The 139,322-nt window shown below is 37.6% G+C and overlaps 17 protein-coding genes, 1 long non-coding RNA gene and 2 pseudogenes across 26 annotated transcripts; 14 read left to right on the top strand and 6 right to left on the bottom strand.

Annotated features, from left to right (window-relative positions):
* Positions 1 to 7,974: 7,974 nt before the first annotated feature.
* Positions 7,975 to 9,011, top strand: LOC147566703 (LOB domain-containing protein 33-like). The gene is made up of 2 exons (XM_086668586.1): positions 7,975 to 8,315; positions 8,404 to 9,011. Exons 1-2 carry the CDS (start codon positions 8,037 to 8,039, stop codon positions 8,839 to 8,841), a joined length of 717 nt encoding a protein of 238 aa, XP_086524712.1. The 5' UTR covers positions 7,975 to 8,036; the 3' UTR covers positions 8,842 to 9,011.
* A 163-nt stretch (positions 9,012 to 9,174) lies between these two features.
* On the bottom strand, positions 9,175 to 11,087 carry LOC147566704 (protein PSK SIMULATOR 1-like). The gene has a single exon (XM_086668589.1). The coding sequence runs from the start codon at positions 10,911 to 10,913 to the stop codon at positions 9,360 to 9,362; it is 1,554 nt and encodes a 517-aa protein (XP_086524715.1). The 5' UTR covers positions 10,914 to 11,087; the 3' UTR covers positions 9,175 to 9,359.
* Positions 11,088 to 13,279: 2,192 nt separating this feature from the next.
* LOC147566705 (splicing factor PWI domain-containing protein) lies at positions 13,280 to 19,277 on the bottom strand. Its single transcript, XM_086653219.1, has 13 exons — positions 19,074 to 19,277; positions 18,817 to 18,906; positions 18,519 to 18,641; positions 18,233 to 18,400; positions 18,073 to 18,144; positions 17,801 to 17,931; positions 16,691 to 16,738; positions 15,419 to 16,261; positions 15,209 to 15,334; positions 14,866 to 15,105; positions 14,618 to 14,779; positions 14,296 to 14,496; positions 13,280 to 14,150 (listed from the first exon to the last, which is right to left on the bottom strand). Exons 1-13 carry the CDS (start codon positions 19,092 to 19,094, stop codon positions 13,490 to 13,492), a joined length of 2,886 nt encoding a protein of 961 aa, XP_086509345.1. The 5' UTR covers positions 19,095 to 19,277; the 3' UTR covers positions 13,280 to 13,489.
* Positions 19,278 to 28,453: 9,176 nt separating this feature from the next.
* LOC147566706 (protein FAR-RED IMPAIRED RESPONSE 1-like) lies at positions 28,454 to 32,706 on the bottom strand. 2 transcript variants are annotated; one of them, XM_086653223.1, is made up of 4 exons: positions 32,548 to 32,706; positions 32,269 to 32,363; positions 29,477 to 31,805; positions 28,454 to 28,782 (listed from the first exon to the last, which is right to left on the bottom strand). In XM_086653223.1, exons 2-3 carry the CDS (start codon positions 32,330 to 32,332, stop codon positions 29,857 to 29,859), a joined length of 2,013 nt encoding a protein of 670 aa, XP_086509349.1. In that variant the 5' UTR covers positions 32,333 to 32,363; positions 32,548 to 32,706; the 3' UTR covers positions 28,454 to 28,782; positions 29,477 to 29,856. The 2 variants fall into 2 exon arrangements, with proteins under 2 accessions (XP_086509349.1, XP_086509350.1); XM_086653224.1 differs by having other exon boundaries at positions 32,269 to 32,466.
* On the top strand, positions 32,682 to 37,508 carry LOC147566707 (protein FAR1-RELATED SEQUENCE 6-like). 7 transcript variants are annotated; one of them, XR_015230536.1, is made up of 5 exons: positions 32,682 to 33,577; positions 33,799 to 33,852; positions 34,020 to 36,005; positions 36,197 to 36,324; positions 37,439 to 37,508. XR_015230536.1 is itself a non-coding variant. In XM_086653221.1 (4 exons), the coding sequence occupies exons 1-3, from the start codon at positions 33,505 to 33,507 to the stop codon at positions 35,954 to 35,956; spliced, it is 2,064 nt and encodes a 687-aa protein (XP_086509347.1). In that variant the 5' UTR covers positions 32,682 to 33,504; the 3' UTR covers positions 35,957 to 36,005; positions 36,174 to 36,387. The 7 variants fall into 7 exon arrangements, 3 of the variants coding, with proteins under 3 accessions (XP_086509347.1, XP_086509348.1, XP_086509346.1); XR_015230535.1 differs by having other exon boundaries at positions 36,174 to 36,324; positions 37,439 to 37,504; XR_015230534.1 differs by lacking the exon at positions 37,439 to 37,508 and adding an exon at positions 36,511 to 37,208.
* Positions 37,509 to 38,142: 634 nt separating this feature from the next.
* LOC147566708 (Tetratricopeptide repeat (TPR)-like superfamily protein) lies at positions 38,143 to 41,992 on the top strand. 2 transcript variants are annotated; one of them, XM_086653227.1, is made up of 8 exons: positions 38,143 to 38,390; positions 38,479 to 38,595; positions 38,675 to 38,770; positions 38,854 to 38,926; positions 39,884 to 39,945; positions 40,911 to 40,992; positions 41,492 to 41,552; positions 41,652 to 41,992. In XM_086653227.1, the coding sequence occupies exons 1-8, from the start codon at positions 38,175 to 38,177 to the stop codon at positions 41,701 to 41,703; spliced, it is 759 nt and encodes a 252-aa protein (XP_086509353.1). In that variant the 5' UTR covers positions 38,143 to 38,174; the 3' UTR covers positions 41,704 to 41,992. The 2 variants fall into 2 exon arrangements, with proteins under 2 accessions (XP_086509353.1, XP_086509352.1); XM_086653226.1 differs by having other exon boundaries at positions 38,153 to 38,390; positions 38,476 to 38,595.
* A 380-nt stretch (positions 41,993 to 42,372) lies between these two features.
* Positions 42,373 to 44,241, top strand: LOC147566709 (fringe-like protein (DUF604)). The gene is made up of 3 exons (XM_086653225.1): positions 42,373 to 43,236; positions 43,339 to 43,881; positions 43,964 to 44,241. The coding sequence occupies exons 1-3, from the start codon at positions 42,433 to 42,435 to the stop codon at positions 44,066 to 44,068; spliced, it is 1,452 nt and encodes a 483-aa protein (XP_086509351.1). The 5' UTR covers positions 42,373 to 42,432; the 3' UTR covers positions 44,069 to 44,241.
* Positions 44,242 to 44,543: 302 nt separating this feature from the next.
* On the bottom strand, positions 44,544 to 46,392 carry LOC147566710 (glycosyltransferase (DUF604)). Its single transcript, XM_086655336.1, has 3 exons — positions 45,547 to 46,392; positions 44,834 to 45,382; positions 44,544 to 44,660 (listed from the first exon to the last, which is right to left on the bottom strand). The coding sequence occupies exons 1-3, from the start codon at positions 46,390 to 46,392 to the stop codon at positions 44,544 to 44,546; spliced, it is 1,512 nt and encodes a 503-aa protein (XP_086511462.1).
* A 1,871-nt stretch (positions 46,393 to 48,263) lies between these two features.
* LOC147566711 (uncharacterized) lies at positions 48,264 to 50,121 on the top strand. Its single transcript, XM_086668594.1, has 5 exons — positions 48,264 to 48,421; positions 48,560 to 48,680; positions 48,789 to 48,892; positions 49,559 to 49,690; positions 49,819 to 50,121. The coding sequence occupies exons 1-5, from the start codon at positions 48,419 to 48,421 to the stop codon at positions 49,843 to 49,845; spliced, it is 387 nt and encodes a 128-aa protein (XP_086524720.1). The 5' UTR covers positions 48,264 to 48,418; the 3' UTR covers positions 49,846 to 50,121.
* Positions 50,122 to 50,815: 694 nt separating this feature from the next.
* Positions 50,816 to 53,138, top strand: LOC147566712 (fructose-1,6-bisphosphatase, chloroplastic-like). Its single transcript, XM_086653230.1, has 4 exons — positions 50,816 to 51,628; positions 51,811 to 52,038; positions 52,363 to 52,863; positions 52,943 to 53,138. Exons 1-4 carry the CDS (start codon positions 51,182 to 51,184, stop codon positions 53,015 to 53,017), a joined length of 1,251 nt encoding a protein of 416 aa, XP_086509356.1. The 5' UTR covers positions 50,816 to 51,181; the 3' UTR covers positions 53,018 to 53,138.
* A 306-nt stretch (positions 53,139 to 53,444) lies between these two features.
* Positions 53,445 to 55,604, top strand: LOC147566713 (fructose-1,6-bisphosphatase, chloroplastic-like). Its single transcript, XM_086653229.1, has 3 exons — positions 53,445 to 54,423; positions 54,530 to 55,030; positions 55,258 to 55,604. The coding sequence occupies exons 1-3, from the start codon at positions 53,740 to 53,742 to the stop codon at positions 55,327 to 55,329; spliced, it is 1,257 nt and encodes a 418-aa protein (XP_086509355.1). The 5' UTR covers positions 53,445 to 53,739; the 3' UTR covers positions 55,330 to 55,604.
* Positions 55,605 to 55,662: 58 nt separating this feature from the next.
* PTAC16 (plastid transcriptionally active 16) lies at positions 55,663 to 58,687 on the top strand. Its single transcript, XM_086653228.1, has 5 exons — positions 55,663 to 56,833; positions 56,952 to 57,407; positions 57,518 to 57,586; positions 57,742 to 57,800; positions 57,889 to 58,687. Exons 1-5 carry the CDS (start codon positions 56,399 to 56,401, stop codon positions 58,418 to 58,420), a joined length of 1,551 nt encoding a protein of 516 aa, XP_086509354.1. The 5' UTR covers positions 55,663 to 56,398; the 3' UTR covers positions 58,421 to 58,687.
* Positions 58,688 to 59,773: 1,086 nt separating this feature from the next.
* Positions 59,774 to 61,228, top strand: LOC147566715 (fructose-1,6-bisphosphatase, chloroplastic pseudogene; annotated as a pseudogene).
* Positions 61,229 to 62,568: 1,340 nt separating this feature from the next.
* On the top strand, positions 62,569 to 63,443 carry LOC147566716 (fructose-1,6-bisphosphatase 1, chloroplastic pseudogene; annotated as a pseudogene).
* A 1,999-nt stretch (positions 63,444 to 65,442) lies between these two features.
* On the bottom strand, positions 65,443 to 68,976 carry PTAC13 (plastid transcriptionally active 13). The gene is made up of 4 exons (XM_086653231.1): positions 68,221 to 68,976; positions 67,204 to 67,382; positions 66,020 to 66,365; positions 65,443 to 65,686 (listed from the first exon to the last, which is right to left on the bottom strand). The coding sequence occupies exons 1-4, from the start codon at positions 68,716 to 68,718 to the stop codon at positions 65,591 to 65,593; spliced, it is 1,119 nt and encodes a 372-aa protein (XP_086509357.1). The 5' UTR covers positions 68,719 to 68,976; the 3' UTR covers positions 65,443 to 65,590.
* Positions 68,977 to 85,533: 16,557 nt separating this feature from the next.
* Positions 85,534 to 86,778, bottom strand: LOC147566718 (uncharacterized). Its single transcript, XR_015237468.1, has 3 exons — positions 86,703 to 86,778; positions 86,444 to 86,518; positions 85,534 to 85,740 (listed from the first exon to the last, which is right to left on the bottom strand). It is a non-coding gene; the product is annotated as an uncharacterized LOC147566718 (long non-coding RNA).
* A 3,452-nt stretch (positions 86,779 to 90,230) lies between these two features.
* On the top strand, positions 90,231 to 94,378 carry LOC147566719 (uncharacterized). The gene is made up of 5 exons (XM_086655364.1): positions 90,231 to 90,250; positions 90,985 to 91,969; positions 92,583 to 93,432; positions 93,524 to 93,614; positions 93,696 to 94,378. The coding sequence occupies exons 1-3, from the start codon at positions 90,231 to 90,233 to the stop codon at positions 92,595 to 92,597; spliced, it is 1,020 nt and encodes a 339-aa protein (XP_086511490.1). The 3' UTR covers positions 92,598 to 93,432; positions 93,524 to 93,614; positions 93,696 to 94,378.
* On the top strand, positions 92,607 to 94,103 carry LOC147566720 (uncharacterized). Its single transcript, XM_086655376.1, has 4 exons — positions 92,607 to 92,614; positions 92,683 to 93,432; positions 93,524 to 93,614; positions 93,696 to 94,103. Exons 1-4 carry the CDS (start codon positions 92,607 to 92,609, stop codon positions 94,101 to 94,103), a joined length of 1,257 nt encoding a protein of 418 aa, XP_086511502.1.
* A 13,782-nt stretch (positions 94,379 to 108,160) lies between the features above and the next one.
* LOC147566721 (mitochondrial uncoupling protein 1-like) lies at positions 108,161 to 111,852 on the top strand. The gene is made up of 10 exons (XM_086653201.1): positions 108,161 to 108,447; positions 108,603 to 108,732; positions 109,167 to 109,382; positions 109,470 to 109,548; positions 109,819 to 109,952; positions 110,035 to 110,133; positions 110,241 to 110,345; positions 110,728 to 110,805; positions 111,365 to 111,451; positions 111,585 to 111,852. The coding sequence occupies exons 2-10, from the start codon at positions 108,649 to 108,651 to the stop codon at positions 111,612 to 111,614; spliced, it is 912 nt and encodes a 303-aa protein (XP_086509327.1). The 5' UTR covers positions 108,161 to 108,447; positions 108,603 to 108,648; the 3' UTR covers positions 111,615 to 111,852.
* Positions 111,853 to 130,693: 18,841 nt separating this feature from the next.
* On the top strand, positions 130,694 to 136,705 carry DAR2 (DA1-related protein 2). Its single transcript, XM_086653232.1, has 12 exons — positions 130,694 to 131,297; positions 131,504 to 131,664; positions 133,181 to 133,259; positions 133,502 to 133,613; positions 134,074 to 134,194; positions 134,314 to 134,397; positions 134,493 to 134,612; positions 134,814 to 135,026; positions 135,109 to 135,171; positions 135,271 to 135,386; positions 135,869 to 135,927; positions 136,033 to 136,705. The coding sequence occupies exons 1-12, from the start codon at positions 131,243 to 131,245 to the stop codon at positions 136,347 to 136,349; spliced, it is 1,500 nt and encodes a 499-aa protein (XP_086509358.1). The 5' UTR covers positions 130,694 to 131,242; the 3' UTR covers positions 136,350 to 136,705.
* Positions 136,706 to 139,322: the final 2,617 nt, after the last annotated feature.

Below are 139,322 nucleotides of genomic sequence, written 5' to 3' on the forward strand. Positions count from 1 at the left end.
AGAACCATTTAGACGTGTAGGCCTCTTCTATAGACCTACCCGCATTGTCCCAAGGTAGAGGAGGTACTCTGCGAAGGCCGACACACCTTCCTCGAGCAAGGGCGCAACGAGTGTCTTAATCTGGATAAGCGATTACTCAAGATTACGTTTTGAGGACTTTTACGCTAGTTTGGCGCTTGTTATAGCGAACTATTTAGCCTAACTAACATCCACGACATAAAGCATAAATAAGTAAGTAAATGCGCGCGAGAAATTAAATCAAGCAGACATGGATCCTAGTATGGCCCCTAACCTAGAAGATCTAATCTCCTTTGGTTTGCTTCTTGTTTCGCCTTTTGGTTCGCCTAGATCTCCATCTTTGAACCTCCATTGATTTCTCCCACTCGCCTTTGGATTCCTTCCTTGAGTTTCTTCAATGGACTCATAGACCCTAAACTCTAATTACAAAACTTTAACGATTCGCAGATCGTATGAACTTGAAATTAAAATTAATTACAAATATGCACTCATCCGTGCTTAAAACAAGAATATAGAAACAAATCTATGGTCATACTAGTTTCCCGCATTCACATGATCACATGCATTCATATAATATATTAATGCTAAGAATTATAAATGCATGATTATCTTGGGAGACACTTTTGTCGACATCACATGTCACATTACGGACCTTAAGTCTAAATTCGAAGTTCGACTAATGGTGCGTTCCGGTTTTATCTTCTATGATTTCTAAAATCAACTTCAAGAAAAACTCTGTTTCGGGTTTTGAAAGCCCGGGTCAATTTCGGAAAAAAAATATTGGTTCGATTCTTAATGATTTCATAAATCAATTTAAAGAGAAATCCGTTTGGCCTTCTGGATGGCCCAGATTAATTTTGGAATTATTTGGTTGGAATCGGAAGAAAATTTGGCAAAAACTCTCACTCGAATGATGGTCCCTTTTCGTGGTCCGAAAAGCCTCGAAAAAGCCCGGGACAAGTCCTAGACAAGTCCCGTCCCAAGCCCACAAAAAGGGCTCGGACAAGGTCCGGACATAGCACGGCCCATAGGGCCGGCATGTCCTGGCCGAGGCCTATCAAGGCCTGGTCTCGTCCTGGCCGGAGCCAGGACGCTAGTCCATGTACCAGACGCGTCTGGTCCTGGACCGGACCAGCACTAGGTGTCTCGGACCTAGTCCGAGACGCCCAAAACTTCCCAGACGCGTCTCCAAGATGCGTCCAGATGCTTCCATCGCAGTTGGTGGTCGCGTCCTAGACTTCTAAAATTTTTTCCAAATTGTTTGTTTTGTTTTGCAAATCTCTATTAGCTATTTTCCAAATTTTAAACTCTTTCTAAATTTTGAAATCCCTTTTAGAACACTTCTAAAATTTCTCAAAACTTATAGAAACTTTTAAAATTTCCAAACTTTGTTTTTGGGAGTTTCTTAAAACTCAAAAACAATTCTTTTTAGAATACTTCTAAAATTCCAAATTTTTGTTTTTTGGGAGTTTCCTAAAACTCAAAAACAATTCTTTTAAATTTTTAATCAACCAATTTTGGATCAAAATTCTAGGTTTTTGAAACTTTTTCAAGAACAATTTTGAAAGCCAATCCAAAATCAATGAAATTCAATGTTTTGAAACACTTTCAATCATCAATTTTGATTTTTAATTTGAAAAACTAGTTGAATCATATTCATTGTAATCAAATTATGAGTTTGAAGTACTTTTAAAATACTTTTATAAACTCAATCTATCAAACTATCACGCATATGAAATATCAATTAGTTTGATGCTTAGCAAAAACTAGTTAATTGCAAGAGGCTCCGACGCCACTGTAGGGTATTATACCCTTATACTAGTGTTTATAGCGGATAACGATATTTAATGTCTAACACTAGTATCCCCAAGATCATCATGCAAAACTAGTAATTAACTAATAGGAAGATAGTAGATTACCTTAATCGCTATTTCCCTCGAGCTAGTTGAATAGATTAAAGAAGACCAAGAGCTTCAAACGTAGCTCCTCTACTTGGGACACCGAACGGTGTATTTAATCTCCCTCCTTGAAAGCTCGCTATCACTCCAATGGTGGTTTGCTAATAAGAAGACCTTCTTCTTGCTTAACTAGAAGATAGCTTGGGAATTAGGTCACTTTCCCCTCTCTACTTGATGTGGTAGAGTAAGAAAGCTTAGAGAGAAATACCACACCTTATTCTCTTCCCTAAGAGTGTTTATATAGAACCCTAATGAGAATACACCTCCTTTTAGGTTTCCTAAAACACCCTTTAGAATAAGATTTAGGGAAATTATCGAAAATAGCAATTAATGATATTTTCTCAATTCCCTAACGAGGAGGTGTCCAAACACCACTAAATTTTTCGTGAATACTACTGGGTATGTCAGCAACTCACCCTCCAAAATTCAGCCCAATCCGAGTCCCAGAAGTACCCGAACCGACCTAGGCCCAAAACCCTTATTTCGAGTCTTTTTGCGATCTTTTGCCCAAATTCTATTTAGGCCTGTGAGATATGTTTATGAGACATTCTCAATGTTATATCATACTCCCACTAGTCATATCATCCGATTAAATACCCATTCTTATATGTAATCCGATGTAGGATCCGATCGAAGTTAGCCGCGAATTACTTCGTAATTCGACGATCGTAGTTGGTTTCTAGCTAAACACTACGACCCCTAAATCAATCGGACTTGATGATCTTCTTCATCAATTGTCCTAGCCGACATATTGCTTGCATTGCCATCTTGGTCGAAGGACATCTCCTTCAACTCCTTCAGAAGATTCAAACAGGAATCTAACAAATTTTATGAAGAATAAGTAGAATAAATTTTAGGGTTTATGGAAGAAAAGTAGGACTTAAAATGAAACATCTAATTCTTAGAGAGTAAGAGTGAAACATAATAGAGTGATTCCCCCTTAAAATCAGTTGTCCGTATAAATTTTTAATATTTCTAGTTTTCCATATAAAACAGTTGTCCATATAAGAAAATTGGTTGTCCATGTATTGGCCACCTATATTAATATGCTAATCAAACAAAGCATGCAAGGATTCTGCATTCTAATGATTATGGCTACTCTTAATTTTATGCACGTAGTGATGTTGAATATGCTAAGGCATAACATTAAATGATAACTTTCCCAGTATCCACTCATAGTGCAGTATATGAATTCGACTACCATCTCCTACTTCCCAAAAGACAAGTCCTTCACCAAGGCGTCAATGAATGTAAACTCAACTGGATAATCAGAGCTAAACCTAAAGGCAAAGATGGACTTGGTCTCAGAAACATAGGAAAAGACTACTTAGCTCTCAGGAGTAAACTCAACTGGATAATCAGAGCTAAAGCTTCCGCTACTTGGGTTCAACACTTAAGGTCTAAGTATCCTTCTTCCCACAGATAAAATACTTCAAACTCTTCTTGGTTATGGAAATTTATACAGAAAAACCAGAATTCAGTTGACCTAAACACCATCTGGGATATAGGAGATGGCTCAAATATTGACATATGGGAAGACTTCTAGATTCCAGGCATTGGGAAATTGGGTCAACCTTCCTCCCATCTAGGATACTTTAAGGTCTCCCAACTTATAAAGTCTGATCACACTTGGAATTCTGATAATTTAGCCTTACTTTTCACTCCAGATATACAAAGTAAAATCAAATCTATACCTCTTGAGACTCTCCATGATCAACTTAAGTGGACTCTGTCCAATTCTGGAGATTTTTCAGTTTCCTCTCTTTACAAACATCTCATCCATGAAACTAACATCCCAACAACCTTTAGTAACTGGAAATAACTCTGGAATCTTTCACTACATCCCAGGATACTCTTATTCTGTTGGAAACTTGCTCATGATATACTACCTCTAAACTACAGAATGTCTAGAATAATACCTCAAATCTCTTCTACCTGCCCTTTTTGTTCATCAGCAGAAGAAACACAAAATCATTTTCTCCAGATTTGTCCAGTAATCCAAGAAGTTCATAAAGCTCTTACAAAGGTGAACATAAATGTCAGCCCAATAGTTTCATTCTCTGGTTGGTTTACTTTCCTTAGCTCTCTAACTCAAGAGGATGACACCACCAATGGATTAACTTCTTTAGAATTTGTGGCTACTATTATGTGGCATATCTGGAAGCACAGATGTGAATTGGTTTTCAAAAATGTCCAACTCAACATCACAGGTTTAATTCATAAAATACAGGGATACAACCAAATACAAGTTGTTGTGATCAGAAAGCTCCCTACAACAAACATTTCAGAATTACATCACTGGACTGCCCCTCCTGAAGGCACCATTAAAATCAATTATGATGTATCTTACATCACTAAGACTCTGACATCATCTTTGGCCTTTGTTGTATCGGATTATACAGGAAACTCAGAAACCAAAGAGTCCATCCTCAACACCTCCAGGTCAGTAGATGAAGGAGAAGGAAAGGCAGCCCTCCAAGGAGTTCTCTGGGCTGTTAAGCATGGAGTCAAAAAGCTTATTTTGGAAGGAGATTTAGCAAATGTTTCAAACTGTTTGAATGGATTGGCAAACACCATTCATTGGGCGGCAAAACATGTTATGAAGAGCATCAAACAGCTATCATCCACTTTTGATTTATTTACTTTTGCTTATGTAAATAGAAAAGTTAACAGTAATGCGAACTCAGTCGCAACCAGCACTAGAAAAAATGGTCTAAGTATTACCAGTTGTATTCCAAACTGCTCTTTATTTCATCATAACATCCATGTAACACATTACTGTAATTAACAGATGTTATGTTTGAATGTAAACTCTTCCAGAGCCAGGAAGAATTGGTTATTCTAGCTAAATTGTCGGTTTCCCCATTATTAAAGTTAAAACCTAAATTTTACTATCTATTTTATCCTTTATGTTGGATGCCATTGCCTTCCGTATCATTTCTCTCTTCCAAGTTGGAAAGGAGTTGCCAAAAGCGATTGTTGACCACCTATCGATGATTCTTTCACAAAATAAAAAAAAAAATTCTTACTCTCTTCTTTCACAAGCTACCACCAGTTTAAGTTAGCAATGTAATCGTATTCGTTTTATCGTAGTCAATTTTTTTTTAGTTATTTATTTTTAATCTTTCGTGTATCACACACCCGTAAAAAAGGTATTACTTAGATTTGAATTCTTTGTTGGAGTCGGAAACACAAAGGGCTCCCCAAAAGTTGAAGACAAAGTTGAATTCCCAAAATGAGAGGAAAACTCCCCGTTTGAGAGCATCCCTCTTGGCTAACGTCTGTAGATCACACTTTTTGAAACAAAGACTGAACGTAATTTGTTATTTTCTTTCAGGTAAAAGAGAATGATAAATTATATAGAAAAAGAGAAAAAAGTAACCAATTTCGAGAGATCGTGAGAGAAATAAGTAAAGGGAGAAATTATGTGGATAGTAGTTTAGATAGTGTGAACAAAGAGATATTTTAAGGAGATTGTAACTGATTTTGAGTTTTAAACTAATTATTGACACTAATACCCTTTTGTTTTTATTCGAGTTACAGGAAGAAGATTTACACCAGTTGTCGGATGTGATTTCTATCAAACTGCAAACGGAAATGAACGACCAGACTTATACCTCACATAACCGACTGACCTGTTTTAATATATAGGATAAAGTAAATGTACCTAATTTGTACATGTATGCACCCCAATTTAGACCAACGGACTTCATGAAATTATTGAAAGGTTCACTTTGTTTTGAAATTTCGATCTCTAATTAACAAAGTTATCTCTTTCAACAAAAGAAATAAAGAAAGTTAAGAAAGTCACCTAAATAATTGCTAAGTTTCCCATCAAAATCTAAATCTTTCATTCACATTGCCCCATTTAAATTAGTTAATTCCTATATGACCCCCTACTTTGTGACCAGCTTCCTTTATGACCCCATTTTTTTCGTAAATTCAAATATGACCCCCTATTTTCAGGTAAATGTCATTACTACCCTTCTTAATTCTAAATTTAAAACAATAAAAAAAATTATTTCCACCTCACCCCTCTCTCTCTCCACCTCATCTCTCCCTACACCTCACCCATCTCTCTCTCTCTCCAATTCACCTCTCTCTGTCCAACTCACCCCTTTCTTCTCCGGCAAGGTGGCCGGCCGGAAAATTTTTCCGACCGACCACCTTCAAACTTAAAAAAAATAAAAAAATTTCTCTCTCCTCTCTCTAATTTTTTTTTTAAAATCTCTCGCACTCTCTCTCTCTCTAAAACTCCAGCGAAGGGGGTTTCCCTTCGCTGGAGGATCTGTTCACGAACAGCAGGTCTGTTCTGTTCGTGAACAGATCCTCCGGCGAAGGGAAACCCCCTTCGCCGGAGTTTTAGAGAGAGAGAGATTGGAGAGATTTAAAAAAAAAATTAGAGAGAGAATTTTTTTTTTTTAAGTTTGAAGGTGGCCGGCCGGAAAATTTTTCGGCCGGCCACCTTGCCGGAGAAGAAAGGGGTGAGTTGGAGAGAGAGAGAGGTGAGTTGGAGAGAGAGAGGTGAATTGGAGAGAGAGAGAGAGAAGGGTGAGGTGTAGGGTGAGATGAGGTGGAGAGAGAGAGAGAGAGGGGTGAGGTGGAAATAATTTTTTTTTAATGTTTTAAATTTAGAATTAGGAAGGGTAGTAATGACATTTACCTGAAAATAAGGGGTCATATTTGAATTTACGAAAAAAAGAGGGCCATAAAAAAAGCTGGTCACAAAGTAGGGGGCCATATAGGAATTAACTCTTTAAATTACAAATGTTAACAGGAGGAAGAGAACCGTCCATACAAAAAGAAAAAGAAAGATAACAAAATAAATGAGAGCCACTCAAAAAGTTTTTAGGGCATCTTCATGTATAATGAATAATATTATTTTATACTTTAAAAAAAATAATATTATTTTATGGGGATTGATGAATCACATATTGTCCCCCTTCTTTTTACTAGTACTACTTTTCTTGTCCTTCTCTTTTAACACTTCTAGAGAGGATTTGTCTCTTGATAGCTTCAAGTGGAGTAGACTAGAATTAAGATAATATTGTACATGCATGGTTTTGGCTGCACCATTTACCCTTTTATATTACACGGGTGCTTTGTTTTGTAGCTAGCCCTTGTCTTGTTAGGAAGATAATTTCATTTACAAAGAAAATTTTGCTAGTTAGGTTCATGACTCATCCTTCTCAACTAGGAAACTAGCTAACACATTAGACATAGGAATTTAGATAATATCTCTAGGTAGAGAGAGATTTTGCTAAAAGGGCATATTGTTAGGCTCACAAACAATTTGATGACTCTTTATGTTTAAACTTCTTAATCTCTCTCTAGTTTTAATCAACTCCTAATTTTTAACCTATAATTTCATACGATTGATTGAATGGGCCCAATATATACAGTCTCGTCCACTTTGTCGTGGAAGAAAAATAAGCAATGAACAACTCCTTAACCAATTAACAATTAGTTTTTGTGCTATTCCATCTATATATGTGGAACAAAATTGAAGTCTTTAATTATAAGTTGGTTAAATGTTTAGAATTGTATAAAAATTTAACTAATATTCTTAACAATGAGACTAATAAGACTTTTTTTTGTTGAACAGACTAATAAGACTTGATTAGAGCAAATGAACTTGTTAATTTTGATGTTAATGATTTCAAAGTTCGACTTTAATTACTCTGTTGAACCTAAACCGCTTACTTCGAAAGAATAATGCATTGATCCTCACTATGAGATACCAAACCTAACATTTTGTTCCTTTATGTTTTATGGTTTGTTTTTTTACTTGTCTAAAATCAAAAGCTCTTTTTAAGAAAAGGTATTTATGAAAACAACCCATTTTTGGAAAGAAGTTGTAGCCCACCAAGGAGACCTATCATAACTTTTTCATTGAAGTAAGAAATAGGGAACTTTTATTGTATCATTGTGATGGGTTCCTATGGTTAAATTCTAAGGTTAATGTTATAAAAGGGTAAATCTTTGAGTTCTTTTTTCCAATCAATCAACAAGCATAAGCTGCAGAATAGTATATACAAAGAAGTATAAAGTTTAAAAATAATGACAGGGGTTAGTTCATCATGTGGAGCATGCAAATTCTTGAGGAGAAAATGTAAAGATGAATGTGTTTTTGCTCCTTACTTTTCTTATGATCATGCTTCTACCCATTTCGCTGCCGTTCATAAGGTTTTCGGAGCAAGTAATGTGTCCAAATTACTCTCAAATCTCCCTATGCAAAACCGAAGTGAAGCCGCTATCACTATATCTTATGAAGCACTTGCTCGGATGCAAGATCCTACTTATGGCTGTTTTGCTCAAATATTTGCACTTCAACAACAGGTTTTCTTAGATATAATCGACAAATTAACTTCTCTAAATCTCTACATATCATTATTCGATCACTTACATAGGAGTTCTTGCCTTGCAGGTAGCTATCCTACAAGAGGAGATACAACTTCTTGAAACTCGAATGGCTAAACCTGCTACTAACGACCATCAGAGCTCCCAAGCATTAAATAACAATACTACACACTTCTGGTTTTCTTCGTCCTTCCCAGATTATGAGAACTGCATACATTCCAACTACAGTGATCAACATATCCAGGAACCCTTAGTGAATACGATGAACTTTAATGGCAATGCCATGCATAATAGCCTGCAGCTCCCAGAGCAACATATTCTCTTAAGTGAAGTTACAACTAATCAGCTGATAAGTTCGGAAGCGAAGCAACTTATAATCGGGATAGAGCAACAAGGGACTTCGGCTTCTTCCAACCCCGGCTGGGTAGATGACATAGTGACCGGTATGCCTACCCAAGTGATTAGACCTAGCTTGGTTGATGATTATCTTGCTTGGAGTAACTAATTGATGAATGACTAATTATTAGCTATAACCTATATTTGTAAGCTACGTTAGGCATTAGCCTTCAAAATTTTGGGCCCCTATTCGACTTAGGGCAACAAGTTAATGACCAACTACATGTCTTATGAACCATATTTGGGTTTTATTATCTGATTTTATTTTTTACGTTAGTATCGGATGATTTCGTCGATTAGTGTTGGACCTATACATTCCGTATGTCTTGTTTTCTTATCCTAAACACAAAAGCAGACATGAAAACATATGCATTGAACTGAGATCTAACTTCGGAAGAGATGTAAAAACAAAACACAATCTTAAACTTAGGTAAAGAGGAAATGATCTAATAATGATATATTTGTTGTTAGAAACAAATATACTTAAGAGTCAATTTTGTACAATAATTCACATACTTATGAGCTACGACCAAGTTACCAACTGAGGTACAACCAAGAGTTAGCAACACACGACTCGCTTGGACGTGATAATGAGGAGGTTATCCAAACCAAATCCAACGGTTGTTCTCAGGTCATATGCGAACATTCATACCCGTACCTAAATATACAAGTTAAACCCACAAGAACTTCCCCTATGGCCGTCTCCGTCTTCACTCTATCAGCAAAAAACAGTGTTTGCAGCAACAACACTTTCGGCTTCGCATCAAAATTATGTTTCTCAAAACTCCTCTCCATCTGCCATTTCAACGTGTCCCTCGCCAAAGGAACTAACCACCCCAATATTTCCTTCACTATTACTTTCCATTCTTCAATCATTAAAGCTTTTTCCCGAATACCCATCCTCCTCCTCCCAAATTTCTTTAGCTTACACTTCACCATTCTCCTCAAACTGTCCGGTAACATTTCATACAACTCATCTCTTCCATTATCATCGATCGGACACCTTGTATACCGTTCCATAATAATTACCACATTCGCGTATCTTAACGCCAACCCTGAACCTCCAACCGTCGACGGTGGTGCCTGTTCTGTCAGTTTAGTACTATTTACCTTTTCCACCACATTACCTACACAAAACATCTGTTTCTTTTCTCTAAACTTGATATCCACAATACGAGAATCCACAGATTTCCTACGTACTGGTTTTAATTCTCGACTCCAGAACCGAACTTGATTAGCACTATTTTTCGAAACCCTTAAAATGGGTCCTGATTTTGTTGAAATGGGATTCGATTTCATCAAAATTGGACCTGATTTTGTCGAAATGACCACATTTTCTTCTTCTTCTACTTCTTCTTCTAGGACAGGACTAACACGAGGAGTATGAGACAACAAGCTTAAATGACGAGAATCGGAGTTGAATTGTTTACGACGAGCCGAAAGAGCGCGAGGAAGAACAAGACCCGATACATGAGGAGCCAACGTTTCACAAATTCGGGCATAAACGAAGCAAACGGTTTGAGCCATGAGACTAACAATTTTGTTAATAGTCTGACCCCAAAGAGATTCTTGTCTAAGCTGACGAACTTGTTGTCTCTGCCATGATAATTTCTGCTCAAACAGATAAGAATTACCCTTCTGTCCTGGATAATTTCGACTTATGTTTTTCCATTGTAATAATTTAACTTCAGATAATTCCATTTCTGCAAGAACTTGTAATCCAGAATGAAGACTAGAAGTTGCAGTTATAAACTTTTCCATTTGTTTAACAATTGTCTTAATATCTTTAGACCCAAATTTCAATCTATTAGAATCAATAATACCATCTTTTAAATCAGAGTAAACAAGATGAAATTGATTCAAATTTTTATCAGAGCATTTAGAACTTAATCGAGAAACAGTCGTAGCGATACGATCGATTTCTTCTATTTTTTCAGCACAAGCAAGTTTGAGAAGAAATGATTCATCTTTAGAGTTTAAATGAAGAATTCCTTCGGATTTTAAAATTTGGTTTCGGAGTTTGAGAATTTCATCGTCTGAGAGAGATTTGTATAGAGAAACAAGACGAGACATTGTTTTCGCTGTTTCGAAAGAGAGGATACCTAGTTTAGAATTCTTTTCACGAGTGAAGAGATTGTTGTTTTTCTTTTTCCCAAGGATTCCAATTTCAGAGAGCCACATATTTTTCTTAGAAGGTACAATTCATATGATTTTGAATTCCAATGAAGCATGGAATAGTAGATTTCAGAGAAAAAGGAAAGAGAGAGAGAGAGAGAGAGAGAGAGAGAGAGAGAGAGAGAGAGAGAGAGAGAGAGAGAGAGAGAGAGAGAGAGAGAGAGAGAGAGAGGGAGGGAAGTTATTTGGTTGGGTAGGTTGTTCTTTTTTGAAGACGCGTTTGGTTAAGGTTATTGGTTAAGGCTGGGGGACAGTGAGGATTTGAGGGGGGAACAGATCATCAGCCAATCAGGGTGAGTAATAACATAACGAATCTACAAGACTTATTCCACAAGGATTTTGCAGTTAATTCAGTTTTAATTTCAACAATTTCATTGTGTGTTTTTCACTAGACCACTGTAATTCCATTACGGGGCTTAATAATATGACAGAGTTTAGTTGGGCTATAGTCCCGTTCTTTGTAAGAATTTGAATTCGACAGTTTCATGTTTATCACGTCTTTGATGTATCAATGCCAATGTAATAACTATCGTAGATCGTAGTCAATTTCAAAAAAAAAAAATATAACAGAGTACATAACCGACGCCGGATCGACCGACGCCGGATCGGGTCATCAGGATGATGTTCACATGAGTTAGAAAGTTTGATTAAAAAATCCACATTACAAAATGAACTTCCTAAGATTGAACCCCTAAGAAGTTTCAAAATTAGGTAAACCACTTTAATTTCCAACAAGGAGTTTCTCTCTTTAGGTTTATCATGTAACCTGACTTTTTCCTCGTGCCCTCTCATCGGCATCTTAACCCTCAAACAAGGCCCAACTTCATTTTTCAGGTAAATCTGACTAAAGAAACTCCTATTTTTTTTAACCAAGATTTTAACAAAAGATGTTACTGAGCTGATGTGGCGGAATGAAATAGAGTAATAATAACTAGGTTAGTTGATTTGACCGGTACTTGATTTTAATTTGGTGAGAGGGGTAGATTGGGAATACAAACTATCTGGTCAGAACTTGATGATGTAATAGCTGACTAAAATGTATTTTTGGGACCAAAACAAACTCTCGGACACTTACGGGGGCCAAAACGGTGAGTTGGTCACAAATTGGGAGTCAAAAAGGAATTAACCCTATTAATCATCTACTGAGTTGTTGTTAACATGTATTAACCAATAAATCCACGACTCCACGCTCAATTATTAACGGTAGTCTTGAGAGTTGATATTAGAGAATTTCCAATCAATGACTAATGGTTTTCTTGAGAGTTTTTTTTTTGTTGAAAAGTTTTCTTGAGAGTTGATACAAGAGAATTTCCGGACCTCAACAGTACAACTAGAATGAACTAGGAGATTAATGGATTCGCCAGCGGCAATTGTCATTGACCGTTAGATCAACTGGCACAATACGATCAAAACACACGGGGCGAAGTGTAGAATATCAAGTCCTAAAATCCATCCGACCCTATGCCCTCCCGCGTAATACATATTCAGCCTTCCTGAACATCTCGGAAAACTCGTGACCTTCTAGTCATCTTGAACTTGCTAATAGTACGGCATCACACCTCAGTTCCCCAACATGCGAGCTCCGCTCGTGTTGTCCCGTATAACGCTTTCTTTAAGTCTTAGATTTTCACCCATCACAAAAGATACCGACAATAGTGCCAAGCACACCAATCCACATGTAGATCTTGCCATCTAGTCTCAAGCATCCCACTCATACACATCTAGACTTCCATCCAGACATTTCGCATAAGAACATCCATCGTGCCATAAGCTACCTTAGACCCCCCGTATGCCCAATATAGCACATCAAGGTCTGGCCTCATGAATAGCTCAATCCTCCCAATGGTAGAAGCTAACAAGAAACACGACCCAACACCAAAACTTGCAACTTCCACCCGAAAAGAACCCGCAATTACCTATCTGTTGGTACTATCCAAAATCATGTCCTATGACTAGGGATGCGATGACTCCTGACATATGCTAGCCTTGCTCTTTGAGTTGCAAGAAGCTTACTTTCGTGCACACTTGCTAAGATGGACAAGCGTCCCATCCACGAGGTCTTGACATATGCTATGATGCACATGAGGAGCGGTCACATTTCCAAAGGATGCCGACCTCTGCACTGGTGTCATCACTTGCAATAGAATAACCCTCTCTCTTCTGCAACTCAACAGCCAAACAATAATCTAAGGACACATGCTTAAACCCTATACCCTTATTCCACAGTCAAAATAAAAAGCACATTAACAATTCCTACAAAGTCACTAACGCAAGTTTCAGACTGCCAAAAAATGAAACCTCAGTCCGGACAATGTCACCCAACCTCCCACAACAAAAAATAAAATCTCTCCCACATGGGGATGAACCAAATATGACAAGAAAAGTTAACAGCACTTCTTCACAGAACAGCAGTTCACAATACCCCTCCAGTTCAGCTGTCAGAAGCAGCAAGTATAGACTACATTAAGCATTCAATGTAATAGAAGAGAGAGACAACGCCTTTAACCGTTTAACACCTAAAAGAAGACCTACAGGGAGGGAAAACATAGAAAATGCCCCCAACATGGATGAGAGCAGCAAGTTTAGGGATTGACAGCTTTCTTTGCTCTGAGCGATTCAAGAGCCTTCTTTCGCAGCTCAATCTCAAGTCTCTTTTGTTGCTCCGTTTCTGTTTCCTCAACGTCACTTGCATCAGACTCCATATTCTTCCTTCGGCCAACATCATTCTGATTTTTCTCCATATCAGGAGGAGGTGCCACGGTATCCACATACTTTGCTTTCACCTTACCAGCACGTCTTTCTTCCCTTCTACGATGGCGCTCCTCACGGCGCCTGCGTTTCTCCTCTTTCCTCAGCCTTTTCTCTTCCTTCCTCTTTCTCTTTGCTTCCTTCTTGTCATCTACCTGAGAATCATGACTATCATCATCAGAATGTTTCCCTCCCCTCCTATGTTTTCGCTTTTCCATTTCGCCTGATCTATACTTATCATTGTCGTCAGACTCGGAATCAGGAGTCACCCTATCATTACCCTCAACTCTTTTCACCGACTTCGGCAAGGCTGCTGCTGCATGTTTTTCATCAGGGGCACTGCCTTCAAAATTTCTTGAGCCAGATCGTTTCTTACCAAGTGATCGTTCATCAAGAACGTGGTCCAAAGATCTTTCACCTTCAATCCTTCCAGGCCCATGTGATACATTTTGAGTGGAGATTTGAGGATGTTCCACTCTCACAAAAGCTTTTTCACTGCCAGCAAAGTGGAGTAATATGAATAGACCAATATTACTTGTAAACAAACATGAACTATGACGGTAAAATTACACATACACACAATTTTGGACAATAGAAAACCAAATAATTGAGCAGAATTGAAGTTTAAAGTAGTGCGCACCTCTTATGTTCCCGATCTTTCTTTCGTAAGTCAAAATGATCCATATGATGAGCCCGCCTATCATCAGGAAGATCTCTAGCCAAAATTCTAGTAGAGTGCTCTTCATCATTGAAGCTCGGAGGAGGAACAACATTTTCCTGAATTGTCGGTGAATGCTTAGTTCTCTTTCGTGGAGAAAAGGCCCTGTGAGCTTTATCCCCTCTGGAAAAAAAATATTTGAGCATCAGGAATATATAGGTGTAATGGAAAAAATACAGACACTCATTGTTTCTCGTTTTCTTTTTTTAACGAACAGACAAAAAGCAGTCTAAACAAATCCGACCTGGCATTACTATCTTCTTCCTCTCCACTTGATCCTGAATTCTCCCTACGTCTAGAAGAATCTCTTCTCTGCCTCATCGTCGAAGGACTTATAACTGCAGTGCCAGAGCGAGCTATCTGCTCTCGCGTTACCCTCACAGGACTCTCAGATGAACCAGAGATCCTTCACGTATAGTAGTACAGAAACTGATGAGAAAAAACAACAAAAAGATTACATGTTACAATATGGTAACAGTTACGGATACGGACCTCTTGTCACCCCTGTGAATCACTTTCCTCGTGTCAGGTGAAGATCCCGACCGGCTTACAGATTTTTCTGGTGGAGATGGCGTAAGAACATTTTTACGGCCAACACTTCGATTTCTTGGTTCACGCTGTGGTGACCTCAAAGAAATTGGTGGTTGATGTGACATGGGATGATCCTCATTGGCCAATTCAACCTCCTCTCTCTCAGGAGTCATACGAACGGGGGATCTTTTACCGCGAACCCTGTTCAGAGATGTTTATGGAATACAAGTATATGTTGTTGAATGAGCATTCTGTAAGCCACCTTTACATTGAAGGAAACAATGGGCAGAGCAACAGGGATTACCTTTGAGATGCGTAATCATCATTGTTTCTTTTAGATGCCACACCATTAGTTTGAATACTATCATCCACACTCAAGCTCCTACGACTTCGGTATACTGGGCTCTGGCTTCGATATGGACTACGACTCCTTCACATTCACAAGTCAATCAGCAATAGTATAATGGAAAATCAGGTTGATTAAACATCAGATACTTGTACAAATAGGTAGTACCTGTTTCTTTGTCTAGGAGACCGCATGGGTGACCTTCTCCTTTGTCTGGGCGATCTAGGAGGAGGTAATCTTCTCCTCATAGGAGATGGAGACCTACGATGAGGTGGTGAAGGAGACCTACGACGAGTTGGTAAAGGAGACCTACGACGAGGTGGTGAAGGAGATATACGCCTTAAAGGAGAAGGGGACCTACGACGAGTTGGTGAAGGAGACCTACGACGAGGTGGTGAAGGAGATATACGCCTTAAAGGAGAAGGGGATCTACGACGAAGTGGTGAAGGAGATCTACGACGAGGTGGTGAAGGAGATAAACGCCTTAAAGGAGAAGGGGATCTACGACGAGGTGTTGGTGATCCCCTACGATACCTTCGCTGAATAGGTGAAAGAGACCTGCGATGACGAGGTGGAGGAGATATCTGGCGCATTGGAGAAGGAGATCGACGTCGTACAGGGGACTGAGACCCGCGCCTCAATGAAGATGGTGATCTACGTCGAATTGGAGGTGATGATCCACGTCGTAAAGGACTTGGAGATCTGTGTCTAGAAGGGGAGGGAGACCTGCGCCGAACAAGAGGAGATCTACGTCTAATAGGGGAGGGAGATCTATGTCTTACCAAAGAGGGAGAGCTACGCCTCCCAACAGATGATCTACGCCGCGACCTTGATGTTGATCTCCGCCTAGAACGAGGTGACCCTCGTCTTGAAGGAGTCCGGGCTCTTCGAGGTGAATGCCTTCTACGGGGGGACATAGAACGTTTTCTTGGGGAACGGTACTGCCTCTTAGGAGAAAAGGAGTTCCTACGCCGAGGAGATCCAGAAATGCTCCTTGATTCGTTCCTCCCACTGAAAAAGATAAGTTTTTCTTAACACAAAAGATAGAAATGAGCAAATCCAAGTACTACTTCATCTTTAAAGAGAAGGAGAGGCCCCCCGCCCCACCCAAATCCCACGAAAAACCACACCAGCAAATCCGAGTACTGCATTCAGGGTATGTTTTACTGACGAGAAAGATCCGTCCAGGACCATAGCAGATCAAATGATTTGACCCAAGGATTAAAACATACCCTGAATAGCTTCTAGAGTTTGAAAAGGACTTGCTGGTCGATCTTGGGCTACTTCTGTAAAGAAAAGAGATAATGGAAGTATGTCGCTTGTATTTCGTAACATTAATGAATACACATGTGGGCTTTGTCACACATAGTCATCTGACTCATCAAAATAACAAGTACTGATTCTGACTTCAGAAAAAAAATCTTGGGAGGAATAGATTACCGCTCAGATGAACGCGCACGATCAGCTGCCAGTGGGGACCTAGAAAGCCTACAGACATTAAAGAACAATCACTCAATTTTGAGATTGAATACAAAAGCCAATAGATATATTTTACCAATATCTTATCGTGTTTGGCACATCAACTTGCAACCAACCAATACCAACTCAACTTTTACCTCACAACAGCAGGGGCAAAAAGCAAATGATTAGAATCTCAATGATGAAAAACTCCTACATGCTGAAAAAAAACTATTAGATCTACTGACGAGCTAATGATCAAATTGTGAAACACAAAAAAAGGAAAACAAAGCAATGAATCTATATGATTTCTAACAAATCACCTCAAAACAGACACGCATTGAACTACATACATAATATATCCACCGAAAGTCTGAAACTTATACAGAAGGGACATCAAAGACCACATTACTAAACGGATGGGTCTTTGGACCAAAGATGTAGCTAAAAATTGCACTTCAAGCTTGCCGGCCTGTGGCATGCTGAGGTCATACAGGAAAATGCAACTCATATAATTAGAAATTATTATACTTCAGCTGTAATTGTGGGCAAAACAGGAGAGCAAAAGAGTGGACAAAGTTCCTAAAGTAAACCACAAGAACTTCACCTACAGCTTGAAGGACTTGGAATCAACTGTTTAAGTGTTCTGTTATCAGCTAGGAAGGGTTTAGTCTCTCAGTTTATTTTGGTTTCCTTTGTGTGAGTCTATTATTTCCTTCCACTTTTCTTTGATTCCTGCGTGTGGATAAGCATTAGAGTTAAGCGAACTTCTCTTTTTTATATCTCCTGATTCTATTTATATACCCCTTCACCATTCAGAGAAAAAAAACATGGAGAGCCAAATACAAGATAAAAGTATGAAAACATGCAAATTTTTAACCATGAGAATAACTTTACCTATAAAATTAAATGAGAAAGTTATGAAAGTGTACAACCCATTTAATGGTCTGTATCGTGGTGTGGCACACACTACATAGGTAATCCAAAGGAGTGTAAAGATAAAAGTTCATCTTTTTATAGGTTTCTACAGCTTGTAAACCTTCGAAACAAGGAATACAACTCTAACATGTAAAAGTGCTTCTAACTTGTTACCTATTCTTTCCTCTTGCATCATCTCCCTCCACTTGTTTATGAGCACCAGGCGCCTTTGGAGGCAAATGTTTTGAAATCGGATCAAATTTGCTGCTTGGGGATCTAGATCTACGGATATCAACCTCGCCGTCCTACAGTAGTTTGAGGTAAAGAAGGATATGAACCCAAATAATTGCAGAAGCAAGCTGAATGCCAGAACAAACACAAATGAAAGTCAAAACAAATAACTACAGTGCTAGAAAGTTAACTTTGACATAGCATGATTAAGTTACCATCTTCTTAGGCTTCTCTTGCTCAAGATCCCTTTTCTTTTGGATTTCTAATGTAATTCGATCGGACTCCTCCTATAACATCCACAGAGAAGATAAACAAACATTATAACCCGGATGCTGAAAAAATAGTTAATTCTTCCTTGAGGTATTAGAAATTAACCTTCTTCTTCCTAATTTCCTCTTCTTTGGCATCCAAAAATTGCTGTGGAACACCACTAGCGTTCTTCTGGGCGCTGAGAAGTAGACACCAAAGCTCCTTCATAAACTTTCCAGTATTTTTTTCCATAAACCCAGTTAATTGAATTTGAACCTCCTTTCCATTAATGTCCTGAATGATACCATAACACAAGAACCATCTAATCAAGTAATGACCAAACTTTAATATTGTGTTTGCATAAATCACAGTTGAATCAAAGCTTTGAGAAGAAATAATCACACGTTGTTACCTTTCCATCTAAAAGGCCATAGATAAAGTTAATAAGAACTTCGTCCTCGAATCCGAGGAGTTCAGTCACCCGGGTAGCGATCCAGGGTCGAAGAACATCCATCTTCACCTTCGTCATATCAACCTAAATACATAACTCAATGGGGCAGTCAAAAAATCGACTAATAATTGAATTACAGTTTTTGCGTCAATAACAATCAGGAAGACTGCAAACCTTGCAAATTATGCTAAACCCTAGAACTGATTACGAATATTTAAGAACTCTAAATAGGAAAATTGGTCAAGAATAACACACTAACCAGGTTATCCAATTCGGGAGGGAACTTTTGAGATTTCAATAATTTCGCCTGCTTGTTCGAGAATCGAGTATCTTGATCAGTCGAAGTCCCCTAAAATACCAATATATAGAATCATATCAACACTAAGTAGTATTTGATAAAATGCATAGAAATGGGGGAAAAATTACAAGAAAAATGTGAAACGATAGAAAATCAAATCGGAAGTAAATTGATACTGAAAAGGGAAAAACGCAAAGAGTAAGGGAGAAGAATCGCACCCTGAAGAAACCGCCTGACATCTTCTAGGGTTTTTGGTTACTGCAAACAATCCGTTTTCCCGTGAGCGATCGAGGGAGAAAGAGATTCAGAGCTGAGAAGCTTGGAAGTTAGGGCATGCTCTAGTTCGATTTGCGTAATGGGGAGTAAAAGGGGGTTCAGTCATTCAGGATTGATCTTTAACTGTTGGACAAATTTATATACCTGGACCTTGACGGATGGACCAAGGCCCAAAAAAATACTAGGCCTATCTTTTCTATGAGTCGGATAGTTCTACCTCGGGCAAAGGGTTCCTCTAAAGGCGCACATCTTATTTACCCAAGGCCCATTTTACTTTGGCACTTCTCGTGGGCTTCAGACAGGCATCAGTTCATGTTGTTCCAGTCCAGCACGGATTGAGCCCAACCCGAGCGGCATCAGGGTTGCCTAGTCCGTAAAACGCGAAATAGAAAACAAGCCTGAGTAAAAAAGAGGGGCGCCTACTTACGCCCTCTTGGGCAAAAGGTCAAACAGATGAGGTTAATGAGTCCAAGATAACAAAAATATATGCTACTTGTTCACGATGGAATGGAGTAGATTTACCTGAAATAACAGGGTCAAATGACTTTAAGCACTTTGTATATACTAAAAAAAAAAAGTACTTCTTATTTTTTTGAGAAATCGACTACGATCTACGTCAGTCGTTACAAGACATTGATACATCATTAAGATGTTGATAAGCACGATAACTGTCTAAGTTACACCCATAATTAAAGAGGTCTAAAGCCCGACAACAAAAATCCTAAAACACGACAACATCTACTTTATCTAGTGCCTAAATTACATAGGATAAATCTTGGTAATAAACTGCTTCCACCGAGACTCGATCCCAAGACTTCATGGGCTTAAGAGGGGCGTCGTACCACTACACCAAAGGCAAAAAGTGTTGAACAAAAAAAAAGTGTTAAAGAGTGAAAAATTTTAGAAAATGAAATGAGAAAATAGAGAACCAAACAAACAAGAAGAATTATCTCTTGAGGTAAAAAAAACCCGAGTTCATAGTCTCAATTCGAAGTAGATTGTTGTCTTCACAGAAGGGAATGCCTTTTTTTTTAATGGTATAATCTCATTTTTTTTCTACATAAATCAATGTTAAAATCATACAAACTACAAACTCAAAAGGTGCAAGTGTTGATGATATTTGGGAGGTCAATTAATGTGTAATATGCTAGCATATACAAATGTTTTTTTCAGGGTGTGCTCAACTTTTCTTTTTTTGCAGATAAACTTAAGATGACATGTTGATGATATTTGGGAGGTCAGATGTCAAGTACATTACCGGATTTACTGGAAACAAAATAGAATCCTGAACAAAAAAGAAGCTTACACTAAAAAATTTAAATTATCTTCCACATGATTTACACAAAAACAGAACAACAAAAAGTTAACAAAAAAAAAGACTCTCTTCATAATGTAAAAAACTCCAACACTGTAGAAGCTATTCAAAATTGTAGAGTTTCCGATCCACACTTATCTTCTGCTGATATGAAGAACAGTTACAATCATTAAATAGGTTGGTTGCACGAAGCACTGTTGTGATAAGATAGTTGTTTACATCTACCGCATACGTACCCTCTGCCTTTTACGAAAGTTCCCTGAACTTTCAATCCTAACAGTTCGCGGTCTTCCGGGACGCTTCTTAGATAAAGGAGGAAGTATCATGCTGGCTTTATCGAATGAATTTGGTTCATCAAAAGTAGGGACATGGTTGATGGAACGACTGTAGGTCTTACAATAGGCATCCGTTGTAACCGCAGGATCAAAAAAAGTGGAGGAATCACCTCCATGCACTTTAATACACATGATAACATGCTCACATGGAATACATTGCATTTGCCACTTCCGACATGAGCAAGTCAGATTACCGAGATCAACGGAGTGACCAGGGTTCGACATGACTTCGTATTTGAATTCACCAGCTTGAATACACTTCCAACTGCAAGCAACATTAAATCTGGACTTCATTGTTTCATTTACCTTAGGGCAGGGGAATGAGTTTCAAGACGAAGATTCAATTCTTCGATCGTTCATTGATGGGCCTAGAAGGTTACCCAAATAGGTCACCACCCGCAAGTATACGGGCGTCAAGTGATAGTTCCGGTAAGACCGGTTCGTTCCTCAGAGACAAAATGAAACCTATTCTAAGACTTGGAAGTAACTCGGTTTTTCTTTGAAAATTGTTTTGGTGATGATAAAATCAAATACTGAAACAAAAATAAATAAAAATGAACTCAAATGGGGGAGGAGTCTAGGTTTTAGGAATTCACCACATAAAATCACCTTTAGAAACAAATAGTTAAAATGGTTAATTATCTTTTTTTTTATAACTCAGAATTTCGGATAATGAACTATCCTAATTCCGGGAGATGTTTTCGTTAAAACCGAATAAAACATAACGATGTAATCATTTTATTTTAAATAAATAAATCTCTAAACTATTATCTATCAATCGGTAAGTATGCATCATCAAAGGATTCAACCTAAGTATGATGCATCAAACTAAAAGTATAGATAATGAATTGAAAATCTATTTATCAAACTAAAACGAATTAAACTATGAAGCATTAATCAAGAGTTAATCAAAGAAATATATCTCTAAAAGATCAAAAATGGGTTTCATCGTAAAATCCTAGATGGAGAGTATTAGCTAATCATGATCGAGATTTAAACAAATATGAAAAGCAAGAGAGAAAATTGAAGAAATATCATAACTTTTCCTGTTATTTTCAAACCCAACAGGGCCTTAGGGAAGTGATTTCCTTCTGTTTTTCCCAGAATTCTGCCAAACGCACCCTCAGGGAAAACTATTCTCGTCTTCTCGGAAATAATTTCTTTGTGGGGAAATTAATTTCCCAGCAGTTTTCTCATCTTCCCCAACTATTTTCTCTCTCTCTACTATTTTAAACTTCTTCTAACTCTTTCTGTTTTCTCTTCCTCACTAATGGCAATAGTAAAATAAGAACAAGGAAGATAATAAAATCAATCCGAATGGATAAAAATAAAGGAAGAAGTAGATTGAAACTCTTTTTGTTTTCTCTCTCTCTGTAATTTCTTCTTTCTCTCTCTACAATCTCTCTCTCTGTTTCTATCTCTCTCTCTCTCTGTTTCTATCTCTCTCTCTCTAAAAAGACAAAACAGAGAATACAGAAGATAATGGTGATTCAGACCTCTCTCTCTCTCTCTCTCTATACATAAAACCTGTCTTAATAAGCTCACAGTTCTCTGTCTTTCTTTCTCTCTCTTTCAATAATTTCGATGAAGCTCAGGAAAGAATGAGAAGAACAGAGAAGAAGATCAAAACCCAATAAAATTCAGTGGATTGCCCCCCCAACCGAGATGATCTACCAGCTCCCCTCTCTCCCTGTTTTATACAAAACTGAGCAGAAATACTCTAGCCACAATCCTCTCAAAATCTTCATTTCCTTTTAAGAGAGAAAATATTATGTTTCTCTCTCTAGAAATTATCTCAGCCGGATCATCTTCAAATATATCCATCTTCTTCCTTTCTTCATCTCTCTCTGAATATCCTCTATGAATCTCTCTTTCCATCTCTTTCTCACAGTTTCGGTCAATCGAATGAAGCACCAAAATCCCCTTTCCTTAATCACGAAAATATCTCCAGCAAACTTTCTCTAATCCTCTTAGGTTATGTTTGATAGACCTTTTTCCCGAAGAAAAGTAGAAAGAGTTTCTTTTAAGCAAACATTTTCAAGGTGTTTGATAGGTCCTATAGAGAAAGGGAAAATAGTGCTCACGTGACCTATTTTTTCAACTTTTCCCCAAAAAGAGGGAACTTTTTTACCCACCTATTGCTGGAGAATTTTTTTCTCTAAAAGGGTTGTCCGGGTATTACACGATGGATCATGTATATCTCGAGAGAGACCGATCCACTCTACTGCACAAAGTGTTTGTCAAGTCCTATCTCTTTCTCTCTCTCTATATAGACATAAATCCATTTGCATTGGAATTAATAGTGAGAGAAGATACTTGATTTTAATCACTCCCCTCAAAATGACTATCAATCTATCATCAAAGATTAATAATAGTGGGAAATAGTCAGCTTCTGTTGACAGAGTAGATGATGAAAGAAATGACAAAAGATTCAATCAGTTTCAAACTATTTGAGAATTCAGCTTTAAATGTTGAAGATGCATCACTTGTACTAGTGAAAATGGAGAAGAAGAAGAAGAAGAAAAAAAAGATTTTTGGTTTGTCTGTTACCCATGAATGTAACTGTTCTTAATGGAGTCTTGAAGTGTATGAAGCCATTAAGAACGCATGAGAACAAACCATACATAAAGAATTGGTCTCTCTCCCTTCAGTTCCATCCCTTCATTTCCTTAAACTAGTGAATGTACGTAGAGAGTTAGATGATTGCTGCATCAGAATTTTCATCAGTAATTGCAAAAATTTTCTTCCATCATTGTTTGATTTATTTATCAGTTCAAGTGAATCCGTTCAGAATTGTTCTAAATTCATCAACAAATTATAAGTTTAAGAGTAAACTCTAGTTTATTAACTACAAGAACAAGCCGACTAGGTGGAACCACTTCAATTTACCTTTGTTATGGATGAACTGAAATGAAGTTCTATAGTTGAAGCTTTCTCTCTCTAAATGACGACATTATAGAGATGAAATGAATTTTTAGTTTTATTTCATTTTTTTCTTTATAGATGAACTGCAATCAAAGGACAAAATGTATTCTCAAATTGTAAGAAGAAAAGGATTATCTTTTCTTTGTTATCTATTACAAGAAGAGAATTGAAGAAAATAGATTTTTTTCACTAAACGAACCAAACAATAAAAAATGCGGAAAGTATTACAGAGAAAGTGTTTCTTGGTGAAAAACTTCCTCGGAGTAAATTTTTCTCTATTTTTTTTCCTTTCCCTAAATTGCTATCAAACACAACCTTAAATATCTCTCTACAAAACTTTCATCTTCTAAGCTCTCTCTCTCTTAAATATCTCACGTTTTCTCTCCCTTTCTACTGCCATAAACGGGTTTCTAAAGGGTAGAGATGAGAGAACGAGAGAGGGGGAGAATCTTTCCCAAAAATATGGTGACCAGTAAAGTGTTGTGTGCTGGCTAGAGGGGACGATAGGGTACTTCACGGGTGAGCAAAGGAAATAGAAACGTGAATCCAGATGCTGACACACGTGCGCGTAAATTCATGTCCGTTCACTTATCTCAGATTTGCGCAAGGGCTATTGAAGCTTTAGCCCGCAATGTACCTGATCGCGCCTCATATCTAGTCCTGAATTATGTACGGCTTTGCACGAGGGAATACCGAAATCATACCTCTTACCGTTACACTCCGCCACGTGTCTCTAAAATCCCGAGTCGACCCACCAGTGTACCGAAAGTATCCTCGTACCGTCAGATTGCCCCACGTCCTCATGCTAGATCCGCGCCACGTGTTACAAAAACATCTAATTTTGAACAAAACTTTGATTTACTCGATCTTTCTCGTCCGGACTCCATTTTGACTTCCGTTTTCACCTATAAGTTCGTCTTGGACTCTACTTTCATCCGAACATCAAAATTTTCAAAATCAGCAAATGACCAAACTGCCCCTCATGTATGTCTTTCTCCCGATCTTAACTATTTTTCTCACCAACCTCCGTAAAAGACACTTGGGAAAGAAAATCAAACAAATTATCCGAGTAATCGCTCGAACTGGACTAACTAACCTGAATTAAGAGATTCATATGGGACATTTTCATGTCTCATCATTCATCATGTTCATTATTTTTACCCGCAACATATCGAGCATCATAGAAATGGGAAGAACTCTCTTGTCCTTTATCTAAGAATTGAACGACTCAGATAGAGAAGAACAAATTAAACCATACCTATTACCCGAAAAATACACATCGGCCCAGTGTTCAGGATTGACGGAGTGCAAAAATGAATCCACACCATTTCCGCCCATGACAACAAGTTCTGAAGTGTATTTCTGAAAGTCTGATACAGTAAGCGCCTGAGCCGCTTTAAACATTAGCGACTGGAAATAGTCAGACTTCTTTGCGCCATTCTTAACATATAAATTCAGATTGTTGCGTAGATGTCAAATGCAATATAAATGGTGGGCCTCTGGGAAAATGTTGGAAACTCCATTTATAATACCATTGTGCCGGTCGGACATAAACGTTAACGAGGGACTACTTTGAACAACTCGTGTCAAATTACAGAAAAACCAGGTCCAGTTATTATCGTTCTCTACATCGACAACGACGTAGGCAACAACAAACAATCTTGCAATCAATCAGTAATTGGAATTCAAATAGATTAGAGACATGACAGAAAACCAGACAGTTTTCAGAAAATCGGGTAGTGTTTAGAAAACCATCTGGTGTTCAGAAAACCAAGTAGTGTTGCGAAAATCAGGTAGTGTACATAACAAACATATGTAGAAATACTTACCATCGTTTACATTCTTTGCTACAGCTGCAAGTATGCATCCATTGTATTTGGTTTTGGCAAAGGTATCATCAAAAAATATTAACGGTCGACAGTGTTTGTAGCCTTCAATACATGCTCCAAGAGCAATAAATATTCTGAAAAAACGACGGGAGACTGGATCGACTTGAAGATCAATCTCACAATTCGAGTTCGAGCGAGGTAGTGCATCAACATACCACTGGAGTTTCTCATACGAATCTTCTTCTTCACCATATGTCAAAGAAATAGCAGCATTCTGAGCTTTATATGAATAGTAGTAGCTCAGTTTTATACCATAATCTTTTTTGAATGATGTTACAATATCTTTGATACTTTTCGTAGGATTCTCTCGAATGTCATCAGCTATTAACTGGCTAACAGCTTCTGTTGACAACCTAGGTTTACGTGAAGATATTACAAAAACATCACACTTATGCAGAGGGTTGAAAGCTTTGAGAACAAACATGGACCGGAACTTCAAAGGAGCAACATCATGAATGGTCCAAGCACAGGTAGGAGTTTTGCATGCACAAGTAATCCGCGAAAGATCATTCTTTACGAATTATAATTGTACCCATGCTTTATGGAGTAACGACTAACAGCCTGTCGAGAAGCAGGGGCGCCATCGGGAAATTCCTAACTAATGAATGTAAACATTTCCGGCCAACTATCTGACCTTAAAGGTTCAGTCCTCACGAGGGCAGTAGATACATCACCATGAGTAGATGGAGATGGAGATAAAAAAATCCCGAGGGAAACTGCACAAGACAGAATAATGGTGAAGAAACGATTTTGAATACTATACACGAATTAATTTACCCAAAACAACAACGTGTCTAGTGCAAAGTGGAAAATTTACGCACAAGTATATATGTTATGGGAACTTACTGGTTTATAAGAATTAAGAAAATTTACGCACATGCACATATATGTTATTTTACGGGTGCTAATTGGTTTACACTAAACAAGACATAAACAAGACAATGTAGGCACATATGTTTTGTGGGAACTTATGTTATGGGAACTTACTAGTTTAAAGGAAACTGCAAAGTATACGCCTACTCAATATAAATTTTAATGCAATATGATGAGTACTAGAATAGACTACCGATGTATTTCCTGTTGAACACTTCCAGCGTGTGCTACAAGTACAGAAGCAGAGGTAGAACAGAAAAAGTCGCGCTCCACCCTTAATAGTTCAAGTAAATAAAACATTGTAAAAATCCAAAGAGAAGTACCAAAGAAAGTAACAGGAAAATTGATTCACCATAGAGGACAGGTTGATACAACGTTCAAAAGCATTTGCCTGAAACATGGAAAAGAAAAAAGAAAATAAGAATACGAAAACAGATACATCATTGACCTAGTAATAACATAGCAATATCAAATAACTTCCACACTTGAATGATTATGTTTGAAGGGGTGGATAATTGTTCAATATTGTCCATTATGTAATGTCATTAACAAAAAAACCTGAAATATAAGAAAGTTGGAACACACAACAATTTTGTTAGTTTGAAAAGTAAAAACAAAGAAGTTTGGGAAGAAAGTGATGTCTTGGTTAGTTTGGTGCATTGTTAATATCATTAATGTTTAGTAAACAAAATCAGAAACATTCAGGTGAAATATTTAGGATAACATTGAAGACAAAGGAAGATAATGGTTTCGGGTAAGCATTGCAGACAGAGGAATAAAAATAAAAAAAAATTCACCTGAAACAACAAAACAAAGTCAGAGGAAGATAATGGTCCCTCTAATTAACTTCCTTCTGATATATAAATAAGAAGGAAGATGGAATGTTTCAAAATTATGGGCGGGATGCAAAATTTTCGGCAAATTTTTTTCCAAAAATTCGAAATTTGAAAGAAATAGATAGAGAATAAGCTGTTTTGAGAAAGATTTAGAGAGAGAAAAACAGAAAGAGAGAGACTTGGAGATATTTAGGTGAGATTTCCCGAAATTTCGAGAGATGGAAGGAGCAATTAACGTCAAATCTCGGCTGGGAATTAAATGCTCCCTCTCCATCACGCTGACACGACGTTAGGAAACAAGACAGTTTCCATTGGAGGGGTAAAAGAGGAATAAATAAAATGAAAACTAGAAAAGTGTGAGTTGTCCTGACACTTTGGACTGGAAACGCATATTTGACCGATTTTGGAGTAAACGCTGATTTCCCCCCGAAATTTTGACCAAACGCTCATTTTTTGTTTTTTTTAGTGCAGTACTTGTTAAAAAAAATGTTATAGGTTAACATTATTGGAGAAAAGGCCGCAAAACTTTGTTAGCCCTAAACCCCCAAATACTCAACCGCGCCACTAACGCCCGCAAGGATTGCCGACAAACTATCATTGCCAGCTACACTTCAAAAGAATTCCATCTTCTTCCACTGTTACCACCACCGCTTTGTATCTCTGTCTTAATATTCCAATAAAGGGAAGGATTCCCTTCGTTGGAACCGAAGGTAAAATGTTTCACCTGGAACCCCAAAACCCTCGACCTGTAAAACCCTTGAACAAGGTTTTTACCCTTGATCGAGGGTTTGTGGTGGTCGGCCACCACGAGATGTAGGCTTTACACCTCGTGTGTTTTTAGATTTCACCTTGAACTCTTCCTCTGAGACAAAAGGACTTCCAACAAAGGAAACAATTCTCTTGGCTGTAACAGTGAGAGTAGAAAGAGAGAGAGAGAGATATTGAGAGGACGACATCCAAATTCCTATTTTATTGTTGCGAAGAGATGATGGATGACCGAGGTACATGTCTTGATCGAGACTGTTCACAAGTGAGATGTCTGGTAAGAACTCTGCAAGTATTGGGTGGAAGATGTACTCTTTTAATTGGGGTGTCAGAAAAGCCACATTGAAATGGTTCATATTGACACCAATGCATTCTTGCACATAATTTACACTGACATAATGATCATCATTACTATGATTCTTGACATTAGGAAAATGAGATTATACTAAACAAAGTCTACTACATTAGCCAACAAAAAGTGAGTCAGGTGGATGATCTAATCCATCCAGGAGCTATTGCCTGTTCTTCTCAAATAGTTACATTTCCAGTCCATATATGTACTAGGCATAAACTTCATATAGACTACTCCTAAGAGCCAAAGCTTGCTTCTTCATTTACAAATACCCTATGTTCAATTTCTGCCGCATTTGACAACTTCAAAGATCTTATTTCGCAGCTCCTGCCACAAAATAGCTTGAGTCATCTGTTTTCACCTGCATTACCACAAAAAATAACACCAGTTCCAACTTCAGATTATTCAGATTTCATAAAAGCAATACCGTACATATAATGCGTTCTGCTCTTTATTGGCTTCACTTTTTTTTTTGATGTATTGAAAGCAAAGAATTTACAGGATGCTTCAATATTTCATGTTCTCGTACAGTAATACACGATATTAATTCAGGTTTTAGCATTAAACGAAACAAACCACTGTCTTTCTCAATTTCAAAAATGTTCTTATATCACTATGTACCAACTACCACGAGGTAAAACCCGCCTGATATAATAGGTGCAACAAACAAACAAATCTGATTTACTTAACACTCGAAAATCAAATATTAAAGAGAAATTTAGGCACGAGGAAGCAAAATGAGCAAGAGACAAACTTTGATTTGGGTAAAATATGGAAGGCAAGAAACAGGCCCATTCTCAAAGGCGGCAGGATCTTGTTTGAGGGGATAAAAGTATCAGTTTTACCATTAATGTTTCACTGGGCAAAGAGAAAACGATGGACACATTTGGTTTCGTATAGAAACTTTGTGATCAAATGGGAGCTGATGTTTATAACATATTTTGTTTTGCTTTATGGGTGCCTGGGGCTGGGGCTGGGGCTCTTTATAAAAATTCCCCTATTGTATATAACATTTTATATATATCTTGGTAAAAGAAAAATTAGATAGGAACTACCTTTTTTTGTTTAGTTCACAAAAGAGTCCACCATCGTTGCTTGCTATCAGCAGGGATAACCGCATTCATACGGTTATACAAAGAGAAACCCAATAATATCCTCTCAGTTCCAATACGAATTTCACTGTTGATATGCAAAATCCTTTCTGCAGGTTGCATTTGATGAGTGGCACTGCTAATACTGTGCTCGAGAAAGCAAAGGTTGCAAGAACCTCAATGGACACCTGACTGTAGATGCAAGACGTGTTGAACAAATGAAGAAGTACAAGCGAGGAATGAAAACAGACTACAACTTACTGGAAAGAAGTGTATGTACATTGTCTTTGACATGGTAGTGTTGAAACTTCAAACCTTATCTCCTGCCAACTGAATGAATTTGACTAACCAAAATGTCTCTCTTCTTCAAATAACAAGTTCATGTCAGCATTGGATTTGGGGGAATGGTGATTGCTTTCACCACTTGATTTACTTAAAGGCAGTTTCTTCCTTAGAAAGTCTATCCAATCCATAACTTCTCGACAACATTCTTCATTTTCTGCTGCCAATTCTGCAACTTCAGTCACTGCATGACACAATTGATCATACCGTAACTGTCCAGGAGTTGCGCCCGAATTAGAATAATTGGTTTTGATCCATGTATGGGATCTGCGTACATCCTTTCTCCATCGTTTAAGGATATACTTTTCTGGAATTAGCAGAATGTCGTTTTGAATCAACACAAAAATTACATGTCTACAAAGTATTCCTCTAAACTCAAACATATGACAACTACACTTGATTTCACATTCAGGGCCCTTAAAAGAAACAGTGTAGATCATCCTTTTTTTAGCCTCACCAATCACTATATCCTCTCGTATGTCATACTCCGCGACCATGTAACCTTCGCGTGTAGAAATTTGACGACAATATAACTGCCCGGTTAACTCAATTTGATATTCTTTGAATTTTGAGATGGTGTACACACTTTGGATTTGTTTCTCTATCTCAAAAGTAGTTACACATGGAAACATTTGTGAAAATGACTTCAAATCCATTGAAGATTCTTTTTCCACTTCATTCATCATTGCCTTGTCATATTGTTCCATAAATTGCTTTACAGTAGTTTTTGAATTGATATATCCATAAAAAAATGAATTTGCACTTTCATTTCGTTGCGTAGTCGACATCCCAGCCCAAAAGTTTGTCTTGACATAACATGGTACCCAACGATTCCTCTCTTCATATGCATCATTCAACAAATCATTTCGATGCAACCCATACTTGTCAATCATCTCACTCCACCCCTGTTCAAACTCTGCCGGGATCTGCGAGTCATATATCAAACCTTCCATAACAACACCAATGGAATCAAAATGTTCATGGGAACTTAACATTGTAGTCAACTTCTTCATGACAAGGCATAGGCACCATCGGTGCCTTGTGTCAGGGAGAACAATTTTAATTGCACTTTGGATTTCTTTGTTTTGGTCAGTAATTATTCCTTGAGGAGCACAATGACCCATGCATACGAGCCATGCCCTAAATAGCCAAACAAATGTCTCGGAATCCTCATTTGAAACAAAGCCACATCCAAGTAAAATAGAATGACCATGGTGGTTGACCCCAATAAAAAGGACAATTGGCACCTCATATCTCTTGGTCAAATACGTTGTGTCGAATGTGATTATATCGCCAAAATCCTTGTACGCTTTCCTAATCCTACCATCAGCCCAAAAAACATTTTTTAGTCTACCCTCATCATCAAGGTCCAAACTAAAGAAGAAACTCTTATCATGCTCTTGCATTTTTAGAAAATAATTTTGTACCGCAAGGGCATCTCCTTCCCCGAATCGTAATCTCCTCCTTTTATCTATGCTACTTCTACCTGTTTTATCTTCTCTGTCAGTTATTTCGAGTGGTTTCCTCTTTGCTGCACTAATTGGTCTATTGCATTTATAGAAACGTGACATTGTTGGATCCATCTGATGATTGTGATTAAGGTTAACTCTGGTAATAAGCCATTTACCATCTGGCTCGAGTCTTGCCGAGAGCTTAACCTCACAACCTGATCTAGTGTCTGCCTTAGGGGTCAAGGGTTTGCTTTTAGGATATCTCCTGTTTTCCATGGCACACGTATAGGACACGTATCTTATTACTCCGTCTGCGTCCCTCTTCCTTGATCTTTTCCTAACTGGAAACCCCATTCGACGTGCGTAAGTTTTGAAAAATTCAAACAATTCTTCATCATCATCAAATGTCATCCCAACCTTTGGTTCATCTGTTTCTGTCTTGTCTTTGTCCATTTCACAATCAAGACTGACAACTTTATTCGATGTTCCGCTTTCAGTTCCTATGTGGACATAATAGAGTAGTAGTCAATTTACTTGACGAAAATGGTAACATCAACTCAAATTTTTCTTCATTAGGAACATGAAGAGAGAACTGGAATCTAAACATTAAAAAAAAAACATAAACTGATAGAAGAATGTTATGAGTAAAGTCAAAGGTGAAAATAAAAAGTAAACATAATAATATAGAAAAATGACGTCGATTAAAATTCACAATTGCGACTAATCAGATACTCGTCATTAGTCGACTCCTCGAATACTCGATTATGTATGAAATTAATTGGCTGACTAGCTGACCCAATAACCCAACTTGCTCATTTGAAATTTAATCAACCAACATTGTTATTAAAAGAAATTAACAAAGTCGAAAAACAACTACAAGTCCCTAATGTTTCGAACTAATTAAGAACCTAAATTATAAAATTGAATACTGAATTAGTTGAAGAGTAAAGATTGAAGAGGTACCCATCGAAATAGTAAAGGTAGTCAGTTTTTTTAAACCAGTTTCGGTAGTGGATTGCTTCTCCATGTTATTCAACAGCAAGAGATGCTATGAAAGCCTGAAAATATTCTACTGGAGATGATTAATCAAAGAATCAAGTCCCTCTGTACTCTAATCGAGATAGCTTCATACTCTAGTCTGTGTGCATCACCACATTAAACCTAGAGAATAAAAAAAGCTGTAATTGGTTGACGTAATGAAGCCCTAGTAATCTCGAATTTCAGAACGAAGAATAGAAGTACCGTTTACTGGCGGAGAGATGCTGGTCGAGAGATGTCGTCGGTCATGGAAGCTCGTCTGATCGCCCTACCAGTTCGTTCCACGAATATGAAGCCCTAGTTACTCTTTTGATTTTTCAGTTTATTTCGAAGAAGAGGGTCTTGTCAAATGTGGTGAGATTTGGGGGCCTTTTAGGGAGAAAGTCCAGACATAGACGAATGCTATTAGCGCCCTTCTACCAGCAAAATTGGGGGTGATTTATGGCCAGCGCTTTGGGGAAAGCTAAATAGTTTCCGGGGTGTGAAGACTTGGTAAAAAATTGATCAATTTTGTTTGACAATTTTATTTAGGGAAAAGCAAAATAGCTTCTCCACCTCATCTTCTCTCTCTCTCCACCTCATCTTCTCTCTCCCTACCATTATCTCTCTCTCTTCTCTGATTAGGTCGCCGCCCGGAAAATTTTCCGGGCGACGACCATGAAAAAAAAAAAATTTCACTCACTCTCTCTAGAAACTCGGCGAAGGGGTTTCACTTCTCTGGAGTTCCGGTCTGTTAACTGGTCTGTTCTTCAACAGACCAGATCTCGCCGGAGTTTCTAGAGAGAGAGAGTGAGTGAATTTTTTTTTTCTTTTTTTGCCCCCGGGAAAATTTTCCGGCCGGCGACCTGTCGGAGAAGACAGAGGGGTAAGGTGGAGTGTTTTTTTTTTTTTATTTCCTCTTAAAATTTATTTCCCCAAAAAATTTCTAAAATTCTACATATTCCCTTTAAAATTTCACACCCGGAAATTATTTAGCTTTCCCCAAAGCGCTGCCTGATTTATTTGTAACCGAGGCGCCTGTAACCACAACAAAAAGGCGCCTTTAGAAGTTCCTTTTTAGTAGAGGGATCAATATTGTTGTCTCTCTTCTCTGTCACTTGCCCAGCAATCGAAGAAAGAAATAGGGCTTGGCTTATTCATCTGGTGGTGGAACCAAATCAAATGAACTCGCCTGACCAACAACCTCCGGCGATCACCAACACCTCTCTTTATATAACCGATGTTTCTGCTTTTGGTATTTCAACCTCCTCTTTCTTATCATAATTATAATGTTCATTTCTCTATCTGTATTGTTCAATTTGAGTCCCCTTGGTTTCATTTTCTTCTTCAAACAAACATAAAGGATCCATTTTTAATTTGAAGTAAAAAACTTCACAGTTATATATAGATGGATGATGAATTTTATGAGAAATTTATTGTTACTTTTTTTTTCATGTTTGTTACATCTTCTTTCAGGAGAAGAAGCATCTGGACAAGTGAAAACATTAACTACATTTTCTATTTCTATGGGTAACTTTCCTCACTCCCCTTACTCTCCCAATTTCATCACTATCATTTTAATAATCTTAACTCTGATGTTATCTTCTTTTTTTCGAGAAATTGACAAACATTGTTCTAATAGTCAATTCAGAATGCGTTGTTAAACAGTTTTTCTCACTAGTATGCTATTATGTCAGGTACGGGAATTGAGGTGGGATCCTCAGATAAAGTGGTAGAAGCGGAGCACGAATCAAGCAAAGTCACCACTGAAACAGACGAACCCAAGGTTGGGATGTTGTTTAATGACGATGAAGAATTGTTTGAGTATTTCAAACTCTACGCACGTCGAGTGGGATTTCCAATTAGGAAAAGATCAAAGAAGAAGGATGCCGATGGGACTGTTAGATATGTAGCATTTGCATGTGCTCTAGAAGGCAGGAATGATCCTAAATCTAACAAGTTATTGAGCACGAGACCATTTACTCGGACAGGGTGTCGTGTTAAGGTCTCGGCAAGATTTGAACTAGATAAATGGTTAGTTACCAAAGTCGAGCTTAATCACAATCATCAGATCATTCCAACCGCGTCTAGATATTATAAATGCAACAGGGAAAAGAGTTCGTCATCAAACAAACGTACCGGAAATGATGAGGGAGAAAACTTATGTAAACATCACAATGAAAAAGTAAAGAGATTACGGGTTAAGGAAGGAGATATTCTAGCAATACAAAATTATTTTCTGAAAATGCAGGAGCAAACTACGGGATTCTTCTTTAGTATGGACCATGACAAAGAGGGGCAACTAAAGAACGTTTTCTGGGCAGATGGCAGGAGCAGAAAAGCCTACAAGGAATTTGCCGAGATAATCACATTTGACACAACGTATTTGACAAATAAGTATGAAGTGCCAATTGTCCTTTTTCTTGGTGTTAACCATCATGGTCAATCGTCATTACTTGGATGTGGATTCGTTTCAGATGAAAATGTAGAGACGTTCGTCTGGTTATTTAGGATGTGGCTTGTATCAGTGGGTCACTGTGATCCTCAAGGAATAATTACTGACCAAAACAAACAAATTCAAAGTGCAATTGAAACAGTTTTACCTAATAGTAGGCATAGATGGTGTTTGTGGCATGTCATGAAGAAGTTGCCTAAAATGTTAACTGGTCAGGAAAATTGTGAGTCTATCATTGTGTCTTTGGAAAACGCAGTGTATGACACACAAAGCCCAACAGAGTTTGAATGCAGTTGGAGTGAAGTGATTGACAAGTATGGGTTGCATCAGAATGATTCATTGAGTGGATTATTCAAGGATAGGCATCGGTGGGTACCATGTTATGTGAAATCCAACTTTTGGGCGGGTATGTCTACTGCACAGCGAAACGAGAGTATAACTCCATTTTTTGACGGGTATGTCAATCCAAAAACAACGATGGAAAAATTTATAGAACAATATGAAAAGGCAATGAAGAATAAAGTGGAAAAAGAAGCTATGTTGGATTTGAAGTCATCTTCTCAAATGCCCCCTTGCGTAACTACTTTTGAGATGGAGAGGCAAATCCAAAGTGTTTACAGCATCCCAAAATTCAAAGAGTTCCAAAATGAGTTGACTGGACAACTGTACTGCCGTCAGAATTCTGCTCGAGAAGGTTACATGGTATCAGAGTATGACATTCGAGAGGATATAGTGGTTGGTGAGGGTAAAAGGAGAATGGTCTATACTGTTTCCTTCAAGGTCCCCGAGTGTGATATTTCATGTAGTTGTCACATGTTTGAGTTCAGCGGAATTCTTTGTAGACACGTTATATTTGTGTTACTACAAAGTGATGTGGTGTTGATTCCAGATAAGTATATCGTGAGAAGATGGAGGAAAGATGTTCGGAGATGCCATGCACGTGTCAGAATGAATTATGATAATTTGGATTCAACTCCTAAACAATTGCGATACGACCAATTGCGTCTCGCTGTTACTGAAGTTGCAGAATTGGCAGCAGAAGATGAAGATCATTACCATGAAGTTATGAAGTGGGTAGATTATCTAAAGAAAAATTTGCCTATGAGTAAATCAAGTGGTGGAAGTAACAATATTGCCCCTAAATCCGCTGTTGACATGAACTTTCTATTTGAAAGTTGATATGTTTGTTGGGTCAAATTTATTCCTATTGCGGGAATTAAGTTTTGAGGTTCGAGATTTCCTTACCATAAACAACTAGTATATATTCCTATCAGTAATATTTTCACTTGTTATGCTCTGTAGATGTTCGGTCAGTCAACACCTTTAATATATAGACCTCTTTAAATGTCGGTTTGCATAGAAATAGGTTAATAATATAACAAACATGATATTGTAGTAATTCCCGTGAGACCCCTGCAGCCTCTGTTTGTTATTATCGCTTGGTCCAGATGCACTGATCAAACCTTGCTGTTGGATGGGGTCCATTTTGTGGTGTCGAACCCATAAGGGCGGTGATTGCAGCGACGTTTCCTGATGCGATATACAAGGTATTCTACTTATCTCTTACTATGTTTCTTGTTTTTCATATATACAAGGTAGTTTTTGCTTCTTGATTTGGGTGGTTTTGCTTTCAATTTATACTTGCAAGTTTTCATATATTAAATAATAATTCTTTCTCCTGGCCGGAAAAAAAAATGTTCTTTATTTTGTTTACATTAGCTTTTCTCTTGAAGTTTTGGTGCAGCCACTTCGAGGATTTAGCGCTCTGATGTGTTGCTCCTGGCAACGTACGATCAGTGTGTCTTGTAATCCTTTGGAATATGTATTGCCGAAGCTCTGCTTGCAGTTGCTACTTTGTCTAAAATTGTAGTGTTCCTTGTGGTAATGTTGTTGTCTGGATATGTTCATGGTTTGGGTTCACTGTGATGAAATCTGATGCTGATTAAATTATTGCATCACCAGTGATGATCATCATAATGCAATTATCAAGCAGTATTCTAAAATTCTCTCATAAAAAAAAAGCAGTATTCTAAAATTAATCAGGCTGGACTTTCGAAATAATCTGGAAAATAGCCAAAACCTTCTGATTGCTACTAGAAGCAATCAGTCAGCTCCACCATTGGAACATATTGATTTGGATCGACGATCAGAGTGTCTGGTGCGAAGTAGCTTCAACTCCGGATGTGTCTTTCACCAATCCAATGGATTTGCCGGCACTTTAGGGGTGGTACAGTTCTGAGAGAGCTCATTATGGAGTAATCATAAGCAATGTGGGTACTTCAGTAGTTTCAACAAACTATGTTTACACACTGACCAATAAAAGAAAAAACAAAAACTAGGTTTAGGGTCCATTGGATGCCTCCTACCAAAGTGTTTTAACGTAAAAACCATTTTTTTTCCGTGGGAAAGAAAGTTGAATTTCTCGCATAAACAATATGGGAAATTGATTTTTCCACTTTATTTTTACACATATCAGACGATTATCAGCGTGATGGTGGTATTGTAGTCAGAACACTTCAGACTTTACGATATAAATTGTGTTTACAACGCGGCAAGCTAAATTACTCATTATTGAGGGGAGAAATTCAATTACCAATGAGTAACGTGGGTAAAGGCAAAAAACTAAAAATCTAGTGTCGTATTTCCCTTGTTCCTGTGCAGCTCAGCGATGGAGTGATCCTTTGTAGCTTAGCAGTAGAGCCGGTCAGACAGACTACTAACTAATTGGTTAGTAAGTTTAAATTCTTCACTCCATTATGAATAATACTCCAATAATTTCAAGTTTCTTCTTTCCAATATGGTTCAAAAGCAAATTGGGTTATTTCTCAAATAGCCCCCAACTTTGTGACCAGCTTCCTGCCTAGCCCCCTACTATATCAAAAATACCCAGATGGCTTCATTTTTCAATTACCATTATAACACCGTTAACCAGTCATATTTTCTCTCTCCTCCATCTCATCATCTCTCTCTGCCACCTCATCTTCTCGCCACCTTATCTTCTTCACCGGCAAAGGTCGCTGGCCGACCAATTCCGGCTAGCGACCTTCAAACCATAAAAAAAAAAAAAAAATTCCCAGACCATTATAGAGAGAGAGAGTTAGAAGAGAGAGAAAACAGAAGAAGAAGAAGAGAAATTCTTTCTTTTTTTAGGGCTTGAAGAAGATGAGGTGGAAGAGAGAGATGATGAGATGGAGGAGAGAGAAAAGGTGACTGGTTAACGGTGTTATAACGGTAATTGAAAAAAGGGAGCCACCATAAAGTAGGGGACTACGCAGGAAGCTGGTCACAAAGTTGGGGGCTATTTGACAAATAACCCCCGCAAATTTGGGCTAAGTGGATGATAAGTGAGAATAGACGGTTAAGATGAATTGTCGAACACAAAGTTGGATAAGGCAAAATGACCCAAGATAGTTCAGTTTCTTCTTCCCTTTCTTCTTTCACAAATCAAACACAACAGTTGGCAATGGCACTTCTCAACGCTTCTTCCTCCTGTACGCTCTTCTCTTCCAAATTTAACCTAAAATCTTCTTCCCACCTTCTTAACAAATCTCACCTCTCATCATCTCCAACTCTCCCCTCACTTTCTCTCTCTACCTCGCACCAACACTTTCCCGTAAAATCTCTCTCTCCTCACAGACACTCATTCTTTCTCTCTCTAATTCTAATTCTAATTCTAAATGTGTTATCATGTATTTTAGCAGAAACTTGAAGCTTATAAAGATATTTTCACATCATTTGGGGAATCCATAACTACAGCATGTCTTTTAGCTCTTCTATCCACTTCAGTCGTCTTCGTTGATCCCGCTCTCGCCTTCAAGGTATTCACTTTATTACTATACTATTAACAGACAATTAAAGGAAACCCTAATTAGCTCTTTCCAATTTTGTTGTTGAAAGGGAGGAGGTCCATATGGTTCTGAGGTAACAAGAGGTCAAGATTTGACCGGAAAAGATTTTAGCGGCAAAACTCTAATCAAACAAGATTTTAAAACGGTATCACATTTTCACCCCCAATTTTTGAATGTTAGTTGGATTTCAATTTTGGGTTTGTGAGTCTTTAGTTTTTTTGTCTTTAGTCAATATTACGACAAGCTAAATTCAAAGGTGCAAAGTTACTGGGAGCGAGCTTCTTTGATGCTGATTTAACAGGTTTAATTGCTTTCTGAAAAATGTATGTTTCATTGAACTTATTGTCTGATATATATACTCATGGAGCTAGCTGATATTCAATGGCCTAATTGTTCTAGGAAACATTTCAAACATCGTCGAAATTGAAACCGAGTGTTGACTTGTTCTTGTGTATGTGTTAACATTCCAGTTAAATCCATTTTAGAAAAATGATTTTGCCTAAAAGTTAAGCTATGAGTCTGGGGAAGTCGGAATAGCAGAGAACTCATCTTCGGGTGGGCTTACGACTTAGATACTTCAGCTTTTATCCGCACCGCACTTGGCTACCAGGTGTTTACTATGGGCACGATAGTTGGTATACCAAAGATTCGTCCTTCCCAATCCTCTTTTCGTAAGGAAAGGTCCTCTCGATGCTCCAACACCCAGACCGGATATGGACTAAACTGTCTCATGATGTTTTGAACCCAGCTCACTTATCGTTTTAATGGGAAAACATCCCAACCCTTGTAACATTGCTTATACCTTCCTTGCTTGGATGATGGGTCTTGAATTGTCTTGAATACCCCATAATGAACAATTGATTGCAAAAAACTAAGTTTATAATTATCGTAATATAGAAAATAGTATATGTCTACTACATAGCAACATTCTTTTTTTCTTTTGTTTTCTTTTCTATCCGTTTCTTCAATTCTATTGTACATTTATTCATCTCCTTTGCTTATATCAGGTAAACCAATTCTAGATTGTTTCCATCGTGAACCCATGCTGAAACATTGCGGGTTTCTTTGTGAAATTTTGTTTTCTTTAACTACCTAAGTTAAATTATTTTAAATATCATTCGATTAGGACAGTTGGCTCTACTATGGTTTTCAAATAATTTGAATGAATAGGGATCTAATCATTTGGGTACCGACTAAGTATCATAAGCTGTAGCCATATAGGCCTTCTAATTCAATCGGAATATAACTTGTATATCAGGGGCTGATCTGTCTGATGCCGATCTCAGAAGTGCAGACTTTTCCTTGGCAAATGTAACAAAGGTAGCTTCATACTAGAAAGATTTATGTGTCATCCTTTCAGCCCTGTCATTTGCTTAATTGCTTGTCCTCAATATACTTTTGGTCTGTCATTTTCTTTATTTCATCAACTACTCTTCTCATTCTGATCTATTCACAAAGATCTATAGGTTGCCAAATTTGTTTTATTTCATCAACTACTTTTCTCATTTTTATTATTTCATCAACTGATCTCGATTGGATGCTACTGCACCTATCCCTGCTTTCTCTGGTCCTGATACTGCCTCTTACTCTCGCGGGCACACTTCTACTTGATTAGACCTCTTGGGCCTATCTATCCTCTTTTAATTTAAGAGATCTATTCCTGACGCTTGCGTTTGTGTAAATAAAAGTAAAACTCAAAGCTTGCAAAACTTACTTGTCCTAGTTTGCTACGTAAAGGCACCACCGTTTCTTAATTTTTTTGGGCAATCCCTCAAATGTGGATTTGTTTCCTAAAGTCCGTTAGTTGGATCCGTGGAACCAAAGTCCCACTTGGAGTCACTAATGTTGTGTTTATGATTATCATAGAAGGCCTTAGACATTGATCAGAATTCAGAAGCATACGGAGATCTCGTAGTTTTTCCTGATAGCAAATATTACAAGGTGCTTCTATACTTGAGTCCTGGAATGTCGGTGCCTATTGTCTTGAAGGTGTTATTATTTTATCTTTTGGAACAGCCAGTTGTATTGGGTTATAGATTTCACTGGCTAGAGATGACTACGTAAATATAAATAGAAAAATATTGTTATGAGAATTATTACTATATTATTAGAACTCATCAAAGTAACCTAGTGACTAAAGAGAGGCTAGTAACTATTGAATGGTGATTTGAAATAAATTTCCAAGAAGCTGTATGTTCTTCATTTTTTGACAAGATATTTACCTTGAGAAAGATGGAGTCATCAATTTGTCTATAACTGTTTTTGTTCATGTCTTTCAAGTGTAGGTTAATTTGAGCAATGCAAATCTGGAGGGTGCTCTTGTTACTGGCAATACATCGTTTAAGGGATCTGTTATTACAGGCGCAGGTATGCAGAAGAAAATTAACTGATTTCATGTTTAACCATTCGTAAGTTTGCCTTGAATGTCAACCATCCTGTAAAGATGTATGTGGATCACTCTTCCTACGAGATCAGACAGTCAAGCCTGCCATGATAAAACGATAGCGTCAGTCCAGTAGTCGTCATTCAAACTGTAATAGTAGAAAAGCAAAATGGGGTTCCACCAAAAAAGTACCACCTTACGGGAGTTGTACTTGACGCGGATGTAGAAATTCGTCTGCTGGTAATGGATGATTCGTTGGGGGATGGGGTGGTATTCAGCCTCCTAAGTTATCTCGAACTGATTTAGTCCCTGAAGAGGTGTCCGACTCAGCCTATTAGATGTCTGATCTTGACTTGAAACTTTACTTTTTCATTTATTGTTTTGTGCATTATATAAGTGCCAAAGGTTCCAATCAACATTCCATTGAAGACAAATGATGGAGACTATTTAACTGTGTTTTGTTTGCACCTTTCCCTTTTTCAGATTTTACTGACGTGCCTTTGAGAGAAGATCAAAGGGAATATCTGTGCAAAATAGCTGACGGGTAAGAACATTTCTTTCCCGCACAAACTTTGAGTGTTTAGTCTCTCGATATTTCAGCTGACCTGCTACCAGTAACAACTAACAAGTAGGTTTTCGACAGAGTGAATACAACAACTGGTAATCCTACCAGAGAGACGTTGCTATGCAAGTGATGCAGGAAGAACCAACCATCTTGCAGCAAATGGAAATATTGGGACTAAAGACCTCGACTTTTCCGCAAATTGAAACCGGCAATTAATTTTGTCGTTCCATTACTGTACAATGTGTAAGATTATAGTTATAATCTATCTCATTTGTTATTGTTATCATATATAATGTTATCTGTAAGACCACGGATGTCGTTGTTCTATTTTCCCTGTCCATCATGTACACAAAATATTTGATAGTTTCTTGTAATTTTCCATTTCTTATTGGAATAAGCTTCTTTGCTCACATACAAAATTAGCACTTCAGAAACTTTTTTTCGGTCATTTTTTCTCTTGAAAACGAACCTGTATCTGAATCCGAACAAACTACCCAAGGAAGAGGAATTCATTCTCTTAAACTGACAACCATTTTTGGGTATTTATGTAATTTCTTATCAACATCTACTCTTTTGCATTTCCGTCTCTCTCTCTCTACCCTATTTTTGGGTCCATAAAAGAGCACCAAAAACGCAGGTATAGCAGAAAAAAGTAGTGCCACTCATCACATGAAATAGCAAGAAAACAGTGTTTAAAAAGAATAAAAGTATCTTTTAGTTCTATAACGTATCTGTTGGTCATGAAAAAACCCATAATATGGTTAAATTTCATCTTTCTCCTCTAATACTTGGACCCTTCGGTATTTAGACAACAACCACTTTCAGGACCTTTCTTCTCTGCAGCTGGTAGCTACTAGAGATGTCAATTAGTGATGTTAAATTTACTGCAATTAAAAGACTAGTCACATTCTTCTCTCATAAACTTGGAGGAGATTTAGGCAAAGCACTTGTTATTGCAGGATTAATTCTTTATGCGATTTATATTTTTGTTTCTAACGGACATCCTTCGGAGTTGCTCGGTTCTTCAATCTTCAAACAACATGGAAAACATTTGTACACTACTATTAACATTAACGATATCGTTTTTGGGATTGCAACGTCTGCCAAGACATGGAGAGACAAGAGACAATACATTGAGGAATGGTGGCGCCCAAATATAACACGGGGATTTGTCTGGTTTGATAGAGATCCGAAAGAGTATCTACCATGGCCTTCATATTTGCCGCCTTTCAAGGTCTCCGAAGACATCAACAAATTTTGGGAGTACAACAGACATGCAATGCCTTATGCAATAAGGATGGTGCGTGTAATCTTGGAAACTTTTAAAGAAGTAAACGAGGGCGTGAAATGGTATGTGATGGCAGATGATGACACATTTCTGGTGGTCGATAATCTTGTGGAGGTTCTATCCAAGTATGACGCTAACGGGTATTTGTACATCGGACATAACTCAGAGTGCGTTGGCTCCAACTTTGACCATTCATTCCGGATGGCATTCGGAGGAGCTGGGTATGCTTTAAGCTATCCTCTTGCCAAGGCACTCTCCAATCACTTAGATGGATGTATTAAGAGATATCCCTTCTTATATGGAAGTGATCATATATTACAATCTTGTATATCTGATTTAGGGGTCATACTCACCCATGAACTGGGATTTCATCAGGTAATCTCAAACTTTCTTAGTTGTTATTATGACATGGGTTCCTATTCTTCCTAGCTAGGTAATAATAGTCGATATGTCTTTTAACTAGTTGTGTCTCTACAGATAGATTTACATGGAGACTTGTCGGGTTTCTTATCAGCTCATCCAAGAACTCCATTCCTGTCTCTGCATCACCTCGACCACGTGGATCCAATCTTCCCGTTCATGAATCGTCACGAAGCCTTGAAGCAGCTGAAAAAGGCAGCTGAAGTTGACTCATCCCGTTTGTTACAGCAATCCATATGCTACCATAAACCAAGTAACTGGTCTTTTTCGATCTCGTGGGGCTACTCTGCTCAAATTTATGAAAATATTCATCAAGCAAGCTTTCTAGAGAAACCTCTTATGACATTCAGACCTTGGAGGCCAACCAGGACACCACCTGCTTTCATGTTCAACACTCGGTTCGTCACTAAAGATCCATGCGAAGCTCCCCATTTCTTCTTTTTTGATTCCATTGAGCTCCAAGCAGGTGGGACTCAGATCATCACCATCTACACTCGTAAATGGCCAAGGAATCTACCAACTTGCTCATCAAGTGGTAATCACTCTGCTGATTCAATTTCCAAAATTCGTGTCATCTCACCCGCAAAAAGACTAAATTTAGTAAGTAAGAAGAAGTTTCATTGCAGAATTAGGTAGATAGAAAATATATTGTTGCTAGGTTTCTAATTGTCTTCTCTTGCAGGATGGAAGAAGAGGAGAATGCTGTGACATTGTTCGCATGTATGGTGGCGTAAACGTTATAGAGGTTCAAATCAGAGGTTGCAAGGAAGATGAGATAGTAGCATAAATGTAATTAGTTACATATTCTGTCTATGGAATTTTGATTTTTAAATATGTTGTTTTCGTGCCGAACCACTAATCAGAACTTCGTATAGTTAAGTAAGAATCATGATAGATGTAATATTCTGTATAAGATCTCCGCCATTAAAATGGGAGAAAGTGAGGTCTCGCGAACTACAATGGGGGGTTCAAATTGCAATCTTAAAACACTAAAGAACACAGACAAGATTCTAGATGAATATAGAGGTAGCATGTTGATCAAATGAAAGAAAATGTTTGTATACAGGGCAACGGGTACAAACAACTCGCAGGATCGTCTTCCCTTCTCCTTCTTGTTCTTTCACTTTATGCTGAGGCTTTGAGCTTACAAGGGAAAAGAAATGTTGGTTTGGATGCTCAGTTTCTCTCTCTCTCTCTCTCTCTCTCTCTCTCTCTCTCTCTCTCTCTCTCTGTCTCTCTCTTCTCTCTGTATTTTGAATTTCTCATGGTGGAGTAACAGATTCAAAGGAGTCGCATCTTCTTATTTTGACATGAAGAATGTTATCCACTCCCATACCCTTGTGGGGGCGAGTGATCTCGCAGCATTGTCGACGCGGTGCCTGTTCAAGAATCCATTCATTTGCAAGGAGTTAGTTTCTCAAATGATTTTATGACTGATATAACTATTTCTTTCATAGAATTTCTTAATGGAAACTAAAAGTTTCTCAATATCGAATGCACAATCTAAAGCAGTTACTATAAAATGAGAAGGGAGAGAGATTGGAGTTTCGACCTTTAACCATTCGCCAGGATCCATCTTCAAAGCTGAGACTTTAACAGTATCCACAGCCAAAGCAGGAAAGTAATCAGTTCGATTACATACCTTACCTGGCTCGTCTACAAATTTCTTATAATAAGTCATGGTTCCGTTCTGATTTCCAACTTCGTCAACAGTTTTCAAGAAATATATTAATGGCTGGTTGCACGGTTCAGTGCTCATATCCCTAGTGTTAAAAGTGAAAGGCTCATTGCTCCAACTCCTCCATGTCTTGAACGTGCGAATTGCAGTTCCAAGATCCCTAGCCGTCAACAAGGATGGGTATATCTGAACGGTGTAACCCCACGACACCGATACGGACCAGTTTCGGTTAAGGTCATGGCAGAAGCTTTGCTGCAAGGTTCGACCTGGGTCTGTCTCGTATGCATCTACCAACAACTTGAGAGAATCGATCCTACTAGCATTTGGAAAAATGGGTTTCACTTCATCCAGATGGTGCAGTGAGACTAGCGGTGCCAATGGATGAGCGGCTAATAATCCATATGCATCTTCTCTTACATCAACCTTCAAAACAACATCCAACAGAATGAGTTTCGGTCCTATTAAAAAAAGAAACTAGATGGTGCAAATAAACTTTTTCCATAAAAGAGCCCCAAGCAGAGGACTAGTTTGATTTAAAATTGTCGAGTATATATATATATATATATATATATATATAATCGAGGTACCTGATGGAAGCCAAGTTCTTTGGTGAGAGGAACCCCAATCTCTTTCAAGCATGCACCTACCCTTTCATCAGAGCCATATAAATCAGGGTATCTATCAATGCAGGAATCCAAAAGTTTGACAAGCTCAACCACCAATGGGTAACTAATGGCAAACCCACCACCACCATACCCCATCCCATAAGAATGTATAACATCTTGTTCAACACTCTCCGAATTCCCTCCGACATAATACATTTGATTGTGATCATACTTTGACAAAACTGATATCAAATTCTCTGTAAAAAATATGGTATCCTCATCACCCATAACAAACCATCTCACATTCTTTAGTCCAAGTCTATAATTCTCTAACACAATTCGAGCTAGTCTAAGTGCCGACCGATGTCCATACCAACATGTATAATTAAACCTGGATGTATCCTCGGAAACTTTGTAAGGGATGAAGGAGATGTTAGAATCTACAGCAGGCTCTTCGTCCAGCCAGACGTATCCACGAGTGATGTTGGGTTTCCACCACAACTCCGCATAATGCCTACGATTGTTCCACGTTTTAACAGAACCTCCTATGCCAAATAGTATGTGAGATATGTTTGTTTTGTACTCATGCTCATCTTGCAGGCTCAAATTAAAAACAGAGTGTTTTCTCAGGATACTGCAAATTGGGCATCCAAATTGAGAAATACTTGAGAATGTAGTAAAGAAAAAGAACGCGACCGAAAAGAATAGGAATATGTAAAAGGATACTTTCATTGGAGGAGAAAAAAGATCACCGCCCTTTTTTTCTGAAGACATCAACTTCCAAGTTTCGTACTGATCATTTCTTCTTTCACTATTCTTATCAGACATCTCGGTCTGTCTGTCTGTCTGTCTGTCTGTCTGTCTGTCTAGTTTGCCCAAGACGAAACTCTTACAACTGAACTTCTTTCTTTTGAGAGAGGGGATGAAGATACATGTAAATTTGTGTCTGTAAAAAAGAGAAAAATCAATCTCTAAGATTAGGAAGATCTTTTTCTTTTATTTTATTTGTTAAAGAAAGTGATTAGTTGCTTGGATTATACAAGTTGTTCATATTCTTTTCTTAATTCAATTTTTTTGTTCTGGTACCAAAAACATAAGATTGAGGGATTTGAATTATAATTCAGGAAATATTTAGATACTGCAACAATTATGAAAATCTTTAGGGTGATAGCAAGATTTTCAGTTTTTATTTTAGTAAGATTTTTAGTTTTATACACACGTTTTATTTTTACTATTTACACACACCACCCCCCTAACCAATCGGATTTTCACACTATTAGAAAATGCATTATTTTCTCTCTCACTGTCAGAATATCATGTATCTCTCTCAAACATGATTTTCTCTCTTTGTCACAATACGTATCCCCCTCAAAGATTGTTTCCCACCCTGGGTTGATGATTTTGCTGGAACTCCTTTAATGGTTTTAAGGTTTCGCCAGAAGAAAAAGAGAAAATGAGAAGCGAATCAAAGAAAACCTGAGGGTCCTGTGTAGCCGCTTGCGATAGTGGTGCATCCAAAAGAAGTCTCAAAAAGGAAACGTAGGAGTAGTTGTTTAAGGCCCGGGCTTTAGGACATCCAAAAGGTCTCTGGAGAATAAAGATTTTGGTCAATTAGATTTGATCTATTTATCAAAAGTTGACTTGTTTAATTTCTACTCACTGATTTTCATCTCCCACCCACCCCCTTCGACGACTACTGCTATTTATCTCTCCCTCAATCATCTTATCTGTTTCTTTCTTTCTCTCTCTCTCTCTCTCTTCCCTTTCTCTCTCTCTCTCCATTCACTTGAAGTTTTTCTAGATGCCCAAAATCCGTGGTCTTGTTTAATTAATTCACTTGATTAATAAAATTATTGCACTTTCTTTATTCTTTGTAAATTTTCATTTTTTCTAAATTTTAGACAAAGATCTAATTTTTCTAGACTTTTATGTTGTGGCAACTTTGTATGTGAATATGCCACAACAACGAATAATGAGAAGGGAGATTTTATACGGCCCCCTCATTTTTGTTAAAAGGCCTCCCCTGAGTGATAATTTAGCAAGTAAAATGGTTCATGGGGAGGCCTTTTAACAAAATTGGGGAGGCCTTATAAAACTTCCCTAATGAGAATGGTATAACTAAATTAATCTCTCAGATGAGTAGTATTACAGAGATTATATCAAATATGGGAATGCTATATGCAGAAGTGATTTTGACAAAATCCTGGACTTATTAACTCATTTGCACTAGAATATGAAGTTTTTCAAAGTTTGACAACAATCTAGCCGTTCTTTGACCTGAATGACTCAGTAGTTAACGACTGTGTCAACATCTTTTGTACATTCAACATTTCCCTATCAAATAACGCTAAGGAGGTTAATTAATCAGTTACAAATAAAAAATAAAAAATTATAATAATGGTGGATTTGAAGTAATCTAAGCTACCCAGGAAACAAAAATTGTATTATCAGTTGCCAACCATCACCAGATCAGTATGGAGTTCTCAATCAAAACACACCGCAAATCTACAATGAAAATTTTAAGTGTACAAAAGATTTTGACAAAATCCTTGACTTGATGAGTCACTCAAGTAAAAGATTATTCCAGATCGTAGTCAAACTTTGAAATACTTTATCTGTTAGCGAAAGCTAGTCATTAACTTTGGTGGTGCTCCTAGAGTCTGGGCTTTACAATTTCGTTGTAACATAGCCGGGCCTTTGGAGGTCGGGCTTTTTTCGCGCTTTCCCTCCCTATATAAAAACAGCAGTGAAGTATGCATTTTCCCTCCTCCTTCTAAAACCCTTCTCCTCTCTTGCTTCTCCCGTGGTTGCAGAAACCCTAGTTTGCCGTTGCGTTGTAACAAACTAAAGAAAAATGGTACATCTCTCTAATCCTTCTACCCTCTCTCTCTCTCCCTCTCTCTCTCTCTCTCTCTCTCTATATATATATATAATGATTGTATGTTTTGTTAATCATATCAATATTCAATAATGATAAATGGGTTTTGATGTGAAGACTGTTGAAGCTGTAAATCCGAAAGCGTACCCATTAGCAGATGCTCAGCTTTCCATTACTATTCTGGACCTCATTCAACAAGCTGCCAATTACAAACAACTTAAGAAGGGCGCAAATGAAGGTATTTTTATTCTCATCCACATAAAAAAAAGTTCCTTTCTTGGATTTCCCCTTTCTTTCTTTAGGGTTAGAGCTTGTGGTTAATGTGACATATTGAATTTGAATACAGCAACTAAGACTCTAAACAGGGGTATCTCAGAGTTTGTAGTAATGGCTGCTGACACCGAGCCTCTCGAAATTTTGCTCCATCTTCCTCTTCTTGCCGAAGATAAGGTATTATTTCTCCGTCAATATCTTGTTTATATTCGCCTGAATTCATTTTTTAGATTTTATAATGTACATGTACTATGTATAACCCTTTGTCCTTGAAAACTGTATGGGAGATTTTTTATCAAAATGCGTTACAACTTACAAAGTGATGGCGAGAGGCATAATTTGCGCAATGTTAGAGTTTGTGAGAATAGTCCCACATGGGAGAAAGGGTAACTAGCAACCAAGAATATAAAGTATAGGTCCTCTCCACTCATTGCCGATTGGTTTTGAGTTGGATGACCACAAACTTAATAGAGTTGATACATTTCAAAAGTATGTCGTGTTTTTCGAGTTCACTAAGATAACTTCACTAGAAATGTTGCTTCTGTTAAGCTAATTAAACTGATCTTCCGTTAGCAACTAATATTACTTCAAAAGCTCTTAGTATTTTACCAAAAGCTTCCAAGTGATAGTGAAATTTTCTTATTTTAACAATATCAATACTCTGATTTTGTCAAAGTTGATTCTCTTGTTCTCAAAACTTCCCTGTTTTTAGTTTCTAACTGACAGGAGTAGTTTGTTTTGTAATCCTAAGATGGGGAAACGTTTTCATTCAACAAAATTCTTCAAACGGGAACATGTAATTCATGCAAGTTATGTTTATGTACTTAATTTTGTTGGTGGCAGAATGTCCCATATGTGTTTGTTCCTTCACAACAAGCCCTTGGTCGTGCATGCGGAGTCACAAGACCCGTGATTGCTTGTTCAGTTACTAGCAATGAGGGAAGTCAGTTGAAATCACAAATACAACAACTCAAGGTACGTTAATGTTTGAATCAAGTAGCTTCATTTAAAGTTCAACAAAAAAAAAAAGTAGCTTCATTTATTTTACACACTTCTTATTTTTGACAGAAATGTGCTTAAATCCCGCTCGTTTTAAAATGCAGGATGCTATCGAAAAACTCTTGATCTAAAGTAGTAAAATGTTTGCGGCGTGATGTGCCTCTTGAATATCAAGTCTTGGTTATCCACAGAGGCTTTGACCGATGAAGTTCCTCGCATAGGGAGGATCTCTTTTCCTAATTTTTGCTTTTGGTATTTTCTTTTGTTTATCACGAGGATGTAAGAATATTTATCGTCGAAAAGGTTTTGTTCTGGGGTTGTAGTAAAACTTTCTGAATGATCTGTTGTCTTAATGAATGATATTGAGACTTGAGGGTGTGAATTAATCCATGTTTATGTGTTAATTCTTAACGGACGGATTATCTATTTTCTTTTTGATAATCCCTAATTTATAATAAAAATGTGATCCGGTAAGAATCAAGATTATTTTTGTCTTGGCATAAAAAAATCATAAGATTTTTGGATCCTAACTATTCGTAAGTTATAAATTTAAACAAAATTCTGCTTTAATTTGTTAAATTTTTTAAATTATTATACTCAAATTTCAAAATTAAAAACAATTTAAAAATGTTCTCTTAAAACACATTTTTCTTCTAACAAAATAATTATTTTAAGAAAATAATTGTTTTGAAGAACTCCCTTAAGAAACCGTTTCTTTTTCAATCCCAAAAACTGTTTTTTCTCAATAGCCTAAATTTTCAAATGAGTTACACTTTTTCTGAAAAAAATTACTTATGAGAATTCTGGAAAGACATTTTGAGAAAAAAAAAAAACAAGCAGTTCGTCGAAAAAAATAAACAGTTTTCTGAAAAAAAAAAATTTCCAAACTTGTTTGTTTTTTCTAGAAAAATTTCATTAATCATGAATCTAAAGGATTCATTAATTTGTGGATTCATGATGCCTTTACACAAACACCGTTATATTCTTATCTTTTGAGGATGAACCTCAGTGGGATCGTGTAGTTCTGTGTGACTTTTGTTGATTTATATTTCTAGTAAGGAGCATTTTTTGCATTTCAATTTAAAGGTATATGACTTCGAGAAGATTTGTCTTGAGGTCTCACTTTACTTGACTAATAAACCAAATAGAAAGTACTTTTTTTTTTCTTTTTCTTTTTTTTACCGAAAACCAAATTACCCAAGACAAAAATATGGATATTATTGGGTTTAAAGGGGTGGAGCCACTTGAGCTTCTTTTCCACAGGTAGGCAGCAGCTGACGATGCTAAAAACCATAGGCTGATGATCCACAAAGAAGAAATAGGGATAAGGGAGATGAAATAACTGAAAACTTTACCAGCCTCACAAACAAACAACTCAATCTAAAAATTCTCCCATAGGAACCAAAATATCATTTGCAGAAAACACTTCCCATATTTTATCTGAGTGACACAGGAAATTCAGCAAGGATGGTAGGAGCAATCCCAACTCATCATCAACTCCTATTCTCCACTAGAAGAACACCTACAACTCATCGTTCTTCATCTGCATTAATCCCTAGTATTTCATCGTTGTCATCGACCATCACTACCGGAGGCAGCAGCAGCAGCAGGAGATCCCATGTTAATTATGAAGGCATAAGGTGTAGTGCTGTTGGGACATCTGAGGCAGAAACCAAGCAGCAGAAGAAAAAGAGTGGGTTTGAGATTGAAACACTTACCACTTGGCTACTTCTGCAAGAGAAAGATGGTCACATCGATGCAGAACTCACCATTGTTCTTTCTAGCATCTCCATGGCCTGCAAACAGATTGCTTCCCTTGTCCAGAGAGCCAGCATTTCCAACCTCACTGGTGTTCAAGGTGCTGTCAACATTCAAGGTGAAGATCAGAAGAAGCTCGATGTCGTCTCCAACGAGGTATTGCTTCTTCACCTATACTCACACCCTTCTTTTCCTAGTCTTTTAGTTTGATCGGTCAAAACAGTATTACTTAGCATTATCAACTCCAAGTACAACTTTACTATCTGAAGATGTTTTATTAGTTACCAAAACCAATTCGAATAATTCATTAAATCATGATCTGCGTCCCTTCCTACAAGGTTTTCTCAAATTGCTTGAGATCAAGTGGAAGAACAGGGATAATTGCATCGGAGGAAGAGGACGTACCTGTTGCAGTGGAGGAAAGTTACTCTGGTAACTATATCGTAGTCTTCGATCCACTGGATGGCTCATCCAACATCGATGCAGCTGTATCCACCGGATCCATCTTCGGTATCTACAGTCCCAACGATGAATGCCTTGCTGACTTCGACAACGAAGACTCCACGGTAATACCACCTCATTAAAAGTATTGAGGTTGTGTTTGTTTTTTTCTCTATGTCAGATCTGAATTGACTCGAATCAAATTTCAGAATGTTTGTTTTAGTCTGACTAGCCCGAATGTCCAACTTAGACCGATCCTTAGGTGCATTTTTAGTCAGAAATAAAATCAGCCTGAATTAAGAACTCATTGTTTGTCGTCTGACATAACAATAAACCGACTAGTGTGCCCTTGACCAAGACAAACAGATTTAGACGAGTCAGGCTCAGACAAGTTAGATTTAGATAAAGGAGAAAAAACACTAGTTCTTATTGTCTAAATATGTTGACAGTTAGGAACGGCAGAACAGAAATGCGTTGTAAGCGTGTGCCAGCCAGGGAACAACCTATTAGCAGCAGGATACTGCATGTATTCGAGCTCGGTGATATTTGTGTTGACGATAGGGAAAGGTGTATACTCCTTCACACTGGACCCAATGTACGGTGAGTTTGTGTTAACACAAGAGAAAGTACAAATCCCTAAATCAGGTAAAATATATTCATTCAACGAAGGGAATTACCAGCTTTGGGATGATAATCTAAAGAAGTACATCGATGATCTGAAAGTACCAGATCCAAAGCCATACTCAGCACGTTACATAGGGAGCCTGGTTGGTGATTTCCACCGTACACTTCTATATGGTGGGATATATGGATACCCAAACGACAAGAAGAGCATTAATGGGAAACTAAGGCTCTTATACGAGTGTGCTCCTATGAGCTTCCTGGTCGAACAGGCTGGTGGTAAAGGCTCAGATGGTCACCAGAGAATCCTAGATATCCAACCAACCGAGGTAACCCACTCAACCCAACCAATTACTCCATGCAGATTCCGACTAAACTTTTGAAACTAAACGTTCGTTCTTCATGCAGATTCACCAGCGTGTTCCACTTTATATTGGAAGTGTGGAAGAAGTTGATAAACTGGAGAAGTATTTGGCTGCTTAATTCCGACATATCTATCACTAGAGTGAATCAAAATTTTTATTTGTATTGGTCTTTCCTCAATTGATTACGAGCTCTGTAACAACATTGATTTAACAATTGAATGGATGAGATTTGATGTAAAGCAAGGATGTTTCAACCATTTCAATACATCACTAGACTACTTCTGGAGAAGAACACAAAGACAAAATCACAACAGAAACCACCCAAATTATAAGTTTTGAGCTAAGTACAACTTTTTTCAGAATTAAGTAAGACGACCTCTCTATTAAGATGCCCCTAACCAATGGGGAGCTCAATATTTCTAATTTTACAAAAGAAGTTTGCAAATTCGTTGTTTGGGAACAAATATGTTTTCTCAAAAAAAAAAAAAAAAAAGAGAATTTGAGAATGAAATAACATGATAAGCAGATTTTTCTTCCCAAAACATATACGTCAGAGAGAAGAACATATTCCAGCAAATCAACAATAAAGCAACTGCTTATTTGAAAACTCAATAACCATTAAATAGATGTCAGGAAATTGAAAAGTTCTCTTACCTGTGTGCATAATAGTGGAGAGAGAGAGAGAGAGCGCCAGAGGATAAGCATTTGGAGCACTATCTTGTTCCCACAGCCACAGCCTCACATTCATCGATTGGAGACATTAGCAATTTTTGTTCCTCCATTGTTTCTAATTGAAGTAAAAAACATAAGAAGCAGGAGGAGAAGAAAGAGACAAGAACAATGATGATGAGTGGAGCAATTCCAACATCATCACCAAAACTCCACATGTTTACGACTGCGAGAAGCAGCAGTAACTGCCGTTCTAGTTCAATTTCTTGTCTCTATGGTTTCCATCCCTACAGCAGCTTCTCCTACTCACTAAGCAACCCACCCAAGAGAATAATCGTCTCAGGATTCAGGATCAGGTGTATGGCTGCAAATACTAACAAGAAGCCGAGGAAGGACATTGAATTCATCACCCAAGGAGCTACTGAAAATTTAACAGGCTGGTTGTTGAAGCAAGAACAACAAGGAAACATCGATGCTGAGCTGGCAATTGTACTTTCTAGCATCTCCCTCGCTTGTAAGCAGATCTCTACCCTACTACAGCGCGTTACCATCTCTAAGTTCACTGGTTCTCAGGGTGCCATTAACATCCAAGGCGAAGACCAGCAGAAGCTTGATTACATTGCCAACCAAGTCTTCTGTAACTGCCTTAGAATCAGTGGCCGCACCGGGATCATAGTATCTGAGGAAGAAGAAGTGCCCATTGCTGTGGAAGAGACTTACTCTGGTAACTACACTGTTGTCTTCGACCCAATTGATGGTTCCTCCAACATTGACACAGCTCTCACCACTGGATCTATCTTTGGCATTTACGGTCCTGAAGAACAGTGCCTTGTTGATGATGACTCCTCAACCACTGTACTCTCTCTCTCTCTCTCTCTCTCTCTCTCTCTCTTGTGTTTCTGTCTGCCTATCCGTAACTGGTCAATCTTGTTTAACATACACAATGCCCTTATATGTGCAGCTTGGGGAAGAGGAACAGAAGTGTGTCATCAACGTCTGTCAACCTGGAAGCAACCTATTGGCAGCTGGGTACTGTCTGTACTCGAGTTCACTCGTCTTTGTACTTTCCGTTGGAGAAGGAGTGTTCTCCTTCACATTGGATCCCATGTATGGAGAGTTTATACTAACCCAAAAGAACATTCAGATACCCAAATCTGGAAATATCTACTCATTTAACGAAGCCAATTACGAGTTATGGGACGACAAACTCAAGAAGTATATAGATGATCTCAAGGTCATCAAAAAGCGTCGCTACTCCGCCCGCTATATTGGTTGTCTTGTAGGTGAAATTCATCGGACACTTCTTTATGGTGGGATATACGGTAACCCAAGCAACATAATTAGGAAAGAAGGGAATCTAAGACTCTTGTATGAATGTGCACCCATGAGCTACTTAGTTGAACAAGCTGGAGGGAAAGCAATAGATGGGCAGCGCAGAATACTCGATATCAAACCCGACCAGGTATTTAAATAATCTAGAGCGTCGTAAAACACTAAAACTCAATCACTTCCTAGTGGTAACCAAACCCGACAATTAAGTTCTCATCTGAATTCTACACCCTGAAAGAAGTTGGCGTGTCATCGGTAAGGTTTGTTTATTCATTCAGATGGATCTATTACCTCTAAATGTGTCATCTGCTTTTCCATTCCTACACCAAATTTCATCAACGTGCATTGTTATTTATGCAGATTCATCAGCGTGCTCCTCTTTTCATTGGAAGCCCAGACGAAATAGAGAAGTTGGAAAAGTACTTGGCATAATGAATAATTCCTAAAGCCAAGACCTCAGCCAAGCTGATATTCGTGGAACACGCTCAAAATTCATTATTGAAGGAGACCCAGCGCCGAGCCTCTGAAAAGTTCTAATTTTAATGGTTAAGCGGGCCGTCTCTCAATTTTTCTCCTCTTGGTGTAGCTGATATAATCCTTTCTATGTGCATCTAACATTTTGCTATATGTTGCTTACAAGTTCACCAAAATAAATGTAGGAGTAAAACATAAACACTATGAATGAAGTAACTTATAAACTTTGCATACTCATCACATCAAAAAAGAAAAAGAAATGTTTATGCAACAACCTTTAACAACAAATTCATACATAACAAGAAAATCTAGTCTGTAAGGCACGAAGAGAGATAACGGGCCTGAATAAAAAAGAGGGACGCCTACTGACGCTCCCTTGGGCAAAAGGTCAAACAAATGAGGTTAAGGGGTCCAAGATCAAAAAAGATATGCTACTTGTTCACGATGGAATGGAGTAGATTTCACCTGAAATAACAGGGTCAAATGGCTTAACGCACTTTATATATAAAAAAAAAAGTATTAGAGAGTGAAAATTTTTGAGAAAATGAAATGAGAAAATAGAGAATCAAAAGAACAAGAAGAATTATCAAGAGATAGAAAAACCGAGTTCATAGTCTCAATTCGAAGTAGATTGTTGTCTTCACAAAGGGAATGCCTTTTTTTTTAGTGTTATAATCTTATTCTTGGCTCTTTTCTACATAAATCAATGTTAAAATCATACAAACTACCCCGAAACTCAAAAGGTGTGAGTGTTGATGATACTGGGGAGGTCAATTACTGTATAGTATGCTAGCATACAAAATGTTTTTTAGGGTGTGCTCAAGCAGATAAACTTAAGATGACATGTTTTATTCCTATTGGTCCCCAAAAACTCCTTCCTAATCCAAACCCCAAATAGGAAAAGACAAAGTCACAAGTCTCACCTCCTCCTCCTCCTCTCAGTCTCAGCCAAGCCAGTCAAGGAAGAAAGTAAGATATCCAGTGACAGAAACAAAGACTGGTTCTCCAGTCTCTGATCTTGCCACTAATGGCTCCCACTCTCTCTTCCAATTATTCTTTCTTCCTCACCACCACTCCTCGATCCTTCCTCTCACCCAAGAACCACAAGCTCACCGTGTTCGCTGCCAAAGCGCCTGGACAACCACCATTCCTTCCCTTTCGGCTTGGCAAACAAGACGACCAAACTGAAACAGCATTACAATCTAGGAAACCTCCTGGCACTCCCTTCTTCTTTGACTTCACTAAGCTCAATTCCGACGTCAGGTCCTTGATCCCAGTTGTAACTCAGCCGTCTTCACTAGGACGCAAGAAGGATCCTGGGACTGTGTTTGTTGCTGGTGCAACTGGTCAAGCCGGTATTCGCATTGCACAGACTTTACTACGCCAAGGGTTCAAAGTAAGGGCAGCTGTTCCTGACATCGGTGCAGCCCAAGAATTAGCTCGTCTAGCTGCCACTTATAAGGTTAGTTTTCCACAAATTCTCGTACCAAAAACTCCTCTTGGCTACAATCATTATTAAATAATCAATCCATTAAAGCTTTGAGTTTGCCTTTCCACTGCAAAACAATAACGGGATGCAGGTCATTTCCAAGGAGGAATCAAAGCGTCTAACTGCTGTTGGATCAACCTTGAATGACCCTGAATCCATTGCAAAGACTATAGCGAACGCCAGCAAAGTTGTGGTCACGGTTGGTCCTGCAGAAAACGGGCCTACCTCAGAGGTCACCCTTGAAGAAGCCTTACAAGTTGTTCAAGCTTCCCAGCTTGCTGGAGTCGGCCATGTCTCAATAATCTACGACGAGGCATCTGGCGCACCAACTAACAATGTCCTAAATGGCATATCTTCGTTCTTCACCAATCTCTTTGCACAATCTCAGCCGCTAACTATAACAGAATTCCTAGAGAAAGTCGCTGAAACGGAGGTCAACTACACGTTGATAAAAACTAAACTGACAGAAGATTATGCTCCGGAGAGTTCATACAATATCGTCGTTTCAAGTGAAGGGACCTCTAAGGGTTCCAAGGACAACAACAATGTAATGTAATGTATGCTATGAAATGTTCTACTTTACCACTAGTGTTAGAAAAATGTTAAGTATACTACATTTAAATTGAAACTTGTATTGATGTCTTCACAAAAATGCAGGTATCAACATCTCAAATTGCATCTTTGGTAGCCCAGGTTTTCTCAAATACGGTTGTAGCAGAGAATAAGGTAATGAGATTATTTCTTTCTTAAGCTCTAAATTGTCCAACATGGGTGTTCCACGTTTTGCTCGATGACTCGATAAATTAAGAAGCTCAAACAAACTTAAATATGTAACGTTAGAGGCTAGGCATGACTTTAGGACTTCATATAATTATCTACAGGTTGTCGAAGTTTCAACTGATCCTTCTGCACCCTTGAAGTCCATAGATCAACTTTTCAGGTAAAAATTCTACATACCGAATCAAGTTGTTGGAGAACGTTGGTAGTTATTTATGTAGTTTAAATCTCTTTGTCTATACATAAACTAGTGCAATTCCCGAGGACGGGAGAAGGAAAGCTTATGCAGAAGCAATAGCAAAGGCAAAAGCAGAGGAAGAAGCAATCAAGGCCACCGAAAGAGCCCGTGAAGCAGCTGAAGCTGCTAAGATGCTGGAAGAAGAGGTGAAGAAGCTATCAGAACAAGAAGCACGAGCTGCTAGCCTTGTGAAAGAAGCACAGCAGAAGGCAGAGGCAGCAGGGACCTCAATGGAGAACCTACTCAATAGAGCTAAGGGCATTAGTTCAGGACTTTCATGGGAGAATTTGAGCTCACAGATTGCAACTGTTGTTCAGAATAATGTCGACAATGAGAAACAAAAAGTTCAGGTTGCTACTGTAAGAGGTCAAGCGAAGGCTCGCACATTGCCTGCTAAGAAAGCAATACTCAAACAATCAAAACCAACACCACCCATTTCAGAGGCCAAGTCGAAATCAAAACCCAAAACAACAGAAACTAAAGAGGAGAGGAAGGTTTTCGGCGGTCTGTTTAAGCAAGAAGTTATCTACATGGATGACGATTGAGGTAACAGTTTGAGTTGTGAAGGCGTTTATCATTGTATGTATTGTCAGCAATTATCATTTCAAGCCATAGTATCAAAAACTTGATTAGAGAGGAAGAGAGTATCATTGGTCTCAACTAGAAAAATAATTGGTGAAAAAATGTTCATTCTTTTCCCCCTCTTATTCTGCTACTCATATTTCTTGTTAAGTGGCAGAATATGGGAATCTGTGGTTCCTCTGAAACACAACCATTTTTGTCACCTTGAAAATGAGATTATTCTAAACAAAGTCTAATGTATAAGCCAAACAAAAGTGAGTCAGGTGGATGATCTAATCACTCCAGCAATTATTGCCTGTTCTTCTAAATTAAGGGGTGTTAAGAGATGATTTATGATGACCGACGCTTTGGGGCATTCTAAAAAGTCTCCTGGGCATCCGAAATTTTGGTTGAAAAATCTTGGAGGTCCCAAGCCCTCCACCACCTCTTCTTCTCTTCGCACCCGCCGGGTGCGTGTATGAGGGGGTGCGGTCGCACCAGACCCTCTCAAACTACAAAATTTTCTCAAGCGGAGAGAATCCATAAATACAAAATTTTAAATCTAATATTGACAATCTAAAATAATTCAAACAAATGTATCTTAGTTAACATCTTGTACAACAAACATGAAGTAACAAGTTCAATATTCTCCCTTATCGATTTTTTATTTATTTTCTCGACTCATTATTATCTCGAACTATTAGTAACAACAACTATTAGTTATGGTCTTATGGATAATCAATTAGCCTTAGGTTAGTTTGTATGCTTAAAGACTAGTTCTAAAGTTCAATCTGTATGGTTCTTGTTTAAAACTATTTAGTAGCAAAATATACATGGCTTAGATTCTTCTCATAAGCGCTAGGAAATCATACACCTTATTTCTTTTTGGATTTTTTCAAGTGCAGTTCTTGTTACAAAAAAAAGTTATTTGTTAACGTTATTGGAAAAAGGGCCCCAAAATTTTTTCGCACTAAACCCCCAAATATGCAACCACGCCACTAACGCTAGCAAGGATTGCCTACAAACTATCATTGCCAGTTACACTTCAAAAGAAGTCCATCTTCCTCCACTTCTCCCACTACCACTGGCCGAGTACCACCACCACCACTGTTTCTCTCTGTCTTAATATTCCAATAAAGGGAAGGATTCCTTTCGTCGGAACAGAAGGTAGAGGGTTTTGCCTGATCAAGGGTTTCTTGTAAAATCCTTGAGCAAGGTTTTTAGACCCTTGATCAAGGGTTTGTGGTGGTCGGGCACCACGAGATGTAGGCTTTACACCTCGTGAGTTTTAAGATTTCACCTTCAACTCTTTGTCTGAGACAAAAGGACTTCCGACGAAAGAAACATTTCTCTTGGCCGCAACAGTGAGAGGATGACCGAGGTATATGTCTTGATCGAGACTGTTCATAAGTGAGATATTTGGTAAGAACACTGCAAGCAGCGTTTGGTGGGGTGGAAGATGTACTATTTTAAATCATGGTCTGGGTCCCTTCCTACAAGGTTTTCTCAAACTGCTTAAGATCAAGTGGAAGAACAGGGATAATTGCATCGGAGGAAGAGGATGTACCTGTGGCAGTGGAGGAAAGTTACTCTGGTAACTATATCGTAGTCTTCGATCCACTGGATGGTTCATCCAACATCGATGCAGCTGTATCCACCAGATCCATCTTTGGTATCTACAGTCCCAAAGATGAATGCCTTGCTGACTTTGACAACGAAGACTCCACGGTAATACCACCTCATTGAAAATATTAAGGTTGTTTTTTTTTTCTCTGTCAGATCTGAATTGACTCGAGTCAAATTTCAGAATGTTTGTTTTTGTCTTACTAGCCCGAATGGCCGACTCAGACTGATCCCTAGGCGCATTTTCGTCAGAAATAAAATAAGCCTGAATTAAGGACTCATTGTTTGTCGTCTAAATAACAATAAAACGTCAATTGTGCCCTTGACCCAGAAAAACAGATTCGTCTGGTACAGACAAGTTAGATTAAGATAAAGGAGAAAAAACACTAGTTCTTATTGTATAATTATGATGACATATAGGGACGGTGGAACAGAAGTGCTTAGTAAGCGTGTGCCAGCCAGGGAACACCCTATTAGCAGCATGATACTGCATGGAGCTTGGGGATATTTGTGTTGACGATAGGGAAAGGTGTATACTCTTCACACTGGACCCAATGTACGGTGAGTTTGTGTTTACAAAGGAGAAAGTATAAACACCTAAATCAGGTAAAATATATTCATTCAACGCAGGGAATTACCAGCTTTGGGATGAGAATCTAAAGAAGTACATCGATAATCTGAAAGTACCAGATCCAAAACCATACTCAGCACGTTACATAGGGAGCCTGGTTGGTGATTTCCACCGTACACTTCTATATGGTGGGATATATGGATACCCAAACGACAAGAACAAGAATGGGAAACTAAGGCTCTTATACGTGTGTGCTCCTATGAGCTTTCCGGTCGAAAAGGCTGGTGGTAAAGGCTCAGATGGTCACCAGAGAATCCTAGATATCCAACCGAGGCAACCCACTCAACCCAACCAATTACTCATGCAGATTCCGACTAAACTTTTGAAACCAAACATTCGTTCTTTATGCAGATTCACCAGCGTGTTCCACTTTATATTGGAAGTGTGGAAGAAGTTGATAAACTGGGGAAATATTTGGCTGCTTAATTCCGACTTGTTATTTTATTACTAGAGTGAAGCAAAATTTTTATTTACATTGGTCTTTCCTCAATTGGTTACGAGCACTGTAACAAGTAACAACATTGATTCAACAATTGAATGGATGATATTTGATGTAAAGGAAGGATGTTTCAACTATTTCAATTCATCATTAACTACTTCTGGAGAAGGACACAAAGACAAAATCACAACAGAAACCACCCAAATTATAAGTTTTGAGCTAAGTACAACTTTTTTTCAGAAATAAGTAAGACGACCTCTCAATTGAGATGCCCTAACCAATGGGGAGCTGAATACTTCTAAATCTTACAAAAGAAGTTCGCAAATTCATGGTTTGGGCAAGGAATGAAATTTCGGTTTCGGTGGAAATTTCGGTCGGTCCAAAAGTGGAAACGTTTCGTAGAAATGTTTCGGTCAGTGTGGAAATCTTACAAATCTACAAAAATGATAGAAATATGATGCAATTATGTATAACAAGATTATTAAACCATAATGAAGCATAAAAATGATGTTTAACATTATCTATTAGTTTGAGGGAGTATTAACAATTACACAGTTACTTCCGGGGGTAAATCGAATAATTTTTTGGCCAAAACACCCAAAAGATAACATTCTTACTAATAATAATTAACAAACTATGTTAGTTTGAGAAGGGATCGTCAATTACACAGTTATATTAGAGGTGTTACTAAGATAAAATCAATTTTAGGCAGTTAAGTCAAGTCGTACATCATTCAAATAGATTTAAAAACCATGGAAAACATAACATAAAAATCAAGAAAGATCTAAGCGAAATGAAGATGAAAAAGACGAAGAAATGGATATTTTTCTAGTATTAGGTTCTCTGGTTTTTTTGCTAGACTTCTACTATGTCGGTCGAAATTTCCATCATGTCGGTGGAAATTTCGATATTTCCCACAACTTCGGTGGAAATTTCGATCATGTCAGTTGAAACTATGCAGGAAATAGTTGTAAGTGTTATTTCGTGCACCTAATCTCATTTTAGGAAACGTTTCGCCAAATTTCGGTGAAATTTCGGGAAGTTTCATTCCTTGGGTTTGGGAACAAATATGTTTTCTCAAAAAAAAGAGAATTTGAAAATGAAGTAACAGGACAGGACTAGCAGTTTTTTCTTCCCAAAACATATACGTCGGAGAGAAGAACATATTCCGGCAAATCAACAATAAAGCATCTGCGTATTTGAAAAATCAATAACCATTATATAGATGTCAGGAAATTGAGAAGTTCTCTTACCTGGGTGCATAATAGTGGAGAGAGAGAGAGCGTCAGAGGATAAGCATTTGGAGCACTATCTTGTTCCCACAGCCACAGCCTCCCGTTCATCAAATGGAGGCATTAGCAATTTTTGTTCCTCCTTTGTTTCTAGTTTCAAGTAAAAAACATTAGAAGAAGAAGAAGAAAGAGACAAGAACAAGGATGATGAGTGGAGCAATTCCAACATCATCACCAAAACTCCACATGTTTACCACTGCGAGAAGCAGCAGTAACAGCCGTTGTCGTTCAATTTCTTGTCTCTATTGTTTCGACTTTCGATCCCTACAGCAGCTTCTCCTACTCAGTAAGCAACCCGAACAAGAGAATATTCATCTCTGGATTCAGGATCAGGTGTATGGCTGCAGATACAAAGAAGAAGCCGAGGAAGGACATTGAATTCATCACCAAGTCCCTCCCTCCCTCCCTCTCTCTCTCTCTCTCTCTGTTGTGTTTGTGTCTGCCTGCACGTAACTAGTTAATTTTGTTCAACATACACATTGGCCTTATATGTGCAGCTTGGGCAAGAGGAACAGAAGTGTGTCATCAACGTCTGTCAACCTGGAAGCAACCTATTGGCAGCTGGTTACTGTTTGTACTCAAGTTCGCTCGTCTTTGTACTTTTCGTTGGAGGAGTGTTCTTATTCACATTGGATCCCATGTATGGAGAGTTTATACTAACCCAAAAGAACATTCAGATATCCAAGTCTGGAAATACCTACTCATTTAAGGAAGCCAATTACGAGTTATGGGACGACAAACTCAAGAAGTATATAGATGATCTCAAGGTCACCAAAAAGCACCGCTACTCCGCCCGCTATATCGGGTGTCTTATAGGTGAAATTCATCGAATACTTCTTTATGGTGGGATATACGGTAACCCAAGCAACATAAATAGGAAAGAAGGGAATCTAAGACTCTTGCATGAATGTGCACCCATGAGCTACTTAGTTGAACAAGCTGGAGGGAAAGCAATAGATGAGCAGCGCTGAATACTCGATATCAAACCCAACCAGATATTTAAATCATCTAGAATGTCGTAAAACACTAAAACTCAAGCACTTCCTAGTGTAACCAAACCTGACAATTAAGTTCACGTTTCATCTGAAATCTACACCCTGAATGAAGTTGGGTTCCATCGGTAAGGTTTGTCTATTCATTCAGATGGATCTAATCCCTCTAGATGTGTCGTCTGCTCTTCCATTCGTACAACAAATTTCTGATCATGCATTGTTATTTATGCAGATTCATCAACGCGCTCCTCTTTTCATTGGAAGCCCAGAAGAAAGTTGGAGAAGTACTTGGCATAACGTATAATTCTTGAAGCCAAGACCTCAGCCGAGCTGATATCCGTGAAACACGCTCAAAATTCATCATTGAACGAGACCAAGCGCTGAGCCTCTGAAAAGTTCTAATTTTAATGGTTAAGCGGGTCGTCTCTCAATTTTTCTCCTCTTGATGTAGCTGATGTAATCCTTTCTATGTGCATCTAACATTTTGCTATATGTTGCTTACAAGTTCACCAAAATAAATGTAGGAGTAAAACATAAACACTATGAACGGAGTAACTTATAATTCTATTATTGACATACTTATCACATCAAAAAAGAAAAAGATATGTTTACGCAGCAACCTTTAACAACAAATTCATACATAACAAGAAAATCTAGTTACTTCCAAGCTCCAACAAAGCAATCAAAAATTCAAAACAAAAGGAACAAGGGAAGATAATGTTGATCACTTGATTGTACCATAATAGCTTAGAGAATCATCTCAACTGTTGAATCTTTTAATCACTTGCCCATGTTTTATCCTTATCATGTGAATAGGCCGAACGGCTTCTTTCAATCTTGCCTGTCATTCATCCAAAACAAGTGACCGTTTTGACAGATCTAATCGTTCTCGAAAGTAAGCAAGAACTTTTTTCAACAGCAAAAAGAAGTAAGAACTGAAATAATTAAATAAATAGATAGACAAAAGGTTAACAAAACCAGGACCTGTAACGCCCTTATTGATAGATTTCGTCTATCTGACAGAGAGTCCGAAACTACTCCAGAAGATAAAATTGTTTAAGCGAAACATTGATATATGTCCTTCTGTAATCATTCCTTGCTCAGAAATAACGTCTGTTACACTTGATGAACTGGTTTATTTGCCATTGTTCTCTGGTTCATATGGTGAACTAGGTAATAAACAGAAAGGCGAGTAATAAACAGAAAGGTAGGAGTAAAACGGTATCATAGAAAGACAACCTGAAGAATTCAAGAATATTATGCTTGAAGCATGCCATTACCATGAGATATGCTCCATGGACCAGTCAGAGATCAAGTGACCAGGAAACTAAATTTCCTCAGAGTTACCAATATGAAGTAAAGCCTGGAGAGCGAGATATTTGTAGACTGTAGAGGGCATACCAATATGGTTATCCATTTCAAAGCACGAGGTTACTCTCTGGATCAAACTTAGAAATAACAGCTTTCACATGGCTATCTAAATGGGTTGGCACATCAAAACCACCAACTACTATTTTTCTGCCTCTTCAAAATTAATAGAGGAGAAACAATGCAATAATTTCTCTTATAGGAAGCTGCTTGTGTTTGAAGCCCCGGTGTCATTTCCTAGGAAGCATTTAGTTTCCGCACATTTTATCAACTCAATAGGTGAATGCTTGTAGAGGTAACAAGCTTTTTTGCAACATAGGATCCCTGAACAACAGACCCTCTGAATGATGGTTATGGAACTTGGACAGAATTGTGGAGAAATCAAGGTATTTAATTTCTGAGTTAGGTCTAAATTTTGGCGGTTGCAAGGAAGAGCGAGCCAAAACTACGATTTGAGTTCGTTAGTACCTGCAAGGAATAACACAATTTGTAAAGCAGACAATCTGAAAATGGCCATCTCCTCCTATGACCAGCGTATCATAGGAGAAATGTCATTGGTATTGTTAGTTTACATGGATACTGTCAAAATCTTCGCAATCAAGACTATTCATTCCTCTATGTGGTGCCTTCCTGCACTCACTAAGAACCCAGCCAACCAAGATTTAAAAAGTATGCTATCTATAATAAACTTGATTAGTACAACTATGTTTTGGGTAAATACAAAAAATTGAACCCAACTGATCTACAACAAGGTTGACAAAACGAAAGAACTCATATTACTATAATCGCAGGCTTGTGCAATTTCTCGCTCATACTGGTTCTGTTTGTCTTGTATCTAGAGCAAGTTGATCGATATCTAGCTTCACTAAGCTCTCTTTCCCGAACAATATAAATCCCACAGTGCCCTGCAGTAAAAGAAGAAATCTCTGCTCAAATACTTTCATCTACTTAACATGAAAAATACTAGCATGTCCTCTCGAAGTCATTTTTGTAACTAATCTACACAATGTGATCCTTATTGATTTTTTTCTGAATCATATATTTCATTCCTTTTTTCTGCACGCAAGACAAACCGAAGCAAATGACATGCAGATGGAGCTAAATCTATTTGTAAAACCGACGAATAGTTGTGCATTTCGAGCTTATTAGAAAATGTAGAATGCTGACCAACATATTTTTTATTTTATCGCTAAATTCCAATATGAACCAAGATGTCAGCCTCTCATAGAAAAACATACCTTTCCAGTCTTGCGATCCAACTTCTTAAGGATGCCTGTGAACTCCATAAAAGGCCCAGAAACAACTCGAATACTCGAACCTGGGATAAGGAGCTTATCATTCTCTATTGGTGAAGGGCTTCCCCCAAGAGGTTTAGAACCCTTTTTTGACCGCCTTCTGGGTTTAGCATCTGCTTGTATATCATCTTTCAAATTTGCATTCATCTCTCCCTCATTAGTTACTTGATCCCCTTGAAGCTCTTCCTCAAATGCTTGGTCTGTTTTTGCTTGTTCTTCTTTTGCCTGTCGAAAGATAGCATCCATGTCATGGGAGGACACAGGCTTCGGTCTGTTGATCTGCCTTTTCCTGGAAATATGAAACAAACTCGTCTTAAGCTCGCACATGCAATTTCACAAATTTACTGTAAATCATTCAACGAAAATAGAAAATAAGACAGAAGGTTTTGTGAAACTTGCTGAAATGGACAAGGTATTTTACTTTACTTGTTAAGTTGAAAAGGGGTCGAGGCTCACCTCCTTGCGTGAAAAAGTTCCTTCAGTGTTTTTTTCTTAACGCTCTTCAGTGTTTTCTACAGTGGGTTAATACAGCATTTTTACCCACATGTATTTTTTATATTTAATTATGTCATATTCTTTTAAAGTTTTAAGCATGCATGAACAACGAGGTAACGAACCAGGTTGAGTTTTTTTGCATTACCCTATCCTCTGATCTAATTAGGAACTCGACAAGAAGCGCAATAACAATGAGCAGAACGTGCAAAGTTAGTTAGCCCACGAGGTCCCTACATTGCATGTGGTATCAGGGTTCAATAACCCAGAAATGGGCCAAATATCATGCCTGTGCTGGTTTTCTGGACGATTAGGAACCAGACACAAACCAAAATGCATGCTTGGACTATTTCTCTTGATGGTTGAATAAATAGATAGAACATATCATCACTATTGTATTGTTTTTAACCAATTAGAACCCACGAAACAAGCTAGCCTTGTAGGTTGCTTTGTTTTTCTCAATGGTTAGAACCCAGAGACAACCAATCAAGGTTGTGGTGTCGTTCTAGATGATCATAGACCCTGAAACAAGCAAGCATGCCTATCCTACATAACAATATTGCACGTCAATTGAAAAAAAAAAGTAGTTATCACATCACAAGTCCAACATTACGAGAATAAAGATGATTTCTTACGTATTTCCAACTTTAGATCCCACAAAGCCAGCAACACCAACACACTCTCTGATAATGTCGTGAATCTCCTTGTTCAGTACGCATCTCAAGAACACACAACCAGGGAAAACGGGTTTTGGTTTAACCGAAATCGTGCCATTCTTCAACTTCCTTTTGACCCGGATGGCAGGAGCATAAACCTGAAAGAAGCCGATACCCGTTTTTGCTATAAGAGACAAACAATCAGTCTAGCCATTGACTGTTAATTAAGAAGTTATCATCCATCATTTTAACCTACATTCTCGAGCATAGACAACTGCACTTGCAATTATTATGATTCTCTTGTGCAACTTATCAATTCTCGGTTGATAATGGTAAAACAATATCACGACCAGAAATAAAAGGAATGGAAAACAAAACAAAAGGAGATACTAAAGAAACAGCTCAACTACAACAGCTAAACGAAGAGGAACTAAGAGGTACACTTCAGCTACAACTCACCCAAACCGGGAGGAACTTAGAGGTCCGCTTTAACAATAGCGGAGAAAGAGTAACCAATACCCAAGTATTTAGTTATCATCATTCCACAGATGGATAAAAGTAATTACACATTCTAGAGAACAATGAAAGTGAGGTGCGTGCCGACATAAACTAATGCGGTTTTGACATTCCACAAGTAAGGATAAGAATCATCCCCGGACTAAATACAGCTATGTCTTGTTCTTGATAGTCGGTAAAATTGGAAGAGGGCTCAAACCCAACAAAATAACAAACTAGACTAATTTCTTATATACATTTTTCCTTGCATATAGTCGAAGAGAGCAATAGTAAGATAGAAATATCTATATATACACAATTTAAAATCGAGACCTCGATCACCAACTATCATGAAAATGTTCAATCTAGACTTCCTCTAGCTTATCTTTCAGCTAAATTGCTTGAAATGGATTTTATGGGAAAGATAAAAAAAAAAAAACCCAAACCATTACAAGCAAGCATAATAGTAAATCAACATCTATTTATAGGTAAAGATTAAACCTTGAATTCGATATCGGGGAAATTTCGGGCGAGGGAGCGAGCAATGGTTTCAGATGAGTCCTGACCGGAAGCTCTGGAGACACGAACGACCCACCACTGAGAACCCAAAAGAGATAGGTTATCGAGGTTGAGTTCTTCTGTCCAAGAAGCATATCTCTTCTTTGGCTTCTTTTTCAGTAGTCTCTCTTCTACTTCTTCTCTCCAATTGGTACTTCCGGATAAGGCTTTCATTTCCCTCTTTTCATTCCTCAACTGTCTTCTCTCCCTTGCTGTTAATAAATCACCATTAAAGTTAACACCTTTAGTATTATCATCTTCTTCTTCTTCTTCTTCTTTAAGACTAGTACTGCTAATACTACTACTATAGATCAGAGAATTGGGTTTTTTTCTGTTTCTGTTGTTGTAAATGGAAAATGAAGAAGGGGGGATGGGTGTGAAGGAGAAGGAATAGGATGATGATGAGAGTGATACAGAACGCAGCATCCCGAAGGATTCCATTTCTACCTCCTACCACTTCCTTCTAACTACGACGAGTCTCTGTGTTTTCGTAGGACGATGAGCTTTCACTTACAGGAAGAACCAAGTAGGATTATTTCATATACGACACCTAATTTGTGACCAGTTTCTCGAATGCCCTTAATAACTAGGAAAATATTAAGATGACCCATTTTGCTCTAATAGACATCGATAGACTAACAAATGGTAGCAAAGCCTAAGACGACACTTGTCCTAGGGTTGGGAGATATAATAGTCTACACTGTTTGCAAACCTGAGTTATCTATTATATAAAATAGGATGTTGAGTGGTGACTGGGGCAAAGTTTTAGACAAACTCAGAGATAAATATGGTTGTCCAACTCAAATGTAACCGTTAAAAAATCTAAAGGTTGAAAATAACCTCAAATCTCACCTTAAAAAAGTAACCGTTAAATCTCACCGTCAAAATATGCTCATTACTAACCCACCCTCTCCCGTCCAAATATTCTCAGATATCCCAACATCTCTTGTTACTGATTGTTTCAGCTGGGAATCCCACAATCTTCCAATCCATAACTTAAAATTCTCTTAATTCAAAAAATAATTGTTCCTAACGCCAGAAATATGGTTAATTCTATGATTTCATCATTGAAGATGGTGAAATCCACTATAAAGCTAAGGATTTCATCATTCAGTTTTGTTCATATATAGGTGAGTTCTATTGAGTTCTTAGTTTTCTGAGTTCTGTAGTTTTCTTAGTTTTCTGAAATTTTTAAATTTTTTCTTTGTCGTACAGAGATAAGGTGGTGATTTCTGAGTTCAGCGTCTTACTGATCATCCAACCGGTAAGTTTCTGTTCAAATTGATGCTAAAAAACATGGTAATTTATATGATTTCTGATTAAGTAGATGCTCAAATTGGTTATTGATTTCTGGAAATTGCAACACAGTGATGAACATGTTAGATGCACACAACCTGTTTGATATAAATCCTGAAAGGATTGTTAGCTTTTTTTCTTGTTGAAATAAACAGAAAACTACAAAGAAGGACCAGAACTATTCATAACTAAAAAATCTGGTACAACGTCCCATGTGCGTCTGCATTGACGTTGTCTTCCCCATTTAGCAAGAGCATCCGCCTTAGTGTGATCGTACGAGGGATGTAAGCGAAAGAGACGTTATTGAACTTGCCTTTTAATTTGCTAATTTCATTAAGATGCTTCCTCGATTTTCACTGCGAGGTGAAATGTGGATCATTTATGCCTGAGATCACATTGAGACTATCACTTTCAATTTGAATGTGTCGAAGTTGCATTTCGTTGGCCCAGAGAAGCACTGCAATGATTGCCAAGCATTTGCATTCCTCCGCATTTTGACCTTTGACTGTGTTCGTCAGTGCTGTGATGAATTTTGCATTCTCGTCATGGATAATACATCTGATACCTGCTGGTTCAGAGAAGACTGTAAATGACGCGTCCGTATTGGTCTTGAGATATGGTGTCGATGGAGGGCTACATTTGTGTTGCTTTAATTTTTTGACCTCTGTTGTTACCTTTAAAGAAGTAGTAACCATTGCCCGAATCGTTTGAAGCACTTGCATGGGGGTTTGTTTTTTGCTGGTGAAACATGATTCACACCTGACTTTCCAAATAAACCAGACAATTTTAGCAAGTAAAGTCGTTAGTTCTTCCTCTAGATCATTCCATTGGAGGATCCATAGTTTGACCGATGTTATGCTTTCTGATCTGACCTGAAAACAAAACCAAATTGCTTTTGCATAGTGACAATGTAGTAGAGCGTGATCAATGGTTTCAATATTATTACAGTTAGCGCATGAGAATACATTTCCAATGAATTTTCCTATTTTGTCTTTAACCTCGGGATCGTATTAATGTGCCATATATAGTTCCATTCAGGTACATCATTATTTTCATCATATGTATTCATTCTCAAGTAGTTATACATCGATTTAATCGTACGATTATCCGATTTTCTTAGCGGCCATCTTACCGTGTCTTCACCATCTGCCTGCAAGTTTATACTAGTAATAGCATTAGCTATGTCAGGAGTAAAGTAGTTAGTGATAAGGTTGATATTCCATTCATTATTGACTATCAGTTGACTAACCCAAGTCAGCCCCGTGTTGCATCTATTCTGGATCGGAGGTGGGTCGTTTGGAATCCAGTTGGCAAACCAGATGTTCACCTTATTACCTTGATTGATGTCCCATACTACGAGACTCGCCACCTGATTGTAATGCTTTCCTATAGACTTCCATATCCAGGAGTTATTGGCTTTAGGGGGGCGGGTTTAGGAGATTTGGCAAAATATTTAATGAGATGTCAAAGCTCCTGAGGTTTTTGAATCAGCCTCCAGGCAAGTTTACTAAGGAAAGTTTGATTATCGATGTGCGGGAATCGGAAGCCAAAGCCTCCCATTTTATGGGATTTACAGATAGCATGCAAGTTAATAGTGTGGATAGTTTTTTATTTTCCCCACCAGAAGGACCGTTGGATGGTCTCAATGCGACTACTAACGCCTTTGGGAATTGCAAAGCATTGCATTTGGTATCGGAGAACAACCGCTATAATAGAGGATAAGACTATCGAGGCCAACTTGGGAAAGGAGATTTATCTGCCATTTAGAGAGTTTATTTTGGATTTGAGTGAGCAGAGGTGAGAAAACTTGTTTTTGTTATTGTGGATGAAGAGGTTGGTTCCAAGATATTTCTCGAGAGAAGAGGTTTGGCGAACCTTCAAATTTCTGATGAGTATTCTTTTGAATTTAGGATGAGAGTTTTTAGAGAAGAATATGGTGGATTTTTCATAGTTTATCATTTGGCCGGAGGCTGCATTGAAATCGTTCAGGATCTGTTTGAGGTTGTGAATGTTTTCCAGCGAGTTCCGACCAAAAATAATGCAATCATCTACGAAAAGTAGATGCTTCAGATTGATATCAGAGTTAGAGATCGGAAAACCTACAAAGCCGGTGGAATTCCTAGTGCTTTCTAGCGAGCGATTGAGTCCTTCCATGGCTAGAGAAAAAAGGAAGGGGGATAGAGGATCGCCTTGGCGAATGCCACGACTAACATCGAAAGATAGACCAGGACGCCCGTTTATGAGAATAGTGTAGGGCTTTGTGTATCCTATACACTAACTAGTGTTGTAAGCGGAATCTCAAACATCTCATGTTTAACACTAGATTGCCCAGGATTGTTATGCATAAACTAATCAATGAACTAGAGAGGGATAAATACCTTATCGCGTTTTTCCCTCGAACCATTCCAATCGCATCAAAGATCGAGAGCTCCAATTGTAGCTCATCTACTTGAGACACCGAGTGAATAGACTTGATCTCCCTTCCTTTCAGACTGCTAGGACTTACTAGAAGGTTGAGAAGAACTCTTCTTCTTGACTAGATTGATAGAACGAGAGCTTTTTCTCTATATTCCTCTCTCTCCAATAGCTGTATATTCAGAGAGAGAGAGCTGTAAATTTTTCCTTAGAGAAAAATCCACACCTTTTCTGTTCTCAACTGACCCAATATATAGACAAACCCTAATTAGAATCTCATTCAGATTAGGTTTTCTATTTCTGGGTCACAGAAAAGATAATTACCAAAATACCCTTTTTGGGGTATTTTGATAATCCCCTTAAGTGTGGCCGGCCAGGGCAGCCCACCATGGGCCTTATGTGGCCGGCCCACTTACTCTGGTCGGCCATCTCATGGCCGGCCCAAAGAGCCTTCCTTCTATCTTGTCCCGAATTTCCATTCGGATCCTTTCGGCCTTTCTAGTTGAATCCCATCCAACTTTAGCCAGTTCCCGTCTAGTCAATTCTCTCCGATCAAGCTACCACTCTTATGTGTAACCCATTGTAGGATCCGGTCTATGTTAGCCACGAATCAACTCCTTGATCCGACGATCGTAGTTGGCTTCTAGCAAAGCATTACGACCCCTAATTACTGGATGATCTTTACGTGTGGTCATCGTTATCCTAACTGACAAATTGATCGCATTGCCACCTTGGTCGAAGGACACTCATTCGGAAGGACATCTCCTTCAGACCGAACGTATAAATCCTTCAGTCTCCCACTTGTACTTAGAACAAGTGCAATGCTCGATTCCCATGTCGCTTAGTATCTCATCTGATACGTCACACCGTTCAGACTTTCTTGATTTGGAGAACAACTGTCAATTCAAATGATTAACTCTTAATCCATTTGAGTGCGGCCACACATTTTCCAGTTGCTTCTCCTCAAGTGGCTCAAAGATACTTATTCCTAACTTAATAGGAGGACATCATCCAGGCTTGTACTCCCACTTAACTTCATGTCTATCCTGTCTCCCCCAGTATGCTGCCTTTATAACCTCCTTTTACGGCGCGGCGTTTGACAGTACCAAAGTTCGACATTCCTTACATAAGATGAGTGGAGCACTCATGTTTACGGAATCTCTCCAATCTTGCCTATGAGAGTTTGTGACGCCTTTTTCAACTCCTTGAAAAAACTCTCATCTTTGGGTTATCCAATGTAGATTCCCCAATCTACACCCATGTAATTGACTTAAATACCATATTCCTATAGCCCATGGAACTGCGCTATCAGTCAATTCCCATGCTAGTCTTCTTGAGTCATTGTTGTCCATGCAATGACCTGGACTAGGGACTCAATAATGAATCTATTCCATGTTCACTCAGTAGGGTTCCATTTACCAGATCACGTATCTGATAAACCTACCTGGAATGCCTCATTATTTTGGACTGTCGATTAAATACTAAACCACGATTTAACGACGAAATAATTAACTTATTTCTGATAATAAGAGTTTGTAAATCTTGAGCCTTCCCGTGTAACTCCTTACACCCCCAAGTTTACTAGTCTAAGCTTTTCAGGAAAGCTTAATGCCTATGACCTTAGTATTACCACCATACTTTAGTCAAGGTGACAGTTTAGTTAATAGATCAAATCCATATGGATTTTGTTTGTTATCATCCGATGATAATCTCCAGTATCGCCATACTGAATTAAAACTTCCCAAGTTTTAACTATTTTCTTTTATTTGTAAAGTTTGCAACAGTCTCTGCCTGGAACCCTTCCAGCTCACTGTTCTTCCAAGTCAAGATTGTCATCTTATTCTGGAAGTTTGCAACATATGACTTTTCAACCTTTTATTTTCATACCGAGATCTCACAAGTTCTTCTCAAGTACATTGTGTGATCCAGATCAACTCTTCTGGATTTGATTGGTGACGACCATAAATACTCCAAGTACTTTGCGACGTCGAGGCGAATGCTAATCATGTCCCACATGACCGATCTTATGCCTTTTGCATAACCATCTTTCTCATGCGTGTTTGCTCATCAGAATCCTTCAGATTCTAAATCTTGCTAAGCTGTGTGCCATGAGACTTGGGTAGAAATACTCTGTTTGAGTGTTTCTCATTGGACTTTTCAAGACCCTTTCTTGAACAAGTCTTATCACCTTCTCGATCCATCTCCATAGATCTTTGGTGCCCAAAAAGCATTCACCTTTATGTGGTCCTTTTATTGAGTCAGTTCTAAACTGTTTTCAACATCAGAATGTTGTTTCTCAATCTCTAGTATGTCGTCTACATACCAGACCAAAGAAAACTGGGTCACTCCCACTAACCTTCTTGAACTTCTTAAATTCAAGATTTCTCTTCATTCCCAAAGAAAAATATTCTTGTATACTTTGCTGAATCGAAGATTTCAACTCCTAGATCTTTAGTCATGCTCTGGGAAACACCAATGTTTCCATCCTTGTCTGTTTTCCACTTTGAAAAACCTATTTGGACTTAACAAGAACCCTTCCTTTAAGCAAAATAGACCAAGTTCCAAACTTGATTTCAGACATGGATTTCATTCTGATCATATGGCTCCAAGCCATGTTTCGGAGTGATTCCGTCACAGCTTCTTTGTAGCTAGCTCATTTTCTTCTTCAGCCGGATCTCCATCCTCTGAGACAGATTTATGAGCTTTCAAAGTCTATAAGGGGTGTGAGCAACTTTGAGACACTCTCAACTCCTTGAAAGTTCTCCTGCGAATCACATTCGCTCTGCGCGGGAGGATCTCCGAGATCTACCATCTCTTCCTCTCTTTCCTTTTCTATCGGCTCAGAATAGTTAGGAATCGCGACTTTTGACATCGGTACAACGGTGTCAGTTTGTTGCTCAGATCGAATTTCTTCGATATCTAATATTTCTCCCACTTGTCTTCTTGAAATAACTCTTATTTTAAGGAAGACACCATCACGAGCAACAACCTCCTTGTTCTCTGATTGCTTGTGGAAGAATCCTCAATATTCATTTATCTCATAAATAAATATTCTTTCTTGATATGCAAACTTGGTTCTCGGAAACCATTTACGTTTCATATCTATAGACCTTGAGAAAAGACCACTTTTGGAACCCTTCCAAACCCATACTCTTATGGTGTCTTTTCAGCTTTTGACGGAATATGGTTAGCTAGGAAGAACGACCGTGTTTGAGAATATATCCTAGAAAGTGTTCGGAAGATTGGCCTTAACCCATCACTGATCGACTCATGTCTCACATGTTCGATTACTCCCACTAGACTCATCATCCATATGATATGTTTGTGGAGCAAGGTGAGAAACTATTTCTCAACTTCTTTTGATGGTCATCAAATTTCTGATTCAAATATTCATCATCTCGATCCAATCGAATGACTTATATTTTCGTCAAGTGGATTCAGGTTGACTCTAGTTAGTGTACCAATAGTTTTACGTACATCTGTATGTACAAAAACTATTAATTTACTAGCCCTTTCTCCCTTTCTAAAAGGTGACTTTGTCAAATGGCCACGTTGAACAAAATTCACATGTGTCGTATGATTCAAAATCATTAGACTTAGAAATCCATACCATTGGATCTTCTTCATGTGTTTTATGTCAATTTGACCAATAACAAAACATGAGTTGACCTCTCCGAATCCTTTGATTATAGCCTATCGTATCATTGTTAATGCTCTTGGTTCTCTAAGAACCTTTCGTTAATTTAACACTATTTTAAAACATCTGATGTTTCTAGAAGAACATAACAACTCTTATTAAGTTCTACCTAGATTAGTGTCTAAAAGAAGACTTTGATCCCTTTCAGCATCCTTAGCAACTCTTGCTTCTGCTCCCTCTTGGATCCTCACTTCTTTTAGTCAAGTATGTAATTCCCTTGAGCTCCCACTGAGCCTCACATCCGGTCTTAAATACCTGATGAAGGGAGTCTACAATACTTGCTAGATTAACTTAGTTAACAAGGATATAAGAATCGGAATTCATAATTCCTTTTCTTTTCTCTTCCAGGTACTCAGGGTAGTTTCCTTGAATGGCCTAGCCAAACTTTTACGTCGACCCTTTAACCTTTTGAATCATAAGAACTCTTCTTATATTCTTTCGGTAACTGAATCATAAGAACGTTTCTTAGATTCACTTTTCCTCAATGTTCTTTTCAAGACGACTTTCTTAGAGGCACCATCCTCTCCATTCACGACTTCTAGTGGAACTCTTCCTTTAGTTGTCGATTGGTTGTGTATGCATCCATATCATTAATCTCTACGTGAGAGAAGAACTTTATGGATGTTCACAAAAGACTTTGGATAATCATATCCTCAGTCGTTTGAAGAACCAATGAACATTAGGAATGACATATTCTCGGACGTTTTCTTTATTTCGAATTCGAGAACGCTTCTCGGATTCCTTTCCAATCATGAAAATAATTTTCGTTTAATTCCTTCTGAAGGAATGAACGAAGGTTGGAAAACTCTTTTCTAATAGTCATATATCCTCTACTTTTAAAAGAAAATAAAACAAAATCCTAAAACTTATTATCATTGCAAAAACAGTTTTTGCCATATTATTCAATGAATACCGTCCCCCTTTGAATAATATGATTCCAAGATCCCATTCCTGTGAAGTTAAGCGTACTTTGGCACTGCCCTTAACTTCACCCTCCTGGGTGAGTAACTCCTTACTGATCATATCTCATATGACTCTTGGTTGATGAATAACACTTATGTGTTCAATTCATCCTTTTGCCTCGAAATCCAAAACCCTTTTGCTGACTCGTTTGAGAATAACCATTTAGACATGTAGACCTCTTCATAGGTCTACCCGTATTGTCCCGAGGTAAAAGATGGCACCCTGCTTTGGCATGACCCATCATCGATGAACAAGGGCGCAACAGGTGTCTTAATCTGGGTAGGCATTACTCAAAATTCTTTTTGGGGACTCTTACGTTTTTGTTTGCATGCATTACTGTGAACTCTAACATAATCATACACCACACAAAACGTAAATAAGTAAATGCACGCGAGAAAATAAATCGAGCAGACATGATCCTAGTATGGCCCCTAACCTAAAAGATTTAATCTTCTTAGGTTCTTTGCTTGTTTAGCCTCCGTTCGCCTGGATCTCCATCCTCGAACATCCATTGAATTCTCCCACTCGAACCACGATCTCATCCTTTGGCTCTTCAATGGACTCAATTGTACCCTTAACTCTAATTACAAGACTCAACTATTCGCAGATCGTATAAAACTTGAAATTAAATTAATTACATCGGGCACCCATCCGTGCTTAAAAACAAGATAGAACAATTCTATGGCCATACTAGAACCCGCATTCACATCCATACATACATCATAATATGACATTCATAAAATACCCAAGTATGTCTGAGATTCGCTTCCTTAGGTCGAATCTAGGTTTGCTATGTTCTAGATAGCTTTTCGGGAGATACTACCGACATCTCTATGTCTAACGTGCCTTAAGTCTAACTAATGGCTCGTTTGGTTTTATCCTAAAAGATTTTGAAATCGTTTTTGGAAAAACTCCGATTCAGGCTTTGGTTGGCCCGGGTCGCTTTCGGAAAAAATATGGTCAAAGTTGGAAGAAGAAAATAGAAACCTCCCACTTAAGTCAAGGCCCAAAAGACCCGAGTCTAACTCCAAAGACTTAAGTCAAACTTGGTCAAGGAACCCTTTGACTAGACCCAGTCAAGTCATGGTCAAGGTCCGAACCAAGGTTGGACCCGGATTGGCACGTTCCAGACCATGTCAAGTCCCTCGGGTGGACGCGTCCTGGCCCTAGGCCAGACGCTTCCCAGCCCAACAGACGCGTCCTAGACGCTCTACCCAAGCCTATGCTTCTCGGACTCCCAGTCCGAGACAGCTACTGGTCTCATCGGACGCGTCCCAAACGCGTTCTGGAAGGAACAGTCCCGGTCGCGTCCGGATTCTCAATCCGAGACGCATCCGGACTTCTCTATGGTCGCGTCCTGAAGACGCGGCCTCAGGTGCCAGACGCTGATCCTTCGGGATCCCTGTCCGAGACGCTCTCGGACGCGTCTTTCTGTCCGAGAAAAGCTCGGACGCGTCCTTATCAGAGACGCTCTCGGATTCCCAGTCCGGGAAGGACTGGGACGCGTCCTGAGTGTCCGCAACTGGCCAGACGCGTCCTGGTCAGTCCGGCTCCTGGACAGCACCTTGTCTCCTTCCAATTTTCGATTTCTTCCATCTTTTTGCTGCTGTTTTTGATGAATCTTCATCCAAAAACTAGCAATTCGAAAACTCTTTTCAAAAAACCATCATCTTTAAAATTTTATTTTGAAAACTCTTTTCAAAAACTCAAAATTTTAAAGTCCTCCCATTGAAACTCTTTCAATTTTCTATCTGATTAAGTCTAAATCTAATTTAAACTAATCAATTTTATGTCTAAATCCCTATTTAAACATAAAATCATCTAATCAATCAAGCTCGAATCTAATTCGACTAGTCAGAGATAGTTTCATGCAACCGGCTCGTGATGCCACTGTAGGGTTTTGTGTATCCTATACACTAACTAGTGTTGTAAGCGGAATCTCAAACATCTCATGTTTAACACTAGATTGCCCAGGATCGTTATGCATAAACTAATCAATGAACTAGAGAGGGATAAATACCTTATCGCGTTTTTCCCTCGAACCATTCCAATCGCATGCAAAGATCGAGAGCTCCAATTGTAGCTCCTCTACTTGAGACACCGAGTGAATAGACTTGATCTCCCTTCCTTTCAGACTGCTAGGACTTACTAGAAGGTTGAGAAGAACTCTTCTTCTTGACTAGATTGATAGAACGGGAGCTTTTTCTCTATATTCCTCTCTCTCCAATAGCTGTATATTCAGTGAGAGAGAGAGCTGTATATTTTTCCTTAGAGAAAAATCCACACCTTTTCTGTTATCAACTGACCCAATATATAGACAAACCCTAATTAGAATCTCATTCAGATTAGGTTTTCTATTTCTGGGTCACAGAAAAGATAATTACCAAAATACCCTTTTTGGGGTATTTTGATAATCCCCTTAAGTGTGGCCGGCCAGGGCAGCCCACCATGGGCCTTATGTGGCCGGCCCACTTACTCTGGTCGGCCATCTCATGGCCGGCCCAAAGAGCCTTCCTTCTATCTTGTCCCGAATCTCCATTCGGACCCTTTCGGCCTTTCCAATTGAATCCCATCCAACTTTAGCCAGTTCCCGTCTAGTCAATTCTCTCCGATCAAGCTACCACTCTTATGTGTAGCCCGTTGTAGGATCCGGTCTATGTTAGCCGCGAATCAACTCCTTGATCCGACGATCGTAGTTGGCTTCTAGTAAAGCATTACGACCCCTAATTGGACCGGACTGGATGATCTTTACGTGTGGTCATCGTTATCCTAACTGACAAATTGATCGCATTGCCACCTTGGTCGAAGGACACTCCTTCGGAAGGACATCTCCTTCAGACCGAACGGATAAATCCTTCAAATAGCCATAGAGGATGAGTTAAGACAAGCTCTAATAAGCTGGATCCATTTTTGGAGAAACCCATCTTTGTCATGATATTTTCCAAATAGGCCCACTCGATGTGGTCGAAAGCTTTAGACATATCCAATTTGAGACCGAAATAGCTTTTGGATCCGCCAATGTTTTTGAAAGAGTGCACAATTTCCTGACTAATGAGAATATTATCAGTGATTTGTCCCCCCGGAACATAAACGACTTGAGAAGGGGAGATGAGGTCAGGGAGCAGTTCTTTAATTCTGTTGGCCACGATTTTGGTGATGATTTTGTAGGTTGTGTTGAGGTGCTTTGGTTGAAGGAATGAGACAAATGTGCGTATGGTTGGTAAGGTGAGGGAGGCATCCTGTCTCAAAGAAAGTGTTAACCATATTCAAAATGTCAAGCTTGGTTGTGTCCTAATTGGACTGATAGAACAAGGGAGGGTAACCATCTGGCCCGGGAGGCGCGTCGGCCTTTAGAGAGAAGACCGCTTTTTTTATTTCCTCTTCCGAAGGCAAAGAGGAAAGAGTAAAGTTTTGTTGATCATATATTTGGGCATTAAAACACTCAAGAAGATGATTAGGAGTGTTGGGTCCCACAGAGGTTGAGATATCTGAGATGTAATTAGAGAAGATAGTGGCTATCTCATCATCCTCGTTAGTCCAAGTACCATCCTCCCTTTTGATGGAGCTGGTGTTATTTTTTCGGCTTCGAGGAATGGCTTTAGCGTGAAAGAATTTGGTGTTCCGATCGTTGAGGTTGATATGAGCGATTATGGATTTTTCTTTCCAGAGACTTTCTTGCTGCAGAAGCAGAGTTTCAAGCTGGATGTTGAGGTTGTTGTAAGTCTCGGAGTCTGCCACAGATTGGAGTTTAGTGGTGATGTTCTTCATTTTCATATCTAAGTTTCCGAACACATTTTTGTTCGAGATGGAAAGTTTAGTGGCCACGAAATTAAGCTTAGAGTGAATTTCATTAGGGTTTGTGTTCCAGTTGTCTCTGATGAATTTGGCCCAGCCTTGGTGTGACATCCACGTACGAATGAATTTGAAATGTTTCTTACCCAGATTAGATTTCTGCTTGGTGGTGAGGATAATCGGGTTATGATCGGAGCCAAGATTGGGAAGATGGGTGAGCTGAGAAGCTGGGAAATCTAGGAGCCATTGGTGATTAGTGAGAGCCCTGTCCAACCGTTCCTGAATGAGAGTGCCTTTAAATTGACGGTTGGTCCAGGTATAAGGATGACCCGAGAAGCCTAAGTCAAGCAGGCCCAGACTATTGATAGTGGTTCTCATTTTCATTAATTGGGTCGGTTGGGCTTCCTTGCCCCCCAATTTCTCAGAGGGGTGGAGAATGCAGTTGAGGTCTCCAATGACCACTCAAGGGGTGTTATTAGTCGGGGTGTATTGGGCCAGATTGGACCAGTGAGCCATTTTGTTCGTACTATAGGGGCACCCATAAAAACCGGTGATGTAGAATTTGAAGTGGTTTTGAGATTGGGTGCCTTATACACGGTTAGTATAAGGGGTGAATAATGTCTCAGAGAGGAAAATAATGTTTAAGTCCATAGATTTGTTACAAAACATGGTTAAACCCCCGACTTTATTGATAGGGTCAATAGCTATTTGATTATAAATGATGTGAAGATTAAGGATTTTAGTGAGGTTCGTGTTCAAGCATTTAGTCTCAAAGAGGAAAATAATATCGGGCTGATGTTCTTTCATGAGATTCCATAGGTGTTTACGATTAGTATAGTTACCACAACCCCGAACATTCCAGGCCAAAATAGAAACCCCTCCGCGAGGTTGATCCACTGACTGCATCATGGGACAGAAAAAAAAAGAACATACCAAACAACAGCTATGAACAAACAATAAAAAAACCAATAATAATAACAGACCAAAGATATAGCCAATTAAAGCAGTAGATAAAGCAAAGACAATAAGGATAACCACCAAAAGTAGCCTAGATCACGCAAATAGCCAAAAGAAAGGGGATGGAAGAAACCAATGTGTCTTATACCACACGGTTATGAAAATAAAAGGAACCAGTAAAAGGTTCTGAGCAAAATAACAAACCCTAGGCTACAGAACAATAGAAGAAAACACAATTAAAACAGAAGAAACCGCAGTGAGTCGACTAGTCTGAGGATGCATCATCTTCTTTTACCCCTTCGTTGTTGATGATGTTGAGACTACGAGAAATAAGTAAAGATTCTTGCAGTAGTCTATTGGCTCCAGCATTATCTAGAAACATGGAGTCGGGTTGGGAAGGACCTTCCTGGTGTTCAGTCGAACTGATGAAGGTAGGTTTGGAGCTGCTCCTACCTCTTTTGCCGGAATAAGGAAAGATGAGATGAGGTGGAGTAGGGTGGTTGATTGGAGATGAAGGGGGTGCTAGAAGCTGGGGTAGTTCTGCTTCCAATAAAGGGGTGTCAACTGGGGTGTCTTCCATGAGGTCCAACTCAGAGTCTTCATCTTCTTCTGAAGGGTTCACAAAGATAGCACAATTGTGAAGGGTATGCTCCACTATGCGAAAGACTTTGCAAATGGCCCCAGGGAACTTAAAGTAACTAATCTTAATTTCTTTCTCTCCATCAGAGATGATGGAGTTAATTACTGCCAGCAGGGGAGATCTAACATCGTATAGGAATTGGACTCTGACTGTGTTGTTGTTGACGAAACCGAAATTTCTTGGTTTGATCTGAATAATCTTACCCATGCAACTGAAAGTTGAAATCCTCTTTGTTTTGAAGAGCTTTAGGTACTCTGTAGAGGGTGCACCACATAGGCTCAAAATAGAGGTCGTCAACGGATTCTTGGACTGGTAACTCAACCTCTTTGAGCACTAACATCATGCCTCTAAGAATCCAAGGATGACCGAACTTCAGAGCATCTAGAATAAACTGACTCTTGGGTTTGATAAGGAAAGGGTTCACAGGTCCATTGAGGGGGAAGAAATCACAATCACGAAAAAATCTAGACTTGGGGTAGAGCAGTTTCTTAATGAAAGGATTGTTAGCTTGAGTAGTGTTTTGTGAAATAATAGATGCACACAAAGTGATGCTGATGCACACAAATTGATGCTCAAATATCTATTTGATACTGTTGTCAATCGATTTGATAGTATTGGCAAATATCTAATTGAAATAACTCATACCTTAAAAATCTGAATTAAATGATGGGTCTGACTGAAATGAGGTAAGGTGCATCTTTTTGTTTTGTTTATGTTGTTGTTAAGAAACATGGTAACTTATATGAGGTTCGCAACTGAAATGAATGATGGGTCTGACTGATTGGTGTCTCTTTAGAAGTTTATTTTTCTAATCAGGCTATCCGAAATGACTGAGTTATGTGTTAATGTCGTATACTGGTAATCTGTTAGTTTCCCTAAAAGTTCTTACTTTTGTTTCATATAGTCTTTTCGGTGGTGTGTTGGTTTTCTGCGACTGGTAATACATGTTATAGACACAGAACATGGTCATTCTGCTAACGTCAACTAAACATTAATAGGAAACAAAGACAATCGAAGTTGACACTCATTTGAGTACCATAAATTGTAACACAGTGATGAACATGTTAGATGCACGCAACCTGTTTGATATAAATCCTGAAAGGATTGTTAAGTGAGTAGTGTTTTGAGAAATAATAGATATATAGTTTTGTTTTTTTTTTTTTTTTGTTGAACTAAGATATATAGTTTTGTTGCTTTAGAGTTTTGGTTCAGTGTAGTGTTTTTTGAGAAATAATAAATATATAGTTTTGTTGTTTTTGAATTTTTGGTTCAGTGATAATAATGGATGTTATATAGCATTTACTTCTAGTGTGGCTTGGTTTCTCAACTATTTGTTGCCTTCCTCATCCCACCATTACTACCATGCTAGATTCCTAAAGACAATATTTTCCGAGTAATCTCCTGCTCACTACTCCCAGGGGCGGATCCATGAGGGTGCGAGGGGGTGCGGGCGCACCCCCTGGATCCGCCCGAAAAAATTATATAGTACTAGCAATTTTTTATTTTAATGCATACATATCTATATCTAAATATATATTTTCTGGTAGAAATGGTTGACACAAGGAAGGCTATAGCTGACTGGTTAGATTGTCGTTTGGAGAGTTGGAGGGGTCGCGAGGATGCGAGTTCAAATCCGTCTAGAAGCATTTTCACTATTTTTTTTACATTTAAGTATCTAAAGCTACGTATACCGAATCATGTGTATGGATGCAACCAAGCCGAACTTGGCTCGGTTGTTCAAGTGTTTTTAGGTGAGTCGGAACGTGAGGTAGTGGGTTTGAGTCCCACTACAAGCATTTTTATTGTTTCTTTTACGTGTCTAAACCTACATATACTGAATCGTGTGTATAGATGATATCATAATGTATTTGGCTCAATAGTTAAGGTGTTGATTTTTCGGTGAGTGGGAGCGTGAGGTAGTGGGTTTGAGTCCCACTATAAGCAATTTGAAGAATTTTGAACTTTTAATATTTCAACTATCTTTAATTCCTATAGAATTCAATTCATCATCTACCATAAACCTCTAAAAACTTCAATTCATCTTAATGTACATCCTATAAAATTCAATTCATTTATTATAGCTTAACTCAATCCTCTTCCTCCGATTCTTCTCCATCTCAAACTACACCAAAATCACTTCTCATTTACTACTAGTATTACTTTTTCATCATCTAATCAAGTATTCAAGCTCAACTAGCAACAAGGGAGAAGAAAGATTCGACTCCAACGTTATTTTCCATTCCAATACCGGAATCGACTCTGACATTGGCAAGTCCTCTCAGATTTAATTTATCATATTTGTCAATTGAACCGGGACTTATACTACCAATTTCAAGTTATGAATCCTATATGAGGCAGAATGATGATTTCTCAAATTTAGATGGGATTGAAGTTCTTGCTAGAACATTGATGGAAACTTAGAGATATAAAACATATCATTTAGTTTATTTGTTTATCACTTTAACACTAACTTTTTCTGTTGCAACTGCCTCCGTTTAAAGAGTTTTTTAAGCTATGAAGCTAGTTAAAACACGTTTAAGAAACAAGATGAGTGATCCGTGGTCGAATGATAGTTTATTAGTCTTTATTGAAAAGAAGTTCTTAGTGAAATTGATAATGAGTCGATTATGCGAAAATTTCAAAATATGAACTCTCGTAGAGGTCAATTGCGTTTGTAATGGTTGATGTATTAATATAATTAAAGAATATAAATATTTTACTAATTATTGTGTTTGCAAAAAAAAAATTACTTTTTTTTATTATGATAAGCGGGAGAAGCCCGATCGAATACAAAGAAATAAGATATAAAAAAAAAAACAGCTAAGAAATCAAATTACATCATATCGTTAGCCCCACCCTTTCCTCATTCTCACTGTTCCTCTAGAATCCGCATTAACAATATTGACTAATTCCACTGGAAGTTGACTAACATTCAAGTGAGTTACCCCCGGTCCGAGCTTCATCTTCGACAGGAAATCAGCAGCCTGATTGGCTTCTCTATAGACATGAAAAAACTATGAAATTGACTCCGAAGCCTCTGAACTCTCTTCCACAGACGCCTTGCCCTCCATGGTATCTACAAAACAGACGACCTTTAGTTACGGACAGAAGTCGTAGCTGTTACCTGATATTCCGTAGCAAAAGATCTCTTGCTACGACCTTTTTCTCGTAACTAATATTGCCGTCACAAAAGGTTTTAGCTACGAACTATTTGCTACGACTTAATCCGTAACTACTAATTTGAACCTTTTGCTATGGATTTCGGCGTAACTAAATGTTCAAAAATATTTGACCGTTGACTGTCAATTTGTTACGGAATTGTTCATAGCAAGAAGTCTTGTATTTCAAAGAAGATCTACTATTGAATGTCCATCAACTACGGAAGCATCTGTAGCAAAAAAAAAAAATGATTGTGTTTAGATCGTAGCACCTGTTCACATTAATTAATCATAACCCTGTTCAACCTGAATCTATTCATATAAAACATACAATAACATGTCAATCATCTGCTTCATTCATTCATTCATTAAAAATCCTTCATACAAACGTCAAAGCAAAATATACACCAACTAAATTTACCAAAATATGAACGTCATATATTGATTAACAATCCAAACTAACTAACTTCAACCTATCTAAAAGTTCAACGTACTATGTATTAACAAAAAGAATCTCGTACGAGGGTTCACTTCTCCAGCTTTTCCTGTAACAAGAGATAATATTTTATTAAAATTTAATGAGAAACAATGGTAATTCGATAAAATCAAGAATGTAATCATATTTTTCAATCAAATGTAACATTCACGATTCGAAAATGCTAACAAACAATGTGCAGAACTATTTATAGAGCCTTGAGTTTGATAGCTTAACCATTCCTTACAAGATTCAATGAAAATCTAAATGTAAGCAACCTAACAATAAGTAAATAAATGTGTAAAGTTAAATGGGTAGATACCAAAAACATCCCTTATGAAAGTATACAAGTGCATAATTTTTAAGGGATATATTCATCTTCAGTTACTACGTTAAAACCCAAAATTCACGTGTTTATAACTTTCTGGACTGTAGCAAAATATTAGGCATTTTACGAACTTTAGGAAGATTTTTTAGAGCCTAATGTTTCCTTAAATGACTCCCTACTATTATAGATTCTATAAAACTACTGCGCCGTTATCAACCATATCCATTTTTTTTTGAAAAGTTGATTGAATTAAGAAGGGGGAAAAGAATTTCCAAGCAGAAGGGAAGAAAAAAAGGGGGGGGGGGGGGGGGGTACATCTCACCCAAAGATAATCCCCCAATTCGACACAAAATCAACCATATACATTGGTTCACATAATATATAGTTTAGTACTGAATCGTACAGAAAAATTAAAATTTGTAAGAAAGTAAACTAGATGACTTACCAACTCATAGTCTCGTAACTTTCTGATATAGTAGTATCATCCTCATCACTGTGCAGAGTTACACGATGAAGTGCCCTACAGATAATTAAAGTAGTCACTATTTCTTGATAATTAAAAATGCTTGGAAACAAAATTTTCATAATAATAGCTGAAAGAACAAAGTAGGCACTTCTAATAGTAATTGCAAATGTGAGTAATTACAATTCTAATTAAAAGACTGCTAAATCAGTTTGCTAAATGCATTTGGAAACATATATACCTGACTAGATAGTCAATATAGCTCCTCTTTCATCTGATTCATAGTTGTGTGAAGTTCTCGGGCAAAGTACACCCATCTGGTAAAGACTCTCATTAGTGAAGTTAAGCAATAACTATAAATGGAAGAGTAGCAAATGAAAATGAAACAATAGAACAAGAAATGGAAGAGTCATTCAGCATGCACAATACACATCATCAATGAACTTAGATTTTGTTATAGTTAAAACTTGGATGCAAGGAAAATAATAATAGATGGAGGGCTACATAAAAGAAAATTGTTAATTCGGACATCAAAAACAAACAAGAAAAATAATAATAGTAAACTATAGGTCTCTTTCAATTTCCAATCTCACATATGTATCGTACCCTTTATGCATATGAATTAGGCTTTCCACTTCAAGTTATACCAAATCTTGTTTTAGATGACTTTCATTATTCTTCCCGTTTGATTTGAAAAAACATATCATGAATATATCCTCTTAGCTAATTTGGAGGGTTGATCAAACTAATTAGTATGTGAATTTCTTGGTTTAGATAGTTAAGTAGTTAAATTCCTATCTCACAAACACAAGTAACTAAACGTGACAAAACTATATCATTTCTCTTATAGTCTACCAAAACTAACAAGAAAGTACCCTAGACTTGAAATCAAGGAAGCAACCATCGACTTGAAATCCTGAAAAGTCCCCTAAATCTTAGCAGGCCTTGGCAAATTACAAAATAAAATGAGTAACAAGTAATCATGGGCAACATAGCAAACAAAGGCTATATCACTTTATCAGTCTCCCCGATGATAATCCATGAGAATATGACATTGAATCATAAAGTTGGATGCAATATTGAGTATAATTGGAGAATAACCATGTCAAGCAGTCAAGGTAGTATATCTAAACCTCCACTAGTTCAGTTCAATTAGCTTTCAATATTTTCTATTTCTCAAATAACTTAATATAACTAGGTACCACTCTAAAATAAAACAAACATAAAAATAACTTAGTGACTCTAGAGTAACTTAATATTACTAGTTATTGTTTAGGATGGTTTAAAAATTTTGAAACAGCCAACCCCACTTTAGTTCTTTATGTAACCCTTGTGACTCTCAAGTATGGAAAATGGGATTCCATCTTACTGTACTCATGGTGCTACGAGAGATAAAAAAGAGAGCTCACTAAAATACCCTCGCATAGCTAATAGCTTGTTGAACCTTCGGAGAGAGCCGTAGAGATCAATCACCTCATACAATTAGTAAGAAAAGTTGAACAATCTCGATTGTCTATAAAATTTTCATATGAAGACCAAAAAGGTATAGGGTTGACTACAATAGAATACAAGAGATGAAGAGAGTACAAACATTGATTTAGAAGCATTAGAATCAGTACAATAAGTCATAATGTTAAAAATTGACTTGTTAATGTATTCCACTCACTAGCAAGGCAAAAGAACCCTAAAATCAAACACTAATCACAACCTCATAACCCACAAACAGGATAACAGAAATTGAAAGATTAAATAAAAAATAAAAATAAAGATTCGAGAAACAAACCTCAAAAATTGATCTAAGTTAACCCTAAACCCAATCAATCGAACTCTATCTCTCTCTCGAAATCTCTCCTCTCTTTTTCTCTCTCCCCCGAACTCCCTCTCTCTCTCTAGAACGGTTTGGATGGAAACGACCTAATTTTGGCTCGTTATGATTTGGGATTAGGGCACCCCAAATTTTTGAACTCTTCTACGAAAAGCACCTAACATTTTGGCTCTTTTTACCATAGGCACCTTAAAATTTTGGCGCAAATTTTCGCGCGCAACTTAACCTTGATCTGCTACTATTTATGAACCCAATAACTACGGACAAGTCGTAGCAGCTGCCCCTCAATTGCTATGAGAAATAAACCGTAGCAAAAACACATTTTTCATTTTTCCAACCATTTGTGCGTATGACTCAGTTGCTACGGATTTATGCGTAGCAAGTGTAGGACAATTCTGTAGCTATTGACAGGTATTTGCTACGACTACAAAATAATCATAGCAAATGCTGAGTAATGGCTACGGATCAGGGAGTCCGTAACAAAAAAGGCGTAGCTAAAGGTCATCCATTTTGTAGTAATTGCTGATGTGGTTTTGCAAGAAGTAATTTGATATTCATCGAGTCAAGACCAAGTTCAACTTCCTGCAATCCGACACTAAGTGCTAACTCCAATCCCAACTCAACACCCTGTAGCTCTTGTATGAAGATAGTCTGTCCATCAACCTGACCTGTGGCTGCTCTCACAACAGTCCCCTCCGAGTCTCGAATAATGGCTACTTAAAAAAAAATTATTTAAGTATATAAATCCGCACCCCCTAACTGAAAATCCTAGATCCGTCCCTGACTATTCCCACACCTAACTATTGTGTATCTTCTTAGATAATCTAATATAGTTTACTTTTCTTTTGTGTTTGTTAAATCCAAAATAATCTGCCCTAATAGGAACAAAGTAATCAAATGCATGTATGTCTGTCATGTGACTCAACATCCAAAACCTAACTATTCCAAAACCTAATTGTTGTGAATCTTCTAAATATTTATGTTTAGCTTGGATTTTGTGATGTTGATTTTGGAATTATGATATTTGTCTCGATTCTTAGATGTTCTAATATAGTTTACTACATCCAAATATTATGGCTTTATTTTCATTCATCAATTTGACAGTGTTGTTGCAATCATATATATATATATATTTCAACAAAATATATATATATATATATATATATATATATATATATATATGTGTGTGTGTGTGTGATAATTATGATGCTAAAGTAACAATTTTACATTTTGTATCCAGGGTTTACTTATTGTACTTCATATATGGGTGGGGGTTATGTTAGAAATTTCAAAGTAATAACTTTAAAGGATTGATGATTATGATTCATGACCTGCATAATTATATTATTATTATCTTTATTGTTTCGTTGTTAAGGTTTTTTACTATGTGCCAGGCTACATATAAAAAAATCAAGCTTATGCCCCTATTATTATTTGTCGGGTTTTTTAGACAATGACCCCCATTTATTTAGCAATATTAGGGGGACACCCCTAAAATGATTTCCGTTTAGGCGTTAACCCCCAAAGTCCCTTTTCCGTTGAAACAACCGTGAAGTAGTCGCCGTGCGAACCGCACGCTCGCCCACTGACCAAAATACCCTTATCCTAATCCGACGGTCAGAGATAGCGTTTTCGATGGAGGGTCCAGATCTATTCCATGTTTTAAACTGTCCCATCCCATCCCACTCCTCAGCAAATGAGAAAACGCGGGAGTTAATGCCTTGCTTTTCTTTCTCGATTTCTATCTAACAAAACCAACGAAACCCTAGAAATCTTTCCAACTGTTCGAGCTTGGATTAGGGCAAAATCGAAGGTGGGTTTTGAGCAGCAAGGTTTAAATTGATGTTCATCTCTGTTTCTCTCTCTAAGGTTGTCGGTTAAGCTTCAAAACCTTCGATTAGCATTAGTGGGTTGTCTTGAACGCCCTAAATTGTTCAGCGAGTAATGGCTTCTCTTCGTGGTTTGTAAGTAGCTCTAAACCAAGCTTTATCATCTGTTTACTTGTCATTTGAGTCATTTACTTCATATACACTCGATATTTGATACTTGTAGTCTGGAATTTAGGGTTTTGTTCATACTTATGTCTTTAACTTTTAGTCTGGGATTTAGGTTCGTGTTAGTGATGTTGTTATGATAGGATTTATGGTTTGTGATCTTGTGCAATGTATAAGATAGTGATTATCAAATGTTATGCCTGTTAGTGATGTTGCTCTGTTGTTTTAACATTACAATGGCATGTTCTATTGTTCCTACTGTTGTGTTAGCCTTATAATGCCATATTCTTGTTAGGTTAATGTTTCTTACATGTTATGATTAAGTTATTAACTCAATTTTGTGAATAATATAGTGATTATCAAATGTTAGGCATGTTAGTGATGTTGTTCTGTTTTTTTAACATTACAATGTCATGTGATATTGTTCCTACTGTTGTGTTAGCCTTATAATGCCATATTTTTGTTAGGTTAATGTTTCTTACATGTTATGATTAAGTTATTAACTCAATTTTGTGAATAATATAGTGATTATCAAATGTTAGGCCTGTTAGTGATGTTGTTCTGTTTTTTTAACATTACAATGCCATGTGATATTGTTCCTACTGTTGTGTTAACTTTATAATGCCACATTCTTGTTAGGTTAATGTGTCTTACATGTTATAATTAAGTTTCTTACATGTGGTTGCCTTCCTTCTATCTTTCAGGCCTAGGGCAGAACTTGGTAGTAAAACTCTTGTTGTTAACTATGATGGAAATTGGAGAACTTCCCAAAAGAAGGGAAAATGGAGATATGAGGACTATTTGTGTGGGAAGATTGCTATTTTTGAAGGTATTGATGGGGATGAGCTAAACTTGCTGGATTTGATTAAAGGTATGGGGTCTAGGGACATGGATTTGGTAGGACACAATATGGTGTTCTTGTACTTGAAGAAGGGCAAAATGATAACAATTCATAAAGAGGCTGATTTGTTAAAATGGTGGGCAGAAGGAGATCTTGATTCTTGGGGAAGGGCTAATTTGTTCTTAGATCACAAACCTACATTGAATAAGATCAGAAATATTCATAAGGGTACACCTACTAAGGAGATAGTGACTGAACAGAGCCATAATACACCTATAGGGCAAGGAATAGTCACAGTCAACAGGAGGACCCCATGTCTCCTAAGGAGTCCTACTGTTAGGAAGAAGTTATATGAAGATGGTGAAGTTGAAGAAGTAATAGGCAGCAGCAGCAAGTCCAGGCAAAGTAAGAAAGGAAAGCAAAAGGTTATAGAGATAGAAGCAGAGTCTGAGGAGTTGGGTGATGAAGAGTTAGATGACATGCCCAATCTAGATGGGATTGATCCCACCTCAAATGATGTTCCAATTGAACCTAATGTGATGCATTATGATTTCAATGCAATTCATAATGAAGTCCCAGTTGAATCTCAACAACCTGAAACTGATGGATTGCCTGTTGGCATAGATGACCTTCCTGTTGAAGAGGATTATTATAGTTACAACTCAGAAAGTGATGATGATTATGATCCAACTAAAGATAATGAGACTCATGGGTCAGATTCTGATGTAGATCCAACTGATCATCCTATACCACCATCTGTAGAGTTTAGAGAATTTGTTAATGAATCACATAACTTATATACAAATGAAGAGTCCTTAGAGCATAACAGGGTTGAGTTGGCAAATGATGTGATTTCTGAAGGTATGAAGTGGGATAATGTGCATGAAGCTAGGAAGTTTTTAAGGAGGTTTGCTGTGCTCAATAGATTTGAGTACAAGTTTGTTAAGAATGAAGACTACAGGTTGAGAGTTAAGTGTGTTAATGCAGGTGATGGTTGTCCATGGTTTTTCTATGCAAGAAAGAGTCCAAAAGATAATTTCTCAATTGTCTTGAAGCAGATAGTTAACACACATACATGTGAGCATAATTCTGTTTTGCATAACAGGATGGCTCATTGTTCTTTTGTGGCTGAAGAGTTGGAGGAGATTATCAGAGCACAGAAAAGAAACAACTTCAACCCCAAGAACATCATAGATGCTGTTTGGCAAAAGTTCACTGTCAATATTAGTTATTGGACAGCTTGGAGAGCAAGAGCTATTGCTCTTGAGAAGATTTATGGGAACTATGAAGATGGTTATAAAATGGCACCAGCAATGTGTATGAATCTTTTGACTTCAAACCCAGAAAGTATGGCAACATGTGCAAGGTATAATTCTGACCATAGGTTTAAAAACTTATGTATTTCATTCAAACCATTCTTAGATGGTTTTGTGAAGGGTTGTAGACCTGTAATTGGCTTAGATGGATGCTTCTTAAAGGGTAAGTATGGTGGTGTTTGCTTAGCTGCCACTGCTCTAGATGGGAACAATGGTTTATACCCTTTAGGAATCTTTATTTGCAGCTCAGAAAACTTTGAGAATTGGTATGAATTTCTTAGACAAATCAGTGACCATGTAAAGAAACACCCAAACCTTCTCACAATCATCTCTGATAGGCAGAAGGGTTTGATTGAAGCTGTTAGTCAAATCTTTCCAAATAGTCCACACAGATTTTGTTTCAGACACTTGTACAAGAACTTTAAGAAGTCATTTGCTGGTGATCACCTTAAGAACTTGTCATGGTCAGCAGCCAAAGCATACAAGAAAGAAGATTATAAAAAATGGGCTGATGAACTGAAGAAAGATGATGAAAGAGCATACCAGTGGCTGCATAGGCTAGATGTTAGTTCATGGGCCAGGGCATTCTTTGATGAAAGAACTAAATGTGAACATATCACAAACAACTTCTCAGAGAGTTTGAATAGTTGGATAGGAGATCTTAGAGATTTACCCCTGTCATCAATGGTAGATAAATTCCATTTGATGATGATGTCTCTTTTATATGAAAGAAGGAAGATAGCTAGGAAATGGGATCCAAATGGAATTGTTCCAAGAGCACAGAGAGTGATAGATAACTTCAAGAAGAACATAAACAGGTTTAGAATCCAAGGTTCAAGTGATCATCTTTTTAATGTCTATGAGGTTAACACTCCTAATAGATGGACAGTCAATTTAACTTCTCTCACTTGTACTTGTTGTGTATGGGATCTTACTGGCATCCCTTGCCAACATGCTGTCCCTATTATCTTGCAGACTAGGATTGCATGGGCAGAGTAAGTGTCTCTTCCATTAATTACTTGTGTACTTGTTTTATATCTATTCTGTTTTGGTAAGGTTTTAATGTATTGTACTTTGCTATGACAGATTTTGCTCTCCTTTTCATAGAGTGAAAACATATTTAGAAGCATATGATGGATTTATCACACCCATGAGGCAAATGAAGGATTGGGGAGAAGTAAGTGTCTCTTTTATTCATTAGTTATAATTGTTTTGAATTGTCTTTCATATTTGAATACTTACTAAAACTATTCAATAGTCTGCATATGAGGTACTCCCACCATTGTTACTAAGGCCTGCTGGTAGACCAAAGAAACAAAGGAGAAGAGACATAGATGAGGGACCTCCAAATCCTAAAACTCAGAAAAGGTGCAATAAGTGCAAAGGGTTAGGTCACAATAGCAGGACATGCAAAGGTCCAAAAGCAGTACCACAAAGACCTACAACCACAACAAGACAGCAACCTACTTCACAAACACTTGGAGTTTCTCAACCACTTGGAGCTTCACAACCTCCTGTTTCTCAAGTAGCTTCTTCCTCTCAGCCATCAACTTCACAATCTGCAGTACAGATGGAAGGTCCTCTAACCTACTTTGGGAGGAAACCAACTAGACCAATTGCTCAGGTGTTTAGGCCATCCAAGATGATTCCAAGGAAGAAGAAGTAAGGTTTATTGCCATCTCTTTTGTGTTTCTTAAACATCTATATGAAGTTTAAGTAGTTGAACATCTATTTTGAGTTACAGGGTATATGGTATATGTTATTTTGGTATATGGTATAGTATTTTGGTATATGGTATAGTATTTTGGTATGGGTATATATAGTTACCTTCAAAACATGGTTGATTTCAGATTGTTCTTGTGCTTTCATGGTTTGTAAACAGAATACATTGGATACTGTTTCAATATGGATTGGCTCTGAAATGATATTTTGGTTTTATTACATGAGTGTTTCATTTGCATAGGTTTGATTTTGAATTTCTTGATAAATTTGTGTCTCATGGCAGGAACATAAAGCAAAAGACAGTTATGTCTTATAACCATAACATTACTTCACATTTGGAATTTCTTGTTAAATTTGTTACAAAACTCTTCGAGAGTAGTTGTGATTACAATTTGAGTTTGAGACGAGCTAGACGAGCTATTATCCTTGTCTTTAACTGGCATACCCATGGGACAATCTTTCTTCCAATGACCCACCTCACCGCATCCATAACATCCTTGAATTCTATGTTGCCTAATAGGTTTTGTTGCACCTCCTTTGATCGCATCGTCGAGCCACTGAAAACTATCACATTTGAGGTATTGACACCTCAAATATTTTCTTCCTGGGTTTTTTGACGTATTCGACACCATTACTTTACGAATACCATCGCAACTTCCATTTGTGCATGATGAATACATGAAGGGACAATCTAACGCCTCATGACCCTTCAAAAGGCATACCTGGCATTGTGTTTCCTACAAAAACATGTAGCAACTAGAGTTTGGTAAAACACCCCACTGTTAATAAAGTAATTAGTGAAGGCCCCCCAATTGAAATCGAACAGAATATGAATACCTGACTAGCAGAACCTGATTTTGTCCCTCCTCCCATTGTTTTCAGCATGAGTACTTCGACTAAACTTTGCTTCCCAAGATATACAGAGATTTGGCAAGGTGAAGGTGAATGGTTTGGGTTCGGGTTTATATAGAAAGAGGGTTATGACCGTTGGAGATGGATAGGGGTAAAGCTGGAACGATGTTCCAACAGCTATATCAAACATGGAATAGATCTGGACCCTCCATCGAAAACGCTATCTCTGACCGTCGGATTAGGATAAGGGTATTTTGGTCAGTGGGCGAGCGTGCGGTTCGCACGACGACTACTTCACGGCTGTTTCAACGGAAAAGGGACTTTGGGGGTTAACGCCTAAACGGAAATCATTTTAGGGGTGTCCCCCTAATATTGCTAAATTAATGGGGGTCATTGTCTAAAAAACCCTTATTTGTCTTCTATTTTAACAAAAGTTTCTGAAGTATCTCTGTTGTTTCAGTTGTTAATCAAAAAAGACTACAATTAGGGTGTATTTCATGACTTCAAAAGATTGATGATTATTATTTACGAACTGCATCATTATATTCTTATTATCTCATTGTTTTGTTGTTAAGGTTGTGTAATTTATGTGCCAGCCTATATAAGAAAAGGTCGAGCTTATGGCCCTGTTATTGATTGAATTTTGTAACAAACGTTTCTGAAGTGTCTCGGTTGTTTCAGTTGTTAAACAAAAAAAAGAATACAATTAGGGTTTATTTCATGATTTACATATTTCTTGATTGGGTGCTTTTTGCTTTGATTTGAATCATAAATTGGTTCGGAGGTTTTCGTTTTGATTTGATTTAGGTACTCAAGACGCACAAAGGAAAGGAAAGTTGGTTTTGTTTTGATTTGTTTACTTTATGAGCCAGGTACTAAAGCCCAGCCAAACCGGGTCAGACCTTTTCTTTAAAGTCAATTGTGTGTTTTTTTCAGAAATAGTTGATAAAAATTTGAGTTAATTCCTATTTGGCCCCTACTTTGTGACCAATTTCCTTTATGGCCCCCCTAGTTTTCATAAATTCAAATATGACCCGCTTTTTTTAGTATAAATGTCGTAAGTACCCTCCCTATATATACTTTTTCAAAATAAAGTTAATTATAACCCATTAAATTCCACCTCACTTCCACTCACATCTCTCTCCACCCCACATCTCTCTCCATCTCACATCTCTCTTTCCACCTCTCTCTCTCTCCAACTCACTTTTTTTCTCTCTCTCCAACTCACCTCTCTCTCTCTCTCTCTCTCTCTCGCCAACTCACCCTTGTCTTCTCAGGCGCCGGCCAGAGAATTTCCGGCCGCGACCTAAACATAAAAAAAAAAAAAAACTTTCTTCTCTTTTTAATTTTTCGGCTGGCGACCTTCGTCGGAGAAGATAAGGGTGAGTTGGGGAGAGAGAGAGGTGAGGTGGAGAGAGGGAGAAAAGTGAGTTGGACAGAGAGAGAGAAAAGTGAGTTGGAGGGAGAGATCATGTGAGGTGGAAGTGAGATGGAATTTAATGGGTTATAATTAACTTTATTTTGAAAAAATAAATATATGAATGGTACTCACGACATTTACACTAAAAAATGAGGTCATATTTGAATTTATGAAAAGTAGAGGCTCATAAAGGAAGTTGGTCACAAAATAGGGGGCCAAATAGGAATTAACTCTAAAAAATTTGGTTTTTATTTACCACTACACTTTTAATTTAGTCTAATTAATTAAAAGTAGAAATGAAAGGCAATAAAATTTTATAGAAATAAAAAAAAAATTTATTAAATTGAAATGAAATTAAAAGTTACATCAGAAAATGTTGATAAGTGGATCACTATAAATTAAGCACATTCCATTTTGATCCTTTGTTGTTAAATTGTGTTATTTGTAGTCCTGGTCTGTAAGGTCTTATTTTCTTTTGGACCATTTGTAACTTCATTCAGTTAATAGACTTTTGGTTCTAAAAAAAAAATAATAAATAAATTAAGCACATTCGAAAAAGGGTGTTGGCAGACAAAGAGAAAAGTTTCTAAAAACTTTAGAACTGTAGAGAGAGTGAGGTAATGGAAGACGGTCATTCAGGCGTTTCTCGACCAGATGGGACGAAAAGAAGGGTAAGTTATTTTTACGAACCAACTTAAGAGATTATTCTTACTATCCTGAGCATGATATGGAATTGATTCGTGTTCGTATAACTGACTTTTTACTGTTAATTAATCTTTCTGTTATTTATTGGCTTATAATTTGCAATTTTGTTATCTTGGACAGCTGCTTCTAATATGAAAAACATATTAATATATAATAATATTATAAAAATCCAGACTAATATGGTATATATATATATAAGTCATTAAAATAATATATATATATTGATAGTCATTTAATATAACAATATAAAATAGCTCCTCTGACTCATTAGTTAAATTTGTACTTCGAAAAACAATTAATATATATATATATATATATATATATATATATACATATACAAATTTAATATATATATACATATATACATATACTAATTTAATATATATATATATATATACATATATATACAAATTAAGTTATTATATATATTCTTATAAATTTTACTACTTTTGAAAGAAAGAGTTAACAATAACAACTTCTACATATATAATCATTTAAAAACAAATAATAATTTTAAAAACTTAAGTTTAAACTCTAATTCAAACTATCATTATTTTTATTGCTTTTTTTTTTTAATATTAACTACAACAAGTTGAGTTATACATATATATATATGGTTGCAATTTAAAAATAATAAATAATTTCAAAAGGAAGTTTAAGCTCTAATTTAAACTATAATTAATTTTACTATTTTTATACAAAAAAATATTCCAACAACAACTTGAGGAATATATGTATATATATATTTATGTATTCAATTGATGATTTAAATAGTATGCCTTTTTTGAAATCTAAACATTAATTAAACTATTTAAATTTAGGTGTTTTTGAAAGAAAATACTAACCACAACCTAGTTTTAATAAAAATTTGTAGGACATAATCCAATTGTATTGTACATAAATTAAACATTATAACTATTATTTAGGTTAGAAAAATATATAAAGCCTAAATTGTCATTTTGTGCAACTAATTTTTTTATTTTTTGTTTAAATTTTGAATTTATATAATTTTTTCTTGAGACAGTGGAATTATATGAAGTTTATATATTTACAAAGGATTTTTCATTATCTTTCGAAAGAGATTTACTTTCAATACCATAAAAAGATGATGTTTGCAATATTTCTTCTACCGACTGGGAAGGCAGGCAGCTAGGCGATCTACCGACTTATCCTGAATCTTCCAGAAGGATCTCAGTCGGTTACACATCTCAAAGTGTTTAAGCCAACTTGAACTCCATGTAACTAAAGGAGGAAACTTCTCCTCTAGAATCTATCACATCGGCAAAATATCTACGAAGGATCATTAAACTTAGGAACTTCCACTTATCAGATACGAGATAGACTCTAAGAGAAACCCTATATATTCAAGAGAGGAAACTTTCTCTTTGGTTTGACGGTAACCGCCTCACCACCGCCACTAATCATAGTTGGCCTAAAAAGGCCCCCCACATCATCCTTGACAGGACACGATCTCTTTACCTTAAAAAGATCACCCCAAAACTCAGAGTTCCCATATCTCGCCTCCAAACGGATCAATCAATATTCATTCTTTTACTGCAAAGAGCACCCTGACTGGCTTGAGCGTCGGAGCGGTTTTCGAACCCTTTGCAGGTTTCCCCCCTTGGGAAGCAGACGAACAACAACAGGAGCAAGGAGCAGGAGCAGGGAGCAAGGAGCAGGAGCATGAGCAGGGAAAGGAGGCAGAGCAAAAGTCAGGAACTTTAAGCCGAGCAACACCCAACTTAACAGAATAATCAAACATAACGGAGGCTGTCATGCATCAACTCCCGATTTCATGCTGATCTAACGGAAAGCCATTTTTTGACATCAGCATTTGGCGCTAGAAGGAGGGCATCTCCAGCAAAATCATCACTTCGGTAACCCGAACCCTATCTAAAACTTTTCAGACTAACTATTTCTTCGAGCCCTTCAAGCAAACATGTCTTCGGAGGAGCACATCCCGCGCAGGTCGCCACACAGACTCCGCAACACAGACGAGCTCATGACCGAGCTAGCTCAAGTCAAAGCTGACTACCTCCGGAGGGATGAGGAGGCGAGATAACTAGAGGAGAGGCTGAAACAAATACGATAAAGCTCTCTCTCTAACTCCCCATAACCTTTTTCTGTAAATCTCCTTGTTTGTCTTTGCTTCTCCGGCGAAGGGAGTACCCTTCGCCGGATCCCTTTTCTTTTCGTTTATAGTATTGTTATTTATTTGTTTTCCTCAATCAAACAAAACTGAACAGAGGGTTCTCTCTCTTCCATCATCTCTCCAACCAACACCTTCGAATTCTTAGATCAAGGTTTTGCGTTTCAATTAGGGTTTCCTTCTTCTTCTTCCTGTTATTATTGAGACTTTCTTCTAGATGAATATCCAAGTAGGGGTGGTGCTCTAATGGTTCCAAATTCCCTATTTAAATTACTCTTGGATCTACTGTTTCTGAGTTCAAAGTTGCTTAGGCACAGACTTCTAATGTGTCCAGCAGAACAACAAAGGTTGATGGCACTCAATCGGCCTCCGGGTCTATGAACGACAGATATAATGATGAAGATGATCATCACAATCATAATCAATCTAAATATAAGATTCTTCGCTTCAAGGAAATGGAGAAGGCTATAATCGGTGTTTCGTTCGACTTTATCTTCTTCATAGTGATGGATATGGTGGAGTGATGGAGGCGGTTATCCGGCGTTAAGGGCGGTTTTCCGACGACAATGGCTGTTTTCCGGCGACTATGGCGGTTTTCCGGCGTCAATGGCGGTTTTCCCGGCGACAATGGCGGTGTTTCGTTTGTTTAGTTTTTCTTTTTTCGTCAGACCTTTAGGGTCTCCTTTAACGGATCTTTAAGATCCTTTTGTCAGACCTTTAGGGTCTCTCTTCACGGATCTTTAAGGATCCTTTGTGTCTGTGTCTAGTCTAATTTTTTTCCCTTCATGAGGTCTTTGCATTTACACGTATGTAACTCTCATGAAGTTTTCAGAGGAGAGAAATTACAGATTATCATCCATGTAACATCGTGATTTAATCACTTATAAATGGAAATGGTCCGCGTGGTTTCAAAAAAAAAAACTGGAGGAGAGGCTTCATAAGGCAGAGACGGCAAAAAACGCCACAACACCAGAAAAGAGAGAAGAAGTAATCAGGAAGTATGCACGAACACTCTTCTCACCAGGCAACGCATTCTCTTTCGGAGATCTGACATTACAGCCAGGAGATCAGATGCGTCTGGAGATCATCCTGGAAGAATATGGAGTATTAGATCCCAACCGACCATACATCCCTAAAAAGAAGGGAATTGGCGAAGGATGCATGAACGACCCAACCGTTTGTGAGATACTCATACATTAGATAGGAGAGTTGACTCGAGAAGGGGAGAAAGAAAAGCTACGAGGACAAGCGATTATCCATCAACCTCCCATCTGTCAAGAAATTTTGGAATCTAAGAAGCCAAAAAACTTCAAATGTCCAGCACTAGATCACTACCACGGCTGGAGGATCCGGTAGTGTTCGTCAACAATTACACCTCACTAATGAACCTATATACGACTAACTAAAACGTATGGTATGTAGTCTTCGCTACAATCCTGAAAGCCCCAACCCAAGCATGGTATCAAGCACTGGCCCCTGGCTCAATCAAGTCTTTCGGACAACTCGCCCAGATCTTCTGCGACGCTTTCCGAGGAAGCACCACAATCAAGAGAAAGACCGACGAGCTGTTCAATGTAGTCCCAGGGAGAAGATAGACCTTGGAAAATTATTGGCAAAGATTTCGCAACTTCATGGTGCAAGTCCCCGACCTGGAACCAAAAGTCCCTTTTCGCAGCCTTGTTGAGAGGCCTCCGACAGGATGACGTCATCAGGGACATCTCCGGAAAAGAACCAGACACCCTAGCCGAGCTAATATAGAGGGTGCAACAACTTATTAGGAAAGAAGAAAACTACCAGCGGATGAAGGAGGTGGCCAACATCCTGTATGAAAGCAAACCGATCCGGAAGAAAGAACGAGAAGAAGTCAGGCCTCACAAGGAACGAGAGCGAAATAGAAGACCCAGATCTGATTTCGCCGCCTACACTCCGTTGGTAAAAGGTAGGGAGGAAATTCTACAAATACTCGTGGCAAAAGGAAAAGCAGAACTTTCCAGACCTAACGACGACAAGGACGAGTTCGGGCTCAGAGACATGACCGCATGGTGCGCCTTTCATCGAGGCTACGGTCACAAAACCGACAATTGTCGACATCTCAAGAATCTCATTGAAGAAATGGTTAGGAAAGGCGAGCTAGACAAATACATCCGAAATGAGCAACGATTCTACGAATATAAGAATAAGAGGTCAACAAACAGAACTGGAATTGGTTTCAGGCTAGATCCTGACGAGCAAAGCCCAACCGTCAAAAAGGCCACTAAGGGCTCAGATGAGCCCTCCGAGGTCATGAGAAATATCAACACTATCTCAGGAGGACCGACTTTCGGCGAGCTACCAAGGGAGAACAACGGAGATATGCCAACGAGGCGAAAAACTCGCCAATTCTGTTTATTAAACCCAGTGTAGAAACGCCGCCCATCGTCTTCACTGGCGACAACTTAGTAGGGGTAATAACCCCACACGTGGACCCGTTGGTGATAATGGTGGTAGTAGCCAATTGGAGGGTAGGGCGCATCCTAGTCGACACAGGGAGCTTTGACCGAAGTCATGAGCCGAACATGTTTTAAAAAACTCGGGGTAGGTCTTCATTATCTCAAATCATATAAGTCTTGCTTGACAGGGTTCGACGATAATCAGGTCGAAATCGATGGGACAGCATTGTTACCCGTGCTGATAGGAGAAGGAGAAACAAAGAAAGCGATATTGCTGAATTTCGCTATAGTCGACAAGATGCATGCCTACAACATTATACTGGGCAGGAACTTCCTGAGAGAGTCAGGGGAAATAATCTCCATGAACCACCTCATGATGAAATTCTCAATCCCGGGAACAAATCTTGTAGGAACGGTCAGAGGGAATCAAGTCAGGGAGTGCTACCTAATCTCTGCTCAGGGTTGCGAAGAAGAAACCACCAACCTGACCACCGTCGGAGTAGATAAAGTCCTCTATGAAGACCCTACAGCAAACATGAAGGACTGAAAACTGATGACCACATAGGTTACCATCAATCTTTTTCTTTTAACCTTGTGAATAAAGCCGTTAGGAAGAAGAAGTAGCGCTACAAGCTACATATTTTACTAATAAACAAAATATTTTAGCAAAAAGGCGATACTATAAAGGAGGAGTCCTAGTCAAACTCGTCTTACTTTGGCAAAAACAGGTAATACTGGTAGCTAAGGCAACGACCAGAAGCCTTAAGGAGCAGTCCTAGTTAAACTGAACTTCACTCGAGTAAAACGGACCCCTCACCAAGGTCCCAATGTCTTACGCCCAGAACTGGGAGGCAGCTAGGCGATCTACCGACTTAATCCCGAATCTTCCAGAAGGATCTCAGTCGGCTACACATCTCGAAGTGTTTAAGCCAGCTTGAACTCCACGTAACTAAAGGAGGAAACTTCTCCTTTAGGATCTATCACATTGGCAAGATATCTACGAAGGATCCTTAAACTTAGGAACTTCCACTTATCAGAGATCCGAGATAGACTCTAAGAGAAACCATAGATATTCAAGAGAGGAAATTTTCTCTTTGGTTTGACGGTAACCGCCTCACCACCGCCACTAATCATAGTCGGCCTAACATCGCCTTTAAAAAGCCCCTACATCATCCTTCATAAGACATGATCTCTTTACCCTAAAAAAATCACCCAAAACTCAGAGTTCCCATAACTCGCCCTCAAAAGGATAACCAATATTCATTCTTTTACTGCAAAGAGCACCCTGACTGGCTTGAGCGTCGGAGCGGTTTTCGAACCCTTTGCAGGTTTTCCCCCCTTGGGAAGCAGACGAACAAGAACAGGAGCAAGGAGCAAGAGCAGGGAGCAAGAGCAGGGAGCAAGAAGCAGGAGCAAGGAGCAGAGAAAAGGAGGCAGAGCAGGAGTCATGAACTTTAAGCCGAGCAACACCCAACTTAACAGAATAATCAAACATAACGGAGGCTGTCATGCATCAACTCCCGATTTCATGTTGATCTAGCGGAAAGCCATTTTTTGACATCAGCACGAACCACAAGTGAAAATCGAACACATAGGAAAAATCTTCGTTGGTCGCAAAAGTAAATGCTCCAAATCAAATCAAAAAAAGAAGTATACGGGTCTATTACAGAAGAAATTACAAACAAGTTACTTGAAGAAGACACGTGATCTTAAAAAATTGTCATGTATAAGAAAGGGCAGACAGGCCCGCCGAAGCCGAATCCACCAACACCGACTCCATGAAAAAATTAAGCAGAAGAAACAATTCCTCCACCACTCAAATCGTCCCCCTCTAGGAGGTTGGACATCAGGAATCATCTTTACTTAGCAAAGGAACCCAAATTGGTATCACGGGCCGCCATCTCCATATAGAGAACTCCACTTTTCGCCATCACCATTATAGATAAAAATTACTTAAAAAAACGTCAATTATAAACTCAAATAGGGGCCTCATCTTGAAATCTTAAGAATATGGGAGTTGAAGGAAAATATCAAAAGAAAAATTATTGAAGAAAGTTAAGTGTTGAAGAAAACTCAAGACCAAAGGAGGCTATTTATAGTTGAAGAAGAATAGCAAAGGCCTCCCCAAAACATATGAGATTGCATTAAAGAAGAGGAATAAAGTAACCTCGGTAACGTACTTAGTCATAATGACTGGGCGTCAAATCGCGGCTCAAGACTGACCAAGTCAGAGGAGGAAATTAATGAGACTCGACACGACTCGTTTTTCTACTTAACCAGAGGAGGCCACGTACCCCACGCATGCGAATGAAGGTATCGTGGGTAGTTGCCTAAGATATTAACGTTGAAAGCGCGTGATCAGAAGATCAGATCTGTGACGTCACGAAATCAAGAAGAAAAGCGGGAGGTTATACCCTAAGGCACGAGAACTGGAAACGTGTCACGCGGAAAACGATACGTGAGAACGTCCCTTAGAAACTACCACCTGGCCTGCTCCAGCTAAACATCCTCGACAAGCGAAAGTGCATCAGCGCAGTAATAAAAGACAAGGCTTCGAAGTAACTCAGTCGAATCCATCCCCGGAACAGGGAGCCTGCAAAATCAAAGGGACGACAGAGCTTCACGAAACAACTCTGGTCCAGGTATACCCATTATCTTCAGGGTTATTTAAGATATTTAATGTCAGAACTCGAGAGTCACTTCTACTCCTTGGTTTCTCTACTTTCGAATTAGGAGCGGCGAGACTCAGGATGATGCACAAAATGTCCAAACGACTGACGTCAAGAAGTCAAAAATAGAGCGGAAGTCCAACGGGTCAACCCGGCTTAAGGTAACAAGACTGTTGAACCCACGACGCTCCGCCACCTACGCCCCTAACTGGGAGGTCAGTCAGGATCAGCTAAAAGGTATCAGCCCTGTTTCGTCTACATCACGATCAGATTAGCCCTGAATCTCTAAAGGAATGAGGGGGTCTACGTAAGCTAGGTCGATGCTTCACGCCCTAAACTGGGGAGGCATAAGCGCACCGCAAGCTTACCGACTAAATCCCGGAATCTCCCTAAAAGATCCCAGTCGATTAAGGATCTTAAGTGTTTTAGCAAGCTTGGACTTCAAGGGTCTCAGAGGAGGAAACATCTCCTAGAAGATCTATCACCTCGGCAGGATATCTACGAAGTATCCTTGAACTTAGGAACTTCTATTTATCCTAGGTACAAGATGATCTATAAGGGAAATCCCAACCACGAATGATGGGAAACTTCCCCAAACGGTGGATCACAATCGCCTACTCTACGCCGTCTATCACAGTCAACCTAATTCAGCCTATCAAAGGGCCCCCATCGTCTTCCACAAGACAGGTTCACTTCACAGAGTTACCACAACTCGCCCCCAAAAGGTTCAATTAACATTCAATCTTTTACTGCAAAGAGCAATCTGACTGTCTTGAGCGTCGGAGCGATTTCCGAGCCCTTTGCAGGTTTTTTCCCCAGGTTTACAAGGAGCGAGGAGCAGGAGTAGGCGGAAGGAACCTCGATCAACTCAACATAATATTCAATCATAGCGGATGTTGTCATGCAACAAGTCTCTATTTCATGACTAATTAACGGAAAGCCATTTTTCGACATCAGCAGAAAGCTCTTTGCAAACTTAGATCACACCCAAGAATTCTTCTTTTCTTTTGGAAATTAGCTCATGGAATCCTACCTCTAAACTCTAATACAACAAAAATTATGATGAACCTATCTCCCAATTGTCAGAAGAAGAAACTGATACACACTTCATTTTCAATTGCAAAGTTGTTAAAGCAATATTATCTGGTGTTATTGCTTCTTTTAAAGGGTGGAGATTTCTACTTCATCAACTTTTAATAGTAGTTGATTTCAACACCTCTTAGCCTTAGATGCAGATTTGGACACATCGTAATCTCTTCGACTTACAGAGATCATTTCCACTACTCTTTGGTATATGTTTGGAAGTATAGATGTGACATCATTTTCAGATAAACATAACAAAATATGGACCAGCTTATAACTTCGTTTAGAATGTCAATTCATACACGAAAAACTCTCTTAAAATATCACTGAACCATCATCACTACAACATGACAGTGGAAAAGACCTCCTCTATGTTTCTTCAAAATCAATTATGATGTTTCCTAGGGGTGTACACGAGCCGAGCTTTTAACGAGCTGCTCGAGCTTGGCTCGACTATTGCTCGTCTTTGACTCAAAGATTAACGAGTACGAGCTTAACACGGACCCAAAATCATGCTCGCTTATGTAAATGAGTCGAGCTTGATCATTCTTTAGTGTATCCCGAGCTACTCGTGAACAACTCGTTTAACTACTATTATAATAGTGTAGTACATAATTACCTAATAGTATTGAAACTTGTACATGAAATATCAACCATTAAAAGGTTATTAGAATAACAATCATTAATCATTATTATTGTATGTGACAAATGATCATTAAAGTATTTTGATCATTTGGAAGTTGCTTTAATTTGAAGTATTTTGATAAACGAGCTTAAAACAATGTGAGCTCGAACTCGAGCTCGAGCTCTTTCAAACTTATATGAGCTGAACTTGAGCAAGTGGACAATTACTCAAACGAGCTCGAGCTCGAGCAAACAGTCAAATACACTAATCGAGCTTGAACATCTTACTACTCGGCTCAGCTCGACTCGAGTACACCCTTATTGTTTCCTTGTAAAGAGCTCACTTCTCTTCTCTTCGACAATTGTGGTTCATGACTCTACAGGTAACCAAATCGCAGGAGAATTCGTCTTCCTCCGTACCTGAATAGTATGAAGGGAGAAAGCCAAACAACACTGCATAGACTGTCTTGGGCTAAAAAGCACAGAATCAAGAGTTTAATTTTGGAGGGAGACTCAATAAACATCCGCAACTTTTTGAATGAGAAGTTAAATAAAGTTCACTAGACAACAAACACAAACTCTAACAGAGATCAAACATCAAGCTGCCTCTTTTGGGAACTTATCTTTTTTGTATGTAAATACGAAGTTAAACATCAAGGGCAAGGCCAACAAACTTGAGCACTAGGATCAATTGGTCAAACTTATCTTCTTATACTCCTATTTGCTCTATTTCACAGCATGTCGTCACTGTATAAATAGTAACACAAATGAATAGATCATAGATGTTATGTTTGTCTTGAAACAAAAGACTTTATTAGAATGCGTTTCTTTTGTCTATTTTCAGATTTTCGAAAAAAAATTAACCACCCCCTTAGATGGTATACTTTTATTAATACCTTGCAATAAAACAAAATCAATAAATAATGCCAACAACCCTTGACTCAAGTGGTAAGAGGTAAGTCTTTCAACTTAAAGATCAAGAGTTTGAGGCACACACTTACCAATTAAAAAAAAAACAAAAAAAAAATCAATAAATAATAGATTTTTATCCTCAACAAATACTAAGGATCATATCATTAATCTCAAATTTGGATTTTTGAGTCAACAGTCCAAAATCTGGGGGGTAAACCCAAAAAAAATCCACTCTTGCCCAAAAATTAGTTGCAGGTCCAAATGTCAGTTTTTTTTTATTCCCCTCTTGCCCTTGGACGGGACATGCTAACGTTTTCCTGGAAAAAAAAAACTGACTGGTAAATAAAATAATTTACCAGTACACGAAAAATTCAAAGTTTCAAATATTTTTGAAAATTTGAAACGAAATTTCAAATTCCCGCCCAGCAAACCATCTCTTCTCGGTAAATAATATAATTCTCCGTACACAAAAAATTCCAATTTTCAAATTTTTTTGAAATTTTCAAACGAAATCTTTTTTTCGAATTTTTGAAATTTTCAAACGAAATTTCAAATTCCTGGCCAAATTTTCAATTTTTTTGAAAATTTTAAATTCCCGCCCAGCAAAAGTGTCTAGTACAGAAAAAAAATTTCAGTAAATAAAATAATTTCCCGATCACAAATTTCTTTTTTCGAAGTTTTGAAATTTCAAATTCCCGCCCAAATCTTCAAATTTTTTTACGAAATTTCAAATTCCCGCCCAACAAAAATGGCTAGTACAGAAAAAAATTTCCAGTAAATAAAATAATTTCCCGAAAAAAATTTCGTTTCCTGGGAATTTTTCGGTGGTAGTTCCGTAATTTTCTGAACAGTACAGATTCTGATGGACGGGTTGTCAGATTATTTTTCAGAAAAAAATCGTTTCCTAAGAATTTTCGATGGCAATTTTGTAATTTTCAATGGCAATTTTGTAATTTTCGATGACATGAACGGTAAATACTTTATTTTCTAAGGGCCCTTTACGTAATTTTGACCCCCAAACTGACACATTGGACCTCCCTTTCATTTTTAGGCAACTTTGAGTGGGATTTTCATTTTGGGCCCCTTTTTGGACCAATAGCCCGACCCAAATTTAGGGTAGGGGACTTGGGGCACTGTAATGTACAACACACCAATAGGTTTTTTTTTTTTTTTTTTTGTTGAGGATCACACCAATAGTTTGTTTTGCAAGTGGGGACTGAGACAGAGGCCACTACTGCATACGAATAATGTAAATGATAGTGACGTATTCCTCTCCAATTGGTTTTGGGCAATTACCCTCCTCCTAGTTTCCTGTGATAAATTGCTGCTCTCTTTCTGCAATTTCTTCCAAGAAGAAAGAAGAAGAAGAGAAATCTCCCCCGTCAAAACTGGTGATTTTCCACTTTCCCCGAGATAGGAATCGAATTATCAAGTTACGGAAGAAGGCATGTGATTCTTTCCCTTTTCCTTTTTTAAGCTTCTCATTTACTCTATTCTTCTGCTCCTTCCACTGCTTATATAAATTTAAACCCTAATTCTCGATCTCTTCACCACTGTTTTAGTTCGTTTTCCCCTTATTTAATCTGGGTTTGAGGTGCAGATCATCACTTTCTACTTCGTTACTAGAGTAATTTCCAGTCCTCAAAATGGTCGCCGATCTAAACCCCAAGGCCGAGATCTCATTTGCCGGAATCTTCGCAGCTAGCGCCTTTTCTGCTTGTTTTGCCGAGGTAATATATATTTGCTTCTTTAGTATTACCACATTTTCTTTTTTATACTTCTCTGTCAGTTTGCTCTGTGTTTTAATTAGGCAAAACCCTAACAGATGATAATGAAATAGGAGAAAACGATGATCTAGAAGTTCCTATGCTTTTTAGGTCTAGATTCTATATACCCTTCGATTAACTGGTTGGAAAATATAAAAATTGCTAAAGGTTTCACACTTCCGGTGGAGGAGGAGAGAAATTCTGCTCCCTTTTTAGGCAAAACCTTACTTCTTTATGCATTTGTGGTGTTTATGTAGTGCTACTAAACGTATAATTTTAACATTAGAATGGAGCCTTGGAGTTTCGTAGGATCATGAGGATCCTTCTTGATATTGACATTCTTTGAAGCAATGTTTAGGGTTTTTACGATGTCCTTTTTGTCTATGGATTTCATGCAGATTTGTACCATTCCTTTGGACACTGCTAAAGTTAGGCTCCAGCTTCAAAAAAAAGCAACAGGAGATGGTGTCCCTCTACCTAAATACAAGGGCATGTTAGGAACAGTCGCTACTATTGCTAGGGAAGAAGGCTTATCTGCCCTCTGGAAAGGCATTGTCCCTGGTCTACATCGTCAATGCATTTACGGAGGTCTAAGGATTGGGCTGTATGAACCTGTGAGTTTTACATCTTTTATAACTTGATTTTCTTTTTTGGGTTATGAAAATAGGAGAAGTTTATCATGCTTGGACATATTTGTGCAGGTTAAGAACTTCTATGTTGGTAGTGACTTTGTTGGAGATGTTCCATTAACTAAGAAGATACTCGCTGCACTAACAACTGGTGGGTGACTGGGTGCATCTTGTGGCTGTTTCAATTTTGTTTTGATTTTAAGTTTATTTTTACCTTTTATTTCGCTTAGAGGCCATATACTTCCGAGTTAGACTCTTTCCTTGACAAATTCTGATTGAATGTTTGTTTAAGTAGTTCTTTTAAGGTGTGCGACCTCTTTATTTGGCTAATTTTTACTACACATGCTGCGGTAGCTGTCCATTGCCATTCAGTTTACCTTGTTCATTTTATAACGACTTACAACTTTTGTACATTGAACAGGTGCTATTGCAATTACAATAGCTAATCCTACTGATCTTGTGAAAGTTCGACTTCAAGCAGAAGGAAAGTTGCCAGCTGGGGTACCCAGACGATATTCTGGAGCATTGAGTGCTTACTCTACAATAGTTAGACAGGTGATATTTCTTGAAATATATTTAGTTTTCTTTATCAGCCTATCTTCTATCCAACTTTAAAAAGCTTGATCCAATAATTCAGGAAGGAGTTGGGGCACTTTGGACTGGTATTGGGCCTAACATAGCTCGAAATGCTATTATAAATGCCGCTGAATTGGCTAGTTATGATCAAATTAAAGAGGTTAGTACATAATGCTGAATTTTAATATCTCATTGATAAACTCCTTCTACACTATCTTTTAGATTCCACTTGTTGTGATGTTTCTAACTTTCTTCATCCCGGTATAGACGATCTTAAAAATTCCAGGTTTCTCAGATAATATCTTTACCCATCTCCTTGCTGGTTTGGGGGCTGGTTTCTTTGCTGTCTGTATTGGCTCTCCAGTTGATGTAGTAAGCTTACTTATTGCCCTGTAATGTAGACATCTGGTGTTTTGCTTGACGCGAGCTCATTATTGTCAAATATAATTGGTAACACAGTTGAATGACTTACAAAGTTTGAACTTCTTTTGAAAAGAAAAATTCATACCGGGCTTAACCATGCATAGCCTGGTAAGGCCCGGTCAATGCACAGTAGCAACTGTGTCTGTATCATACCAGTGGGTTGTATAAGTGTGAATTGATTAGAATTTGAACCTCCAGAGGGGTATCAGACTTTGGCCGTATGGAGTCTTAGAAGGCCAAAGCCTTAACATGTCACTTAGTTAACGTTCCAACATGAACCCCTAAAGCAGTAGGAACTAGGAAGTATCTTATGTGTTACTGGTTTCTGCAGGTGAAATCGAGAATGATGGGTGACTCAAAAGCTTACAAGAACACAATTGATTGTTTCATCAAGACTCTGAAAAATGATGTATGTTATTTTCCTTTTTCATGCTCCTCTTTTAATTTCTGTCAAAGTCATTCGTAGAGCATCTCTTATTATCTCCCATCTTAGCTATTAGTGAAGAACTAACTGTACACTTGAAACTTAGCATATTTACTTTCTGAAGCAAAGAGCAGGTAGAGCGAGTAGGAATAAATGCTACTAACGAAACAAACCACAAAAGCTCTATTATCTTCAATTTGTTTGTATTCTTCTCATCTACAACAGTAACTAGTTTGGGTTTCTTATAAGATACATATTTACCTGTAATCTTTGGTAATACCTGATGATGTGATGTGAATTGAACTGCTTTACATTCATGGTACTTGTGTTGCTTTTGCTATAAGTCGGGGGGGAGTGATCCTCCTCTTGACCCCTTACGGAAAAGTAGTTGTAATCATGGCCTTGAAGAAGGCAGTTATGAATGTTTCATGTAGTTTATATGTAAATTTACGTGCTTATTCCATTCTTCTAATGTAATATGTTGACATATGAGGTAACAATCCTTCAAAAGTATCATTAACAATGAAGTTAACTTCTCTTGCAGGGTCCTCTAGCTTTCTATAAAGGTTTCATACCAAATTTTGGTCGACTAGGGTCGTGGAATGTTATAATGTTTTTGACTTTAGAGCAGGTAAGTTTGAAATTACGAAGTTGTGAGATTATAGCCTTTCCCTTCAAAGTATATATATATATATATATATATATATATATATATATATATATATATCATGACTTATGGTTTTTTATTTGTTTGGCTTGGACAGGCAAAGAAGTTCTTTACAAAAGAAGTATGAAGTTTTGGAAGGACGGAGTGAGTCTGATATAATTTTTCATTAGACAGGCGATGAGTTTCTTAGAATAAATAACTCCTGATACTTTCACACTTTCATTGATAAAGAGCCCTCTCTGTGATGGCAACTGTTCTATAATCATGTTTGAATTCGGGCATCGTTTTGTTATTCCTGTTTATTTTATGCTTTAGAACAATTGTTGCCCGTTACATGAAGGAATAGTGATTCTAAATGGTCCTCATACGAAGTCTCTCTACATTCTTCTTGTAAAACTTACCTTCTTTCCTATCAGGCAACACTTGAATAAGTAACAGTAAAAAATGAAATAAAAAGTACAACAATGAGAGATGGTTATGGAGAGTTACAGGAGGGTCCTAATATGTTGGAGTTCTGTCACTTTTCTTCTTTGAAACTCATGTGTATAAAACAACTTTGATGGAGATGTTTGGATCTATCTCCTCGACGAATCTTTTTGTACGTGCCATTATATGTTGAATTATTTTCAAAAAGAGATGTTTCCTTATCTGTAAGTAAGAGCAAACCTTCTCAACAAAAAAAAAAAAAGTAAGAGCAAACCACAACTTTCTCCTACATTTTAAGATAGGTCTCAACTACACATTCTTTTGTTGCTTTGTGCAAGGATCACTCACGTATAAATATAAGGGAAATTTTATAGACAATGTTCTTTATTGTTATAGGCAATGTATTTTACAAGTTTGACTTGGTCGATTTATTATGATTAAGTTTGGTTAAAAGCAATGCTATCTTTGAAGGTTCACGGCGAAGAAGATCCCGTTAGCCGGTTACCAGACCTTCGTCTGGATCCAGACTATAAGGTATAGTTACAGGATGAGATCCGATTAGGTTTGATTATTCAAGAAGTTTGAGAACCAAATAGGTTTTGGTTGTTTGGTTGTGATGTAGTAGACTAGTAGTTCATCTTCTTATAGATCCAATCCTTGCTATTTCCTTTTCCTTCTTTAATTGATAGTTTTTCTGATGATTCCTCAAACAGTAACTGATTGAAAGTTCCTGAAGTGTAGATCGGTCTGGTTACGACTTACAATTAAGCTTTGCTACTTCGGTTAAGGCTTTTCTTAGACAGAGAAAGTGAGACAGGGGGAGAGAAGAAGAGGTATGGATGGAGATAGAGATACTAATAGTCTTCCCAGTGTAACTCCACAGTGTTCAATCTCAAAAAATGATGATTATGATTTCTCAAAGCTTCTTTTTGATAAGCCAAGACCATAGAACATTGAAAGGAAAAGATCTTTTGATGAGAGATCTCTCACTTAGTTATCTTTTGGTCTCTCTACAGCATTAGAAGAGACTTGCTCACCAGGACGACACTCTCGTTATGGAATTCTTGGATCTTCTACTAGAAATTCATTAGAGAAGTAAAAAGAAAATCAATCAAGGTACCCGGTCGGCTTCGACTGGCGACGAGTTGACCACCTAACAAGGATTGGTGTTGTTAAGTCAAACGTCGATTGAGGCATTGCCTCTATAACACACATTGCTTTTAACCAAACTAGGGATTGCCTTTAGCAATATTGCCTATAACAACTTCAGACATTGCTATAAAATCTCCTTACAATTGCACTGTTATTAATAACTAGGATATATCCCGTGCCCTAGGCCACAGCCAGTTGTACCAATCAAATGTAACGAAATTTTATTGTTATATTCTGGATAGCCTCATTTTTTAGTATTATTTCATTTTGTTTCATTTTTCTTAAATTAGTTAGTATTTTATTGAGAGAGTGATTTTAATTTCTTTTTTTAACTCTTGAAATTTTTTTTTTCTTCTTTTCTTAAATTACTTATTTTATTTCTAAGAAAGATACGGTTATTATGTTTTAAATAGGTAACTTTATCTCTACGAAGGACTATATTTTAAATTTTGAGAAGGACTTCTAGACAATATCCTTTATTAAAAAAGGGTGTTTGTCCTAGTCAGCGTTTTCCCTTCTGTTTTATTATATAGACTAGGTATTGCCCGTGCCTCCGGCACGGAGAAACTTATTTGATATATTTTGTATTTAGCAAGTATGAAGGCATGGATACCTTTTAATATGATTTGAAGTCTGTATACTACTTTTAAGTTCTAAATTCAAAATTATTTTGTACAATTTTTGTTTTGTGTCTATTATGTCTGTCTTTATCAATCAACAATAATTCATCGCAAATTATAAACACACATAAGTATTGATAGATCATAAAGCCGAGGAATCACAACAAGTTCATGAGAAATAACATAAGAAAATAACCAAAAAATGTCCAATTGTAGATTACAATTGATCAAAAGATCTTGGTCTCATCAATCCTGAAAGTCTCATTCAACCTATTATAAACAAACGATAATAGATCAATAAAAAACCAGGTAACAAGATAAATAGTGGTAACTAATGGCTTGCCCGCCCAATAGATATTATATGAAATAATCATACTTAAGTGGATAGTATGGTTCTACTTCGAGAATGACATTCCTCGAGCAACCCTGAAACTCAAACTGTGTGAATGTGATTAAGTAATAAGCCAAGGGCCAAAGTTTTCAAAAAACAAAAACATATCACTATATCAGCTAAACCTAACCATTTTCACAAAATAAATCGAACAATATGCATTCATCAGCCTTTTAAGTCACCATTTAGCCATAACATAATAAATGGTTAAAGAATTTAAGTTTATAAGATGATCTGCCATAGTGCCCTCATATGATTGATTGGTTCTTTGCATTCATCATAAGAGTGATCCGACGCAAACGAATAAAAAGAGAAAAAGTTAAAATTCGTTAATTTCAAACAGTTATTAAGTAACAATACTCAAGATAGAAATCTTGGAGCCCGAAATTTAATATCATAATGCAATTGGCGAGAAGCTAGTTGGCGTTTCGGTATCGTTTTTTATATCATTATATCTATTATATAAAACAGAAGGGAAAACAATGACTGGGACAAACATCCTTTTTTAATAAAGGATATTGTCTAGAAGCCCTTCTCAAAATTTATAATATAGTCCTTCGTAGAAATAAAATTACCTATTTAAAAAAACAATAATCGTTTCCTTCTTAGAAATAAAATAACTAATTTAAGAAAAAAAGAAACAAAATAAATTTCAACGGTTAAAAAAAAGAAATTAAAATCTCTCTCACTCAATAAAATAATAACTAATTTAAGAGAGAATAAACAAAAAAATAATACAAAAAAATAATAACTAATAAAAATCTCCCTCTCTCAATAAAATATCTACTATATAAAACAGAAGGAAAAACGATGACTGGGACAAACATCCTTTTTTAATAAGAGATATTGTCTATAAGTCCTTCTCAAAATTTAAAATATAGTCCTTCGTAAAAATAAAGTTACCTATTTAAAAAATAATAATCTTTTCCTTCTTAGAAATAAAAATTCTAATTTAAGAAAAAAAGAAACAGAATAAATTTCAAGGGTGAAAAAAGAAATTAAAATCTCTCTCTCTCAATAAAATAATAACTAATTTAAGAAAAATAAACAAAAATGTAATACAAAAAATAATAACTAATAAAAATCTCTCTCAATAAAATATTAACTAATTAAAATCTCCCTCTCAAGTGTCCGTGCCCTAGGGCACGGGATATACCCTAGTTGTCATATAAGGCTCAAAGATACTTAACCCGTCACATTTAGGCTTCATTATGTAAAATATGAAAAAATAAATTAGAACTGCTTACTACCGTTGTACAATTTGCAAAATATAAAAACTACGGAATTTTTGACAAAATCATTATTGGATACTCATTAGCAACTTCTCCGAATTAAATTGTGAAACTGTTATTAAATTCTCCAAATTGTAATGGACAAAGAAATAATTAGAATTGTAAAAAGATAAAGTTCGTAAAAAAAATTTACATTAATTTTAGAGCGAGACCTTAACCCCTTTATATTGGGGTATTTAAATATTAAATTGACGAGAGATTGAAGCAAATAAATAGTATGTCACTTTTTTTCTTTGCAATTCCTTTTTTTTTTTTGCAAATGTTGCAATTTCTTTAGCTTCCTACAATGGAATATAAAAGCAAGAAAACTTTTTTAATTAATCCAACCGAAATTAAATAATGTAACCCGATAAATCCCTGAAAACATGAGATAAAAAAATTGTGAAATTTAGTGACGAGCTTCTTTGAGATACAATATGTATATAAAACACTGATGATTTCTACCCCATTTTCGTCTCCTTATGCAGAATAATTATTTAAGTAAGTTCATCTTCTAAAGAGAAGGAAGAAAAGAATAATGAAAGAAATGAAGACTTACAAGGCGATAAACACCTGATATAAAAGTTTGTGTTTTCTCTTTATTGCAATTTGAAGAGACGAACATTTTTTTCTTTGAGTTATTTCTAAAAACATTTAAAATCGAACTAAATTAAGTTGTTCCACATCAAATATTTACAATAATGGTACAATGGTAGTATACAAATTTTTTTTTGCAATGTTTTTGTCGCAAATGTTGCAATTCTTTAGCTTCCTGCACCAGAAGTTAAAAACAAGAATTTTTTGTTAATTAATCCAACAAAAGTTAAATAAAGTAAACATACAAATCCCTAAAAACATGAGATCCAAAAATTGTGAAAGACGAGTTTCTTTAAAGATACAATATGTTTCCTAAACACTGAAAATTTCTTCCCCATTCTCGTCTCCTTATGTAGAATAACCATTTAAGTAAGTCCCTCTTTTAAAAGGAAAAAAATGAAAGAGACAAAGACTTACAAGACGATATACATCTCAAATAAAGATTTGTGTTTTCTCTTTCTTGCAATTTGAAGAGACGGACAATTTTTCTTTGAGGCATTTCTACAAACATCTAAAGTCAAACTAAATTAAGTTGTTCCACATAAAATATTCACAATAACGGTACAAGAGTAGTATATAAATTTGTTAGTTCTTACCTCGACTCTCCACCTTGATTTTGTCCATATTTAGTTGGAGGATTTCGAAGATGAGTTCGTACTTAAAGAAAAGAAAGCAAAGAAATGCATATATGTAAAAGATTGATTAGGAGAGAAAGTTAAGAAGATGGAAAGTGAATTTTATTATGAATTAAGAGAGAGAGAACGTAGGAGGATTAGATTAGGTTTATGTTGTCAAGTGGTGATTGAAGGATAGAGAACCGAAGAAAAAAGAAACAGATGCATGTGCTTTTAGTATTGGATTTTAGAGGATAATAATGATGAAAACGGTAGGATTCATGAGTGTGAGGGTATTTAATTGTACGCAATTCACCTCACCTTTAGTGTACGTTTAGATTAGTATTTCATGAGGGCATAAAAAAAGTTAATTCCTATATGGCCCCCTACTTTGTGACCAGCTTCCTTTATGGCCCCCCTTTTTTTCGTAAATTCAAATATGGCCCCCTATTTTCAGATAAATGTCATTACTACCCTTCTTAATTCTAAATTTAAAACAAATAAAAAAAATTATTTCCACCTCACCCCTCTGTCTCTCTCCACCTCATCTCTCCCTACACCTCATCTCTCTCTCTCTCTCTCCAATTCACCTCTCTCTCTCTCCAACTCTCCTCTCTCTCTCTCCTACTCACCCCTTTCTTCTCCGGCAAGGTGGTTTCTCTCTCCTCTCTCTCTCTCAATTTTTTTTTTTTTTTTTTTAAATCTCTCCACTCTCTCTCTCTTAAACTCTGGCGAAGGGAAACCCCCTTCGCCGTAGTTTAAGAGAGAGAGAGAGAGAGTGGAGAGATTTAAAAAAAAATAAAAAATTTAGAGAGAGAGAGGAGAGAGAATTTTTTTTTTTTTTTAAGTTTGAAGGTGGCCGGCCGGAAAATTTTCCGGCCGGCCACCTTACCGGAGAAGAAAGGGGTGAGTAGGAGAGAGAGAGGAGAGTTGGAGAGAGAGAGGAGAGAGAGGAGAGTTGGAGAGAGAGAGAAGTGAATTGGAGAGAGAGAGAGATGGTGAGGTGTAGGGAGAGATGAGGTGGAGAGAGAGAGAGGGGTGAGGTGGAAATAATTTTTTTTATTGTTTTAAATTTAGAATTAAGAAGGGTAGTAATGACATTTATCTGGAAATAGGGGGCCATATTTGAATTTACGAAAAAAAGGGGACCATAAAGGAAGCTGGTCACAAAGTAGGGGGCCATATAGGAATTAACTCGGATAAAAATGATGGAAACGGTAAGGTTCATGAGGGTAATGAAAAGGGTACTTAATGGTATTTAATTCACCTTTAATGTACATTCATATTAGTATTTCATGAGGGTGAACAAAACTATGTTAGATTGAGTGGGTTAATAAACTTGTTATTTTTAGGGTAGGTAATAGATCAAAGGGTGAGGATCGTATCAAAACTCCAATGACCGGATTTGTCTTTCGACTTGTCCCAGTCAGCACAAAACATTGTGTTTTGTTATATAGATTACATGACCAGTATGGAGCAACTTTTATGAAGATTACAGGTATCCTCAATCTGCATAACCAATTAGGTTTGAAAGTGTTATCAAAAGGATAAAACAACCTTTTACGAGATGCCTCTTGAACATATCTTAATACTTCAGGCATCTCGTCTGCCGTCCTTTGGTGTAGTAGTTTCACACCCCTCTTAAGTCTATGAGGTCGTGGGGCCGAATCTCGGTGGAAGCAGTTTGACATCAAGATTTAACCCATGTAATTTAGGCCATATATAGCAAATAATAGGGTTATTTCTCTAATGGCCCCCTACTTTGTGACCAGCTTCCCGCCTGACCCCCCACTTTACGAGAAATACCCATATGACCCCCTTCCGTTATAACACCGTTACTCTCTCTCTCTTCCATTTCTTTTCTCTCTCCCCCAGCATGTTTTCTCTCTCTGCCACCTCGTTAAAACCAGCCACATCATCGTCTTCACCGGAAGGGTCGCCGACCGGCCAAATTTCCGGTCGGCGACCTTCAAACTTTTTTTTTCTCTCTCTTTCTCTCTCTCTCTCTAAAAAAAATAAATAAATTTTCTCCTCTCTCTCTCTCTAAACTCTGGCGAAGGGGGTTTCCCTTCGCCGGAGCTAGGTCTGTTCGTGATGAGGTCTGTTCGTCACGAACAGGCCACCGTTACTCTCTCTATTCCTGAAAAGTGAAACCCTAGAATCAAGCCAGTAATTGACAACCTCTTTCTCCTCTCTAATATATATAGGGAGATGCTAGAGTGCCCAATTTTTTTGGCATTTTAATGCCCAGCTGATGTGGAATCACTAAAAGACAAGGTCTTTTCAAAGTTTGACTACGGTGGGGACCGCTTTTATTTCTAAATAAGGAAATATGTCACCCTCTAAGTACCAATTTCTAAGTCACTCTATCATTTCCTATATATATATATATATATATATATATACCCCTTCTCACCTGTGAATTTCTGTATCTCTTTCATTCAACAAGTCCAAACCCTAATAATCAATCATTTTCGTTCTAAATCAACCATCTCCTTCAATCCTTCTGAAGTGTTGTGAATGGTGGAAACGGTGAGTAATTTCATGCTTTACTTCTCAATTGCGAGGGCAACAGCGCGAAGTTCATCCGCGCAGTTTTCCTCATCTGTTTCTCCTCTATCTTCTTCTTCAACTTTCTCATACGGATCTTGCAAAGAAGGTTGGTACTGCCGCTGCATCGGATTTGACCCATGATTTGATTTGATTGTTTTTCTCTTTTTGATTCTTACCCCCAATTTGATTTTGTACCCCTTATTCCTTCTTTCAATTGATCGATCCTTTCTTCACCTCCATTATTATTCTCTTCACTTTTGAGTTTCTCTCTCTAAAAAAACACCCACCACCCAATACCCAAATCTCAACTCAAAAGGAAAAGGTAGGAAGAGAAAAAAAACCCTAAAAAATGTTGTTGCAGAAGAGTAAGAAGAATCCCAAACAAGGGAAAGGAGGAAATCGTTTGTTGATTACTGTAAATGTATTGGGTAGTGTTGGACCAATTCGATTCGTTGTTAATGAAGAAACCCTTGTTGCTTCTGTTATTGCTACTGCTCTTAAACCATATGCTCGTGAAGGTCGTCTTCCTGATCTTGGATCTGATTTTAATCGTTTGTTGATTAAGCCATCTGGTCTGTTCCTGATGAACAGACCTAGCTCCGGCGAAGGGAAACCCCCTTCGTCGGAGTTTAGAGAGAGAGAGGAGAGAATTAAAAATTTTTTTTTAGAGAGAGAAAAAAAAAGTTTGAAGGTCGCCGGCCGGAAATTTGGCCAGCCGGCGACCCTGCCGGTGAAGACGATGATGTGGCTGGTTTTAACGAGGTGGCAGAGAGAGAAAACATGCTGGAGGAGAGAGAAAAGAAATAGAAGAGAGAGAGTAACGGTGTTATAACGGAAGGGGGCCATATGGGTATTTCTTGTAAAGTGGGGGGCCAGGTGGGAAGCTGGTCACAAAGTAGGGGGCCATTAGGGAAATAACCCTAAATAATATAATAATCTGTCGGGCTTTAGACCTTTTTAATGTTTTCGCCTTTTCGGGCTTTAGGCCTCTTTTATTATGGTTTAAATTATGCGGTTATCGTGCTCGTCACATCTTCATGATGTATCAATGCCTTGTAACGACTAAAGTAGATCATAGTCGATTTCTCAAAAAAAAAAGATACTTGAAGTATCTCTAATCGACAATCAAACTCTAAAACTTAGTGTGCCACTTAAGATTTTATCAAAAAACCTTCTCCAATGAGGACACTCTACTAGACACTTTATGATGATGTGGAACATTTATTAGTAGCGACTCTCAAGAAAGACTTCTTGAGACTCTCTGAGTGCCACTCTAAAATTTTAGCTAATAGAAACCCTTGCTTTTTAATTACTTTTTTCTATATTGAATTTAAGAGTGACATGTTTAAGTTGAGGGGTTTTCGAGATCTCCATTAGAGACTAACAAAAATTAGAGTGTCTCTATATTGACACTTAGGAAAGAGAATCTTCATTGATGCTTGACAACAAGACTTTTAGAGTGTTTGTTAGAGTATCCCATTAGAGATGTACTATTCAAGTGCCAATGTGTAGATGCAGTGTTACACCTCTATTAAAGATTAACCAAGATTGCAGTAACGGATCCATGATTTAAACCCATGGAAGTGAAGTCATATACTAAACTCAAACATAATAATTAAAAAAAAAATTATGAACTCAAATACATTATATAAAGTAAAATTATATGAATGTTTAGAAAGGCAAGGGATAATTAAAGAGAACAAAGTTAATTGTTTAGTAATAAAACAAATTACAACGATAACCGACAAATAAACTTGTAATCCAAAACAAGCAACCGGAGATAAATAGACAAATAAAAAGAATTTTAGACAAAAAGAAAGAGAGTGATAGTCTCTTCTCATTTTTTTTGTACGAGAGAGTCAACCTTAACGAACATAGAAATGGGGTAAACATCATTGAACGTTGAGGGGGTGGGTTATGAAATTCTTCAAAAAAAAAAAAAAAAAAAAAAAAGTGGAAGGATCTAAACCCGAGTCCTCTTCTGCCTCAAATAATTTTATGATAAAGTACTTCTACATAAATATGTATACACGTACAACTTTTTTTTGTTACTAGTAAATGGGATGGGAGAGGGAGTGTTTTATCCACGTTAAATTGTCTTAACACTTCTATGGTGTATCGAGGTTGATGTAACAAAATTCAACTAGAAATTATTTTCTATTTGCAAATCAATGTCAGAGTTTGGTATTTATGAAATCTTTCATTTCATTTCAAACTCATTTTTATACAATTGTTAATTTTCTCCAAATCTTCGGGATGTCCTATCATATTTATTGATCTAACATATAATGTTGCTATAGCCTATAGTGAATCAGGGCCGTGGCTGACAATTTTGGGTCCCGGTGTCAAATTTTAATCGGGGCCAAATGAACGTTATAACAAACCACTTATGAACCCAAATGAACGGTGTTGCTCTATGATTGTCCTAACCAAATTAAAGTCTCCTAATTTGTATAGGATTTTTAGAGTTTCGATTTTTTTAACGCAATTTGTAATTAAGGTTAGAAAGGTAGGTTTTTTTTTGTTGAACTAGTTAGAAAGATAGGTTGATAGAGAAAAATTATAAAACTAAGGTTTGAAAGATAGGTTGATAGAGAAAATTGGGCCAAATGAACGTTATAATAAATCACTGATGAACTCAAATGAACGGTGTTGCTCTATGATTGTCCTAACCAAACTAAAGTCTCCTAATTTGTATAGGATTTTTAGAGTTTCGATTTTTTTTAACGCAATTTGTAATTAAGGTTAGAAAGGTAGGTTTTTTTTTTTGTTAAAAGAAAGGTAGGTTGATAGAGAAAAATTATAAAACTAAGGTTTGAAATGAAAATTGTAAAAAAAAATGAAAAAAGTGGAAGGAGCCTAGAGACAGAGTTGGTTGTTTACACTTAAAAAAAATGAAAAGAAATCGTTCAATGTGAGTCGAACCCGTGACATATAGAGCACAAACCACAAGACTTAACAACTAAGCTACTAAAAATTCCTTGTTGTGTAGAGGGTGTTTGATTTTTTAGCACTTACAAGTGCTACCACTTACTAAGTGATAATCACTTAGTAAGTGATATCAAATGTAAGTGCTATGGCGTTTGTTTTTCATCTGTTCTAAGTGCTTGATTTTAATTTTTATATTAATTTTAAATGTTATAAAAATGAAAAATTGTCTGTTTTAACCTTGGTGTATTTACACATTAGCATTTTATACTAATTCCTAATAAGTTCGTTAGTTTAGGTAAAAGAAAATTACGGTTTACTAATGTTATGTCAAAAATAATAATCGTAAATAATTAAGAATTATGAAGGTGAAAGAACTTAGTTGTATCATGGAGTTTGTGCGTTCCATGATTAGTGAAAGAAGAGATGTTAAAAAAAATTTAAGAGAAAAACTTAGGTGAATGATGAGTGAAGAGAGAGAAGAGTCATAGGGAAAGCCATAAAAAGATTTTGTTATTATCAATTGTTTAAGATTTTCTTCTTAGTTAAAATTATATTGGTAATTACAATATTAGGAGAAGGATAGAAATGTCCTTTTTAGCACTTACAAAGTAAGTGCAGAATAATAAGCTCCAACTTGGAGCTTACTATTTTGCACTTACTTTGCCACCACTTAGAACTGATTTTCACTTATTAAGTGAAAAAACAAACGACCTAAAATTGCCGGCCCGCACTTAATAAGTGAAAATCACTTAATAAGTGCAAAAATCAAACACCCTCTTAGTCTTGTTTCAATATAGAGTTATACCGGTTAAACAAATGATATATAACAAACTCAATGGGCCCCTTGGGGTGGGGGGCCAGTGCGGGCGCCCTGCCCGCACTGGCCCATCCACGGCCCTGTGAACCATTTTCAGGTTTTCTAATGAAGACATGAACAAATTCAAATATTTTTAAATCTTTCCTCAACTAAGTAATTGTCTTTTCAAAAAAAAAAACAACTAAGTAATTGTCAAGATGGTTGTACCACATCTTCACACATTGTTTTAAAAGTTATAATGTACATTCTAGTTTGATTGAAGTCATCTCGTTTAGTTTTGTAAGGGAGTTGATGAAGATGATGCATCAGGGACTAATGTCGAAGACAAATAGATAAGAGACCTCAGAAGAAGAAGATTGGTTATGAAAGGATGAAGATGAAATTAAGCAGTTTCTATGAGCACCCACACACATGTGGTATTCACTCGTGTGTACTCTATTAACAGAATGGGTTAGTTGTAATGGTAGTTAGTGTTAGTTAATTGATTAGTTATCCTAAAACTACTTTCTCTCTCTAGAATGATTTCTCTTCAAACTCTATATAAAGAGATATCCTGTAACTAATTAGTATTGATTGAAGTAATAAGAATTCTAAGCTTCTCTTTCATGGTATCACGAGCCCTAAGCGATTTTTTTTCGATCATCAAGATCCGGGAAAGCGCAATTGGGACAAGTTCAACAAACAAGATAGTTTTTAATCGACAAGAGGTTTCGGCTATTCTTTGTACAATCTTCAAGCTGAATCTTCAGTTTTGAATTGGAAAAGAGTTGTTTCTTCTGTATCAAAGAATCAGGGATTCAATCTCTTACTGGAAATGGCTACAAATCAAAACCCTAATTCAGGTCAGTTTACTCATAATGCGAATATTACTAGTTTAATTTCTACTCGATTAGATGATTCAAATTTTCTGGTCTGGAAGGACCAAATTGAGAATGCCCTAATTGGAAATGATCTAATTTCCTATATTGATGGCACAATTGAGGAACCCTCCCAGCTAATTGTTCTTGAAGGAAGAGATTCTGTAAATCCAGCCTACCTTCAATGGCGGAAAAATGATAGCTTTGTCAAATCTTTTATCAAAGCTACCATTTCTCAGTCAATAGCATCAGATATTTTAGGCTTAAAAACATCAAGAGACATTTGGGTTTATCTTAAGTTAATTTTCCTTCAAGAATTTGAAGCTAAGAAGTCCTCTTTGAGACATAGTCTTCAATCTATCAAGAAAGGTTCTTCTTCAATTTCTGTTTATCTTAGCAAGATCAAGACCATTGCTGATTCACTTGTGGCTGTAAATGATAGAGTCTCTGACTCTGAACTCTCCCGAATTGCTCTTCAAGGTCTAGGAAGGGAGTATTCCCAATTTGTTATTACAATTCAGAATAGAGAAAACTCTTTAACTTTTGCTGAATTAAGAAGTAGACTTCTTCACCATGAACACTGGCTTAAAGAACAAGAACCAATTGATGATAATGAATCCTATTTTGTTAAAAGATATCCTTCTAGAGGTGGTTCTCGACCCTTTCCTTTCAGAGGTAACAAACCAATTTCACAGACTCAAGCTCTTGAGTCTGGACCCAAGCTTTCACCCAAGATTACTTCTCCTTCTGTTAGAAATAATTTCTTTGATTATACAACTATACCCTGTGGCATTTGCTATAAATGGGGTCACACAGCTAGGCAATGTCGAATGAGATTTAAGGACTTCTCAGAGTCAACTTCTGTTCAAAGAAATCAACCAAGAAACTTTGCTAATCTTCACTTACAAGAAATTGAAGATGATGATGAAGAAGGAGATGAATATATAGAACAATTAGAAGAAAAAGAGGAACAGGCTCATTTTGGAGCACTTATAAGTGATTCCCAATCTCTAACTTCTTCTCCTGAAAAGATTTCATCCACTAAGAGAGATGAGAAGTGGATAGCAGACACAGGAGCTACTAGCCACATGACACACAGCAAGGGTAACCTCATAAGTAGCTCTCCATATAAAGGAGACAATGTCATGATAGGAGATGGAAAGTGTCTTGATATTAGACACACTGGTCAAGCTACTGTGATAGCTGGGTCTCAGGCATTTGAGCTTAAAAAGGTACTACATGTCCCTGCCATTCATAAGAACCTTCTCTCCATCTCCAAATTTACTAAGGAAAACTTTTGTAGTGTTGAGTTCTTACCTTGGGGGTTTTTAATCCGAGACCTCTGGTCTAAGGAGGTGCTAGCTGATGGTCCCATGGTGAATAACTTGTATAGTATTGATTTCACTATGAGTTTCTGTGACACTTCATCAAACATGTCTTTAGAACAAGCTTATAGTGTTAATGCCTCTGCTAGGACATGGCATAACAGACTGGGCCATCCCTCAAAAGAAGTTATATCCATCTTGGAAAGAGGTAATCACATCACAATTTCATCTAAAGATGCCTATGATATCTGTCCTTCTTGTCAAATAGGGAAGAGTCACAGGCTCCCCTTCTATCAATCCACAAGCTCTTCTTCCACTCCACTTGAGCTTATCCACTGTGACATTTGGGGTCCATCTCCAGTCTCTACAAAGTCTGGTATTAGATATTACATATTGTTTATGGATGATTATAGCTCCTTCTTTTGGATATACCCTATGAGATTGAGGTCTGACAGCCTGGGTTGTTTTCAACACTTTCAAAGGCACTATGAGAAGCTCCTTTCTGCATCCATCAAGACATTCCAGAGTGATGGAGCTTTGGAATTGGCTAAGGGAGACTTTCAAGCCTATTTAAATAAATGTGGGATAATCTTCAGAAGCTCCTGTCCCTATACTCCTCAACAAAATGGGAGAGCTGAGAGGAAGAACAGGCACATTACCTCTGTGGGCAACACCATCCTTTTTCAAGCTTCTATGCCCAAGTACTTTTGGTATCATGCATATGCTACAGCCACTTTTCTCATCAATAGGACTCCAAGTAAGGTACTTTCTTATAAAACTCCTTATGAGGTGCTATTCAATAGGGTTCCTGATTATAATATGATTAAAGTGTTTGGTTCCACTTGCTATCCTTATCTTGGAGACATTAAGATTGATAAACTTAGTCCAAGATCAACAAAGTGTGTGTTTATAGGATATAGCCCTACCCATAAGGGGTTCAAATGCTTGGATCTCTCTTCCAATAAAGAGTATGTCTCTAGACATGTTATTTTTGATGAGTCCTCTTTCCCTTTTAGTGAAATAACTCAGTCTTCTACTCCCTCATCTAGTGAATCTCCAGCCCCTTATGAAGTTATTGTTCTGCCTGCTTTACCAGCCAGTAGTGACACTTCTTTAAGTGATCACCACACCAATTATCCTATTCATGATCAAGATACTCCAACCACTTCTCTTGAAATCACAGAGACCAATCCTTCTTCTGGTTTACCCTCAGCCACATCTATATCTAACACTCATTCTATGCAGACTAGGTCCAAGAGTGGTATTGCTAAACCTAAACACATACCTGATTATGTGGCTTTACTAACATCACCTCATACTTTTCATTCTTCATTTTTGGCTGCTCATACTCAATCTATTCCTGAACCCACCTCTTATAAGGAAGCCAGCAAGAGTGAGCATTGGTGTAATGCTATGTCTGCAGAATTTCAGGCTCTTACCCAAAACAAGACATGGTCTTTGGTACCTAGGCTTCCTTCTATGAATGTGTTGGGTAGTAAGTGGGTCTTCAAGGTTAAATATAGGTCAGATGGCTCACTTGAGAGATATAAAGCTAGGTTAGTAGCACAAGGCTACAACCAACAAGAGGGAATTGATTATCAAGAGACTTTTAGCCCTGTAGTTAAGATACAAACAGTGAGAATTGTGTTAACCTTAGCAGTCACAAAGTCTTGGTCTATTCTTTAACTTGATGTTTCAAATGCATTCCTTCATGGGGAATTGTTTGAAAATGTATACATGAAGCAGCCACAGGGGTTTGTTGACTCTATTCATCCTAATTTTGTGTGTCACTTACACAAATCCTTGTATGGTCTCAAGCAGGCACCTAGGGCCTGGTTTACCAAAATAGCTAGCTATCTAGTTGGATGGGGTTTTACCAAGAGCTCTTCAGACTCTTCTATGTTTGTTTATAGTAAGAATGGTGATCTTTTGGTGTTTCTTCTATATGTTGATGACATAATCTTGACTGGCTCAAGTAATTCTTTGGTTCAGACCCTGGTTCATGATTTGGGTACTGCATTTGCTATGAAGGAGTTAGGTATTCTCCATTACTTTTTGGGAATTGAGGTACATAGGTGTTCTTCTTCCACTTCTATTCAGCTTACACAGACCAAATATATACTTGAGCTACTTCAGAAGGTAGATTTGGTGAATTGTAAACCTAGTGGTGTTCCTGTCACTCATGGTAAGAGAGTCTCTAAGTTAGATGGTGACCTTCTTGAGGATCCATTGACATATAGGAGTATTGTTGGTGGTTTACAATATGTAACTCTAACCAGACCAGATGTTACTTATGCCATTAACTATCTCTCACAGTTTATGCATAATCCTACCTCTACTCACTTGGTTTTGCTCAAGAAAGTTCTTAGATACTTAAAGGGCAGCATTGGAGCTGGCATTACCATTGCATCAGGAGATCTTTCCTCTTTATCTGGTTACTCTGATTCAGATTGGGGGAGTTGCCCAGATTCTCGAAAGTCTACAAGTGGGTATTGTATTTTCTTAGGATCTACTCTGATTTCATGGTCTTCTAAGAAGCAGAATACAGTCTCTAGGTCCTCAACTGAAGCAGAATACAGGGCTTTGTCATTAGCCACATCTGAACTTCTTTGGGTCTCTTATTTGATGAATGATCTTACCATTCCTATATCTTTTCCAATGATTCTTTACTGTGATAATATGGGGGCTAAGTATTTGGCTTCTAATCCTGTGTTTCTTGCTAGAACCAAACATGTAGAGATTGATGTTCATTTTGTTCGAGATTTGGTCAATTTGAAGCATTTGGAAGTGAAGTTTGTCCCTTCAGATATGAACCTTGCTGACATTTTGACAAAGGGTCTTCTCCTCTCCTCTTTTGAGTTTCTCAGAAGCAAACTTATGTTCCTTCCTTCCTTGGAACATATGTTTGAGGGGGGCTGTAAGGGAGTTGATGAAGATGATGCATCAGGGACTAATGTCGAAGACAAATAGATAAGAGACCTCAGAAGAAGAAGATTGGTTATGAAAGGATGAAGATGAAATTAAGCAGTTTCTATGAGCACCCACACACATGTGGTATTCACTCGTGTGTACTCTATTAACAGAATGGGTTAGTTGTAATGGTAGTTAGTGTTAGTTAATTGATTAGTTATCCTAAAACTACTTTCTCTCTCTAGAATGATTTCTCTTCAAACTCTATATAAAGAGATCTCCTGTAACTAATTAGTATTGATTGAAGTAATAAGAATTCTAAGCTTCTCTTTCAAGTTCCATCTCTGACCTTGTGACTCAATTAGAAATTTTCGTATATATATATATATTGTATCTAAGCTCTATATAAATATTCAATTACAACATCCACAATCTCATTTCTAGGTACCTAACTCATATGGGGGAGCCTAGTTGTTCATCCAGAATTCTTTTCCCATATGGGCATATGGGAGGAACCTAACAAGAATAAATGACGTAGGGGGGCATTTTGAATCGAGTAGTTGGTTTCCTCCCCTGCATATATCTTTGGGTGCCCCAAAAGACAAGTCCTTCTCTTTCTTGGCACTTTCTATGTGTTTCAGACTGAACAATCTGAGACCCACATATTATGACAGTCCGAGAACACACTAGAGAGAAAACACTAGAGCATCTCCAATGGGACACCATAACAAACGCTCTAAAAATCCTAATTGTCAAGGGTCAATAGAGATTATCTTCCCTAAATGTCAATATAGAGACACCCTAATTTTTGTTGGTCTCCAATAGAGATCTCTAAAGTGTCTATATTTAATACACATGTCCTTCTTCAGTCCAATAGATAAAAGGATTTTTTGAATTTACCCCCTCAATACTAATTGGTAATTGAGTTTACCCCCCTCAACTAACTATTTTTATTAAAAACACTAAAACAATGTTTCATGGTGTGTGGAAAAAAATATGTCTATCAAAAGTAATGATTGGGTAATGTGATTTTAGTAATTGTACTACCTTAGTATGTTAGATTTAGTCAAGATATGATCTGTAAAGACTTATATGGTCCGTACACTATGTAACTTGTGATTCATTTCCTTTACGCCAAACATGACCATAGTATTTTGCCTAAAATAGTAAGTTTAAGGGGGTAAACTCAATTATCAATTATTGAGGGGGGTAACTCAATTACTAATTAGTATTGAGGGGGTAAACTCAAAAAACCCTAGATAAAAAGTAGTTAAAAAGCAAGATTTTCTATTCGTTGGAATTTAAAAGTAACACTTAGAGAGTCTCAAGTAGACACACTAGTTTTAGAGTTTCTCTCTCTAGACACTCTACAATAAATGTGTCCTCCTCATATTAGAGTGTCTAACAAAGTGTTCCATTGAAGATGGATTTTTAAGAAAAACTCCAAAAAGTCATATGTGGCACTCTAAGTTATATGTGGCACTCTAAGTTGTCGTTTGGCAACACTAAAATAGGTAACTTTTTTGTTTATTTAAGTAGAAAAACAAAAAAAAGTTAGTTTGGTAACGTGAAAATTTCTGACTTCACTTAAGTTAAAATTTGACTTTCTTTTGAAGTTAAATTTTTTAGCTTTTGACTTTAAAGTAAAGTAACTTATGTACAACACATACATAAACTTTACTTGACGAAATTTTTTTCTTCGTCTATCTCCGCTATACCACCACAACTAAAAATCTACCACAACATCGTACCCCCACCACCACCACCATACCTCAACCACCACTACCACACCTTAACCACCACCGTTATCACTAACACCACTACCATACACCTCCTCCACCACCACCACCACCACCACACCTTAACCACCACCTTCGTATCACCACCACCATCACTAACCCCACTACCATACACCTCTTTCACCACCGTACCTTCACCACCACCAACACCGTCGTACCTCCATCACTACCACCCATATATCTTATCCATCATCACCACAGTCCACCACTATACCACCACCATACTTCTACCACCACTATTATAACACCACCATATCTCAACCACCGTACAACACCACACCACACCGCTACCACCATCGTACTTCCACCATCAGCACCATCATACTTCCCCCAATACTATCATCACCATACTTCCACCACCACGACCACCATACTTCCATTACCGCCGTACTTCCACCACCATCACTATCATCATACCTCTACCATCACTATCTCCATACCTCTACCACCACCACCACCATCATACCTCTACAACCACCACCATCATACCTCAACCACCACCAAACCCCATAACTATACCTTCAAGGAACCACTACCATCAATATCACCACAACTTCGTGTACAAGAATAATCGTGGGAATCATAAATAAATTCAATTAAAATCAAATATCTTTACGAGTATGAGGAGAATAAAATTATCAAAAATAAATTGGATTACCAAACCAATTTTTTGACTTTTTTACTTATAAATAACGTTTTTGCTAAATATGCTTTCAAAACTATTTTACCTTTTTAAAGCAAAAGAACTTCTACAACAAGCAAAAGTATTTATACTTTTGATTGTCAAACGACACCTAAATGTTAGAGATTGAGTGTCCCATTGAAGATGCTTGGACCGCCCCAATCCGTGTGGGGAGTGAGTCCCCAAAGAGTAAAAAAAAAAAAAAAAGGAGGGGCGCCATAGACACCCTACATCCTTCCCTCGTCCGGGAAAGTGCGGGAAATCTACTCTTCTCCAGTTTCAGTAACAACTAAAACATGCCCCCACCTCTCTCTATCTCTCTGTTGCTGAAGTAGTCTGAAAACTATCAAATCATCGGAACAAAAGAGCCCTCTCTCTTTCTCTCTCTCTGTCTTTGGCTTTACTTTTTCGAAACCGTCCACCAGTGGGTACTTTACGGAGGAGGGCATCTCCATCTCAGAAGATTCCGTTGATAATAATCTTTTGTCGATCATCTGACTTTTCATCTCATCTCTCTCTCATCCTACTTACAAGACAAGAATCTCTCTCTCTTATTTTGCTTCTCTCATCGTCACTCTCTCATATTCTCTTCTTTCTCTCTTCCCTTTTTAAGATGCCTTCCCTTATCATCATCATCATCCCTAATCTCTCTCTCTCTATTCTCACAATCCCTTACCCTTTCTTCTTCATCATCTTCTTCTTTTTTCCCCCTTTTCTTCTTCCCTTTCTCATCATCAACCACCCACCCTGTTTTTCATTTCGATTCCTTTTTCTGTTTCTCCGCCAGAAGAAATTCAAGGCTGAAGGGAAATGGATTCATCATCAAGGGTCAATCATCTCTCTCAGCCCTGTATCTTTGGTTCAGGTCCTTCTTTCTTCCATTCCTTTTTATTTTTTCTTACCGTTTGATATAAAGCCTCAACCACTCTCTTTCAAATTGTTATTCAAATTTTTCAAGTTTTTTTTTTTTAATCTACTTTGTCTTTTATTTTAATTTCATAGTTACTCAGAGATTATATTTCTTCCACCCAAAAAACCAATAATTCTGTGATTCTTCAATATGGAAAACAGGGCAGTATGGCTCGTCTGGCTATGCTGATAGAAAATCCCGATTCATGAAATGGATTGGTAAGGTCTTTAAGGGTGGCCCTAGTCTTGGCAGAACTAATGGGCGACGCTCACAGCTTCTTGGGGAGGACAATATGATCTTGCGTGCTCCAAGTCGATCTATGGTAATTTTCATCTTTACCCATTTATAGTTTCATAAATCTTTGTTTCTGCTCATGCAAAACCATTAATTTGGTACTAACCAAGGAATGAAATTCAGTTTCAGTCGAAGTATACATGGAAATAGAAATATTTCGGTCATCTCAAATATTTCGAAATTTATTTCATTGACAAAACATTGTTAAGAGAAACTAACTTAGTTAAATTTCGAATTCGATAGAAATTTTGGTAGGCGTGGAAATGGAAAATATTTCTTTCATTTCGACTGAAATATTTCAAAATTTAATTCCTTGGTACTAACTAGTATTAACATCGTCAAGTTCTGCACTTAAGAAAGTGACTTTTCTCCGCAATCAAATAAAAAGACTTTCTTTGTCAAAATTACAAATTCCATCACACTTATACTCTCAAATTGTTCCACAAATATGAATAGGAATTACGGTCGTGTTTGTGCTTGTTAATATATCCCACATCAATTGTGCACCGTGTATTTGTGAAGTATACAAGGGTTAGGCAACCCTTCCCTAGTGCGCCAGATTTTAAAGGAATTAGGCCTAGTGGTGTTGCTAGGTATAGTTTGGGTCTGTCATCAAGTTATCTTAAAAACATGAAATGGTTTCATGTGTAGAGACTTCCATTTGATGCATCGTTATCATCCATTAACTTATAGCATGAGGGAGGACATGTTGAAAATAATAGCACTAGGGAAATAAATTGAATGAAGTTTCATGGACAATTAGAAAGGGGTAGTGTGGCTCTCGAGCAATTCATCAGAAACCATGGTTAAGGAAAATTGGTTGGGATATCGTTGACAATTGATGTCAATGTTAAGAAAAAGATTTTCTGCCGCAAGCTTTGATTTAAAAGGGCAAGGCATTGCATCAAGATGGTAAAAGGTGTATTTCCATTTGGAAACAACACATTGTTCAAATGAAATGCTTCCAGGTTTTGAATTAAGCTAATATTATTAGTATCACAAATATAACGAGTAAACCACCATTATTTCATCAATTTATCAATAAAAAGTGAAGTACTACATAAAAGTCCCAGTCCTTGACTTATTCTGATATCTATTGAAAAAATTACTAATAGACATCCCCAATAAGACACAACATAAATCTGTATTTTTGACGAAAAAGGGAAGGAAAGTCACATGCGTGAAGTGGGTAACAGTAGCTGTCTAGAAAATGAAAAACACACCTTTTAAGAATCTATCGCTTAGATGGTGAAGAAGAGATCCAGAAAGGCAAAAGCCAAAAAAAATCGTAGTGCCCAAGGCTTAAGCATCAAGTTGTTTTCTAAATCTTCATTTAGGGTGATTGTTTGAAATGTTGCATCAAGCATGTACATTATGAATTATAGGGGAAACTTGGCAACATATTAGTATTAAACATCCCAAATAATTCTATCATTGTTTTGTAGTCGTCATATGCAAAGATATTTTTCTCACCCTTTTGTTAAAGATAGTTATGTCCTACTCTATGATACCTTGATGGCTGAACTTTATAAAGTTGTTTGCAGGATGACCGATCTAGAACCAACGAGGATCTGGATCATGCAATGGCACTTTCTCTGACAGAAAATTCAAGGAAACCAAATGGTAGGTTATCAAAGCGTGAGAATTTTATAGTATTAACATTAGCTAATCATCACTTTGCGCCTCGTCGACTCTGTTTGAATATGTAATCATTTTCGAGAGAAAAAACTAAGTATCACTTTTATTGAAATTTGAAAATCACTCTTAAAATTCCTTTTCTCTCCTATACATTTAAAGATACTTCAAACAAAATTTAAGCCTTTTCATGACTTCATATTGCACATTTCATTTGTAATTTTCCTCAGGATGCAAAAGGTCCACAGACCATGATGAAGACCTTGCCAGAGCACTTCAAGATAGCTTGAATACGCCACCATATCCACGTGCCCCTCCACAATTTTTTCCAGGAGGATATAGGTCAGGTTCCCTTAATTTGTTGTATTTTCTTTTTAGTTGCAAAAGCCAGCCACGAGCTCACGACTTGGTCAATTTTGACAAGCTTGCCAAGTTAGAGTGTAATTGAATCATTTTTACACTACTACAACATGGTGTGAGCCTGTCTGGTACGTCCCTTTGGCAAATTTGCCTGTTAAGTTAAAAAATTCCAAGTTTCTTTTGGCACCTTTAAATCTAATAAATTGATGTCGGATATCAACCAAATGAGTATCGTTTCTATTTTAGTGTATCGAATTGGTAGCCTCGGAGCAAGTATCCATTGTCATTTGAGCTATCACACATGTGAGAAAAGATAATTTCTTATGTTAAAAAAGTATTTCCATCTCATCAACTTGGGTTCCTAAAGTCATCATGTCATGATGTTTTATTCCCATTTAATTTTGGTGGATCTTGATTTTAAGCATGTTAATGGAACTTGTAGATTTTGTGGTGGTTGTAACCGCGAAATAGGCTCCACTAACTATTTAGGATGCATGGGAACCTTTTGGCACCCTGAATGTTTTTGTTGTCTGGCTTGCAGTCAGCCGATCACCGATCATGAGGTACAAGTTTGTATTTTTTGTCCTCTTCAGTTTTCATGTAGTGTTGTTTCACTATACTCTGCATAATATTATGGAATCTGACTATATTTAGTCTTACAGTTTGTTTTTGTTGAATCAAGTTTTCTTTGTCAGGAAGGAAGCCATACCACAAGTCCTGTTTCAAAGAGTTGCACCATCCCAAGTGTGAAGTCTGCCATCAATTTGTAAGAAAATAGTTACTCGCGGAACTTCAATTTTATGATTCTAATCACTGATATGCATGAGTCTTATAGCACTCGCATTTTATCCATCTTTCCAGATCCCAACTAATGGAGCTGGTTTAATTGAGTATAGATCTCATCCATATTGGAAGCAAAAGTACTGTCCCTCACACGAGCACGATAACACTGCTCGTTGTTGTAGTTGCGAACGACTAGAGGTATGACTTCCTATAGTAGAGTTGAGTTGTTTCTTCTGAAATTGTAGAACAAAGTTGTTAATAAACAATTTGTGTGTAACTCTTGGAGTGACGGTACTTTCTTGGTAGAACATTGGATAGTTTTTATTATTTTATTCCAAATGATTTTGCTACTGCATGTAATATCACGTGTCCTCACAGTTGTGTTTTTCTTTGCTGAAGTCATGGAATACGAGATATGTCTCTTTGGGAGACGGAAGAAGTTTATGTCTAGAATGTATGGAGTCTGCTATCATGGACACTGGTGATTGCCAACCACTTTATCATGCAATAAGAGATTACTACGAAGGGATGTATATGAAACTAGATCAGCAGATACCCATGCTTCTGGTTGAGAGACAAGCACTTAACGAGGCTATTGAGGGGGAGAAGAACGTAAGTGTTTCTCTCGATTATTTTCTGTATGCTTATCTCTTGTGAGTTCTGGCCACTTATTCAATCCCCATTCTTGTTTCAGGGTTACCATCACATGCCCGAGACAAGGGGTTTATGTCTTTCCGAGGAGCAGACTGTTAGCAGTGTATGCTTAGACATCTTGCGACTGAGTTCAGAGAATTTAATATATCTTTGATTTGCAGAAGTTACATTCTTACTGTGACTTTTTTTTTGACATATTTAGATACTTAGAAGACCAAAAATGGGGGGAAACCGACTTATTGGTATGCGGACGCATCAACAAAAGCTGACTCGGAAATGTGAGGTTACAGCCATTCTAGTTCTATATGGCTTGCCAAGGTAATTGCTTAAGCTCTCACTGGAAACCTATTGGGTCCTTGACTAAGGATGGCATATGTTGTATCTGCAATTTCCTTGTTGTACGTACAATATAGCCATATTTGTTATGGACATCGCTTGTGAATGTACATATGAATCTATATAGTAAGTCTTAGGTATAAGACTCGTTAAATTGTGGAATGTAGGATATAGTCTTGCATACATGATTGACACTTAGGCAGACAGTCTTATATCTAGTGAATTTAGGCACAGCCATCTCAACTCTCACTTTGGAGAATCGGAGTCAAGATTTGTTTTGCATCTGCTTACCAAAGGATACATTTTCTTCTTGTCCATCTTCAATTTGAAAGGATATCTTTCCTCATATGCTTTAGCAAGAACTTATTAAAATAGATTGCGTGCTAAAATCCTGACACGGGGCTTTCATAGAAACAATCAACTTTCCGAAATCTTATTCTTTTTGGCGTACTCGCTCGATGCAGATTACTTACAGGTTCTATTCTCGCACATGAATTGATGCATGGATGGCTACGTCTCAAAGGTAATATCCATGAATCTACCTTATTTAAGTTGTCATTTCAAAAAAAAAATTGTCATTTCTTATCACTATAAATGTATTATATATTTTTTTTTAAAATTGATGTAGGGTACCGTAACCTGAGTCCAGAGGTAGAGGAAGGCATCTGTCAGGTACTTTCTCATATGTGGCTTGAGTCAGAGGTGATGCCAGGATCAACAAGCATGCCATCCACATCTGCTAGTTCTTCATCATCTTCATCATCTAAAAAGGGTGGAAAATCTTGTCTTGAAAACAAGCTAGGTGAATTCTTCATGCATTTGATTGCTCACGACACCTCCACAGCATATGGTGAGGGTTTCAGAGCTGCTAATGCAGCAGTTAATAGGTACGGGCTGAGACGAACACTAGACCATATTCGGTTGACTGGAAACTTCCCTGTGTGAATGAATCTGCTGGACAGGTTCACCTTTCTCGTTTGAAGACTACCGCTCTTCCTTTTAAGGATTATCGAGATAATCATTGAATAGTAGTCTCCCCTTTAACATTATAGACCGAGTGTCCTTTGGGTTTAATAAACAAGTAGCTTCCTCATATGTAATAATATGGATACCAAGACACCATTATACTCTGTATCTTCTCGGGGATATGCATACAAATGCTTAGGCGTTATATTTGTAATACGTGCAACTTTGTGTTTTATTTCCATCTTAAACATTACAGACTTGGCATTTCGCTTGGTCAATATGAATCTCTATTGTTATTACTGAGGAAAGCAAATAGATAACAATATCTCTACTCATATGTATGTATATATACATGTTTATAGGATAGGAAGGTGTTGTCAAAGACAAGTGAGGTATCTAATAAGCATTTGGTGCTCTTAACTGCTATTTTAATATTCTAACATTTGATTAATAAAAACTTAATTCCTTGTTGGAAAGCAGACAATCTTTGATTTTCAAGCACTTCTAACACTCTAAGCTTTAGCAGTTATCGATAGCGTTTTTGATACCCAAATCCAAGTCCATAGATATAGGGTTTTGTTCCTAACAAAAGATCGAGGTCACTCAAAAGACCTAAACACTCACTAAGTTTGAGCACACTCCTACAAGGTTTGACTGAATAGATACCTCAAGTATATATAATTTTCTTCCTCTCTTAACAAAAAAAAAAAAAAATATATAATTTTCTTCCTTAGAAGACAAACCAGATAAAATCTTCATCTTGATGTTAAATGTGAGGTACCTTCTTCTACTTTACTGAGACAGATGGAGTTACAGTTAAGAAACTTATAAGAGCTTTAAGAATTGGAAAGTTGTCAGACTTTGTGATTTGCTACACCTATGTAACCATTTTGGAAAAATATATGATTTTCTATTTATTATACCGTTTAGAATACTTTGGTAGACTTTTTCTGTAGTTTCTATTTATTATACCTTCTAGAATACTTTTGGGAGAGGCGAAGATGAAAATAGCGAGAGAGGATGAGAAGCGAAAATGAAAATAGCGAGAGAGGATGAAAAGCGAAAACGAAAAGAGCGAAAGAAGAGAGAAGGTGGTGTGTGATGGTGTGATAATAAAATTGAAGTCAAAACATCCATTACGATGATTAACAATAGTGACACCAGAGGAGGGATGGAACCTTCATCCACGCACACACACACACACACACTCTCGGTGATTGAATTTAGACCATTTGCCTAGAATATTTGCTTGTTTATTACATCATCGAATAACAAAAAAGCCAAGCTAAATCGATAAAAGTCAAAACATCCATTACTAGGAGAGAGTCAAAGTGTGACGGTCCATGACAAAATTAGGTAGGACCCAATGGAGTTAAACGGGCGGCTGATTAGGAATGCGTATGCTTGGACGTATTGTATTTGACATTCTAGAACCCCCAAAACAAGAATATTCCTTTTATACATTGCAAAGTCAATTTACTTCATTAGATCTTTCAATAGCCTGGTCAAACCGGCCAGAATTATATCCCATAAATTAATGGAACTTCACATTCAACACACACAACTCTGTCTCTTTATATAGTATATAAGATGATTGATTGTGGATGAATTCAATTTAGTAGATTGAGGGGAAATGAAGTGGTCTAAAGAGATGGTGTATTTGTTAATTGTAATGATGATTCTAGTTGATTATAGGACTGTAAGATGTGAGGGAGCTCGTCTATTTGTAAGGGAGGGCGTCGAAATTAAGAAACCTCAGTTCTTGCAGTTGCAGGAGTATGAGAAGCTTGGTATAAGATGCAAGTGTTGTGATGGTGGTGAATGCAAGTGGTGGCAGCCGGATGATTCCTCAAATTGCTCTAAACTTGAATGCATTCCCTGGAGATTATACTGAGAGGATGTATATGTATACGCTTTCATTCTTGTAAATATTTTTTTAGTAAGCTATATATGATTGATCGAGCACCTAATATTAGATTCATTACTTCCATCATTCCCTTCGGATTGTTTATAGGCAAAATGTGCACCAGCACCAAAAATTAGACCTCTAAGTTTCTTAATTAGGTCTCGGAATTTATCAATTATGAAGCTTTCTTGATCAGACTGGGTCTGCTACATACACTCTTATAAATTGTACAACTAGTCGAAACAAACTAAGGTCAATCTCCACCATATGTGCTTAGTTGATTACTCCCTATAATGCAAGAATTACCCATATACCCTTACGTCTTCATTCTCCATATAACTTCATCCTAGTCACCTGATTTTTATAACGAAAATGATTTGGGGACTCCATGGGGCATACTCTCTGGTGTACTCCCCCTCACAGGACAAAGGTATTTTGGTCTTTTCAGTCTGACAAAAACTGTGAAAATACCAAAATGGCCTTGTCCTATGAGGGGGAGTACACCGGGGAGTATGCCCCATGGAGTCCCCCTATCAGCTCTGTTTTTATAATTGGTCTAGTGTGGATTGATCGTAAATACTTATTCAATCTAACGGTGGCAATAACCTATTGGATCACCCTGACCTCACTTATGGGAGATATCAAAGTCTTTGGGCAAATCTGTGTGTTTTATGTATGTATACAAAAACTGGATAGGATTTCCTGAATGACTTGGTAAAAGGCTTCTAGTTCTTCTGCATACCTATACAACTATATGTGGACTTGTGCCGACTTATGCGTAAATCTTATAGAATATGTGTGATCCGGTGAAAATCTTACAATGTGCAAACCTATGAAAACTTACAAAATTGAATATTTAAAAAATTGATAGACAAAAAAAGAATAGCATAGGCGGTTCCGGAAAATTAAACCTGTGCATACACTAGTTAATAACTTGTGCACACACTTTCATATTAGTGCTCTGAAATATAAAATATTAATTTTAACTAAGTGCTAAGATATTTAACCACTAGTTAATTTTGCCATTAGTTGAATACTTGAATGAA

Source organism: Eschscholzia californica, unplaced genomic scaffold, assembly GCF_041429995.1.
Source record: "Eschscholzia californica isolate CP2 unplaced genomic scaffold, dmEscCali1.0.p SCAF_1, whole genome shotgun sequence".
In the NCBI taxonomy this organism is placed as follows: domain Eukaryota; kingdom Viridiplantae; phylum Streptophyta; class Magnoliopsida; order Ranunculales; family Papaveraceae; genus Eschscholzia; species Eschscholzia californica.

Coding starts and splice junctions, on each gene's coding strand:
- LOC147566703 (XM_086668586.1), top strand. CDS start 8,037: ATGACAGGGGTTAGTTCATCATGTGGAGCATGCAAATTCTTGAGGAGA. Junction 8,316..8,403: donor TATTTGCACTTCAACAACAG/GTTTTCTTAGAT, acceptor CTTGCCTTGCAG/GTAGCTATCCTACAAGAGGA.
- LOC147566704 (XM_086668589.1), bottom strand. CDS start 10,913: ATGTGGCTCTCTGAAATTGGAATCCTTGGGAAAAAGAAAAACAACAAT.
- LOC147566705 (XM_086653219.1), bottom strand. CDS start 19,094: ATGTCAGGCGGTTTCTTCAGG. Junction 14,780..14,865: donor ATTCACAGGGGTGACAAGAG/GTCCGTATCCGT, acceptor CTATACGTGAAG/GATCTCTGGTTCATCTGAGA. Junction 14,497..14,617: donor GAAGAAGATAGTAATGCCAG/GTCGGATTTGTT, acceptor TTTTTTTTCCAG/AGGGGATAAAGCTCACAGGG.
- LOC147566706 (XM_086653223.1), bottom strand. CDS start 32,332: ATGGAGAAGCAATCCACTACCGAAACTGGTTTAAAAAAACTGACTACC. Junction 31,806..32,268: donor TACCTTTACTATTTCGATGG/GTACCTCTTCAA, acceptor ATGTCCACATAG/GAACTGAAAGCGGAACATCG.
- LOC147566707 (XM_086653221.1), top strand. CDS start 33,505: ATGAACTCGCCTGACCAACAACCTCCGGCGATCACCAACACCTCTCTT. Junction 33,578..33,798: donor AACCGATGTTTCTGCTTTTG/GTATTTCAACCT, acceptor ATCTTCTTTCAG/GAGAAGAAGCATCTGGACAA. Junction 33,853..34,019: donor TACATTTTCTATTTCTATGG/GTAACTTTCCTC, acceptor CTATTATGTCAG/GTACGGGAATTGAGGTGGGA.
- LOC147566708 (XM_086653226.1), top strand. CDS start 38,175: ATGACCCAAGATAGTTCAGTTTCTTCTTCCCTTTCTTCTTTCACAAAT. Junction 38,391..38,475: donor CCTCGCACCAACACTTTCCC/GTAAAATCTCTC, acceptor CATGTATTTTAG/CAGAAACTTGAAGCTTATAA. Junction 40,993..41,491: donor ATCTGTTATTACAGGCGCAG/GTATGCAGAAGA, acceptor TCCCTTTTTCAG/ATTTTACTGACGTGCCTTTG.
- LOC147566709 (XM_086653225.1), top strand. CDS start 42,433: ATGTCAATTAGTGATGTTAAATTTACTGCAATTAAAAGACTAGTCACA. Junction 43,237..43,338: donor ATGAACTGGGATTTCATCAG/GTAATCTCAAAC, acceptor GTGTCTCTACAG/ATAGATTTACATGGAGACTT. Junction 43,882..43,963: donor CCGCAAAAAGACTAAATTTA/GTAAGTAAGAAG, acceptor CTTCTCTTGCAG/GATGGAAGAAGAGGAGAATG.
- LOC147566710 (XM_086655336.1), bottom strand. CDS start 46,392: ATGTCTGATAAGAATAGTGAAAGAAGAAATGATCAGTACGAAACTTGG. Junction 45,383..45,546: donor AAGAACTTGGCTTCCATCAG/GTACCTCGATTA, acceptor GTTGTTTTGAAG/GTTGATGTAAGAGAAGATGC. Junction 44,661..44,833: donor ATCCTGGCGAATGGTTAAAG/GTCGAAACTCCA, acceptor ATTCTTGAACAG/GCACCGCGTCGACAATGCTG.
- LOC147566711 (XM_086668594.1), top strand. Junction 48,681..48,788: donor TAAGAAGGGCGCAAATGAAG/GTATTTTTATTC, acceptor ATTTGAATACAG/CAACTAAGACTCTAAACAGG. Junction 48,893..49,558: donor CTCTTCTTGCCGAAGATAAG/GTATTATTTCTC, acceptor TGTTGGTGGCAG/AATGTCCCATATGTGTTTGT.
- LOC147566712 (XM_086653230.1), top strand. CDS start 51,182: ATGGTAGGAGCAATCCCAACTCATCATCAACTCCTATTCTCCACTAGA. Junction 52,039..52,362: donor TCGACAACGAAGACTCCACG/GTAATACCACCT, acceptor ATATGTTGACAG/TTAGGAACGGCAGAACAGAA. Junction 52,864..52,942: donor TAGATATCCAACCAACCGAG/GTAACCCACTCA, acceptor TTCTTCATGCAG/ATTCACCAGCGTGTTCCACT.
- LOC147566713 (XM_086653229.1), top strand. CDS start 53,740: ATGATGATGAGTGGAGCAATTCCAACATCATCACCAAAACTCCACATG. Junction 54,424..54,529: donor ATGATGACTCCTCAACCACT/GTACTCTCTCTC, acceptor TTATATGTGCAG/CTTGGGGAAGAGGAACAGAA. Junction 55,031..55,257: donor TCGATATCAAACCCGACCAG/GTATTTAAATAA, acceptor TTATTTATGCAG/ATTCATCAGCGTGCTCCTCT.
- PTAC16 (XM_086653228.1), top strand. CDS start 56,399: ATGGCTCCCACTCTCTCTTCCAATTATTCTTTCTTCCTCACCACCACT. Junction 56,834..56,951: donor GTCTAGCTGCCACTTATAAG/GTTAGTTTTCCA, acceptor AACGGGATGCAG/GTCATTTCCAAGGAGGAATC. Junction 57,408..57,517: donor GTTCCAAGGACAACAACAAT/GTAATGTAATGT, acceptor ACAAAAATGCAG/GTATCAACATCTCAAATTGC.
- PTAC13 (XM_086653231.1), bottom strand. CDS start 68,718: ATGGAATCCTTCGGGATGCTGCGTTCTGTATCACTCTCATCATCATCC. Junction 66,366..67,203: donor GGATCTAAAGTTGGAAATAC/GTAAGAAATCAT, acceptor TCATATTTCCAG/GAAAAGGCAGATCAACAGAC. Junction 65,687..66,019: donor TGGATCGCAAGACTGGAAAG/GTATGTTTTTCT, acceptor CTTTTACTGCAG/GGCACTGTGGGATTTATATT.
- LOC147566719 (XM_086655364.1), top strand. CDS start 90,231: ATGGCTTCTCTTCGTGGTTT. Junction 90,251..90,984: donor ATGGCTTCTCTTCGTGGTTT/GTAAGTAGCTCT, acceptor TCTATCTTTCAG/GCCTAGGGCAGAACTTGGTA.
- LOC147566720 (XM_086655376.1), top strand. Junction 93,433..93,523: donor ACTAGGATTGCATGGGCAGA/GTAAGTGTCTCT, acceptor TTGCTATGACAG/ATTTTGCTCTCCTTTTCATA. Junction 93,615..93,695: donor AAATGAAGGATTGGGGAGAA/GTAAGTGTCTCT, acceptor ACTATTCAATAG/TCTGCATATGAGGTACTCCC.
- LOC147566721 (XM_086653201.1), top strand. CDS start 108,649: ATGGTCGCCGATCTAAACCCCAAGGCCGAGATCTCATTTGCCGGAATC. Junction 110,134..110,240: donor GTTATGATCAAATTAAAGAG/GTTAGTACATAA, acceptor ATCCCGGTATAG/ACGATCTTAAAAATTCCAGG. Junction 110,806..111,364: donor TCAAGACTCTGAAAAATGAT/GTATGTTATTTT, acceptor CTTCTCTTGCAG/GGTCCTCTAGCTTTCTATAA.
- DAR2 (XM_086653232.1), top strand. CDS start 131,243: ATGGATTCATCATCAAGGGTCAATCATCTCTCTCAGCCCTGTATCTTT. Junction 134,195..134,313: donor AGCCGATCACCGATCATGAG/GTACAAGTTTGT, acceptor TGTTGAATCAAG/TTTTCTTTGTCAGGAAGGAA. Junction 134,613..134,813: donor GTAGTTGCGAACGACTAGAG/GTATGACTTCCT, acceptor TCTTTGCTGAAG/TCATGGAATACGAGATATGT.